The sequence below is a fragment of the Saccopteryx bilineata genome, chromosome 4, assembly GCF_036850765.1.
Source record: "Saccopteryx bilineata isolate mSacBil1 chromosome 4, mSacBil1_pri_phased_curated, whole genome shotgun sequence".
NCBI classification, from domain to species: domain Eukaryota; kingdom Metazoa; phylum Chordata; class Mammalia; order Chiroptera; family Emballonuridae; genus Saccopteryx; species Saccopteryx bilineata.
The window spans coordinates 118,060,854-118,205,032 of NC_089493.1; the positions used below are offsets into that span (position 1 = coordinate 118,060,854).

Genomic DNA, 144,179 nt, shown 5'->3' on the forward strand with positions numbered 1-144,179 from the left:
GAAAAATTATTTTAACTTCAGAAAATCAGTTTTCTTTATCAAATTGTCATTGCTTCAGGTAGCAGAACAATGAACATTTATCATTTATTTTCTGCATTTCTGAACATCTGTCAGGACACTATGTGAAAATATATTAATATTTCTTCTATAGTGCATTTAAGTGGTACATTTCAAGCTACAGTGTGGTTTAACTTTCTACATATAAATATCTCTAGCTTTTAGGGTATAATAAAAAAAGATGATACGTTTTTAAAATCACCTGCTCTGAAAAGTGTGTAAGTACCAACAAAATCATTTACCTTATGATAAATATGAATGTAAAAATAGCTTTTATTTACTGTGTAGTTTATATCTTAAAAAGAAGAATGAGATGTTATGTTAATTGTTTGCTCTTTATTCATTATGATTCCACTGATTTCTATTGGATCATCCAACTGAAGATGTTTACAGATTGCAATTGAAGTATTCTTCCTGAATAGAAATTCATTTCAAGGACCATTGAAAATGAAATTCTACTTCAAATAGTTTTGAGGCATCTATTTCATTTCTTGTAAGGTCTGCTATATATTTCATGTCAAATAATGCAAGATATAGCCTATTAGTTCCTTACTATTTAAGTAAGGTGGTACTCGATTTAAACCTGGTAAACCACATATACTACAGTTTTATTTTGTTTAGCTATGATTTCATACTATGTTAATGTGACATGCTTCTATAATATTTCATATAATTTATTTTATTATTCCAATAACTATGAAAATAAAATCTTTACTTCAGAAAACTCAAAGACAGAGAAAATGTATCTTTCTTTAAAAAATGAAAAGAACACTTAAAATTATCTTTATTTACCAGAAGAACATAATAGAACCAGATTTTTTAAGAAATTAACTTTAAAGGAAAATGTAGGCAGAAAATTTCTTGAAAGAAAATCAGGCTTTATATTTCAGTGATTACCTACATATTGCAAGAAGATCATATTTGGTGAATAAAATATCAAAATAAAAATCTCCTTTAAAACTCAGTAAGTATTCTAAATGTTTTATTCACATGTCATTGAGAATTATAGTAAAACACTGTTTTCATTTTTTTTAGTGCAACAATTTAGCTCAGACTATGCCCCTAAAGCATATGTTTACACCTACCAACAATCACTTATCATGCCTTTTCTGGTAGAAATATAATTTTTACTTCAAAGGAGAAATTGGTAATTCAACCAATTTTATCTGCTTTTAGTAAAAATCACCTGATATTTAATGAAAGTGACACAAAGAAACTGGAGAATCATGGCTATCTTTATTAATTTGATCATACTCATGGTTTCATGGGTATATACGTATGTCAAAAGTTAGCAAAATTTTTACTGTAAATATGTGCAGTTCTTTTATGTCAACTATATTTCAAAAAATGTGTTGAAAATGAAAGTACTAGTATAGCAATATCAAGCTCATGTAGAGATTTAACCTTTTAAAATAATTTCATTAATTGTTTACAAGATTAAGAGACAATTCATGGGTCTTTTGCAATTCTGTATATTTTATGAGCAGAAGCCCAGGCTACCTTTGTCCCAAGCCATTTGTTGATGGTTGTTTTTTTAATTTATTTATTTTATTTTTTATTTTTCTGAATTTGGAAATGGGGAGGCAGTCAGACAGACCCCGCATGCGCCCAACCAGGATCCACCCGACATGCCCACCAGGGGGGCTCTGTTGCAACCAGAGCCATTCTAGCTCCTGAGGCAGAGACTATAGAGCCATCCTCAGTGCCTGGGCCAACTTTGCTCCAATGGAACCCTGGCTGCAGGAGGGGAAGAGGGAGACAGAGAGGAAGGAGAGGGGGAGGGGTGGAGAAGCAGATGGGCGCTTCTCCTGTGTGCCCTGGCCGGGAATTGAACCTGGGACTCCTGCATGTCAGGCCAACACTCTACCACTGAGCCAACCAGCCAGGACCTTGTTGATGGTTTTAATAGTGAACAGCCTTGAGAATATAGATGTATCTCTCTCTGGGCAAGGGCTAGGGCTTGTTACTGTCTGGTATAACAAAGATAATGTATTCCTCTGGGGAAAAGGACAGGCACGCTTACCGCCCATCATAAAATATCTGGGTTCCAAATGCATGGGCTTTCTCTCTGTAAGGCAACCCATGGCATGTACTTTCTTGATATCACCCTTAGAAATCAAGGTGTGGTGATATGATGCAAATGATGATACTTCACTTAAAATATTGTTGTGAGAAATGAACTAACCTTTCTCTTTGACACAGGAATGTCTGTGCCAGTCTTTGTGGAACAATGGCTGCTTAACTTGTTAACTTTCATGTTTAGTTAAATCTCAGATATGTCAGGTTCTTGACAGTTTTGGTTATGAGGATGAAATGCTAAAAGAGACATCACTTCTTGGAAGAAGAAGAAAGAAGATCTCAATGACTGATAAATAGGATCAGGGAGCTCTATGAGAAATTGATAATGGACATGTTGAACAAACTGAATGGTCAATTGGGCAATCAGTGATCTTTCACTTTACTGACAGTTAATAAGGAGGAATTTGGAAAGTTGTAACAGGCTTTGTACTAGGAACTAAATTGAAAGAAACTTTCTGGATGGCTCTTTGGTTGTTTCTAACTTTCCTCTAGATGTGAGGAGTTTCTGTCAATCTGGTGGCCAACCTCAGGTCCAACCCATTGTAATAACTATTATTAAAATTCACTCCTTGTGGGACCAGAAAGTTCTGACCCCTACCTCACAACAGTTATAGAAGAACACTTCCACTGGTTATCAAAAAAGGGAGATTTATAACTCTTATGGGAAGAAATCAGACAAATATCTAGTGCCCCACATCCTCAAATGTCATGTCATTGAACATAATTTTGTTATGATGTTGATGAGATGCCTAGGACATTAAATCTTCTGTATATTAATTAGCCTATGGTAAATTTGAATTTGTTTCACTTAAAGTCACAAAAACTATTGATGACATCAAGCAAGAACTTAGTCTATCTACTTGGTTGGTTAACATAACAAATGAGAGGGCAAGGGATGTAATGCTTGTTAAAGAAGAATGGCAACAGCAGGGCCATCACATATCTAGTCTTAGTGACTCCTGAAGTCTATGTGCCAATCTTAGACTCATTCAGACATGAAAATGAAAATCTTCAGAATTTTTTTTCCCTAGTAGTTTTTGGTTGTTATAAGGGATCCTTAGGCTTTTGAGGAGGAATTTCCCTGAGATAGACAAATTCCTGTGGGAAATCAGACTTGAGGCATTAACAAGTATTTAAGCTTTTATTGGTTTGGTTCAAAATGGATTTAAAATTCTGATGGTGACCCATTGGAGAATGAGAAACTGAACTAAATTCTTAGATAAATCTTTTTTTGTTTGTTTGTTTGCTTTATTTCTGTATTTTTCTGAAGTGAGAAGTGGGGAGGCAGAGAGACAGACTCTCGCATGCACCTGACTGGGATCCACCCGGCATGTCCACCAATGGGCGATACTGTGCCCATCTGGCGCATTGTTCTGTTGCATACGGAGCCATTCTAGCTCCTAAGGCGGAGGTCATGGAGCCATCCTCCACACCTGGGTCAACTTTGCTCCAATGAAGCCTTGGCTGTGGGAGGGGAAGAGAGAGATAGAGAGAAAAGAGAGGGGGAGGGGTGGAGAAGCAGATGAGCACTTCTGTGTGCCCTGTCTGGGAATCAAACTGGGACTTCCAACCTGCTGGGTGGATGCTCTACTGCTGAGCAAACTGGGCAGGGCTTTTAGATAAATCTTTATGGTTCACCATGCAGCCTTAGAAAACTCCTTCATCCCTTATATTGAAAATAAGTTATGAGGTATTACCTTGGTAATGGAGCAGCAGATGCCCCAAGTTAAGGTGAAATTTTAAAAAGTGACTGTTGTGTGTCGGGATGGAGTCAGGCAAGAGGCATAACCCAGTGGCCCCAAGTAGAATGCAATTTTTGTGTGGTTGTTAAGTCAAGGAATCTCTAATACTGAAATAGATGGCATCAGTCATGAGGATCTTGCCACCTGATATAGGGTGATGGAAAGCATTAGAAGTTCTTTGGTTAAGCCATGAGCTATGATACTCAAAATGGAAAATAAATGAGTCTTGCTTACTGGTACAGAATGAATTTTTTCCTTCACACCTCCCCATAAAACTCTTTCCCACTCTTCTGTCTTTTCTACTCTCCATCTCCACATCAGGTCATTCATGAAGAAATATGAATAAGGATGAGGCTGAGAACAGCTAGAATAAGCTACAGATCAAGCTTTCTTTATTCAGATCATCATTGTTTCCTGAATCTATCATTGTCCTAGACATGGCAACATACCTATTAATCATAAGATTTGGGCATAAAATAAATAATTCTATGTTTCTGATGCAGAGGTTACATCTACATAGAACATTTTAACTCTTGCAGAAAGTAAACTCTTCTGTCCCTCAATAAAGGAAGCTGCAGTATATGGGGTTGGGGACCTCAACCATTTCTGGTAGGCTGACTATATCTTATTGTGTCCCCACTGTTGACACTTTACAGGTTATATAATTGCTGTTTCTATCTGATTAGCTGAGTCAAGCCACACCATTGTGGTTCTTGAAAAAAAGTTGGGTTATATACTTGGCTTTCTGGACCATCTGCCACTATGAAAGTGATGTTCATTTTGTCACAAAAGCCACTCAATAGTGATTTGATTGTCTATGTTATGAAGGGCTTTTTCTGCCTCCTGCTATCCACAGAAATTGTTGAATGTTAGAACAGTCTCATCAAAACTTGGCTTAAAAACATTTCAAATTTTACCTTCCTTATCTTCTTATGGCTCATATACCCGAGTAAGGCAGTTTGGTTATTGAATGTAGCTGTCTCCAAAAAGGGATCATCTCATTTCCTTCCTGGGCAATGATCAGGTAGTGAGGGTATTGTATAGATCTATTTTGAAAATTAAGGATTCTTTATGACTATTCCTGTACACCATGCCTTTCAATCCCCAGACAGCAAGCCTAGATCAGCTTTTATTATAATGTGAGAGGCCACTCAGCCCAAAGGAGGTCTAAGGATTCAAGCTAAATTCTTATTCTGCCACTTGGATTTCCTTATTCAATCAGCATGGTCCTAGATTATAAAGATAATGACCACTTTGTTGCATACACTGCTTGCCAAATTTACCTACCTGGATTAATCCCTTGGATCAAATAAAAAGATCAAGCATAAACTTGAGAAAAGCACCTAGAACAAAATGTCTTAGGTCAGTAGTTGCCAAACTTTTTAAATGAAGATCCAAGAGTAAGCATTTTCATCTTTGCAGGCCAAAGCTGAGTTTAGTCACACCATTGTGGTCCTTGAAATTAATTTGTGTCATTTACTTAGCTTTCCAGACCATTTGAAGTCTGACAGTGATTTTTTTTTTCCACAAAAGCTACTTAGCAATGAGCTAAAGGCTAAAGTATTCTGAACTCTGACATTGAGGTAGAAAAATGATAGTACATAATACATAAATGAATGGCCATGGTTGTGTCCCAATATTTTAAAAACTGATGGCATACCAGATTTGGTTTGTAGGCCATGATTTGCTAAACCCTGATATATAGGATTTATTTAGTTGGTATTTCAGGAACACTGGGAGATATGGTGAAGACCAGCAAAGATTGTTTTCATCCTGCTACTTAGCAGGCTTAATTAAATGCTATATGAGATAAGTTGAACATGTTTGAGTCTAGCTTTTGCTGATCAAATTAATCATCATGGCTGATGGACTGTTGTACTTACAGGAACATTTTTCCAAAGCTAAGACAATGTAGAAATGAGAAAAAATTCTGCAAGATAATTCTTCAAGGGTTTCTTATATTTTTGTAAGCAGAGTCACTAGTTTACTTTGTTCTGAAATATTTATTTGAGGAGCTTTGTATAGCTAACAACCTTGGAAAAGAGAGGTAATATCTGCCAATAGAGCAAAGTTTGCTTACTGTTCAGTAAAATAAAAACAAAGTCTTCTTCTTGAGGAAAGAGCAGGTAGGCTTTATAGTTCCTTATAAAATTTTTGGATTCTCTAATTTTAAGGTTCTTTTTCTATAACAACCCACTGTATAAGCATCACTGGTCCTTTTCTCATTGGCCTTGGAAATTAAGGTTTGGGATGGTGGTATAAATACTGATACTCTAGCTATTGCTATTGCTGTGATGAGGAAACTGTTCTTTGTCTCTGAGAAAGAGTTTTCATGTTTTCTGTCAGTATTGGTAAAATTGGTGGGCTAACTTGTTAGCCTGCAACTAGAGTAACATCTCAGACCTAGATTTTGACATTTTCTATAAAAAACTTAAAAAAGACCACATCCAAATCTTATATGAATTTTTACACAATAATTTATCACCTGTTTGATACGTTAAACTTAAAATTTTTTTTTAAAATGTTTATTTTATTGATTTTAGGCAGAGAGAAAGGAGAGAAAGAGAGATAGGAACATCAATCTGTTCCTTTATGTGCCCTGATCTGGGATCAAACTGGCAACCAACTGAACTATCTGGACAGGGTGATATATTAAATGTTATTTTTAAATCAGCTTTTAAAGAAATAAACTTAAATGTGTCTAACCAGAATCAAAGACTTATCAGTTAAACCAGTTGTCTTTTAATGGTAACAAGTGTTTAAAATGGGATATCCAAGATATGACTCTATAAAAAGAACAAGGAAATAGGAGGCAGCTGGCTTGAGGATGAGATGAGGCTTTGTCACAAATTGGTATTTATTATTTGATTGAGGAGTTCAGACCACCTGACGAGGCTTCAGGGACGTCATTTGCAAAGCAAAGGGGTTAAGTGAGATTGTTTTTGTAGCTTTCTAGTGTGAGATTAAATTACTCCCTCTGAGACTGCTTCTTCTCTCTGAGCAGTTTTTCTTATAGTATAGATTTGAGAGGCCAGATTCTTTGCATATCAAAAGAAATTGCTTTTGTCTACATTGCTTTTCAGATCTTTTTTTCTTCTCGAATAAGTGTCAACCTAAAAGTTTTTTTGTCAACCTGCAAAATATGGAAAGTATAAGCTCTTTTCATTCTTTGTATTTTTTTTGTCATAAATTAGGCTTTGTGGAAAGTGCTGTTACCATGGTGATAACCACTAAGTAAATGTAAAGAAAGAGCAGGTAGGCTTTATAGTTCCTTATAAAATTTTTGGATTCTCTAATTTTAAGGTTCTTTTTCTGTAACAACCCACTGTACACGTAAGTATCACTGGTCCTTTCCTCATTGGCCTTGGGAATTAAGGTTTGGAATGATGGTACAAATGCTGATACTCTAGCTACTGCTATTGCTGTGAAGAGGAAACTGTTCTTTGTCTCCGAGAAAGAGTCCTCTATTTAAAATAGAAATTATGCATTCATCACACATCAAATATGCACTAGATTCATTGCCTTTTTTTGCATTAGAAGTACCTGACAATAATGCCAAGTTTATTACAGCTTCTTCTTAAAGGGAGTGATGACTAGTGATAAGAATTTTTTTCCAATATATAATGGAATATGTGAAGATTAAAAACTGAGACGTTTGTGAATTTAAGGAATCTAAACTATATAGTTATGGGAAAGTATATACTATCTGAAATGTGTTAGGTTCTTCCAGGAAGAAGTCATAGAGGATCAAAAAGAATATTTATTTGAGGCACGTCTGACCTCCAGGAGGTCGTGTCTTAAGGACAATCTTCCAGAGCAAAGGTAGGGAGAGTTATACATATAGGGAATGGTTGGTGCTGGCTGCTGGCATCCCATTAGGCTTGTGCATCTGTCTGGCTGGTGTTCCCACAAATGTTCACAAATGTTCTTTTGTGCCCTCAGAGATGGAATGTTCCTTTCAGCCTGAGGTTAGAACTTACAGAAACTATCCTGATTCATTTCTAGTAAGTTATTTTTACAACTTGACTGAAACTGGCTTGAGGCTAGACCATTGTGATTTCCTTGGGGTCAGTTATTTTTGTTGTCTTAACTGAAACTGGCAGCTACTGGGGACAACTTTTAGCTTAGGCCTAACAAGTCCCCCACTGATATCTGTGGAACTAATCTTAGCAATATGGCTGAAGGTCTGTCTTCTGTAACTTCTTCATGCTGAGTTACAGACATAGAGCTGTCCCTGTTTGAGGGGAGTTATTATTGTCTGGCAGGTGCTGGGAAGGGAGATGATGATGCTGGTGAGTGTAGACCCACATTGCTAGGGCTAGGATGGGTTGTTTGTTTGTTAAGGCTTGTCCTAGAACTTGGATGCCACATTGGACAATGGATAAGAGAAAGTAGATAATGCAAGGCCCGAAGAATAGTAGGAGGATTAGAGTAGTGAGAGGTCATAGCAGGGGTAGGAATCAGGTGGCATTAGGGAGCCAAGAGGTGGCTTCTTGGTTTCTTTGGTTACATTTCTGTAACCATTCACCCTGTTCATAGATTTTCATATGTTAGTTTCTACAAGTACTGAGTTGCTCTGTAAGTGCAGCAGGTCTATTTTTTTTTAATTTTTTATTTATTCCCTTTAGAGAGGAGAGAGAAAGGGAGAGAGAGAGACAGAGAGGGAGAGAGAGGAGAGAGAGACAGAGAGAGAAGGTAGGGAGGAGCTGGAAGCATCAACTCCCATATGTGCCTTGACCAGGCAAGCCCAGGGTTTCGAACTGGCGACCTCAGCATTTCTAGGTCGACGCTTTATCCACTGCGCCACCACAGGTCAGGCACTGCAGCAGATCTATTGATGATTGCACATACCCCACCCTGTTCAGCTAGGAGATTGTCAAGAGCCAGTCAATTGTCCATTACTACTTTGGCTAATGTATCTAGTGACCTTGACAGCCATGCTAAGGTATCTACCATATGGCTAGAGATCTTTTCTACTACCTTTGAGAGTTCTGTTAAAGTATGTTCATGATATGTAAATCCATCCCAGGGGGCTATAACTGCTACCATTTCAATTGCCCCTGTGACTGTGGGCCCTAGGATACATTTGTGATGTGTGTGTTTGGTTCAGAATAAGCTCTGATTGTGTCTGTGCCACAGACAGTAATGCCAGTGGGAACAAGGACTCCTCGAGTGCAGTAGTCCCCACTGTGTTGTGAATTGTCAAGACTGGTATAGGCTGTATCCTCCAGTTTTTCTAGGCTGGTAGTGAGAAAGTTGTTTGGGATCCCACATAGCTAGAAGAGGCCCCGAGGTGCTGGTATAATAGTTGTATTGGTGGAGTTATATTTTCTGAATAGGGCATAGTCTGGTGGGGGCTGACCACCAGGGAAGAGGCTGAGCCTGGCTGTATTAGAGGATGTTCCTGTAGGGGGTAACAAGAATTGAGGCAGAGTCTCCTGTAAAGGACTTCCCAGCAGCTGCCCACTGCACTGTGATGGGTTTGTGTGAATGGAATCACAGCAATCAAAACAGCAATGGGTCTTATTTGGAGTAAGGAACTGGCAAGGTTGGGTTGGCAGGCTATATTGGTCCAGTTGATGGGTTGGAATATATCTTCTTCTGTTAGTAAGTGAAAGTGTTCAAAGATAGTGAGGCTTTCTAGGGTAATGAATGGGTCAAAGGCCCCCAATGTGTGAGTATCATTGTAGCATGGGGTGTATCCCTTAGATTTATTACATTTTAAAGAGGTTTTGGAGAAATTAAAGAGCTCAAATGTTAATGTCTGTAAGTGAAAGCATAAAAAGGTCTTTTGCTCCCATCTGATTAAGAAAGAGAGTTGAAGAGATTTTCCTAAGGGAGTTAGAAAACATCCCTTATTTTGACATTCAATTAGGTTGCAACACATCACTCAAAGTCAAATTGTCCTCAGTCACCTTCTATCTGGTTTTCTTTGTGCCCCCCATCCTCAGCCCCCCACAACCAACACACTTTAGTCCATGTCTCTGAGACTCTTTTTTTTCCAGATTTGTAAAATTTTATTAATTTTAACATTACTGTGCCCTTTCTGTTTTATGAACCAATTCAGTGCATCACATTGCATTTAGTTTATATGTATTTTAAAGCTATGATTTAATATTGATATTTCTAATTCCATTCTTTTTTATCTTATTTTTATTAATTTTAATGCAGTGGCATTGATAAATCAGGGTACATATGTTCCGAAAAAACATCTCCAGATTATTTTGACCTTTGATTATGCTGCATACCCCTCACTCAAAGTCAAATTGTCCTCCGTCACCATCTATCTGGTTTTCTTTGTGCCCCTACCCTCCCCCACTCCCTCCCTCTCCTTCCTCGCCCCTTCCCCACCCCTCCACCCCATGCCCTGTTACCATCACATTCTTGTCCATGTCTCTAAGTCTCATTTTTATGTCCCATCTATGCATTGGTTCATATAGTTCTTAGTTTTTTTCTAATTTACTTATTTCACTCTGTATAATGTTATCAAGGTCCATCATGTTATTGTAAATGATCCAATGTCATCATTTCTTATGGCTGAGTAGTATTCCATAGTATATATGTACCAAAGCTTTTTAATCCACTCGTCCTCTGACAGACACTTGGGCTGTTTCCAGATCTTTGCTAGTGTGAACAATGCTGCTATAAACATGGGGGTGCATTTCTCCTTCTGGAACCATTCTATGGTGTCCTTGGGGTATATACCTAAAAGTGGGATGGCTGGGTCAAAAGGCAGTTCGATTTTCAATTTTTTGAGGAATCTCCATACTGTTTTCCACAGAGGCTGCACCAGTCTGCATTCCCACCAGCAATGCAGGAGGGTTCCCTTTTCTCCACATCCTCGCCAGCACTTATTCTGTGTTGTTTTGTTGATGAGCACCATTCTGACTGGTGTGAGATGATATCTCATTGTGGTTTTAATTTGCATTTCTCTAATGATTAATGATGTTGAGCATTTTTTCATATGCCTATTGGCCATCTGTATATCCTCTTTGGAGAAGTGTCTATTCATCTCTTTTGCCCATTTTTGTATTGGATTGTTTGTCTTTCTGGTGTTGAGATTTACAAGTTCTTTATCAATTTTGGTTATTAACCCCTTATCAGACATACTGTCAAATATGTTCTCCCATTGTGTAGTTTGTGTTTTTATTCTGTTCTTATTGTCTTTGGCCATGCAAAAGCTTTTTAATTTGATATAGTCCCATTTGTTTATCCTGTCTTTTATTTCACTTGCCTGTGGAGATAAATCAGCAAATATATCGCTGCGAGAGATGTCAGAGAGTTTACTGCCTATGTTTTCTTCTAAGATGCTTATGGTTTCACACCTTACATTTAAGTCTTTTATCCATTTTGAGTTTATTTTTGTGAATGGTGTAAGTTGGTGGTCTAGTTTCATTTTTTTGTAGGTTGTTGTTCAATTTTCCCAACATCATTTGTTGAAGAGGCTGTCTTTACTCCATTGTATTTCCTTACCTTCTTTGTCAAATATCAGTTGTCCATAGAGCTGTGGGTTTATTTCTGGGTTCTCTGTTCTGTTCCATTGATCTATGTGCCTGTTCTTATGCCAGTACCAGGCTGTTTTCAGTACAATGGCCTTGTAGTATAGCTTGATATCAGGAAGTGTGATACCTCCCCCTTTATTCTTCTTTTTAAAGATTGCTGAGGCTATTCGTGTTCTCTTTTGGTTCCATATAAATTTTTAGAATATGTGATCTATATCTTTAAAGTATGTCACTGGTATTTTAATTGGTATTGCATTGAATTTATAAATTACTTTGGGTAATATAGACATTTTAATGATGTTTATTCTTCCTAACCATGAGCATGGTATATGCTTCCACTTGTTTGTATCTTCCTTGATTTCTTTTATCAATGTTTTATAATTTTCTGAGTACAAGTCTTTAGTCTCCTTGGTTAAATTGTACTCGTAGGTACTTTATGTTTTTGGTTGCAATAGTGAAGGGGATTGTTTCCTTAATTTCTCTTTCTGATTGTTCATTGTTGGTGTATAAAAATGCCTCTGATTTCTGAGTATTAATTTTATATCCTGCCACCTTGCTGAATTCATTTATCAGGTCCAGTAGTTTTTTGACTGAGACTTTAGGATTTTCTATATACAATATCATATCATCTGCAAATAATGATAGCTTTACTTCTTCTTTTCCAACTTGAATGCCTTGTATTTCTTCTTCTTGTCTGATTGCTGTGGCTTAAACTTCCAGGACTATGTTGTATAAGAGGGGTGAAAGGGGGCACCCCTGCCTTGTTCCTGATCTTAAGGGTATTGCTTTTAATTTTTGCCCATTGAGTATGATGTTGGCTGTGGGTTTATCATAGATGGCTTTTATCATGTTGATGTATGTTCCCTGTATTCCCACTTTGCTGAGAGTTTTGATCATGAATGGGTGCTGGATTTTATCAAATGCTTTTTCTGCATCTATTGAAATTATCATGTGGTTTTTCTCCTTCCTTTCATTTATGTGATGAATAACATTGATAGATTTGCGAATATTGTACCAGCCTTGCCTCCTCAGAATAAATCCCACTTGATCATGGTGTATGATATTTTCCATATATTGTTGGATCCGGTTTGCTAATATTTTGTTGAGGATTTTTGCATCTATATTCATCAGGGATATTGGCCTATAATTTTCTTTCTTTGTGTTGTCTTTGCCTGGTTTTGGAATCAGAATTATGCTTGCCTCATAAAAGGAGTTTGGAAATCTTCCTTCCTCTTGAATTTTTTGAAATAGCTTGAGAAGGATAGGAGTTAGTTCTTCTTTGAATTGTTGGTAGAAGTCACTTGTGAAGCCTTCTGGCCCAGGATTTTTCTTTGTATGGAGTTTTTTGATAACTGTTTTGATCTCATTTGGTGTAATCGGTCTGTTTAGGTTTTCTGATTCTTCCAGACTGATTTTTGGAAGATTGTATGTTTCAAGGAATTTGCCCATTTCATCTAGGTTGTCTAGTTTTTTGGCATACAGTTCTTCATAATATTTTCTTACAATCCTTTGTATTTCTGTTGTGTCAGTTGTTATTTCTCCCCTCTCATTTCTAATTTTATTTATTTGAGTCCTCTCTCTCTTTTTCTTGGTGAGTCTAGTTAAAGGTTCATCAATCTTGTTTACCTTTCCAAAAAACCAGCTCCTAGTTTCATTGATCCTCTGTATTGTTTCTTTAGTCTCTATGTCATTTATTTCTGCTCTGATCTTTATTATTTCCTTCCTTCTACTACATTTAGGCTTTACTTGCTGTTCTTTTTCTAGTTCTTTTAGATGCAGGGTTAAGTTGTTTATTTGAGCTTTTCTAGCTTCTTAAAGTGTGCCTGTCGTGCTATGAACTTCCCTCTCAGTACTGTTTTTGCTGTGTCCCATACATTTTGAGTTGTTCTATACTCGTTATCTTTCATTTCTAGGAATTTTTTTATTTCTTCTTTGATCTCATTCTTAATCCATTTGTTATTTAACAACCTGCTATTTAGTTTCCATGTGTTTGAGAATTTTTGAGCTTTTCTGTTGTGGTTGATTACTAGTTTCATGCCATTGTGATCAGAGAAAGTGTTTGATATGATTTCAATCTTCTTAAATTTGTTGAGACCACTTTTGTGCCCTAATATGTGGTCTATCCTAGAGAATGTACCATGAGTACTTGAAAAGAATGTATATTCTGTTGCTTTAGGGTGAAAGGTTCTGTAAATATCTATTAAATCAAGTTGATCTAGTGTGTCCTTTAAGTCTGCTGTTTCTTTGTTAATTTTCTTTCTTGAGGATCTATCTAGTGATGTTAGTGGGGTATTAAAATCCCCTACTATTATAGTGTTGCTGTTGATCTCGCCATTTATATCCCTCAAAGTCTGCTTTATATATTTAGGTGCTCCTATATTAGGTGCGTAGATATTTATAATAGTTACATCTTCCTGTTGGATTGCTCCCTTTATCATTATGTAGTGGCCTTCTTTATCTCTTACTATGTTCTTTGTTTTAAAGTCCATTTTGTCTGATATAAGTATTGCTACCCCAGCTTTTTTTTCATTTCCATTTCTATGAAATGTTTTTTTCCATCCTTTTACCTTCAACCTATGTGCATCTTTTGTTTTAAGGTGTGTCTCTTGTAGACAACATATGTACTGGTCCTGTTTTCTTATCCATGCAGCTACCCTATGTCTTTTGATTGGATAATTTAATCCATTTACATTTAGGGTTATTACTGACATGTAGTTGTTTATTGCCACTTTATTCTTTAAAGCTGTATTTCTCTTCTGCTATATACTTTTCCCACTTTGGTCTGTTTACACCATGCCTCTTAACATTTCCTGCAGCATTGGTTTGGTTGTAATGAATTCCTTGAGTTTTTTTTTGTCTGGGAAACTGTTTATTTCTCCTTCAATTTTAAATGATAGCCTTGCTGGATAAAGTAGTCTTGGTTGTAGGTTCTTGTTCTGCATTACTTTGAATATTTCTTGCCATTCCCTTCTGGCCTCAAGTGTTTCTGTTGAGAAGTCGGATGTCATCCTTATGGGGGCTCCTTTGTAGGTGCTAACTTTCTTTTCTCTTGCAGCTTTTAATATTTTCTCTTTATCGCTTAGCTTTGGCATTTTAATTATGAAGTGTCTTGGTGTGGGTTTCTCTTTAATGGAGTCCTCTGTGCTTCTTGGACTTGTGAGAGTTTCTCTTGCATTAATTTAGGGAAGTTTTCAGCTATGATATGATTGAACAAAGTCTCTATCCCTTGTTCTTTTTCTTCTTCTTCAGGAACCCCTATGATGCGGATGTTATTTCTCTTCATGTTGTCACAGAGCTCTCTAAGAGTTTCCTCTGACTTTTTGAGTCTCTTTTCTCTTTTCTTCTCTGGTTTCATGCCTTCATTCCAGTTGTCCTCCAACTCGCTGATTCGATCCTCAGCTGTATCCATCCTGTTTTTAATTCCTTCCATTGTGGTCTTCATTTATGATATTGTATTTGTCATCTCCGACTGATTCTTTTTTAATATTTCAATATCCTTTTTTTATACTTGCTATTTCTTTATTTAGGTGTTTGTGATGACCATCCATTGTTGTTCTAAGATCCCTAAGTATCCTTACAATCATTATTTTAAACTCCGCATCCGGAAGTTTGATTATTTCCATATCACTCAGTTCATCTCCTGAAGGTCTCTCTTGTGGTTTCATTTGGATTGCACTTCTTTGTCTTCTCATTGTTCCTGGGTATCTGGGTGTTTTCTTTGTAGAGCTGGTTGAGTCTAGGCTTGGTATTGTCTGTCTCTAGTTTTTACTTGTGTTCCTGAGACTCTTTTATGTCCCGCCTATGTAAGGAATCATACAGTTCTTAGTTTTTTCTGATTTACTTATTTCAGTCAGTATAATGTTATCAAGGTCCATCCATGTTGTTTTAAATGATCCGATGTCATCATTTCTTATGGCTGAGTAGTATTCCATAGTATATATGTACCACATATTTTTTATCCAGTCATTTATTGAAGGGTTTTTTGGTTGTTTCCATGTCTTGGCCACTGTGAACAATGCTGCAATGAACATGGAGCTGCATGTGTCTTTATGTACCAATGTTTTTGAGTTTTGGGGATATATACACAGTAGAGAGATTGCTGGGTCATAAGGTAGTTCTATTCTTAATTTTTTGAGGAACCACCATACTTTCTTCCATAGTGGTTGTACTACTTTACATTCCCACCATCAGTGGATGAGGGTTCCCTTTTCTCCACAGCCTCTCCAACACACTGTCTTGTTGATAATAGCTAATCTAATAGGTTTGAGGTGGTATCTCATTGTATGATAGTTTTGATTTGCATTTCTCTAATAGCTAATGAAGATGAGCATCTTTTCTTATATCTGTTGGCCATTTGTTTTTCATCCTGGGAGAAGTGTCTGTTCATATCCTCTTCCTATTTTTTTATTGGATTTTTTGTTTGCTGTTGAGTTTAATGAGTTCTTTGTATATTTTGGATATTAGGTCCTTATCTGAGCTGTTGTTTAAAAATATCATCTCTCATTTAGTTGGCTGTCTATTTGTTGTGTTGTCAGTTTCTCTTGCTGTGCAAAAGCTTCTTAGTCTGATGTGGTCCCATTCATTTATCTTTGCCTTCATTTCCCTTGCCTTTGAAGTCAAATTCATAAAGTGCTCTTATAACCAAAGTCCATGAGTCTAGTACCTATGTTTTCTTCTATGTAATTTATTGTTTCAGTTCTTATATTTAGGTTTGATCCATTTTGAATTAATTTTATTACAGGGAGACAGACTGTATTTGAATTTCATTCTTTTGCATGTGGCTTTCCAGTTTTCCCAGCACTATTTGTTGAACAGGCCTTCTATTCTCCATTGTGTGTTGTTGGCCTCTTTATTGAAAATTATTTGACCATAATATGTGGTTTTATTTCTGTGCTTTCTATTTTGTTCCATTGGTTTGAGTGTCTATTCTTCTGCCAATACCATGCTGTTTTGATTATCATGGCTCTATCATATAATTTAAAGTTAAGTATTGTAATGCCCCCAGCTTTGTTCTTTTTCCTTAGGATTGCTTTCACTATTCAGGGTTTTTTATAGTTCTATATAAACCTGATGATTTTTTGTTCCATTTCTTTAAAAAATGACCTTGGAATTTTGATGGGAATTGCATTTGTACCTTGAGGGGGTCTCAGGGTTAGGATAGCAGATCCAGCACTGACTTAAAATTTCCCCTGTTGCTATAACCCTAAAAACATTTACTAGAAAATTGGAATCCCTTTTCCTGAAGCAAGGTGCAAGGAGAGGGATAGTAAGTGAAAGTATGGGTAGAGGTGTTTTCATTTCTGGTTTTTCTCAGTTTTAAGATATAGACAGAGTGCCTGATAGGTTCAGTTTTAAAAGTCTCCCTGGAGAAACTTGTCCCAGGCTAAAGTTTGAACAACTGAAAGCACCTGGTTTTGGTTACCCCTTTTAAAGAATCTGGGGGGGGGGAGTTTTGGTGATCCTTTAGTCAGGAGTCATAGAGTTTTTCTGCCCTAGATACCATGTGGAATTAGCAGTGAGGTTCTGGGAGATTTTGTCTTGCCAATGGGATTCTTCCTCCACAGTGTCTCCTCTCATGGTTTTGCTGGGCCTCATTTGGTCCAGTTATGTTTTGAAAATCCTGACTCTGGTTTTCCCTGTCCTTATGCAGGTGTATTCTTTGATTGGTCCCTACTCTGGTTCTTGGGGATCTTTTGGGGAATGTTCTTTAGTTTTCTTTAGCCTAGAGAGATGGACTCAGGAGGGGACCCCTAGTAATTTGACAGCTGTGAGGGTGGCAAGGAATACTTAGTATGGGCCCTCCCATTTTGGGTATAGGTGTTGTGCCTGTTCTGGTAAGATCATTAAGAGAACCCAGTCTCCCGGCTCTAGGAGTGTTGGGGGAATATCTTACTGGCTGCTGGGTTGGGTAAGTGGAAGTCAGCATGTTGTCACAGGAGGTGTTGTGTGGGAGATAAAGCTTGAAGATAGAGGGGACTTATCAGTGGAAGGAGGGGGAAGATGGCCAAGTGGAAAGGGGCAACCATACATGAGTTTGAAGGTGCTAAAGAAAGTCGAGGCTCAGAGTGCTGCACAAAGGCGTTTAGGGGAGTGGGAAAAGAGACCCAGTCTTGCTTTAGTTCAGTGGAGAGTTTGGTGAGTTGTATTTCGGGGTGACCTGAACTGTTCAACCTCAGTGGAGGATTGTGGGTGGTAAGGAATGTGTAGATGTCAGATGATGCCGAGGGAGTAGGAGACCTGTTGAGTAATTTGGTAGACAAATGTGGGTGGTTGTTGCTTTGGATAGAAGCTGGGAGGCCAAAGTGGGGAGTTATATGTTGGCTGAAGGCAGAGGTGATCTCAGAAGCCTTTTCAGAGAAGGCAGGAAGGCTTTTAGCCAGCCAGAGAAAGTGGCAAGGAAGGCAAGGAGGTTGGGGTGGGAACAGACGTGGGGCATACGAATGATGTCAATTTGCCAGTCCTGTCTGGGAATACGTCCTTCAGCTTGATGGGAAGGGAAAGAAGGGGATACCCTGATCTTTCCTTAGGGGTTAGAAGTTTTGCAGATCTGGCAAGAGTGAGTAATTTGGGCATGGAGAGATGAGAGATTGGAGTGGGTAATGAGAATTTGGAGGAAGACAAGTAGAGGTTGGTAGTTGATATTAAGGGAGTTATGGAAGGAGGTGAGACTATCAGGGGCCTGATGAGTGGGCAAACTTGTTTGGGAAGTGGTACCCTGTTGTAGAGATTTTTTTGACTCTTTGGGGGATATAAGAAGGTTGAAGGTTCGGAATGGCTAAGAGTTGAATAACTGGCTCCTGAAGAACGGTAGTCCTACGTACCTCTCATTCAGCCTTGTTCTTGCCCAGGGCAGTAAGTCCTGGGCCTCTATGGTGTCTGTGGCAATGGAGGATTGTGACTCTAGTGAGTAATTACAGAGCTTCAATAAGGTGGAAGATAAAGGGGGCATGTGCAGTTAGGGAGCCTTGAGTAGTGAGAAAGCATATTCAGCCCAGATGGTGGCATGGGAACTGGACTATGTGGAAAGCATATTTGGAATATGTCTAGTTGTTGACAGATCCATCTTTAGCTAGAGTCAGGGCATAGGTGAGAGTGTGAGAGCAATGAGTTCAGCCTTTTAGGCAGAGGTGTTAGGAAAATAAGGGGTATGCCTCAGTCAGGTTGTAGGCTGAGGTGACGGCATACCACAGTGGTGTTTGCCATTTCATTTCAAAGGTAACTAGAGCTGTCAACGAACCAGGTGAAGTCAGAATCGGGGAGGGGAAATCAGAGAGATAGGCGCAGTGGGGGGATCTTAAGTGAGTTGTAAAGATGTTGGTGGGAAAGAGGGTGGAGGGATTTAAAGTGGGTGATTGGAGGAAGGAAACATGAAGGTTACATGAGTTGGTATTGAGTGGGACGAGGAAAGCTAAGAAAGGAAGGAGCCTTGTTGTGTAGCAGGCTGAGGACTGTATGAGGGCAGTAGACAGGGATGGGTTGTGAGTAGGTGAGTTTTGAGGCTTCTGTGATTAGTAGGGCAGTAGTTGCAAGAGCACAAAGACAGGGAAGCCAGCCCCCGGCTGTGGGGTCCAGTTGTTTGGAGAGATAAGCAACCGTCTTGAAGTCTGGTCTTGCCTTCTGTCCAAGGAGGCAGAGTGCAAGGCCTTGAGACTCATGAGTACAGAAAATAAAGGGTTTGGTGAGGTCAGGGAGTGTAAGGGCAGGTGCCAAGATGAGGGTGGCTTTGAGTTGAGAAGAAGCATTTCTGGTGAGGAAGGAAGCTAAGATGAGCTCTTGCAAGAGGCCAGATGTGGCCTTGTAAAAAGGGTTTGGCTCTGAGCCCAAAGTTGAGGATCCAAATATGGAAATAACCTTAGAGACCAAGGATAGAGGAGAGGACCTATTTAGTAGTGGGGAAAGTAATAGAGTCTATGAGGTGTTTTTGTTGGGTAGTGATTTCCTGTTTGCTTGGAGATGGAGGAAAGCCAAGATAAGTGACGGTGAGGGAAGGAGAGCTGAGCCTTATTGTGGGAAATCCTGTAACCAAGTGATGCCAGGTGGATGAGAAGGAGGTGCATGTTAGATTGGGAATTATGTGCCATGGGGCTACATAGGAGGAGGTTGTCTATGTATTGGAGGATAGCAGAGCCAGGTGAGGGAGAGGGAAGCTAGGTCTTTGGCAAAGGCCTGGCCATAGAAATGGAGGCTGTCCTGAAGTCTCTGGGAGGAGGACTGTAAAAGTGAGTTGTTGGGAGTGGTTGATGTCAGGGTTCACCCAAGTGAAAATAAAAAATTCTTGTGAGTCAGGGTGTAATGAAATGGTAAAGAAAGCATCTTTTAAATCTAAGACTGCAAAAAATTGTCAGTTGGGGTTACTAAGGAGAGGAGAATGTAAGGGTTAGGGACAATAGGATGGAGAAGAACTACCGCCTCATTTAGGAGACAAAGGTTCTGGAGGAACCTGTAGGAACTATCTGGTTTTTCTGACAGGTAAGATTGAGGTATTGTAAGGGAAGGAGGCTGGGCAGAGAATGACTGCCCGAAGGAATTTGGAGATAAAAAGTTTAAGTCCTATCTGTCCTTGATATCAGATAAGGTATTGTGCTCTGTACTCTGGCTGGGTAGTGGGACAGGTTTCTTAAGTAAATGGAAATAGAGGATGGTGGGTGGGTATAACAGGTTGGGAGGTATCTAAGAATCGGGTATCTATGTTGTCTAGCATTGGATCAGGGATTGAAATGAGGGCATCGGGGTTGGAGGAAGGTGTCAGACAGTCGCCCAATGAAGATGGTATCAGAAAAAGAAGAGGAGAGGAATGGTGTATAGAGGGTAATGATGGTGTGGAATTTGGTGAGGATAACTTGTCCAATGATGGAAGTGGGGCACTGAGGAAGAATAAGGAAGGAGTGGGTAAAGGGGTGACTTCCCTTAGGAGAGAAGGTAATCAGCAGGTTGGAGGGAACACCATTGACCCCAATAATCAAGATGGAATAAGGAGATAGCAGTCCAAAAAATTCAGGGAGTGCCAAATAAGTGCCCTCTGTGTCTAATAGGAAAGAAATAGCCTTACCTGTGACCTGCAAAGTTACCTTAGGCTCCACCATTCAGATGGTGGATATGGAGGCCTGTGGCAAGGCTGAGCACCTTAAGTCATCTTCCCCCAGGAAACAAGAAGTGCTGCTGCATCCAGGCTGGTACTAGGAAGAGGCCAGGGCTGAGAAGGAACAGCCAGCTGCTGCACTTCGAGGGCCTCATGGGCAGTCTGACTTCCAATAGCCACATGAACACAAAGAGGGCAGGGTCTGGTTGGTGGCCTGGGATTGGGGCTGGAGCATCTCCAGTGTCCCTCCTGTCTGCACTTAGAGGAGATCCCTGAGGGAGGACCAGAAAATCCCTGCTGGGATTTCTCAGGGCCTTTGGGGCCTTTGTGTGGCTTTATAGTTTGGAAAACCTCCTCAGCAAATCTTGTAAGGCTCGGTTTAGGGCTGGTCTCTGTTCTTCCTCCTGATTATTGAAGACCAGGATTAGGAGTTCTGTCTGGGGAGTCTGAGGACCTTCCTCCTGATTATTGAAGACCAGGATTAGGAGTTCTGTCTGGGGAGTCTGAGGACCTTTTCCTAGTTTTTGAAGTTTATGTCTTCTGTCAGGGGCAGATTGAGAGATGAAGTGCATAGCCAAAATGGATTTACCCCTGTTGACTCAGGGTTGAGGTTAGTATAATAAGTTCGGAGGGCCCCTGAGAGGCAAGAAAAGAGCAAGGTTTTATCTATTATTTCAATTCTAATTTTCTGTTTCTGGCCCAAAACACATCTAAAAAAAAGATTTCTTTTAGTTTATTCCTTTATATAGCCTACCTGCTCAGACTAGATTCCATTCCTGTTTTGGAAATATAAATGAATAGAAGTCAAGATAATCCAAACAGTGTATATAAATTTAGGTGTTCTTGAACATTTTATATAAAATGCATTTCATCTGATATTTCACAAAATAGCATTAGAAGTAACCAATTACAGACCTGATAATAGTCAAAAATACTTTTTATGGGGATGAATTAATAAGCAGAGGCTTGATAACAGTACCCTGAACTGGTTTTAAATTTTAGTGAAGAGGAGAAAAAAAAAATTAGCTGTAATGCTTATAGAATGCAAAGAATATGACTTAGAAAGAAGTCAAAAGTTTGTTTAAATAAAGTTAGCTGTTTTAAGGGTCATATTTGAAAAGCGGTGTTATAATTTTTTTAAAATTTCTATTAATTTTTAATTTATTGCATTTACATGGATTCAAGTGTCCCATTGAATATAACTCCCTCATCTCCCTCCCCCTGTCTCCTTTTTATATCCCCTTTGTCCCACTATGCCTAACTCTCTACCGCCTACTCTCTAGGATTTGTTATCCTGTTATCTGAATCTCTACGTTATGTATATATAGTTTCACTAATCCCTCTACCTACTCTGATCTTATCCCCTTATCCCTCTTCCCTCTGACAGCTGTCCCTCTGCTCCCTGTGACCCCACCTCTGCCTCTATTCCATTTCTCAGTTCACTAGGTTCATTAGATTCCACATATATGTGAGATCATATGATATTTGTCTTTCTCTGCCTAGCTTATTTCACTTAGCATAATCATCTCCAGGTCTATCCATGTCACAAAAGGTAAGGTTTCCTTCTTTTTCAGAGCTGTGTAGTATTCCATTGCATATATGTACCATTGTTTTTTAATCCACTGGTCCACTGACAGACACTTGGGCTGTTTCCAGATCTTGGCTATTGTAAACATGCTGCAATAAACATAAGAGTGCATATCTTCTTTTGAATCAGTGATATGGTGCTCTTAGGATATATTTCTAGAAGTCACATGGCTAGGTCAAAAGACAGTTCCATTTTTAATTTCTTGAGGAATCCCCATACAGTTCTTCATAGTGGCTGCACCAGTCTATATTCCCATCAGCAGTGCAGTAGGGTTCCCTTTTTGCCACATCCTCACCAGCACTTATTTTTATTTATTTATTTATTTGTTTATTTATTTTTTATTAATTTTACTAGAGTGACATCAATAAATCAGGGTACATATGTTCAAAGAAAACATGTCTAGGTTATCTTGTCAATCAATTATGTTGCATATCCATCACCCAAAGTCAGATTGTCCTTTGTCACCTTCTATCTAGTTTTCATTGTGCCCCTGCCCCTCCCCCTTTTCCTCTACCTTCCCCCGCTCCCCGTAACCACGACACTCTTATCAATGTCTCTTAGTCTCATTTTTATGTCCCACCTACGTATGGAATAATGCAGTTCTTGTTTTTTTCTGATTTATTTATTTCACTTCGTATAATGTTATCAAGATCCCACCATTTTGTTGTAAATGATTCAATGGCATCATTTTTTATGGCTGAGTAGTATTCCATAGTGTATATGTGCCACATATTCTTTATCCAGTCATATATTAACGGGCTTTTTGGTTGTTTCCATGTCTTGTCCACTGTGAACAATGCTGCAATGAACATGGGGCTGCATGTGTCTTTATGTATCAATGTTTCTGAGTTTTTTGGGTATATACCCAGTAGAAGGATTGCTGGGTCATAAGGTAGTTCTATTTTCAGTTTTTTGAGGAACCACCATACTTTCTTTCATAATGGTTGTACTACTTTACATCCCCACCAACAGAGAATGAGGGTTCCTTTTTCTGCATAGCCTCTCCAACATTTGCTATTACCTGTCTTGTTAATAATAGCTAATCTAACAGGTGTGAGGTGGTATCTCATTGCAGTTTTGATTTGCATTTCTCTAATAACTAATGAAGATGAGCATCTTTTCATATATCTGTTGGCTATTTGTATTTCTTCCTGGGAGAAGTGTCTGTTCATGTCCTCTTCCCATTTTTTTATTGGATTGTTTGTTTGTTGTTGAGTTTTATGAGTTCTTTGTAAATTTTGGATATTAGGCCCTTATCTGAGCTGTTGTTTGAAAATATCATTTCCCATTTAGTTGGCTGTCTGTTTATTGTGTTGTCAGTTTCTCTTGCTGAGCAAAAATTTCTTAGTCTGACGTAGTCTCATTCATTTATTTTTGCCTTTACTTCCCTTGCCTTTGGAGTCAAATTCATAAAATGCTCTTTAAAACCAAGGTCCATGAGTTTAGTACACATGTCTTCTTCTATTTACTTTATTGTTTCAGGTCTTATATTTAGGTCTTTGATCCATTTTGAATTAATTTTAGTACAAGGGGAAAAACTGTAGTTGAGTTTCATTCTTTTGCATGTGGCTTTCCAGTTTTCCCAGCACCATTTGTTGAAGAGGCTTTTTCTTCTCCATTGTGTGTTGTTGGCCCCTTTGTCAAAAATTATTTGACCATATATATGTGGTTTTATTTCTGGACTTTCTATTCTGTTCCATTGGTCTGAATGTCTATTTTTCTGCCAATACCATGCTGTTTTAATTGTCGTGGCTCAATAATATTGTTTGAAGTCAGGTATTGTAATGCCTCCAGTTTCATTCTTTTTCTTTAGGATTGCTTTGGCTATTCGGGGTTTTTTATAGTTCCATATAAATCTGATAAATATTTGTTACATTTCTTTAAAAAATATCATTGGAATTTTGATGGGAATTGCATTAAATTTGTATATTGCTTTGGGTAATATGGCCATCTTGATTATATTTAGTCTTCCTATCCAAGAGCAAAGAATATTCTTCCATCTTATTGTATCTTTTTCAATTTCCCTTAACAATTCTTTGTAGTTTCCATTATATAAGTTCTTTACATTCTTTGTTATGTTTGTTCCTAGGTATTTTATTTTATTTTTTTGTTGCAATTGTGAAGGGGATTATTTTTTTGAGTTTGTTCTCAAATGTTTCATTGTTGGTATATAGAAAGGCTATGGACTTTTGTATGTTAATTTTGTATCCTGTGACCTTACTGTATTGGCTTATTGTTTCTAGTAGTCTTTTTGTAGATTCTTTGGGGTTTTTGATGTATAGGGTCATATCATCTGCAAAAAGTGATACCTTTACTACTTTTTTTCTGATATGGATGCCTTTTATTTCTTTGTCTTGTCTGATTGCTCTGGCCAGAACCTCTAGTACCACATTAAATAAAAGTGGAGAGAGTGGCCAACCCTGTCTTGTTCCTGATTTAAGGGGGAAAGCCTTCAGTTTTGTGCCATTTAATATGATGTTAGCTGATGGTTTATCATATATGGCCTTTATCATGTTGAGATATTTTTCTTCTATACCCATTTTGTTGAAAGTCTTAAACATAAAATTGTGTTGTATTTTATCGAATGTCTTTTCTGCATATATTGATAAGATCATGTGGTTTTTTTTCTTTGTTTTGTTGATATGGTGTATTACGTTAACCGTTTTACATATGTTGAACTATCCTTGAGATTCTGGGATGAGTCCTACTTGATCATGATATATTATTTTTTTAATATGTTGTTGTATTTGATTTGCTAGTATTTTGTTTAGTATTTTATCATCTGTATTCATTAGAAATATTGGTCTGTAGTTTTCTTTTTTTGTGCTGTCTTTGCCCGGTTTTGGTATGAGGGTTATGTTGGCCTCATAAAATGTGTTTGGAAGTATTGCTTCTTCTTCAATTTTTTGGGAGACTTTCAGTAGAATAGAAACCTAGTCTTCTTTGACTGTTTGATAGAATTCGCTAGTATAACCGTCTGGGCCTGGACTTTTATTATTGGGGAGGTTTTTAATAGTTTTTTCTATTTCTTTTCTACTAATTGGTCTGTTTAGGCTTTCTGTTTCTTCTTGACTCAGTCTAGGAAGGTTGTATTGTTCTAGGAATTTATCCATTTCTTCTAGATTGTTGAATTTAGTGGCATAAAGTTTTTCATAGTATTCTACAATAATTCTTTGTATATCTATGATGTCATAGTGATTTCTCCTCTTTCATTTTGAATTTTGTTTATATGAGTTCTTTCTCTTTTTTCCTTGGTAAGTCTTGCCCAGGGTTTGTCAATTTTGTTGATCTTTTCAGTGTTTCAGGTTGATGCTTTACCCACTGCACCACCACAGGCCAGTTGTTGATCTTTTCAAAGAACCAGCTCCTTGTTCTATTAATTTTTTCTATAGTTTTTTTGTTCTCTATTTCTTTTATTTCTGCTCTGATTTTTATTATCTCCTTTCTTCAGCTGGTTTTGGGTTGTCTTTGTACTTCTTTTTTCAGTTCCTTAAGGTGTGAAGTTTAGTGGTTCGCTTGGGCTCTCTCTTTTTTGTTCATATAGGCCTGAAGTGATATGAACTTTCCTCTTATCACTGGTTTTGCTGCATCCCATAGATTCTGATATGTCGTATTGTATTTTCATTTGTCTGTATATATCTTTTGATCTCTGTGCTTATTTCTTCTTTGACCCAATAATTTTTTAAAAATATGTTGTTTAGTTTCTACATTTTTGTGGGGTTTTCCCCTTTTTTTTGCAGTTGAATTTTAGTTTCAAGGCTTTATGATCAGAAAATATGCTTGGTACAACTTTGATTTTTCTGAATTTGCTGATATTGTTTTTGTGGCCCAACATATGGTCAATTCTTGAGAATGATCCATGTACACTGGAGAAAAATGTATACTTTGTCACTTTGGGATAAAATGTCCTGTAGATGTCTATCATATCCAGGTGCTCTAGTGTTTTGTTTAAGGCCAATATATCTTTATTGATTCTCTGTTTAGATGACCGATCTAGAGCCGTCAGCAGTGTATTGAGGTCTCCAAGTATGACTGTATTTTTGTCAGTTTTTGTTTTTAGGTCAATAAGTAGCTGTCTTATATATTTTGGTGCTCCTTGGTTTGGTGCATATATATTAAGAATTGTTATGTGCCATCACTTATTTTGTTTTATTTTGTTGATGAGCACCATTCTGACAGGTGTGAAGTGGTATCTCATTGTGGTTTTTATTTGCATTTCTCTGATGATTAGTGAGGTTGAAAATTTTTTCATATGCCTATTGGCCATTTGTATGTCCTCTTTGGAGAAGTTTCTATTCAGTTCTTTTGCCATTTATTTATTTATATTTTTCTGAAGTTGGAAACGAGAAGGCAGTCAGACAGACTCCCTCATGCGCCTGATTGGGATCCACCCAGCATGCCCACCAGGGGACAATACTCTGCCCATGTGGGTCATTGCTCTGTTGCAACCAGAGCCATTCTAGCACCTGAGGCAGAGGCCACAGAGCCATTCTCAGCGCCCAGGTCAACTTTTCTCCAGTGGAGCCTTGGCTGCAGGAGGGGAAGAGAGTGACAGACAAGAAAGAGAGAAGGAGGGGTGGAGAAGCCGATTGGTGCTTCTCCCATGTGCCCTGGCCAGGAATCCAACCCGGGACTCCTGTACACCAGGCCGATGCTCTACCACTGAGCCAACCGGCCAGGGCCTTTGCCCATTTTTTAATTGAATTGTTTACTTTCCTGGTGTTGAGTTTTAGAAGGTCTTTATAAATTTTGGTTATTAACCCCTTATCAGACATATTGGTAAATATGTTCTCCCATTGTGTGGATTGTCTTTTTATTTTGTTCATGGTGTCTTTTGCTGTGCAAAAACTTTTTAGTTTGATATAGTCCTATATGTTCATCCTGTTCTTTATTTCAATTGCTGATGGAGATAAATCAATGAAAACATTGCTATGAGAGATATCGGAGAGTTTACTGTCTATGTTTCCTTTCAAGATGTTAATAGTTTCATGAATTACATTTCTTTTTTTTTTTGACAGAGACAGAGGGAGACTCAGAGAGAGGGATATAGAGGTACAGACAGACAGGAATGGAGAGAGATGAGAGGCATCAATCATCAGTTTTTTGTTGCAACACCTTAACTGTTTATTGATTGATTTTTCATATGTGCCTTGACTGTGGTCCTTCAGCAGACCGAGTAACTCCTAGCTCAAGCCAGCAACTTTTTCCAAGCTGGTGAGCTTTTTGCTCAAACCAGGTGAGCCTGCGCTCAAGCTGGAGACTTCAGGGTCTCGATCTGGGTCCACTGCATCCCAGTTCGACACTCTATCTACTGTGCCACCACCTGGTCAGGCACATTTAATTCTTTTATTCACTTTGAGTTTATTTTTGTGAATAGTGTAAGCTGGTGTTCTAGTTTCATTTTTTTGCATGTAGCTGTCCAATTTTCCCCACACCATTTGTTAAACAGGCTGTATTTACTCAATTATATGTTCTTACCTCCTTTGTCAAATATCAATTGTCCATAAAGGTTTGGGTTTATTTCTGGGTGCTCTGTTCTGTTCCATTGATCTGTATGCCTGTTCTTATGCCAGTACCAAGCTTTTTGAGTACAATGGCCTTGCAGTATAATTAGATATCAGGAAGTGTAATACCTCCTACTTTATTCTTCCTTTTCAAGATTGCTGAGGCTATTTCATGTTCTTTTTTGGTTCATATAAATTTTTGGAATATTTGTCCTATATCTTTGAAGTATGCCATTTGTATTTTAATCAGTATTGCATTGAATTTATAGATTGCTTTGGGTAGTATAGATGTTTTAATGATGTTTATTCTTCCTATACATGAACATGATATATGCTTCCACTTATTTTTATCTTCCTTGATTTCTTTTATCAGTGTTTTATAATTTTCCAAGTACAAGTTCTTTATCTCCTTGGTTGAATTTACTCCTAGGCACATTATTTTTTTGTTGCAGTAGTGAAGGGGATTGTTTCTTTAATTTCTCTTTCAGACAATTTATTGTTGGTGTATAAAAATGCCACTGATTTTTATATATTAATTTGATATCATATTTTATATCCTGCCACCTCACTGAATTCATTTGTCAGGTCTAGTAGTCTTTGACTGAGACTTTAGGGTTTTCTATGTACAGTATCATGGCACCAGCAAATACTGATAGTTTTACTTCTTTTCCAATTTGGATGTCTTTTATTTCTTCTTGTCTGATTGCTGTGCTAGAACGTCCAGAACTATGTTGAATAAGAGTGGTGAAAGGGGGTAACCCTGCCTTGTTCCTGATCTTAAGGGGATTGCTTTTAATTTTTGCCTATTGAGTATGATGTTGTCTGTGTGTCAGTCATAGATGGGCTTTATCATGTTGAGATATGTTCCCCGTATTCCCACTTTTCTGAGAGTTTTGATCATAAATGGGTGCTGGATTTTATCAAATGCTTTTTCTGCCTCTATTGATGTTATCATGTCATTTTTATCCTTTTGTTTATGTGATGAATCACATTGATTGATTTGCAAACATTGTACCGGCCTTGCCTCCTCAGAATAAATCTCACTTGATCATAATGTATGATTTTTCTCAAGTATTGCTGGATCTGGTATGCTAATATTTTGTTGAGAATTTTGGCATTTAAGTTAATGAGGGATATTGGCCTATAGTTTTTTTCTTTGTAGTGTCTTTACCTGGTTTTGGAATGAGAATTATACTTGCCTCATAAAAGGAGCTTGGAAGTCTTCTCTCCTCTTGAATTTTTGAAATAGCTTGAGAAAGATAGGTGTTAGTTTCTCTTTGAATATTTGGTAAAATTTTCCTTTGAAGCCATCCATTCCAGGACTTTTGTTTTCTGGGTTTTTAAAAATAACTGTGTTTATTTCATTTGTTGTAATTGGTCTGTTTAGGTTTTCTGATTCTTCCAGATTGAGTTTTGCAAGATTATATGTTTCTAGGAATTTATCCATTTTGCCTAGTTTGTACAATCTTTTTTTATACAAATGTTCATATTTTCTTACAATCCTTTGTATTTCTGCTGTGTTCATTGTCACTTCTCCACTTTCATTTCTAATTTTATTTATTTCAGTTCTCTTTTTTTCTTGATGAGTCTGGTAAAGGTTCATCAATCTTGTTTACCTGTTCAAAAAACTAGCTCTTTGTTTCATTGATCTTCTGTATTGTTTTTTTTTAGCCTCTATATCATTTATTTCTGCTCTGCTCTTTATTATTTCCTTACTTCTCCTTCCTTTGGGCTTTATTCTTTATTTTTTCAGTCCTTTTAGATGAAGGGTTAAGTTGTTTACTTCAGCTTTTTATAGCTTCTTAAGGTATGCCTGTAATGCTATGAACTTCTCTCTCAGGGCTGCTTTTGCTGTGTCCCATAACTTTTGAGATGTTGTATGTTCATTTTCATTTGTTCCAAAAAATTTTTTTATTTCTTCCTTGATCTCGTTGTTAACCCATTTGTTATTTAATAACATACTATTTAGCCTCCAAGTGTTTGAATGGTTTTTAGTTTTTCTATTGTAGTTGATTCTAGTTTCATGCCATTGTGGTCAGAGAAGATGCTTGATATGATTTCAGTCTTCTTAAATTTATTGAGACTCGTTTTATGTCTTAACATGTGGTCTATCTTAGAGAATGTACTATGAGCACTTGAAAAGAATGTATATTCTTCTGCTTTGAGGTGAAATGTTCTGAAGATATCAATTAAATCCAGTTGATCTAGTGTGTTATTTAAGGCTGCTGTCTCTTTGTTAATTTTCTGTCTGGAGGATGTATCCATTGATGTTACTGGGGCATTAAAATCCCCTACTATTATAGTATTGCTGTTGATCTCACACTTTATGCCCATCAAAATCTGCTTTATATGTTTAGATGCTCCTATATTAGGTGCATAGATACTTACAATGGTTATATCCTCCTGTTGTATTGCTTCCTTTATCATTATGTACTGACCTTCTTTATCCCTTACAATATAAACTTTGTTTTAAAGTCTATTTTTTCAGATATAAGTATTGCTACTCCAGCTTTTTTTAAAATTTTCATTTGTGTGAAATACCTTTTTTCATCCCTTCACTTTTTATCTATGTGTATCTTTTGTTCTGAGGTGGGTCTCTTGTAGACACCATATGTATAAATCTTGTTTTCTTATCCATGCAGCTACCCTATGTCTTTTGATTGGAGCATTTAATCCATTTACATTTAAGGTTATTATTGATATGTAGTTGTTTATTGCTACTTTATTTTTTACATCTACAATCCTCTTTTTATTTATTTTTCCCCCTTTGTTATTTTTACAGCAGCCCCCTTAACATTTCTTGCAGTACTGGTTTGGGTATAATAAATTCCTTGAGTTTTTTTTTTTTTGTCTAAGAAGCTTTTTATTTCTCCTTCAATTTTAAATGATAGCTTTGCTGTATTAGAAGTCTTGGTTGTAGGTTCTTGCTTTGCATCACTTTGAATATTTATTGCCAATCTCTTTTGGCATCAAGTGTTTCTGTTAAGAAGTTAGATGTCATCCTTATGGAGGCTCTTCTGTACGTAATTAACTGCTTTTCTCTTACAGCTTTTAGTATTTTTTCTTTGTCTCTTAACTTTCACACTTTAATTATGATATGTCTTGGTGTAGGCCTCCTTGGGTTCCTCCTTAATGGAACTCTCTGTGCATCTTGAACTTGTGTGGCTTTTTCCCTCATCAATTTAGGAAAATTTTCAGCTATGATTTTTTCAAACAGGTTCTCTATTCCTGGTTAGTTTTCTTCTCCTTCAGGAACCCCTATGATGTGGATGTTGTTTCTCTTCATGTTGTCACAGAACTCTCTTAGAGTTTCCTCAGACTTTTTGAGCCTCTTTCCTTTCTGCTGCTCTGCTTTCATGCTTTCGTTTACCTTGTCCTCTAAATCGCTGATTTGATCCTCTGCTTCATTCAGCCCACTATTAATTTCTTTAGTGCAATCTTCATTTCTGATATTGTATTTGTCTTTTCTGACTGGTTCTTTTTTTATGATTTCAATGGTGTTTTTTTTTTGATGCTTGCTATGTCTTTATTTAAGTGGTCATTACGTCTGTCCATTGTTGCTCTAAGATCCTTGAGCATCCTAAAAATCATTTTTTTTTTAATTTTAGATCTAGTATTTTGGTTATTTTTATGTCATTCAGTTCTTTTTCTGGGGCTTTCTCTTGTTGATTTGTTTGGGTTGCATTTCTCTGCCTGCTTATTTTGTCTTTGTCTCTGCTGTCTGACTTTGAAAATTTTTTTTCTTTGTATTTCTCTGAAGCTGGAAATGGGGAGAGACAGTCAGACAGACTCCTGCATGCGCCCGACCGGGATCCACCCGGCATGCCCACCAGGGGGCGACGCTCTGCCCACCAGGGGGCGATGCTCTGCCCCTCCAGGGCATCGCTCTGTCGTGACCAGAGCCACTCTAGCACCTGAGGCAGAGGCCAAGGAGACATCCCCAGCGCCCGGGCCATCTTTGCTCCAATGGAGCCTCGGCTGCGGGAGGGGAAGAGAGAGACAGAGAGGAAGAAGAGGGGGAGGGGTGGAGAAGCAGATGGGCACTTCTCCTGTGTGCCCTGGCTGGGAATTGAACCCGGGACTTCTGCACGCCAGGCCAACGCTCTACCACTGAGCGAACCGGCCAGGGCCTGACTTTGAAATTTTTGTGTGGTCTTTATAAATAAGATGTCCTCGGTGGTACTGTCTTTTAGGCCATTGTTTTTCTTGTTCTAAGATTGCTTCTTGAGTGTATTATTTTCCCTCTTGTATGTGAGTAGTAGATGTAATTGGTCCTTTTGTGGGTATGATTATTTCTTCAGGCTGGCTGGCTCTAAGGGTAAACCTTGATCATGTGTATTACACACTGTACAATGTCTGTCTTGTTGGGCATTTTAATTCTCCACAATGTCTGGTGCCTGCTAGACTCTACCTTTGGGTGTGCTGCTTGTGTAGGTAGTTGAGTCTAGGGTTGGTGCTCTCTGCTACCCACTACCAGTAGTGTTTGCCCCAGTTCTTTTTGGGTTGGCATCAGCTGTTTGTAACTTGCTGTGGGCTACCAGTTGGCAGCTACTGCACTTTTTGCTGTTTATGTCTGCTTTTTCTGTGTCTGGGTACTATGGGAAGGGCCAACCTTTGTATAAGGATCAGCTTCCTCCTGCTTAGAGATGACAACAGCTCCATAAAAGCCCCAAGCTCTGTCAGATTTTTCTCCACTTTTCAGCTGTTCCTCCTCCTTTTGCAGCTGCCCGGTCTTCCCAGAGTCTTCTGTAGTGAGATGGTAGTGTGGGATCAGACTGGCCTCACTCAACCCACCCTTCTACAGGTTGCATGTTTGTTAGGTTAGGGCTGTTGAGGTTGTGAATACAAAGTTTGTGGGACCCACTACTTCAGGAGTCTCTTGGTCAGGAGGTCAGTACAGGGAATGTGGCCCCTACTTCAGAGCTTGATCCCTCAGCCACTGCTGGATACTCAAATTTTATTTCTCCCCAACAAGGTGAGCAGCAGATTCAGACCATGTGTGGCCGACAGTCCTCTCTGCAGAAGTTCTTTCAGTTGTTGAGACCCTGGGCTCAGGGAGAAAGACTGAGAGAGTCCTCTCCTGGCACTGACTATGCCCCTCCTGAAGATGGCTAGATCCCTCGACTAGATCCAACACTAGGCTCACAAGTACTCACAGTTTAAATGTCCATGTTTCAAGCTTCTTTCACTTCCCCTGTGGAATCTAGCCTAGTAGGACAGAATATCCAGCATCCAGGCCAGCTGACTGTGAAGCTCCACCCTATCCAATGCACATGAACCGCTGTGCCAGTGCTGATTACAGAGATTGGAACTCGCCTCAGTTGGGCCTGGTGCGAGTAGCTTTTCCTTATGATAACACTCTAGCAAGGGTTGTTAGGTCCTGAACCAATGCTTTCCATAGCTGACCACTGGATGTGCCATACCTAGGCCTCCCAAGCAGGAACCCGGTGCAGACAAGTGGGAGACACTTGCTGTGACTGGCCCTCAGCAACTTTCTTGGAGCCACAAGCAATTCAGAGTTTTTGGCTGCCTCTGTTGGACCCAGGTGTACATGGAAATACCAAGCTGCACTGGCTTTTACCCACTCTGTTCCTTGGGGAAAGTTCATTCAAATGGCCAAGTTTCCCTGAGTCTTGCCTCTTGCAGCCTGTCTGCTGGCTGCTTGTTGGACTCAGCTGCTGAAAAAAACCTCTGCTAGAGCCTAGAGTCTGCAGAAATTCAGCCATTAGGAAGGGTGGTGGGTGTGGCTCCTGCCCTTGGCCCCAGGTGTTAGTCTGTCCAGACTTTTTTCACAGACTTCAGTAAGGTGAGGCCCCAGGGTTCTGGTGGGTGTGGCCTCTGAGATGCAGAGATGTGTTCTGCCTGCCCATAGTTTCAACTGAGTCTCCTGTGTGGTAGACTTTGGAGAGTGTGTGGAAGGAGCTCCTGTCTCAACACCAGAAAACTGAGTCAATGTCACGCCCCCTGCTTCCTGGCTTCTCAGAATGACCCATTGCCATGACTGGGGTAGGAGAGACTGCCAAGGGAGGAGCAGCTGCTTTTCCCCAGGCTGATGCCATTCAGAGGGGACTCTCCACCCAAGAAAGATGGCAACTGCAGTACTAGAGAATGATTCAGTACAGGGGTTCTGGTGGCCATCCCCCACAATGTATCTCCCTGGGCCTCCAACTTTACACTCTCCTTCCTCAACTCCAGTCCTCTCAACTCTCCCCTGCCAGAGCCCCAGGTAAGTGGCTTTGAACAAGGTGTTCTGTGCAAGCCCTTTAAAATGGAGTCTTTTTCTGAGAGCTCTGTCTCTTTCTCACGGATAGAAACCCATCTCTTTTCACAGCTAAATGATATCTGGGCGCCTCAGCTAAATGATATCTGGGTGCCTCTTCTAGGCTCTGGGGCTCTAGGCTGGGGCTCCAGGCCTGGGGCTGACCCACACCTCTCAGGGTGAACTTCCCAGCAGTGAGAGTCCCTTTGGATCCTCAGACGCAGCTCCTGGGAGCGGGAAGCCCTTTCAGTGTCTCCATGTTTCCTACCAGTCTTGGTATGGCTTCTTCTATGATCCTTGCTTATAGACTCCTCTTAGTTAAGTCCAAAGTTGGTTTTTCAAGATGATTGTTCTTAAATTAACTTGTAATTCAATTTAGTTCTGGGAGGTGGCAGTTGGAACCTCCACCTACTCTGTCACCATCTTTCTTCTCTATAATTTTTTAAGCTCACAAAAATCATGTGGCAAAAGACTATTAAAAAGCTAATTGGGGGGTATATGGTGAAACTACTCATAATGCTTTCCTCTGGGCTTTCTGCATTCCCTCACTCCTCTTCATAAAGGGAGAGCAATGACTTAATCTGACTGGTGGGTTGAAGGGCCAAACAGAACAAAGATTAAACCTCCTTTTCTCTCTTTTCTCTTTCGGAACTAGCTGCTCACAGAAGATAGGCACACAATCTGGCCTCCTCTCTGTATTGTTTTATAATTGTGACCTTCCATGTCAGAAAGTCTTATGAAAACCAGTGCAATGAGGAACTGGGTAAGTAATTTTGTTGTTTAGTCTTAAGGAGCCCCAAAGCTTCCAGATTCAGGTCAAATTCTATAACATCAGCTCTGTAATAACAATAAAAGTAATATTTCCATCTTGAGGGTTTATTAGTGCAGCTGAGTTTAGCCTAACATAACTAATACATTTGCTTGAATTATCTTCCTGAAATAATGGTAGTTAAACTACCTCTACTTAATAATGTTTAAATTAATTCATCTGTACATTTCCACTATTTTGTTTTATTTTTTCTTTTTATTTCTCAGTCCTGTTTCTAATTCCTTTGTCCCTTTAAGCACTCATTCTAATGTGCTTTTTGTATGATCTTGAATATATATGTAGTCTTAACAAAATATAATTCAATATGTTGTGTATATTTTTAAATGTATATAAATAGCACAGATATGAAGAGATATGTAACTTTTCAATTTTTATATTTTTTCACTCAAAATAATTTAGCTACGTATATAGATCTAGAGATCTGCTTCTCTGAAAAACACTGGAACTTCTGATGGCCTTGCCCCAGTACAGCAGGGACATGCCTGAGAACAGGTGTGTGAGAAAACAGCGGGTGCTGAGCGGTGTGTCCTGTGAGTATGTATCTCCATAACAGGGTTTATGGCTCTGCTAATCGTGTACCCTTCACGTGGTGGGAAGAGAACCACTTGCAGTTCAGTCTAAACTAAATTCTAGGTGCAGGTAGTTTTTCTTTCTTTTTTTATTTTCTAAAGTTTCTTTTTGGCAAAATTGATGGGGAAAAGGAAAGGAAAATAGGCACACTAAAGTGAAAAGCAGGAACTAGATACTGTGGTAAGCTGTTGGGGTATTGGGAAAGATTCAGAAACTAAGGTTGAAAAATAATTTTTTCCCCACTTAAAGCCACTGACTGACACATAAAGGAAACTGCACAGAATATACACAATGTCTGTGGTACCCATGAGACATGAATTTGTACTATGGCTGTTTGACCAGAAGTACAAATAAAATCCTAAGACTTTGAGAGAGGATGTTTGTATTTCAAAATAACTTTTGTTTATTGAATACCTACTAGGTTCTATATATTTCTCATATATGTAATCTTTTTGTAAAGACTCTATGAGAAGGGTATAATTCTCATTCTTATTTTATAGCTGAACGAGTTGAGGATACATAGTGATGAGAGTCAAATCCAGGATTTAAAATCAGTCTGTTAGTATCTAAAATCCATGTTCACTCCAGTATGTGAAAGTACCTCTCTATTTAAAGATGAGAATTTTCAGGGATTTCTCCTTGCAGTGTTTATATTAGAGCACTGCTCGTGTGCACTTCAGTTGTGAACAGAATGGCTTAGAGACAAGAACAGTGAGAAAAGAACAGGTGGGTCAACATCAAGTTGGGGACAATAAACTTTGTACACCTGGCAAAGAATGGGAATTCAATGACTTTGGAGTAAATATTTGTTAAATGAACCACAACCAGTCCATTTATATTTTGGGATGTGTTTATGTAGACTACTTGCTACTTAACCAAAGGCAGTTTTTTCTATTATATACCTTTAGTTTTCCCAAACTAACAATTTTGTAAACCATTGGATGTCCCAAGGTAAACAAAAAAACAAACTATAAGATAAGATAATCTTCTTAGGCATTGTATAGGAGCAACACCCAAACCAGGGGTACCCAGCCAACAATGATAGCCACTGCATTATGGCTGTGGCTGAGTAGTTACCATTTATGATAGCCAAAAAGGCTTCTCCATTCTTGTAGATGACTAGGCTTTCCAGTTTCTATGTGAGTAGATGCTGGAGTGTGTTCAAAATATCTAACAGCCACAATGTTCTTTTCATTTATTATTTTGTCTACTTTTCTTCTCATTATTCTTTCTTAATACTTTGATCTCTGTTCCCCCTTTTAGGATTTCTTTCTTATTATTATTTCAGTACTTAGAAAATTAATGCTAAATTTTACCAAATGCATTACTTAAGGGGGGTTTAAAAGATATTCCAATTCTACAAAGGGAGCATGATCATTATGCGCTGGAACCATTAGGCATGTAAATAGAGTATTTAATCAAATTACATGTTGAATACTAATACAAGCATATGGATATAATATCTGAGAAAGAAAGAAAATTAAAGATAAGATATTCTAGATTGTATCCCTCTGGTGAAAATGTAATGGTTTTTTTCTTTTCTAAACAATTTTCCCCTCAGCAAAGCTTTTTGCAGACCATTTTCTAATACCAGAGGAGGCAAAGAACTGTCTGAAAGTGGGCTGTTTGGTCTGTTCTCTTTAAATGGAACAGGGAACCTACAGAGACTATTTCATTGAAAGTTAAGCTTTATGTGAATTGCAAAAATGTCTCATATTAGCCAGAAAAAAAAGTTGCAGACCTGCGTGCAGCCAATGTTTGTATACTTCAGTGCCAAATATTAGATGCTTAACTTTCTTAACTTTCAATTAAGTATGAAGTACAGGTTAGTTACAAGATACGCAATTAAGATCCCAGATCATTTTAAAAAATACTGTTTTGGGGTCATGTTTTATATCAAAATATAAATATGATATAATTTATTAATTGATAAATTTATCTCTATTCATTTTTTCTACTTGGGAAAAATAGAAAATGATTTGTATATACTTTGTGGGGAAGATGAAAAAGGCAAAAGTTGTAGTAAAGTTTTGCATCAAAAGTAGAAAACAAATATATTGCTTAACCTTCTCTTATCTTTTTTATTCTACTGCTTTTTGATACTTATTTGAACTGAGAGAGGGCATATAGTTAAAAAGTCAGAAAACATATTAAGAACTTTAAAATCAAGTGATGCTATTCAAAATAGCATCCATTTTTTTCTTATAACAAATCCAGAATTACTTACAGAGAAATTTATGATACATCAGCCATGCCAATGTATCAAAAGAATGATGTTTAAAGAAAAAATATCACAAAAATACTCAATAGATATTCAATAAATATTTGTTAACTAAAGAAAAATGAGCAATAGACTGCCTTCATTACATAACTACATAAAAGTTCCAGTTGTTTTAGAAACTACTAATAAAACTTAGGTATCCTCCTGAACAGTTGGTATTATATATGAGTGATACATGATTGTTTGACATTCATGTATCATGGCTTTTTCCTATTTAAACAAATTGCACTCAATTCACAATCCTTTCACAGTGGTTGTGCTGGGAGCAGAGTGCTGGTAAAAATGGTAATCTATGTATATTTTGGATATTAAGTCCTTATCTGAGCTGTTGTTAGAAAATATCATCTCCCAATTAGTTGGCTGTCTGTTTTGTTGTCAGTTTCTCTTGCTGTGCAGAAGCTTCTTAGTCAGATGTGGTCCTATTCAATTATCTTTGCCTTCATTTCCCTTGCCATTGAAGTAAATTCATAAAGTGCTCTTTATGGCCAAGGTCCATGAGTTTAGTACTTATGTTTTCTTCTATATGATTTATTGCTTCAGGTCTTATATTTAGGTCTTTCATCCATTTTGAATTAATTTTATTACAAGGGGACAAACTGTAGTCAAGTTTTATTCTTTTGCATGTGGTTTTTCCAGTTTTTCCAGCACCATTTGTGGAAGAGGTTTTTTCTTCTCCATTGTGTGTTGTTGGCCCCTTTATCAAAAATTGACCATATATGTGTGGTTTTATTCTGGACTTTCTATTCTGTTCCATTGATCTGAGTGTCGATTTTTCTGCTAATACCATGCTGTTTTGATTATTGTGGCTCTATAATATAATTTGAAGTCAGGTATTGTAATGCTCTCAGCTTCGTTCTTTTTCCTTAGGATTGCTTTGGCTATTCAGGTTTTTTTTTTTTTTCAGGAACAGAGAGAGAGTCAGAGAAAGGGATAGACAGGGACAGACAGACAGGAACGGAGAGAGATGAGAAGCATCAATCATCAGTTTTTCCTTGTGAGACCTTAATTGTTCATTGATTGCTTTCTTATTTGTGCCTTGACTGTGAGACTTCAGCAGACCGAGTAACCCCTTGCTCAAGCCAGCAACCTTGGGTCCAAGCTGGTAAGCTTTTGCTCAAACCAGATGAGCCCGCGCTCAAGCTGGTGACCTCGGGGTCTTGAACTTGGTTCCTCTGCATCCCAGTCTGATGCTCTATCTACTGTGCCACTGCCTGGTCAGGCTATTCAGGGATTTTTATAGTTCCATATAAACCTGATAATTTTCTGTTCCATTTCTTTAAAAAATGACATTAGAATTTTGATGGAAATTGCATTAAATTTGTATATCACTTTGGGTAATATAGTCATTTTGACTATATTTATTCTTCCTATCCAAGAACAAGAAATATTTTTCCATTTCATTGTATCTTTTTCTATTTCCCTTAACAAAGCTTTATAATTTTCATTATATAGGTCCTTTACATTCTTTGTTATGTTTATTCCTAGGTATTTTTTTTGTTGCAACCATGAAGGGGATTATTTTTTTGAGTTCATTTTCTGATGTTTCATTGTTGGCATATAGGAAGGCTATGGACTTTTGTATATTAATTTTGTATCCTGCGACCTTACTGTACTGGTTTACTGTTTCTAGTAGTCTTTTTGTGGAGTCTTTGGGGTTTTCAATGTATAGGATCATATCATCTGCAAAAAGTGAAACCTTTACTTCTTCTTTTCCAATATGAATGTTTTTTATTTCTTTCTCTTGTCTGATTGCTCTGGCTAGAACTTTCAGCACTATGCTGAATAAGAGTAGAGAGAGTGGACAACCTGTCTTGTTCCTGATTTTAGGGGAAAAGTCCTCAGTTTTATGCCATTTAATATGATATTAGCTGATGGTTTATCATAAATGGCCTTTATTATGTTGAGATATTTTTCTTCTATACTCATTTTGTTGAGTGTTTTAAACATAAAATGGTACAAAGAATGCATAAAACTCAACAACAAACAAACAATCCAATAAAAAAATGGGAAGATGACATTAACAGACACTTCTCCCAGGACGAAAACAAATGGCCAACAGATATATGAAAAGATGCTCATCTTCATTAGCTATTAGAGAAATGCAAATCAAAACTACAATGAGATACCACCTCACATCTATTAGATTAGCTGTTATCAACAAGACAGGTAATAACAAGTGTTGGAGAGCCTGTGGAGAAAAAGGAAGCCTCATCTACTGTTGGTGGGAATGTAAAGTAGTACAACCATTATGGAAGAAAGTATGGTGGTTCCTCAAAAAATTAAGAATAGAACTACCTTATGACCCAGCAATTCCTCTACTGGGTATATACCCCCAAAACTCAAACACACTGGTACGTAAAGACACATGTAGCCCCATGTTCATTGCAGTATTGTTCACAGTGGCCAAGACAGTCATGGAAACAACCAAAAAGCCCTTTAATAGATGACTGGATAAAGAAGATGTGGCACATATACACTATGGAATACTACTCAGCCATAAGAAATGATGACATCAGATCATTTACAACAAAATGAATGAACCTTGATAACATTATACTGAGTGAAATAAGTAAATCAGAAAAAACTAAGAACTATACGATTCCAAACATAGGTGGGACATAAAAATGAGACTCAGGGACATGGACAAGAATGTGGTGGTTACGGGGGGCTGGGGAGGAAAGGAGGAGAGGGAGGAGGCTGAGGAGATGAGGGGCACAAAGAAAACCAGATAGAAGGTGACGGAAGACAATTTGACTTTGGGTGATGGGCATGTAACATAATCAAATGTCAAAGTAACCTGGAGATGTTTTCTCTGAACATATGTACCCTGATTGATCAATGTAACCCCATTATATTTAATAATAAAGGAAAAAAAAAAGAAAAAAAACCAGAATGGTAATCTAATCATCTGGGAATTAAATCTATGTACCTTATTTAAGATTGTTGCAGTGGGGTTAGAGAGAGAGCTATGGATACAAATGATTTTGGAGCTGGAATGGCTAGATTTTGGTGCATAGGCAAAAGTAGTTGCCTCAGGAAGATTGTTCAGGTTTCTGGTTTATGCAACTGAATGGATAAATTAAAAACAGAATACACAGCAGGGGCAAGGTTTGGCATCAGGGAAGTAGAGTTCTGTTTTAAACAAGATGACCCTGACAAGCAATCATCTATATTTTCTTATTTTTCTTTAAACTTATTTGAGAATTATTCTGGCTGAACTTGAATAATTTGTATTTTTTTTTTTTCTGAAGCTGGAAACAGGGAGGCAGTCAGACTCCTGCATGTGCACGACCAGGATCCACCCAGCACGCCCACCAGGGGGTGATGCTCTGCCCATCCGGGGCATCACTCTGTCGAGACCAGAACCACTCTAGCGCCTGAGGCAGAGGCCAAGGAGCCATCCCCAGTGCCCGGGCAAACTTTGCTCCAGTGGAGCCTCGGCTGCAGGAGGGGAAGAGAGAGACAGAGAGGAAGGAGAGGGGGAGGGGTGGAGAAGCAGATGGGCGCCTCTCCTGTGTGCCCTGGCCGGGAATCGAACCCGGGACTTCCACACACCAGGCCGACGCTCTACCACTGAGCCAACCGGCCAGGGCCTGAACTTGAATAATTTGTAGGTGTTGCTTTGTTGGTTACTCTTAAGAAAGTTCCGTTAATATAATTGTCTTTTCAACTAGATTGTAAACTACTTGAAGATCCAGTGTTGTATTCTTCATAATAAGTACTCTCCTGCAAAATGTTCTTGCTCTATTTGATAACAAAATTTCAGCCCTGGCAAAACTCAACTACCAGTTTCCCCATGCATGCATTGCTTCAACTAAAAACTATTGAAGAAAAACACACATCTTTAAGTCAGCTCTCACTTTATCTGGGCCCTTAAACCTGGCAATTCCATCCTTTTGTGCTCAAAAAAGATTATTTTGTAGCTGCACACCTTCTTCATTCTTCTTAAATCTCCATTCTCTTTGGATTTTAGACGTTGCTGCATATTGTATAGAAACAGTAGAGAAAGTTCATAGTAAAACAATTTTACTATTTATTTATTGCAACCCTCCTTTTTTCTTTCTGAGATAGTATAAGGGATCCCATCCCCTAAGAAAGATGAAATCTTCTGTGTGTGCTCTGAGTCCCATCCTCTCTCATCTTTTCTAAGACCTTTCTCAAGTAGTTACATTTCTCTTTTCTTTAACCTTTGTTATCATTTTTAGCGTTTAAAAATGGTTTTGAGTCTCTCATTCTTTAAAACAAACAAAAAAACCAAATAAGTGATCAATCTAATTTTTTCTTGAACTTATCCCTCTTTCTGTAATATTCTTTATAGTCGAGATTCTCAAAAAAAGCAGTCTACATATGCTGTCTCCAGCACCTCATCCCTTATTCACTCTTTTTTTTTTTTTTTGTATTTTTCTGAAGTTGGAAATGGGGAGGCAGTCAGACAGAGTCCTGCATGTGCCCGACTGGGATCCACCTGGCACACCCACCAGGGAGCGATTCTCTGACCATCTGGGGCATCACTCTGTTGCAACCAGAGCCATTCTAGCGCCTGAGTCAGAGAACACAGAGCCATCCTCAGCGCCCGGGCCAACTTTGCTCCAATGGAGCCTTGGCTGCAGGAGGGGAAGAGAGAGACAGAGGAAGGAGAGGGGGAGGGGTAGAGAAGCAGATGGGCACTTCTCCTGTGTGCCCTGGCCGGGAATCTAACCCGGGTCCCCCGCACGCCAGGCTGATGCTCTACCGCTGAGCCAACTGGCCAGGGCCCAGTGTATCATTTTCAGTCATCGAAATACTTAATCTCTTGTTGACATGTTCTGTAATTTCCTATTTTTGGAATACTCTCTTTTCTTGGTTTCTTTGACACTATGTTATCCTGATTTTGCTTTTACCTTTTTGGTCATTCTTTTAAAAAATATTTTTGCCTACAAATTTGTCTTATTTTGACATCTGAGTTTCTGCTGCACTTTTTGCCAACTCAACATACTCTTCCTAAAAATGCTCACAGATCTGAAGACATTATATAACATCTATTTATTGATGATTTCAAAATATAATCTTCTACCCAGGTCCTTTTCTGAGGGTCCAAATTCTGTGCACATCCAACTGTCAACTTGACTACTCTACTTCCGTGTCTCACAGGTAGTCCAGATTTGTTGTCTGCCCTTCAGCTTTGCTCCTCCATCATTGTCTCCCAATTTAGCAAATGAAGCTTTAATTGCTCATTTACTCATGTTGTGAGTTATCCTACACATCAGCCTATTACTTAACCTCCTACATTGATTGCATCACCCAGTACTGTTGATTTATTTTCAAAATATATTTTTAATATATGTTTTTCTTCCCAATTCTCTGACTTGGTCCTAAGCAATGACTATAATCCGAGTTATTACAATTGCTCTTGTATAGTCAGTCCCTCAGCTTCCATTTTTCTCTCCTATAATTCATTATCTGCCTAGCAACCAAAGAGGCCTTTTAAAATACAAATATGATTATATCACTTCAAATGAACCAAACTCCATTAGATTCTCATTGCATTTAGAATAAAACCCACTATCATTAATATGCCCAAATAGAGCATACGAGCTCCACCTCTCTCTCCCCCATCAGTCTAATCTTCTGCTGAACTCTCAGTCCCTGCCAGCCTCTCACTCACCCATCACTCTGGCCTTTCTGTTCTGCAAACACTCTGGACCTCTTTTTCAGTTCAAAGACTTCACATGTCTTGTTATCTTTGCTTGCTTTCCTCCTTTCTCTTTATCAGGCTAGAACCTACTCATTCCACAAGACGCCTCTTGTGCCTTCTCCAGGAAACTATTCTTGAATTCCCAGATTAGGCAGAACCCCTATGTTATTTACTCCCACAGGACCTTGTGTATCTTAATAAAAATAGCTGTGAAAGTATTCACGTAGGTAATAATGGTTTAGTGTCTTTCTCCACAGAGATCCATTTGGGGCCCAAATGCTAAAGTCTGGAAAAATTTCCCCCAACCCAGACTTTAACATTTTTGGAAACATTCTAAGTTTTTATAATTTTAATATTTTTGGATGTAGGGAATACAGGTGATTTTCAGTCTTTGAGGTTTCTGTGTTTTCTACATTTTCCTTCTGAAACCTCATTACCTTTATCATCAGAAAAAAATTAGTTATTTGTACTGTATTAAAATATATGCTTATATCATATCTTTTATCTTATTGCCTTCAGCTTTCTTAAGCCTTTGAAAAAATCCATTAAAAAATACGATGCAACTTACTCCAGTACAGAACATCTTTGTGTTCAATGATCAGCTGCAAGGAGAGGCTATACCAGCTCAAATATCTATAATTCTATATGATGCTGTGGACCATAGAGTACGGTCTGTGACACTGATCCAACTAACAGGAGAATTAGTCAGGGTCAGTGAGCAAAGACACTTTGCTCAAATATATTCAGTAAACTGCTCACTGGAATATGACAAATATTCCTTATCTTTGGGAAATGTATGACTTATTTATTAATATAAATTCTTTGAGAAAAAGATACAGGTAACAGGCTGTGGAAATCTTCAGCTGTTTCATTCTTTTACAGTACAGTGTTTAAACATTTAAAAAGAAAACCCTAATTTGCAAAAAGTTACATTGACATTGTAATTTTTGCATATTTAATAAACCATAGCTACTTTAATAGAATTTTTCATGAATGCTACCCTTTTTATTCTTGCATACATCTTAGATTTAATTTGGCATGGGATGCATCAACCTTGGCTTTTAGAAACAAGGTTAAAATCTGTAGTGCATGAAAACAAGCTTTTCTAAACACTGTTTTTTCATTTGCTACACATTCTATGCCAGCTTTGAAGAGAACACAAAGAATGAGAATTAACCTTTTTTTTAGCTTGACAAAAAAATTATTAAAGTAGTTGCAAATACATATTTTTTTGAATAGAGAGAATAGCATTCTTAAAGTGCCAACAAGATAGGACTTGTCATTTTGTAAAGCAAAACAGCAATTGTGAAGGTTTTACCTAATTTTTTTTTTTTTTGATGGTGGGCCATTCTGTTTATTGGTGTCTCACCAAGACAGGCAAGCCACAGAGAAGCCAAGGGAAAAGCAGAAAATCAGCTTTTCCCATGAAGGGCAAGGGATCAGGGAGGCCCCTGCAATGGTGATAGCAGAAACCGAAGGTTTTACCTGTTTTGAGTAATGTGTTGTTGTTTAACACATATAGTCTTCTGATTTTTGTTTGGTTTTGCTTTTCAGTAGTGATTCCAGCTGGCCTCATTATTATAATAAAAAATATACTATTTAGATTGATATCCAAAACTTTTAATGCTATTGTGAAAAATTTCAGATGCATATTAAAGCAATCTTTTTGGTTGAATTTAAGATATTAAACAATCTACTGCTCTAAGTGATATTCATATTATGACCACATTTTTTTTCTGTTAGAAAAGAAAGTAAATTGTTTGCACTTATGATGATATATGGTATATACATTATACCCATTTGCAGGAAACTCATTAATAAAATTAGCTTTCTTTGAAATACTTGCATTATGATTCACTTGAAAATTACAACATTGATGAAGCTAGAAAAGTTTAATAAATTTATGTAATGAGGACTTTTTGTTGCATGTAATATAATCAGACTTAAGAGAAAACAAAGTTTATTAACTCATAACTGAAAATTTGAGGCAAAGGTCAGGCTTTATTTGAGAGCTAAAATAAGGTCCTCAAGATCTAGTTATTTATTTGTTTAGCACGTGTGTGTGTGTGTGTGTGTGTGTGTGTGTGTCGTGCGTTTAGGGGAGAGAGAGAGAGGGAGGGAATAAGGAAGGTCAGAGACACAGAAAGGGAAAGAGATGAGAAGCATCAATTCTTTGTTGCAGCACCTTAGTTGTTTATTGAATGCTTTCTTATATGTGCCTTTACTGGGGGCTCCAGCTGAACTAGTGACCTCTTGGTCAAGCCAGTGACCTCTGGGAGCAAGCCAGCGACCATAGGGTCATGTCTATAGTCTCATGCTCAAGCCAGCAACCCTGTGCTCAAGATGGGGAGCCCGTGCTCAAGCCAGATGAGCCCATGCTTAAGCCAGCGACCTTGGGGCTTTGAACCTCCTCAGCATTCCAGGCTGATGACCTATTCACTGTGTCACTGCCTGGTCAGGTAGGTCCTCAAGATTTAATATCTCTTTACATCTCAGCTTTCCTCCTTCCTTCCTTTCCTGAGCATCAGCTTAGTTTCAGGCACCACTGCACCCTCCTTCACTCTCCTTTTTCATGGCAAAAATTTTTATTTCCTAAAATTATAATAAAAGATCCTTGGGATTGAGTTGTTTTTGGCCCTGATAGCTGTAGCTTTGTTCTCTAAATTAAATCCTGTTTAAAAAAAAAAATCATCTATTCATCTGGTATGATGCTTTGATGGGCAGGACCTGAGACACATGCAAGCCCAAGTCAACAGTGAGATCCACTCACCTGCTCTATATGGACTGAGAATAGGGAGAAACAAGAGATCTTGCATAACAATTATTGTTATATGAATACCGGAGATTTGACATGGACAGGGAAGAATGATAGATACCTATGAAAACTTTATAAACTTTTCTGCAAACAGAGGTAATTTTTTTTATCTATCTTCTATCTATTTTTTTTATATAAATTTTTATTAACGTTGATGGGATGACATTAATAATTCAGGGTACATATATTCAAAGAAAACATGTCTAGGTTATCTTGTCATTAAATTATATTGCATACCCCTCACCCAGAGTCAGATTGTCCTCCGTCACCCTCTGTCTAGTTTTCTCTGTGCCCCTCCCCCTCCCCCTAACTCTCTCCCTTCCTCCCTCCTGCGTCCTCCCTCCCCCCACCCCTGGTAACCACCACTCTCTTGTCCATGTCTCTTAGTCTCGTTTTTATGTTCCACCAATGTATGGAATCATGTAGTTCTTGTTTTTTTCTGATTTACTTATTTCACTCCGTATAATGTTATCAAGATCCCACCATTTTGCTGTAAATGATCTGATGTCATCATTTCTTATGGCTGAGTAGTATTCCATAGTGTATATGTGCCACATCTTCTTTATCCAGTCTTCTATTGAAGGGTTTTTTGGTTGTTTCCATGTCTTGGCCACTGTGAACAGTGCTGCAATGAACATGGGGCTACATGTGTCTTTACGTATCAATGTTTCTGAGGTTTTGGGGTATATACCCAGTAGAGGGATTGCTGGGTCATAAGGTAGTTCTATTTGCAGTTTTTTGAGGAACCACCATACTTTCCTCCATAATGGTTGTACTACTTTACATTCCCACCAACAGTGTATGAGGGTTCCTTTTTCTCCACAGCCTCTCCAACATTTGCTATTACCCATCTTGTTGATAATAGCTAATCTAACAGGGGTGAGGTGGTATCTCATTGTAGTTTTGATTTGCATTTCTCTAATAGCTAATGAAGCTGAGCATCTTCTCATATATCTGTTGGCCATTTGTATTTCTTCCTGGGAGAAGTGTCTGTTCATGTCCTCTTCCCATTTTTTTATTGGATTGTTTGTTTGTTTGTTGTTGAGTTTTATGAGTTCTTTGTAAATTTTGGATATTAGGCCCTTATCTGAGCTGTTGTTTGAAAATATCATTTCCCATTTGTTGGCTGTCTGTTTATTTTGATATCAGTTTCTCTTGCTGAGCAAACCCTTTTTATTCTGATGTAGTCCCATTCATTTATCTTTGCCTTCACTTCTCTTGCCATTGGGGTCAAGTTCATAAAATGTTCTTTAAAACCCAGGTCCATGAGTTTAGTGCCTATGTCTCCTTCTATGTACTTTATTGTTTCAGATCTTATATTTAGGTGTTTGATCCATTTTGAATTAATTTTAGTACACAGGGACAGGCTGTAGTCGAGTTTCATTCTTTTGCATGTGGCTTTCCAGTTTTCCCAACACCATTTGTTGAAGAGGCTTTCTTTTCTCCATTTTGTGTTGTTGGCCCCTTTATCAAAGATTATTTGACCATATATATGTGGTTTTATTTCTGGGCTTTCTATTCTGTTCCATTGGTCTGAGTGTCTATTTTTCTGCCAATACCATACAGTTTTGATTATTGTGGCCCTATAATATAGTTTAAAGTCAGGTATTGTAATGCCCCCAGCTTCATTCTTTTTCCTTAGGATTGCTTTGGCTATTCGGGGTTTTTTATAGTTCCATATAAATCTGATGATTTTTTGTTCCATTTCTTTAAAAAATGTCATAGGAATTTTGATGGGAATTGCATTAAATTTATATATTTCTTTGGGTAATATGGCCATTTTAATTATATTTATTCTTCCTATCCAAGAACAAGGAATATTTTTCCATCTCATTGTGTCTTTTTCTATTTCTCTTAGCAATGCCTTGTAGTTTTCGTTATATAGGTCCTTTACATCCTTTGTTATGTTTATTCCTAGGTATTTTATTTTTTTTTTGTTGCAATCGTGAAGGGGATTATTTTTTTGAGTTCGTTTTCTAATATTTCATTGTTGGCATATAGAAAGGCTATGGACTTTTGTATGTTAATTTTGTATCCTGCGACCTTACTATATTGGTTTATTGTTTCTAGTAATCTTTTTGTGGAGTCCTTTGGGTTTTCGATGTATAGGATCATATCATCAGCAAAAAGTGATACCTTTACTTCTTCTTTTCCAATATGGATGCCTTTTATTTCTTTGTCTTGTCTGATTGCTCTGGCCAGAACTTCTAGCACCATGTTAAATAAGAGTGGAGAGAGTGGACAACCCTGTCGTGTTCCTGATTTAAGGTGGAAAGTCCTCAGTTTTACGCCATTTAATATGGTGTTGGCTGATGGTTTATCATATATGGCCTTTATCATGTTGAGATATTTTCCTTCTATACCCATTTTGTTGAGAGTCTTAAACATAAAATTGTGTTGTATTTTATCGAAAGCCTTTTCTGTGTCTATTGATAAGATCATGTGGTTTTTGTTCTTTGTTTTGTTGATATGGTGTATTACGTTAACCGTTTTACGTATGTTGAACCATCCTTGAGATTCTGGGATGAATCCCACTTGATCATGATGTATTATTTTTTTAATATGTTGTTGTATTCGATTTGCCAGTATTTTGTTTAGTATTTTAGCATCTGTATTCATTAGAGATATTGGTCTGTAGTTTTCTTTCTTTGTGCCATCCTTGCCAGGTTTTGGTATGAGGGTTATGTTGGCCTCATAAAATGTGTTTGGAAGTATTGCTTCTTCTTCAATTTTTTTGGAAGACTTTGAGTAGAATAGGAACCAAGTCTTCTTTGAATGTTTGATAGAATTCACTAGTATAACCGTCTGGGCCTGGACTTTTATTTTTGGGGAGGTTTTTACTAGTTTTTTCTATTTCTTCCCTGCTGATTGGTCTGTTTAGTCTTTCTGCTTCTTCATGACTCAGTTTAGGAAGGTTGTATTGTTCTAGGAATTTATCCATTTCTTCTAGATTGTTGTATTTGGTGGCATATAGTTTTTCATAGTATTCTACAATAATTCTTTGTATATCTACGATGTCTGTGGTGATTTCTCCTATTTCATTTTGGATTTTATTTATTTGAGTCCTGTGTCTTTTTTCCTTGGTGAGTCTTGCCAAGGGTTTGTCGATTTTGTTGATCTTTTCAAAGAACCAGCTCCTTGTTTTATTGATTTTTTCTATAGTTTTTCTGTTCTCTATTTTGTTTATTTCTGCTCTGATTTTTATTATCTCCTTTCTTCGGCTGGTTTTGTGTTGTCTTTGTTCTTCTTTTTCTAGTTCCTTAAGGTGTGAAGTTAAGTGGTTTACTTCGGCTTTCTCTTGTTTGTTCATATAGGCCTGAAGTGATATGAACTTTCCTCTTATTACTGCTTTTGCTTCATCCCAGAGATTCTGATATGTCGTATTTTCATTTTCATTTGTCTGTATATATCTTTTGATCTCTGCGCTTATTTCTTCTTTGACCCATTCATTTTTTAGAAGTATGTTGTTTAGTTTCCACAATTTTGTGGGTTTTCTCCCTCTTTTTTACAGTTGAATTGTAGTTTAGAGGCTTTATGATCAGAGAATATACTTGGTACAATTTCAATTTTTCTAAATTTGCTGATATTGTCTTTGTGGCCCAACATATGGTCAATTCTTCAGAATGTTCCATGTACACTAGAGAAAAATGTATACTCTGTCGCTTTGGGATGAAGTGTCCTGTAGATGTTTATCATATCCACGTGTTCCAGTATTTCATTTAAGGCCACTATATCTTTATTGATTCTCTGTTTGGATGACCGATCTAGAGCCGTCAGTGGTGTATTGAGTTCTCCAAGTATGATTATATTTTTGTCGGTTTTTGTTTTAAGGTCAATAAGTAGCTGTCTTATATATTTTGGTGCTCCTTGGTTTGGTGCATATATATTAAGGATTGTTATGTCTTCTTGATTCAGTGTCCCCTTAATCATTATGAAATGACCCTTTTTGTCTCTGAGTACTTTTTCTGTCTTGTAGTCAGCATTATCAGATATGAGTATTGCTACACCTGCTTTTTTTTGGGTGTTGTTTGCTTGGAGTATTGTTTTCCAGCCTTTCACTTTGAATTTGTTTTTATCCTTGATGCTTAGATGAGTTTCTTGTAGGCAGCATACAGTTGGATTTTCTTTTTTAATCCATTCTGCTACTCTGTGTCTTTTTATTGGTAAGTTTAATCCATTTACATTTAGTGTAATTATTGACACTTGTGGGTTCCCTATTGCCATTTTATAAATTGCTTTCTGTTAGTTTTTTATCTTGTTTGATTCTTCTCTTTTGTTTTTCTATTGTTTGTTTTTGTTTGTTTGTATTCCATACTTCTGTCTTCTGTTGCTACCTTTTTTAAGTCAAGTGTTCTTGTGGTGGTTTTTTCAAGGGTGGTTACCATTAAGTAATGAAAAGGGTATCTACCATAGTCATTGTAGTACCCTTTCCTATGAGTATTTCTATGCTTCATCATCCTTTGCTACTGTTAATCTTCATCTTTTCTCCCCCTCTTTTTTTTTCTTTTGTTGTCACAGTTTAAATTTGGTTTTATTGTTTTCTTGGTGGAGCTGTTACTTGTGGTTTTGTTTTCTTTTGTTCTTTGAATCTGGTTGGAAAACACCCTTTAGTATTTCCTGGAGTGGGGGCTTTCTGATGATAAATTATCTCATCTTTTCTGTATTTGTGAATGTTTTTATATCTCCTTCGTACTTGAAGGATAGCTTTGATGCGTATAGTATTCTTGGCTGAAAGTTTCTCTCTTTCAGGGCTTTGAATATTGGGGTCCACTCTCTTCTAGCTTGTAGAGTTTCTGCTGAGAAATCTGATGATAATCTAATAGGTCTTCCTTTATATGTTGTATTCTTCTTTTCCCTGGCTGCCTTGAGAATTTTTTCTTTGTCATTGGTTTGTGTCATCTTCATTATGATGTGCCTTGGAGTGGGTTTGTTGGGGTTAAGAAAACTCGGTGTTCTGTTTGCTTCTTGAATTTGAGGCTTTAGTTCCTTCCACAGGCTTGGGAAGTTCTCATCTATTATTTGTTTGAGTATATTCTCCATTCCATTTTCTTTCTCTTCTCCCTCTGATATACCTATTATTCTTATGTTATTCTTTCTGATGGAGTCAGACAATTCCTGTTGGGCTTTCTCGTTCTTTATTATTTTTATGTCTCTTTCTTCTTCTCTCTGTTGTGCCTCAAGTTGCTTGTCTTCTATTTCACTAATCCTATCTTCTATCTGGGCAGTTCTATTAGCTTGTTATTTCATTTTTCAGTTCGTGAATTGAGTTTTTCATCTCTGTTTGATTTGTTTTTATAGTTTCAATTTCCTTGGTAATGTATTCTTTGTGATCATTGAGTTGTTTTCTGATCTTCCTAAATTGCCTTTCTGTGTTTTCTTGTATATCTCTGAGTATTTTTAAGATTTCTATTTTAAATTCTTTGTCATTTGGCTCCAAGGCTTCCAATATGTTAAATCTTTTCTTCATAGATTTTTCCACATCTATTTGTGTTACCTCTCTATGTTTTGTATCCATAATATTTGATTTCCTTTTTCTTATTGGCATCTGAAGGTGGTCTCGTTGATAGTGTTAATTAGAATTAAAAAATAATTAAAAGGGGGAAAAAAAAGAAAAAAAAAAGGGAAAACACTCCACACACAAAAAAAGTAATGATTTATTATTTTCCCCTTTTTTCTTTCTTCTCCTCCCCTCCTCTCACCTCTTTAGGGAAATATTGTGATGACCTGTGAATTATATTATGCTAAATGGAACAAAAACTGACTATAACAGAGGGCCTGAGTTGGGGTGAAGAGTTCAAGGAACAAAAAAGGGAGTAGGGACCTACTAAATGCAAAAAAAAAAAACAAACAAACCAACAACAACAACAAAAAAAGGGAGAATATCTTAGAGAAGCATAAAATGATTTGCTTGTAAGTGATGGTCGACTAAGAGATATAATGAGAGGGATAAGAGGGAAACAGAAAAAAGGAGGGAAAAATAATAATATTTAAAGAAGAAAAAAAAATAAAAATAATAAGTAAAAATCTGTTGTATTAAGTGGAGTGAAGACTAAATACAATGGAGACTTTGGGTTGGGAGGAATGCTAGTGAGTTAAAAAGCAATGTAAAAAGTACCCAAAATGCCACAAAAACAAATAAATAAAGAAAACTAAGAACAAAAGCAGAAAAGAAAAAAAAAAGAACAAACAACAACAAAAAAACCAACAGAAAAAAACTTGAGTCCCAAATTAAATAATTTGTTTGTGATTGAGGATTAACTGGGAGGAAAAGTAAAAGGAGAAAAGAAGAAACGAATAGAAAGGAAAAAATAAAAAAAGAGAGAAACAAAGGAAGAAAGAAAGGAAAGGGAAAAAAAACAAAAAAAAAACAAAAAGAAAACAAAAGGGGAGAGAGTGAGAATTAAGGGTTTTGGAGTGTAACCCTAAAGGATAGTAAGGATGAAGAAAAGAAATAAAATGTAACACTCATGGGTAGTGTAGTTCAAGAAAAGGGTAGCATAAGATGGGCAGAGAATAAAAGGACTGAGGTGGAGGAAATACAAATAATATTAAAGGCAATAAGTAAGAAGAAAGAAACAACAACAACAAAGAATTAGTGGAACAAGTTATAAAGTCTGTGGATTTTTCCTGATTTTGAGAGGTTAACTTCTTCCTTTTTCTTTTCTCTCCCTCTTCCTGGTCGGTGACTCTGTACCCCAGGTTCTGCCCCTGTGTCACGCTTAGGTAGGGATTTGCAGTAGATGGGATTCTATGGCAATGTCATATAATTGACTTTAGTCTCGCTGGTAGTCAAGGCTTGTTGGCGTTTGCAGAGTCCAACAATGAGAGAGTTTGCTTTCCTGGAGTCTCTCCCCTAGTCTCCCCTTCCTGAATTAGCAGCCTGGTGATCCAGCTATGAGGCTGCCACTGCTTCTGTTTGGGGAGTAAGAGGCTCAAAGAGCTGGGAAATCCCCACTCTATCCTCACTCAGTGCAAGGCTCTGGGTAAGGCTCTGGCAGTCAGAGCCTCCAGCGTAATCAGGTGAGGCCGGGAGTCAATTGTTGTCAAGGTGACTGTTCAGCGCCTTCCATTCAGTTGGACCACTCAACCCAGGCTTTCCACACTTTGTAGCCTGTTTTGGCTGGGAAGAAGATGCACTATTCGCTGCTTGCTGTATAGATCTTAATATCTGCCAAGTCCCTCTTGTTAGGTATATCCGTGAATATGGAGCCTCTGTCAATCAGAAGTTGCCCCCGCCCCTTTAGCGAACGGCACTGAAAAATATTATGCCTCTTGTCTTGGATCGCTGAACTGGGAGAGATCTTATCAATTAGAGCCCCGTGGGTGCGCAGATTTCGTGGGTTAAGCTAATTTCAGTGATTGGATCCGCAGCTGTGCTCCAGAGAGTATTTCAGGCTGCCTGCGCGCCCCTCCCCCAACGCTTGATTGTTAGCTTGAATGGCTGGGTGAGGTGCCCTGCCCACGGAGAGAATCTCCTTACTAGGAAAGACAGGTTTGGCGCCCTTCCCGGACTGCGGCACAGGGGCGCGCGCGGCTTCTCAGCGCACGCCGGTAGCCGGGACTCCCGGAGGGCGGCACGGGGTGCGCGCGCAGCTTCTCAGTGCACGCCAGTAGCCGGGACTCTGGACGCGGCAGGGGTAGCTGCACGTGTGGGTTGACTCACCACAGGCGTATTCCCTCCTCGGAAACAGTCCTTTTCGCTTTCTGTGTGTGTGTGTGGAACTCCGGGATGCTCCGAGGATATATTTTTCTGTTTCTAGTTGATAAATTTGTTGAGATTTTGGGGAGATCTGTCGGACGCGCTGCTCACGGCGCCATTTCCGTGATGTCACTCTATCTATCATCTATCTATCATCTATCTATCTATCTATCATCTATCTATCTATCATCTATCTATATCAGCTATCACTTTATCTATCTAATGTATCATCTCAGATTAAAAAAGATGAAGGTCTTAGAAGACATCAAAATTTTGGCATCACTGAAGGCTAAGAGACTATTTTGTCCTATGCCTTGCAAACCTATTATTATGAAGGATCAAAAGAAGTATGACTCTTAGATGATTGCTACTATCTAGACTATTGAGGAGCCATTGTAAAGGGTATCTTTTGATCAGATGGGGGTTCTGTGGAATTTAAGTTTGCCAATATCTAACTGAACATATTAATTTGATTATCTCTTATGAGCAAAACCATCTTGGGTATTTAAAAAACAGTCAATAGTTATACAGCAGGTCACCTTGGTATCCCAAGGTTATGGGATTTATGTCACTTATTACTAATAAGCAGAAGTTCATAGCTCCTAAAGACAATGTTGTATTGAAAACACATGAGGTTTAGAATATCTTTAGCAGGTTGGCATGTTTTGAAATTGGCCTGTGAAATATAGACAGCCTTTAGACTTTCTATATTAGGACTTTCTTAGGTTATTTATAAATGGAATGAATTTATAATTTTATTTGTATATAGTCCTTACCTTAGGCATTGTATGAGGAAGTGGGGAAAGGATATTTGTGTGATAATTATAGAATAATATGTAAAGTAAGTGATCTCTTCCAAATTTATTCTTATAAGTTACTTATACTGGCATTTATATATTGTTCTGCTTCTTCATTCATATGTCTGTTTGGCTAGGCCTTAATATTTTATATGAGGATGAGGAGGACAATCTCTTGGAGCTTTCATTGAAACCACAATAACTGAGATCTTGCAGAGTCTCCTGGAATCCTATTAAGTGTCCAGAATTAGTCCCAGAAATCTGACTCTGGATTGAGCCTTCTCAAGTGAGTCTCATCAAATATATTTTCCTGAGTCCTCCTTGAGCCAAATCCTTCCCTGATTTAGAGTTCTTTGACTAGTATTTAACTTCACATTTGAGTTAGGATATGAAGGCTATTTGAGGACTCTCTAATATGAACAAAACAGTGCAGTGACACCCATAACTGGTGGTTAGCAGGTACTAAAATGTTAGCATTGTAAATATAGGACTATTTCTGATATTTCAGTTCTCACTTTTGCTCATACAAATTTAACAATAAAATAACACATATGTCTGTTAGAAAAAACAATGCATAATTCTAAACTATATATTTTGACAAAAAATATTGCATTAGAGTTTGGTAGCATGAATAAAATGCAGCTTATATATTAGGCATCTTGGTTATTCTGAAACCCAGTCATAATAAAATCTTTAAGATTGTTTGTTTCAAAAACAAATTTTAGTGAGAAGTATGCCTTAGCAAGGTTTTTAATTTTACCCTAACCATCAAATTAAAATGAGGAAAATCAGTAAGGGCTTAGAATTTGGAAAAAAAATAGTGTCAAATATAGATATAATAGGTCTTCCCTCCATCTGGTGGTAGCATTGGTGTAAATAAGAAATTGTTGAGCTGGATCATTTAATTGAAAAGCAGATGATGCTGTCTTTTCTACTGACTGGGGTCTATTTCATGTTCTCATTACCATAGGCACAAAATGAATTGAAAAAAGTAAATAGGTCAATGAAACTCAAGTGCAATTAAGGTCTCATGTGCAGGGCAATAACTTTAGCCCATGTCTTCTAAACTTTTAAAATTACCCCGGTGAACCAGCAGCAACTTTTAATGAGACAAAAGCAAGGAACACACAGATTCTGTAAGACGGAAAACCAGATAGCTATGGCAAAATTGTTGCTCTGCTACACATAGGTTTGCTCCATTTGCTCTTAATGAAGCATAGCCACTTTCTGTGTTCCTGCATTTAATTCCACTTTCTGTATGTGCTAGTTTTACCTTCCCAGGAATAAAGGGACACATACATTTCAAAGAGATGAATCAATAAAAGAGGAGAAACCTCTTTCTCATACAAGATTAAAAAAGAGACAAGAGAAGAGAAACAAGTAACAGGTATACTTGAAAGATCAGTAAATTAGAAATCAGAACTCTATTAATTTAACTTTAGTTCCATAATTTAGAAGCCATGTGACCTTGGGTAGATTATTCAACCTCTTTTTTTTATTTAAATAAATTTTTATTAATGTTAATGGGGTGACATTAATAAATCAGGGTACATATATTCAAAGAAAACATGTCCAGGTTATCTTGTCATTCAATTATGTTGCATACCCATCGCCCAGAGTCAGATTGTCCTCCGTCACCCTCTATCTAGTTTTCTTTGTGCCCCTCCCCTTCCCCCTAACCCTCTCCCTCCTTCCCTCCCACGTCCTCCCTCCCCTCACCCCTGGTAACCACCACACTCTTGTCCATGTCTCTTAGTCTCGTTTTTATGTTCCACCAGATTATTCAACTTCTTGTTCTCAATTATATTATCAATAAAATTAAAGAAGTATTTTAGTTCATCCGACTTAATTTTACACTATAGTAGCCAAGTGAATTTATTTATTTATTTATTTTCTTTCTTTCTTTTTTTTTTTTTAGACAGAGAGTGAGTCAGAGAGAGGGATAGACAGGGACAGACAGGAACGGAGAGAGATGAGAAGCATCAATCATTAGTTTTTCATTGCGCATTGCAACACCTTAGTTGTTCATTGATTGCTTTCTCACATATGTCTTGACCGCGGGCCTTCAGCAGACCTAGTAACCCCTTGCTGGAGCCAGTGACCTTGGATTCAAGTTGGTGGGCTTTTTTTGCTCAAGCCAGATGAGCCTGCTCTCAAGCTGGCAACCTCGGGGTTTCGATCCTGGGTCCTCTGCATCCCAGTCCGATGCTCTATCCACTGCGCCACCACCTGGTCAGGCAAGTGAATTTATTTTTTAATGACTAAATATGTTTTTTAAAACCCTCATTTAGAAAACTAGGACCCTTTTTATTAGAATTGTCATGCGGAATACACAGTTGCATTTATTTTTGGTGCATAGTGATAAACAGGCAACTTTGAATATTGGAGCATGAGAGTAAAAGTAGAAGAGCCTAAGATTTTGGAAACAATGGCATTATACTTCATTCAATGTTACCTGAACCATTTTCTCTCGTCCTTACTGCCTTTTTTTTTTTTTTTTTGCATTTTTCCGAAGCTGGAAACGGGAGGCAGTCAGACTCCCGCATGTGCCTGACCAGGATCCACCCAGCATGCCCACCAGGGGGTGATGCTCTGCCCCTCTGGGGCATTGCTCTGTTGCATCCAGAGCCATTCTAATGCCTGAGGCAGAGGCTACAGAGTTATCCTCAGCGCCCGGGCCATCTTTGCTCCAATGGAGCCTCGGCTGCGGGAGGGGAAGAGAGAGACAGAGAGGAAGGAGAAGGAGAGGGGTGGAGAAGCAGATGGGCGCTTCTCCTGTGTGCCCTGGCTGGGAATCGAACCCGGGACTCCTGAACGCCAGGCCGACGCTCTACCACTGAGCCAACTGGCCAGGGCCCTTACTGCTTTTTTTTTTTTTTTAATGTTAACTCCCTAATTTAAGCAATTGCAAATGTGAAACTGCATGGGTTTCATCAGTTTTTAATTTTATTTATTTGATTGTTATCTTTTAGCCTTCCTTTTCCTTACACCTTGGGAGAGTTCCTAAGACAAGTAATAGCTAGCAGTATTTGAGGAGTGTACTATAATTTTTTTAAAATTTGACTTTCATAAAAATATTCTGAGGTTGGTGTCATTATTATTATCATTATGTAAATTGTCTTGGATGTCACAGTTAGTGAGAGGCAGTCAGAACTCGGGTCCCGGACTGTCTGTTCACAGGGCTCATCTTCTCTGCCTGAAGAGGCAGGGTATCATAGGCAGGGTATTCAACAACAACAACAACAAAATCACATTTTATAACATGCTCACTGTGTCAGGCATAGTTCTAAGCACTTTAGATACACTAAGACTCACAACTCTTGTAAGAATTCCCTGATACCAGTCCTATCAGTATCTCCATGTGACAGAGGGAGAAACAGCCTTAAGAAAGTCAGATAAGTTTGCCAAGATCACACAGACAGAAAATGCCAGAGCTGGAGCTTGATTTCATGAGTGCAACTCCACAGTCCATGCTCTGTCTGTGACACTACCTCTCTCTCAAGCCACTACTCTTTCTTTTGGAGAACTCTGAAGATAAGTCTTGTTTTTAATTCTAGTTGTGTCCCTGGAACACTTCCTGAATTAGTTATTCATTCTGACTTCCTCAAAAAATAAAGACTGGGTTCTTTAAATACAAAAGAGGAAACAAATAATGGGAATAAAAGGTCTGAGGGTAGTAATATAGATAATAGTTGTATTGTAGCAAGAAGGTTGCAAGTAGGGCCAGCTTATCTGGTATGATGGTGTGACAAGAATAAAGAGAAGCTATCTCTACTTGTCTGCACGAAGCTGAGATGTTTTGACCTGTGTGTGTGTGTGTGTGTGTAAAATAATAGATGGGGAATTAGTAGAATGAATATTGATAAGCAAAAAATCCTGTGTGTGGACCTAGCTAATTTTGGAGACTGAGAGATGCTGTCTAGGGTATGATATCAATGGTGACTGTATGGCCCTTTTGCATGTTTCTTGGTGCAGGTGATTTCTGGTGTGTGGTGGCAGCCTGGGTTTGGGGCAATGCCCTTACTAACTTGAAGGCATGCTTTGAACCCGATTACTTTTGCACTAATGAGGTACTGGGGTCATGTCTAGTGATGCAGGACATGTAGAATAGTATGTTTTTCACACTCTGTGTCATTCAGTTCTCAAGAAGATGGCCCCACTAGAGTGGTGTTGTCAAGTTTGGCAAGTAAAATCAATAAAAGAAAGGGGTATGTGGAAGAGTTTGCATTTTATGTAATATAAAGTTTGCATAAAATGCAAACTCTTCGGTCTCCACGTTTTTGTACTGGGGCCAAGGGGTTGGTTATCCTTTGAGAGGATTGAATGGAATGGAGATACAGTCCTGTGTTGTTTAATGACCGGGATATGTTCTGAGAACTGTGTCATTTGGTGATTCTGTTGTGCTGACATTATAGGGTATACTTACACTAACCTAGATGGTATACTACTACACACCTAGGCTGTATGTGATAGCCTAGTGCTCCTAGGCTACAAACTACCCAGTATCTTACTGTACTGAATACTGTATTTGTTTATCTAAACATATGTAAACATAGGAGAGGTGCAGTAAAAATATGGTATACAAGATAAAAACAGAAGCAAGGTGCACCTGTATGGGGCACTTACCATGAATGGAGCCTGAAGAACTGGAAGCGGCTCTGGGTGAGTCAGTGAGTGAGTGATGAGGCGATGCAGAGGCTGAGTACATGTACACTACTTACTGTAGGCTTTGTAAACACTGTCCCACAGACCTTCTCCTGCTTCCTTCAGATGGGATCAGAAATAGAACACTGAAGCTCTCAATGCTGCTCCATGAACAGGGATGTGGGATTGGAATTATCGAGGAGAAACAAGCTAAGGTGTACTCACCATAGAACTGACTCTCAGGGGGAAATAAAAGGTGGCCTGAGGATCAGTAGGAATAAGAAATCAAGATGAAGAGATAAAGGAACACGGGATTGTTGGGGCAATGTGGTCTTGGTTTTTGCATGTGGGAGCGGCAGTCATTTTAAGGAATACTGTAGTATTTATAAAAATAAAAGGGTGTTTACTATGAAGAGGATGTAAAACTGAAGACTCAATATTTTGACTTCGGAAATTTGTTTTTGGTTCCATTGTTCCTATCTAGTGCAAAGGGCTCTCTTTGGCATTAAAATGATGGGAGAAATAAAACTTACCTATGCTTTGCATCATTACAACCAGAAAATATATCAAAGTGCAGGGACAGGCTGGATTTACATTACCACAGAAAGCTTTTGCTAAAGCAGCAATGACACCTGATGCTTGCTAAGGTAGCTTGTGTAGTGTTTTGGTCTGGAATCTTTGGTCCTCAACAAAGAATTTATAGCAGTGTAATCTGAAAACTATTAAACCAGATCTGGGAGGGCTTTAGCAACTCTGAATATGCAACACTGGTGCGGGGAAAGGATAGACTGATCTGTGCTGAAAGAGGTCATTGCTAACTAATTGGAATATAAGCTCTGTATTTAAAATTGAGGTGCAAGCAGTAAAAGGGACTCTATTGCCAAGCCCCACAGATATTTCTCCTGTCAGAGGAAATTAAAATTCTCTTGAATAACATAGCCTTCCATTTTTTACAAAAAAAAATCCAGTTCTGTTATAATCTCATGGCACCACCGTGATATATGTGCTCCATTGTTGCCCAAAGAGTCATTATGTGGCACATGACTGCATTTGTTTAATAAACATTTTCTTTATATTGAGCATTCTTCAAAGATATTTATTTTTGGATTTACTTTATGGTCCTTTGTCCTACTGAAAAAGTGCTTCTTAAGGTTTCCACAAAGTATTGCTCCCTTCCCAAAGAGAAGTGAGGGAGACAAGAACCTCAAAATACCTTGATTGGCCACTTTAGTTTGGCTGGAAGGGGGTATGTCATTAAATCAAATATAGTAAACTTAGTGGGGGAGAGTTGTGTGTGATATAGCACCAGGAGTAGTGTTTTGTGATGTGATGGGTGTATTTGACATTGGAAAAAAAATGTACTTTTACTGGGAGAAAAGAAAAAGGAAAATCTTTCCACAGTAGAAAACAAAGTAGAGCCCATGCCATGGTCACCTGGGTGTGGGGCTTGTGGACGCTGCAGACTCGGAAGGAACACATGCAGACAGAAACAGTTATCAGAGAAGTCTAAGATGTAACTTGTTAAGAATGTGCTAATGACCATAGGCTTTAGATTGTATCCCTGAATTTCAAAGAACTTCCAGATGGCACTTATTGGGACAGCAGGCAGTAGAGAAGCCCTTCATATTTCCATGTCTGAGTTTTGATTGATTTATTCCTACACTCCACTCATTTCTATGGTGCTTTATGTCCTTCAAGACTTTTAGGTTTTGAGTTAAAGATTTTGAATAGGCCATAAGAGGATGTGGGCTTCCGGCCAGAGTAAAAGTCGTAGGTATAACTGTTCCTGGCTGGAAGATAGAGAATAAGAGCTTCCAAGTGGGTAACATTTTTAGGGGCACTATTTGGCTTAGCAGAAGACTGTGCTCTATGCCTTAGTGTAGCTCAACGATTTTCAACCAGTGCACCACAAGAATTTTTAAAATATGCATTACCTGACTATTTAGTCAAAGGCACTGACCTTTTTTCCTTAGAAAAAAATGATAACAGTCAACACAACAATAGCCACATGGTGAGAATGAATCAAAATGATATTTATTTATTTTTTTGTCAGATTGGCAAAAATATATTTTGTGTGTGCTATGAGATGAAAAAAGTTGAAAATTGCTGGTATGGTTGTCCTGCTTTTCTAGCTATGGCACGCAGACATGGCGGGCCTTCAGGATGGACTCCAGGTGGCAGCGATGCAGCTGCTTTCTAAACAGGCCTTTCCAAGTCTCCAGCTCCTTTTCTAGGTTTCCATAGTAGCACTGACACTGAAGCAGCCCTCACTGCCTACCTGCTAGTGTTACGTTATACAAATATTAACTTAACCAATGAACACGTGAAGCCACTGTACTTTATATCTCCATCTTTAGAAATTAGAAAACTGAGGCACAGAAAAAGCTTAAGAAAATTGCCCAAGTTGAGTGGATTTGAACACAGATTTTCTGGCTCTAGAATTGGTGTCCTTAATTAATATACTTTCCTGCTTCTTGTGGGACAATATTAGGGCTATGGCAAACCCAGAAATACAGTGAAAACCTGACACAAATTTCCTTAATCCATCAAGCTGGGCATTATGCTTGTATTTTATTGGAGCAGGTGATATTTTCATAGCTTTCTGTTCGATGCTTCAGTTACCTGGTAGCTTTCCTTTATGGCTCCTTCAAACTCAAGATGTTTTTCTACTTCCAAGGGGACCTCTGACTGATAGATACCTCCAAGTAGAAAAACAAGATACCTGCTGGACTGTGAACAACATTATAGATAAGGCATTGGTCCAGTATGCCTAACTTTCCATCCAATTTGAGACTTTCTATACATCTCCAAGCAGTGAACATCACCCACAGGTGATTCCTATTGAGGTGTGGCCATGTTTTCAATTCAATTGGCAGTGATATACTTACAACACTTATTGACAGTGGGAAATAGTCTGGTGTGGAGCACTCTACTGGACAGCAAATAGGGGAAAATATCAGGTGGCTGTTTTCTTGTCTCATGTATTGGTCTTCAATCTCAATTACTGTTTTCTTGCTAGAGAGCCTTGGCTTGAAATGTTCCTGTCTCCCTCTGTGACTGTATTCTGTTGTGTGCCTAACCTGTGCAAAACTCCACATTCTACGTTTCAGTCCTCTCTGGATTGGGTGTTTTCACATGGGCTGGTGTTTTCAGATATAGAAGTAGAGTTCCATCATTTTTTTAAAGCAAATAACATGCATGTGCAAGAGAGAGGCAGGAGGGAGAGGGATGAGAAGCATCAACTTGTAGTTGTGGCACTTTAGTTGTTCATTGATTGCTTTTCATATGTGCCTTGACTGCAGAGCTATAGCAGAGCAGAATGACTTCTTGCTTAAGCCAGTGACCTTGGGCTCATGTCAGTGATCTTGGGCTTCAAGTCAGTGACCTTTGGGCTCAATTTGGTGACCTGGGGTTTTGAACCTGGGACCTCAGCATCCTAAGTTGATGCACTATTCACTGGGCCACCATCAGTCAGGCCAGAGTTTCATCTTATGAGAGGGCCTGTACACTTGATCTGATGCCTCTGTTCTTGCCAGTGTTGCATAGCTCTGTGCTTTTTAAGACTGAGGTCCTCTGATGTGTGAAATGGATGCATCGAGTCCTTTTTTTTCTTCATTTTGGGGCTGTAGTTACTCTGCAGAGAAGAAAAAGATCATGATGTTATCCCTTTGCCAGATGCATCAACTAGTAGGGTAACTAACCAAGATTTCTCCTTACTTTCTTAAACCTGGTCTTCTACAGTAGTCTCTATCCCAGTGAATGGTGCCAGCATCCAGTCATCTGGACATCTTGGTTTTCACTTATCTCCAGAACTGTAGAAACTAAGTCTTACAGTGGCTGCCTGTTCATTATCTCCAACCTGACCCCTCTTCTCAATTCTCATTGCCCTGTTTAGTTTGGGTGTGCCTTACTTCTCATCCAAGTTAACACAGTACTAGCTGCTATTCTGAATCCTATTGCTACCATTCTATTTTTATTTTTTATTTCAAACATAATAAGTGATGTCAATATTCTATGTAAAATTCTGAATGTTCACATAATATTGAAGATAAAGTTAAATTATTATGGCATAGTTCACCATAGCCTTTGGCATCTCCCTGCCTGTCCTGTCCTTTTGTGTTCTCATGTCAACAATTTGTCAGCTGTCCCAACACTTGCGGTCTCCAGCACTTGCTCATTTTGCAGTTTTACATGTGCTTCCCTTGTCTCTGGAATAAACTCGGCTGCATTTATTTATTTATTTGTTTGTCTGTTTATTTATTTATTTTTGAGAGAGAGAGACAGGAACATGAAGCTGCTCCTGTATGTGCCCTAACCGGGGAATCGAACTGGCCACCTCTGTGCTCCAGAGCTATCTGGTCAGAGCTTGATTTTTATTGATTTTTAGAGAATCAGAAGGAAGAAAGGGAAGAGAGAAAATAGGGAAAGGAAGCATTTGTTGTTCTACTCAGTCATTCAGTTTTTTGGTTGCTTCCTACCTGTGCCCTGACTGGGGATTGTACTCGCAACCTTATTGTTTCAGGATGACACTCTTATCCGACTGAGCTAACTGGCCAGGGCACACTACCTTCTTTATATGTCTCACTCCTGATCATTTTTGCAGATTCTACCTGGGTGTCATCATTTCTGGGAAACTTGCCTTTATCTTCTGGTCTGATTTTTTCCCTTCGAATGTTTTGTTTACAAAGGGCAATCACAGACCAATATATCAGCCATTATGGCATGATAATATAATTGTGTGTGGTTTTTGTTTTTTACTTTGCTGGTGCTTTACTTGGTGTCTTCTTCACCATACTGTGAGCAATTTGAGGGAAAGATGGTAAATCATCAGTTTTTTAATTTCCAGTGCTCAACAAAGTACCTGCTATATAGCAGATATCTATACATCTCTGTGCAGTGGATAAGTAGAGAACACAGATCTGTGTCCTGTCCACATGGTTCACAGCTGGTACAGAGACTGGTGTTCAGGTTGTGTTCAATTTACCAGAGAGATTTGGAACTAAGCCAATCACTGTTGCATCAAATTAAAACTGATTGAAGGTGTTTGGTCTCAGAAAGATGGGTGATATAGTTTGCCCGAGGTTGCAGCTGTGTTGGTAGAAGTCAAGGATTTTATGTTTAAGCATTACGAGATGAGTCAGAAAACATTTTGACCTTCTTCATCTGAGAAAATTTATCCTGGACATGGGTCTAAGACTCTCCTAGATTTGATTACCAAGGGTACCTTTGTTCCCATCTCACTTATTTTGGGATTGAGAAGCAGTAAATTTGGGGCTGTGATGGAAACAATGTCCAGGATTATTGTTAAGATGAAGATTTTCCCATATCTGTTTGAGGAGGCTGGAGTGATAGTCGGAGTGAAGAGGGAGGCCTATTTTGGACTACATAGAAGCTGAGTTGCCAAAACTCCCAGTCTCTTTTATTTGTCAACTGGGTCCAAAACTTTGATATAGACTTTGTATTAATTAGCATACAGAGTAAGTCGTTAGAAGAAAGAGACTTCAAAATATGGGCTCTCATGTAACAGTTCAGAAACATGTGGCCAATCCTGGGTGGGTATGGTCTCTGCTCCCTGAGGTCATCAATGGGCCTTAGTTCCTTTTGTCTTACTCTCTTTTATTGCTTAGATGAGAAGTTGACACACTCTATTATATTTCAGAATCACCTGGAGGATATGCTGGGCTCTATTGCCAAGTTTCTGATTCAGGTCTGGGTGCATCCTGAGAATTTGCATTTCTAACAATTTTTCAGGAGAGGCTGATGCTGCTGGTCTTGCAACCACACTTTGAGAGCCACTGTCCTAGGCTGTGGGCCTTGTCCACTTGGTCGAAGCTAGCTTGCCTGCTCTGTGCCTGTGTTCCTACCCTGGAGGAAGAGGCAAAGAAAAAGCGTGAGGAGTAGATCACTCCCACCTGTCTGAAGGACAGGTGCCAGATGTTGCTCACATTTAATTGGCAAGATCTTTGTAAAACAATTGCCTGCAAGGGAGGCTGGGTAGGTTCTAGCTGACAGATCATGTTCCCAGACAAAACATGGGCACTCCATTGCCAAAGGGAAGAAGGGGGCTGGTGGTGTTTGCTCAGCCCTCCCCGTATTTGGGCATTCTTACGTCTGCTTCTTCTCTGGGACATGGAAGCAGGATCCTCTCTGCAGGTTCAGAGCAGTTCTCCCAGGACACAAGAAAAGCCCTGAGCTACAGCCAGCTTCCTGGGAGTACTCAGACCCTTGACCTTGACTTGTGTACCACGGAAGTAGTGGTTCAGAACATTGATTTTTTTTCTAACCCCTTCTGCACTCCTCCTTTTTCTTTCGCTGTGTCAGAACTCCACATCAGGAGGCAACTGTGTTCACATCCTGCTAATAGTGGTTGATTACTCGAGTAGAAATGAAATTCTTCCTATCTTTCTTTTGAGTAGATGAACTCTTAAACCTATTTCTCCAACTTGAAGCGTGACCTGCAAAAACAAAACTGTTTTCACCTGCCAGGCTGCCTAGCAAAGAGAGTGAAAGAAGTGCATTGTAACTAATAAAAGGATTTCTGATATGTAGAAACAGTGGTCCCTAATGTGGGTTTTACTGATCTCTGCGTAAAAGCTAATATATTTTTCTTTCATTAAAATTCTCAGCAGGGCCCTGGCCGGTTGGCTCAGCGGTAGAGCGTCGGCCTGGCGTGCGGGGGACCTGGGTTTGATTTCCGGCCAGGGCACATAGGATAAGCACCCATTTGCTTTTCCACCCCACCCCTCCTTCCTCTCTGTCTCTCTCTTCCCCTCCCGCAGCCAAGGCTCCATTGGAGCAAAGATGGCCCAGGCTCTGGGGATGGCTCCTTGGCCTCTGCCCCAGGCGCTAGAGTGGCTCTGGTCATGGCAGAGCTACGCCCCGGAGGGGCAGAGCATTGCCCCCTGGTGGGCAGAGCTTCACCCTTGGTGGGTGTGCCGGGTGGATCCTGGTCGGGTGCATGCGGGAGTCTGTCTGACTGTCTCTCCCCGTTTCCAGCTTCAGAAAAATACAAAAAAAAAAAAAATTCTCAGCAGTAGAATTTACATTTTGTCAACAAAAAGCCAGTGAACTTGAAAGTTTTGCTATCTATTGGTATTATTAAAATACCCCCCACACACACACACACACACTTAGTCTGTTTTTCTACTTCCTGCCTATGTCTTCATAAGCCATAAAAACCTAGTCTAACATCAGCCCGGTTGAACTCTTCCTGTGGCTGAAATATGATTTGAAGTTGAATAGCATTTTCCTATAGAGGACAGAGGCTGAGCTCAGCTTCTGAAGTCCCAGTGCCTGCCTTCAAATTCTGGCACTTACTGTGTGTACTTGAATGTTTTATTTGAATTCTCTCTCAGTTTTTGTAAAATGGGGATACAATTATTCCATACCTCATAGGGTGTTTGTGTTAAAGAAAAATTATTCTGATACTTGTTAAAATGGCAAGAAAGACTTTATTCAAAATGATTGCATTAGGGGTCATGTCTTTCACAATAGGGGAGAGAGATTGGATTTAGGTCTGAACACACAAAGGCAACTGGAGATTTATAGCCAGAGTAGAGGGAGGGGGTTAGTGGATGAAAAACTACTCACAGAAGACATCAAAGGTAGGGGGATTCTTGTAGGATTCCTACTAAAGGCAATCCAAGTACTTAGACATCGATGATGAGGGATGAGGAATTTGATCAAAGGAGGAGGAGCTATCAAAGGAGGGGAATTCTTGCTATACTGATTAGTAGGATTCTTTAAAATAAACAAGGGCCAATGCCAAGGCACAGTCCAGAAGAGGGCTCAGAGGAGCCTGACTAAAATTCACTCAAGGAGAGAGTCTGTCAGTTGTGAGGCTTGAACTAAATAATTCATGTAGCAACATTGGGTCAGTCCCTAGCATGTAGTAAAGGATGATACAGTGTGAGTTAAAATTATTAAAATTAGCAACAATTACTTCTCCCTGTCATTTTATCAGTGCATATATAAATTGGAGAAATTTTTCTATCAAAATCCAGAGTAAATGCCATTCAGGTGTCTTTTTCAATTTACCAGGAAAAATGTTTTCTTTAAGGTTTTTTGTCCATTCTGGCTCCCCTGATAGGATGGTGTAGTGGAAGGTGGGCACAATGACCACTTGGCATTTTAAAGCTCTATCTGAAAAGTGGGGTGTGAACTGGGCTTTCACCTGCTGAGGGAAAATAGCAAAAACCATGTTTGAAAGAGAGTGCTAAAGTCCAGCCAGATACATTGCCAATGCTGTCACAATTGTAGGATGAAACTGAGGTGAAGTAATAGGAATTCATGTATGGAATTGAATTGGGATTTAGAGCACCATCAGACCAGAGAAAGTACAGGGCCAATCTAAACAAATACCTAATTTTCAGAAGCAGCAGAGCCTAGGATATGGTTTTAATGTATTCAGATAGAGCAAATGCATTGTAAACTAGACCTATTGAAACAGCATGTAAAAGGACCTATCAAACAGCATGATAGATACCTATCAATTACCTAGGAGCTGAAATCAAATAAGCTTTGGGTCTGAGATGCTGAGACTCAATGGACATGATGCTGGCCTTGTATAATTAGTTGGGAGTGTTCTTTCTTGTTAACTTTTTTGGGAAGAGTTTGAGAAAGATTAATATTAATTCTTCTTTAAATGTTTGGTAGAATTCACTATTGGAACTGTCTGGCCTCTGGTTTTTCTTTGTGAAGTTTTTACTTTTATTGAACATATTTAGCATATGACATTGTGTAAATTTAAAGTTTGCAGTGTATTATTTAGATACATTTATATGTTGTAATATGATTGCTGTTGTAGTAATATTTTTCAATTTACATAAAAATGCAGAACACCATGAATTTGCATGTCATCTTTGTGCAAGGGACTTGATAATCTTCTCTGTACTGTTACAATTTTAGTATATGTGCTGCCGCAGTGAGCACAGGGAGGTTTTTCATTGCTGATTCAATAGCCTTACATGTTTTTGTCTGTTTAGATTTTCTATTTCTTCATATATCACGCTTGATAGGTTGTTCATTTCTGGGAATTTATCCATTTCCTCTAGATTATCCAATTTGTTGGCCTATAATTTTTCATAGTAATCTCTTATAATTCTTAGTATTTTTGTGTATTGGTTGTAATATCTCGTCTTTGATTTCTGATTTTCTTTGGGTCTTCTGTTTTATTTTTAGTCTAGCTAAAGGTTTGTCAATTTTTTAATCTTTTAAAGAAAGCCACTTTTCAGTTTGTTGATCTTTACTGTTGTTTTTCTCGACTGTTTCCTTTATTTCTGTTCTAATCTTTATTTCCCTCCTTCTGCTAACTTTGGGCTTAGTTTGCTCTTATACTAGTTCCTTAAGGTATCAAGTTAGGTTACTAATTTGAGATCTTTTTTTATTAATATAGGTGTTGATTACTAAAGTTTCCCTCTTAGAAGTGCTTTTTCTGCATCCTATGCTTTGATATGTTGTGTTTCCAATTTTGTTTGTTTCAAGATTTTAAAAAGTTTTATTTGATTTCTTCTTTGATCCATTGGTTGCTTAGGAATATGTTCTTTAAATCTGCATATGCTTAAATCTTCTATGTCTCTTTCTGTTATTGTTTCTAGTTTCATTCTATTATAATCAGAAAAGATAATTGATAAGACTTCAATTTTTTAAATATTTTCTAAAACTTGTTTTGTGACCTATCATCTGATCTATCCTGGAGATGTTCCGTGGGCACCTGAGAAGAATATGTATTCTGTTGCTACTGTTTGGAATGTTCTGTATGTGTCTGTTAGGTAAATCTGGTTTTGAGTGTAGTTCAAGTCCAGTTATTCCTTAGCTGGATAATTTATATGATGTTGAAAGTGAGGTATTGAAGTCACTACTATTATTTTATGTATTGTTATCTATTTCTATCAGATTTGTTAGTATTTGTTTACTATATTTTGATATTCAACTGTCGGGTGCAAATATATTTAGGATTGTTATATCCTCTTGAAGAATTGACTCCTTTATTACTACATAATGACTTTGTCTCTTTATATAGATTTGGACTGAAAGTCTATTTTGTCTGATGTATTATAATAACCCCCACTTTCTTCTGGTTTTTATTGGCATGAGATACCTTTTTCATCCTTCACTTTGAGCTTATGGATGTTTGTCAAGCTGAGTGGGTCACTTTCTAGACAGCATATAGTTTTTTGTTTTAAATCCATTCAATAGGTACTTTGTGCTTTTCAATTTAAGAATTTAATTCAGCCTGACCAGGCGGTTGCACAGTGGATAGAGCGTCAGACTGGGATGTGCAGGACCCAGGTTTGAGACCCCAAGGTTGCCAGCTTGAGCATGGGCTCATCTGGTTTGAGCAAAGCTCACCAGCTTGGACCCAAGGTCACTGGCTTGAGCAAGGGATTACTCGATCTGCTGAAGGCCCACAGTCAAGGCATGTATGAGAAAGCAATCAATGAACAACTAAGATGTTGCAACAAAAAACTAATGATTGATGCTTCTCATCTCTCTCCTTTCCTGTCTCTCCATCTTTCTGACTCTCTCTCTCTGTTAAAAAATAATAATAATAATAATTTATTTATATTAAAGTAATTATTGGTAAGTAAGGAGTTAATAATATCATTTTATTGTTTCTTTACCATCTTGTAGTTTTCTTGTTCCTTTTACCCTCTCTTTCTGTCTTCCTTTGTGAGTTGACAATCTGTAGTAATAAGCTTTGACTTCCTCTCTTTATCTTTGTTTATTGACTATATATTTTTGCTTTGTGGTTACCATGAAGCTTACATAAAACATCATACATGTAACAGTTCATTTTAAGGTGATACCAACTTAAGTTAGAATGTATACAACTCTACCCTTCATCCCCATTTATGTGTTGATTTCACAATTTACATCTTTTTTATATTGTATTTTTAAAAAGTTATTGTAGCTATTGTTATTTAAAAAAATTTGTTATTTAAACTTTATACTAGCAATAAATGATTAACACATCACTATATTACACCATTTGGCCATTCTCAATTCAACTATATACTTACTTTACCACTGTGTTGTACATTTTTATATGTGTTCATGTTACTAATTAGCACCCATTTCAGCTTGAAGAACTTTTTCCAGCATTTTTTATAAGGCAGGTCTAGTGGTAATTAACTCTTTCAGCTTTTGTTTCTCTGGGTAAGTCTTTATCTCTCCTTTATTTCTGAAGGATGGCTTTGTTATGTAAGTTATTAGCTGGCAGGTTTTTATCTTCTTTCAGCACTGTCAATATATCTTCCTGGCCTTCAAGGTGTCTGCTGAGAAATCCACATTGAGCCTTTTTTCCCCTCTTGCTGCTTTAAAAATTTTGTCTTTAATTTTAGAATTTCGTTACAATATGTCTCAGAGAGGCTTTCTTTAAATTGACTTTGGTGATTTATGAACTTTGCAAACTTGGATGTCCAGATATCTCTCCCGATTTCAGAAGTTCTCAGCCATTAATTTTTAAAATAAGTTTCCTGCCCCTTATATTCCTCTCTTCTCCTTCTGGGACTCCAGTAAGTCATGTATTGTTTCTGTTAATGGTATCACATAATTCAGCTGGGTTTTCTTTATTCTTTTTAAAGTCTTTTTGATTTGTTTCTCTTTGTTTAGATAATTTCAAATATCCTTTAATTTACTTCATAGATTCTTTCTTCTGCTTAGATGAAGTCTGACATTGATGCTCTGTACTGTATTTTTATTTCATTTATTATATTCTTCAGTTCTTGTATTTCTGTTTGGTTATTTTTTAAATGATTTTTATTTCTCTGTTAAATTTCTAATTTTGTTGATGTAATATTTTCTGACTTTAGTTGAATTTTTTTTTTTTTTTTAGCTCTCTATTTTGAATTCTTTATCTGACAGTTCAGATCTCCATTTATCTGGGGCTGGTTATTGGAACATTATGATATTCCTTTGGTGGTATCATGTTTCTTTAGTTTTTCATGTTCCTTGAAGGCTTAAATTGCTGTTTTTGCATTTGAAGAAACAGTCACCTTGTCTAGTCTTTACTGACATCTTCAGTGCGTCCAATCTCATATTCTTTTTTTCCCCTCTAGCTTCTTCTCCTGAGTCTTAGACTTCTACAAAGGCACTTTCACCCATGGGTGATTGTAAAAATCAGTATTCTTTATGGGTAAGATGATCAAAAACTCCTATTTTGCCATTTTAATGATGTTTTCTGAGTTACTTTGTTTTGCTTTCCCATTTATTGTGGGTCCAGCTTTTGTTATGAGAAATCTGGGAAATATGCCTTACAGAAATGCCAGTATTTCTTCAATTACAAGCATTTCTTAACTATCAGAGAGTAAATTTTAACAATAAGTATTATCTTATTCCATTAGTAACAACTGCCCATTTTTTAGCTTTTATATCTGTTTTGATATTTCCCTACCTGTATCTCAGCTTTGAGTGCTGCCTTCAGATGACATGGGTCTTTCTATTGCTGCTGCCCTCAGCTTTCTGTACTCACTATTGTCGTCTAAGGGGGGTACCTGTGTCCCTGCCTGTCTTACTTAGATTTTCTGGCTTTTAATAGGAAAGTACTTACAGTTTCCATTCTTCATCCAAGTAGAATTATGTTTATAATTTTTTTGAGGTGTAATATGTAAGCAAACACTGATCTCTGAATTTTCACTAACTTAGTATATCCATTCAGCTGACACTTAGCTCAAGAGATAAACTACAAGCTCCCCTGAAAGCTTTTTTCATATTAGTCACTAATTATCCCAATCACTGTTGCCTATATCAAAGGTAACCACATCTTAACCTCTAACAGCACATTTTAGTTTTGTTGTGTTTTTGTACCTGATATAAATGAAATTATACAGTATACATTATTTTGGCTTGCTTGTTTTATTTATTATGTTTGAATTCATCTACATTATTGAAATGTGACGTGTCCTTTCTCATTGTCCGTGTACTCCTTTGTGTGATATTTTATTCTTTCAAGTGTCATAAGAACATTTGGCATTTTCATATTGCTACTATTTTGAATAATGCTGCTAGTTAAAAAACAGATTTTAAAACTTTTGCTATTAAGATTTGAAATAATATTAGGCCCTGGTCAGTTGGCTCAGTGGTAGAGCGTCGGCCTGGCGTGCAGGAGTCCTGGGTTCGATTTCCGGCCAGGGCACACAGGAGAGGTGCCCATCTGCTTCTCCATCCTCCCTCTCTCCTCCTCTCTGTCTCTCTCTTCCCCTCCCGCAGCCAAGGCTCCATTGGAGCAAAGATGGCCCAGGCACTGGGGATGGCTCCATGGCCTCTGCCTCAGGCGCTAGAATGGCTCTGGTTGCAACAGAGCAATGCCCCAGATGGGCAGAGCAACGCCCCCTGGTGGGCATGCCGGGTGGATCCCGGTTGGGCACATACGGGAGTCTGTCTGACTGCCTCCCCGTTTCCAACTTCAGAAAAATACAAAAAAAAAAAAAAAGATTTGAAATAATATTTGGAAAGTAAGTTACTATTATAGGTTGGTCTGATTGGTAACCTCAAGAAACGAGAAACATTACTCACTGTGTCTACCTGTAACATATAATCATCCTACTGTGAATAATTTAATACTAAGGAAAACAGTGTTTTAAATACATACCCTCTCTACAAGATTTCCTTTTGATTTCTTCCTATTCACTATTACTACAAGTATTTAGAGTGTTTATCAAGAGATGATTCCTGACAGGAAATCAGTAATTTGTTATAAGATTTTATTAAGAACAGGGAGTGCACATTGGTTCCAGAATGAATCAGAGCTTTAACTGGTTACACAAATGTCTTTTGACATATTTCATTTTAGGTAACATAACAGAAAAGGGGGAATAAGGAGGATATTTGAACAGTCAAATCCATTTTCTAAAAACTATAGAAATATGCTATTCAATTAATCTTCATTCCAAACTCTTCCTGTGGGCTGTGCCAAGGGCACTACAATAAATCACATATAAAAGTTGCATACATTCTGCTTTTCATGAAGAGAAGTCTACATTATTTATCTATGTTTACAGTCATGCATGTCTGCACGCAAAAGACTGGTTATCAATGATTAATAGACAACATGCTTGAACAATGCTCTCTTACTTAAGCTAATGAACTAAATAGTTTATTTTATGCTCCATTTCCACAAATAAATGGCTGTAATACATAATGTGATAATTCCAAATATCTTTACATTGTATTTTCTTGCCTATAATGAACCCAATCATTTTGGAAAATCAAACTTAGTCATTGCATTGTGATTCTTTTTGTTTGTTTTTGGATAGATTATGAAATATTGCTTACTTCAAAATGTTTACACTAAAAAGAAAAGAGTTGCTAAAATAAAATAACAACTTAAATGGACACAATGACAAGCTTTAAAAAAACCCATAATAAGCTTTGCTTTTATTTTTATTTCAATTATCTTTTTGTATAAAACCATAGTTATCCTACATGTTTATACAGCTTATAGAAAAAATTATTATTTTCTTACTCATTTTGCTATGTTTCTACATAGCAGAATTAAGATTTAGCCTTATATATATAAAGTTTACATTTTTATTGTGGTGGTTTTTCTCTTTCATAGGTTCGTGTATAATCTTTTTGTTGAACAAGAGTAATCTGTGGGACAGAGTCATCAGACCACCTTTTTTTTGACTCTCTTGTCTTGACCTTCCTTTAAATCTAAAACATGAAGCTGGTTCTTCCCTTGTTCTTGGATGAAAACTGGGACAGACCTTACAACTTATCTGGTATCCCTTAGGTAATATAAAAGTTTAATAGTCACTAAATTTCACAAGTGGTCTCAATTTTGCAATGATTGTTTCCTGTTACCCATAACAATCAAATATTCAAACTTGATTTCAAGTTGATGCTTCTCCTGCTTAGCATTTTTATTCCTCCTTTCTCATTTTATGAATGTTTTAGGTCCTCTAGGGAGGGTGAAAATAGAAGAGTAGCTGGATTCTTTTTTGATTGGCATTTTCATCCTGGTCTCATTCTCTGTTGGGTTCAGCAGATGTTTAAAAGTAAGTTTGTTTTTTTGTAGGAGTGTCCCAGTAGAGCCTGAACTCTACGTTGATCAGGCATCCCCGAATTGACTTCCCGCACAGTGGAACCCTTCTGCTTAACAGCAAGGCTGGCTGCCTCTTCAAGACTATTTTTGAGGCAACCATGAGGATTCTACTTATCAGTGCTGAGACCAACGGCCACCAGAGGAAAGACACGATTGACACACAAGTTAGTTGCAAGAATCACCCAGGCAATTTATGACTCACAAATCCTATGGTATGTGTGGGTACAGCTTAATGGGTCCCCATTAGCATGCCCCTCTTGGCTGTCTTTGGTCAAGGTGGCATGGAGACAGTCCACGTTCAAGGATAGAGTCTGGACGACTGACTGCAGCTGGGACCTCCTTAGGTTAAGAATCCTTTTTGGCATACGCTTTCTAATAGGTTTTAATTTATGGAATTATCACATCAAGCAACTTTTGGGGAGTTCCTTGCAGGGAGCTTCTTTTTATGTTAATTTATATAAAAATTTTTTTATGTTTATCTACAGAATTGTCACATCAAGACAATTCTGAATCTAAGATTTTAGGGAGTTCCTCTCAGGGAGCTCTTTTTGTCTATGTGTAATTTCACACACACACTAACTGGGCCCTGCGTGGAAAGCATGATCTTGACTATCATATCTCTACACATTAGATTAGCTCTCACCCAGAAGGTGTAGCCTTATTCACTTGCCTTAATGGTTTTTAATATTATATACTAATTTATTTCTATATATCTTCTATATTTTTCTATATTTCTATATATTTAATTACTATAACATTATATTACTGTAACAAGTGCTAGGAATATCTCACCTAAGACATATTTCCTTACAGAGGACAATGCAGCTATTTGACACCTGGTTATTCCCTTCTTTCTCAGCCCATGTAATCCAGACATAACTCTAGGTTCTGTTTACTGTGATCTATTTGCCTTCCAGGTGCTTTTTTGAACAGGTCCTAAAATAACCGAAGGCTAGCTGGTTCTTTTCTTTGTTATTGAACAGAAATAGTTATACATTTTCTGGGAGTGCCAGTCATATGCAACTCAGAAGTAAAGTTCCCCCAATGGCAAGAGAACACATGTGAAGTCCTTTGAGTCACCTAGTTGAAATCGCTTTAACTGAGATGAAAGCTCATTTCCTTCCTCCTTGTGGAGAGTGAAATTCACAACGCAGCTTCAGTTCTCTTTAAAGAAGTGCTTTCTTCCTTATATTTCAATTCAAAATCTCTTTATATCCTTAATATGAATGGAATTGAGAGCAGTGAATATTTTTGTAAATCATGCTTATATTTTGTCAATGTAAGGAACATCCAAACTTATAAGGATTTTTTTATGAGTTTATTTGAGCCAAACTGACAATTGCCAAGGGGCAAAATTTCAATGGATTGGGAAAATACTCCAGAAAATGGCATTTTTACCACTTATTTTATACTTCAAAGTCAAAGGGGAAGATGTGAGGGGGTTGCATAAAATCCACTGGTGATAGATTAGAGAGGCAGGAGAAAGCAAAGCAGGGAAATCTTCGGCATTGCATAAACAGTAAAACAGACACATACTTCTTTTACAGAAGCATGTACGGGGTTGTTAACAGTTAATAATGATCATGATATCAATAACAATGAGGGGATTTGAGGGCTCTGCTTTAGTGTGGTGGCTGCTCCTTGAGGAGTCTGGAAAAGATTATTCTCGTAATTCAAAGGATGTTATTCTTACATTTCAAATGTATGTTATCAGGTATGTTATTGTAGATACCAAACATAATGTCTTTCCTAGAGCTAGCTAGGAGACAGTTTGAGTCAATTGGTTTGCCTGGAAGGCAGATTGGAGAGATGGTGTTTAACTGGGAAACTATATGGAGGGAGGACTAAATGCAGGTGGACTTCATAGTTGTTCAGTGTGGATAAGGCTTCTGGTGCCTCCCAGAAACATTTGTACTCTTCCATAATACAACACATTTGGTAATGTTGAAACAGGTAGAATAAAATGTTCCCCAAAATTGCTCCATCGAGTAGATCTCCACAGAGCAAATTACCTCACTGAGGTAAGCCCTGCCAGTACTACGGCAGTTATCAATAGGCAGTTATAAGAGAATGGTCCAGGAACTAACCTGACTTCTCCTAAGTTTCTTTTTTAGATCTAAAGCCAAGCCACAAATCACAGAGACAAACCCAATAAGCATCTTACTGAGTTCCTTCCTGGATCGCTTAATAAGTGCTGCACAATCCCGGAATGCTTTGCTTTGCTGACATACACCTGGACATCAGTGTTCATGTACCCACACATTGTGTTTCAAAACAGAAGAAGCCTGCTAAAATACTGCCAGGTTGGCTAACTCCAGCAACTTCTATGTCCTCAAGCCATAAAAATCCCTGAGCCCCACATCTGGTGCAGACCCTGGGACCTTATCTCAGGGTCTTGACCTCTGCATAGCCTCAATATATCTGTCTTGCTTTTATCAGTGTCCCTAGTCTAAATTCTTTTCTATCAGGAGGCAAGAACCTAAACTTGTTGGTAACATTATTATCTTTGGAACACTAAAATTTTAGATGATCATGTAAGTCAAGAAAATTTCTTTTCCAGTATTATATTTATTGAAGAAAAAATATAAACTTTCTAGATCTGATATACATTAATGATTATTATTGTATTGTATATCCAAATTTTTTAGTTGTATGAAATTTAAACATAACATCTTATATGTTCTTTAAGCACTAGAAAAAGGCTCAGTAATTCAAGAAAATACTTCATGAAAGTCAACTTAACAGTATTGCTTCACATGTGTTTGAAATTGTTCTAAACATGGCATATATTAGACTTTTAGAGCATTGTGGCAATTTCCCACGAATCTTGCTTTTGGAAAATTAGGAATTTCAGATCTAGAAATATTTCAAAACAAAGTAGTGGGCATTAAAAATACATTTTAAAAATTTGTTTGCATTGTAGGTTTTCTCTTGAATTGTTAATGAATTCTTATATAATCACAACATTGATAGTACTATTTGTTTTTTTCTCTCACTAGTATGAAATACAGCCTGGACAACAGGACTTTGTACTCATTCTTGCATTTCTAGCATCTTTATTTGTTTTTGAATAAATAATTTATAAAAGCCTTTTTGCAAGGATGAATTGTTTAGACTTTGATCTTATTGTCTTGTATATAGCCTCTGTCAGTGGCATAATTTGAGAATAAAATAAATGACTGACAATGACATCCTTAGAAACTCTAATGACATAAGTGTTGTGGACAGACTGACATGTACAAAAAGTCTGGTGAATGATGTAGGAGGTGTTTTATAATCTGAGGCTGACAAACAAAGCAGCATCAGTTCATCAAGCTGATGCAATATACAAGTGCTATTTAAATACAACCCCTTCCTTTTATTTATTTATTATTTATTTATTTTTTTACAGAGACAGAGAGAGAGAGTCAGAGGAATAGACAGGGACAGACAGACAGGAATGGAGACAGATGAGAAGCATCAATCATTAGTTTTTCATTGCGCGTTGCGACTTCTTAGTTGTTCATTGATTGCTTTCTCATATGTGCCTTGACCACGGGCCTTCAGCAGACTGAGTAACCCCTTGCTGGAGCCAGCGACCCTGGGTCCAAGCTGGTGAGCTTTTTGCTCAAGCCAGATGAGCCTGCGCTCAAGCTGGCGACCTCCGGGTCTTGAACCTGGGTCCTTCCACATCCCAGTCCAACGCTCTATCCACTGCGCCACTGCCTGGTCAGGCCAACTCCTTCCTTTTAAAGCAGGGGTCGGGAACCTATGGCTCACGAGCCAGATGTGGCTCTTTTGATGGCTGCATCTGGCTCGCAAATCTTTAATAAAAAAATAATAACATTAAAAATATAAAACATTCTCATGTATTACAATCCATTCATTTCCTACCACTCATGTTCATGGTTGCAGGTGGCTGGAGCCAATCACAGCTGTCCTCCAGGACAACACCAAATTTTTATTGGATAATGCGTAACATACACGGGTCGTTGTATGGCTCTCACGGAATTACATTTTAAAATATGTGGCATTCATGGCTCTCTCAGCCAAAACGGTTCCCAACCCCTGTTTTAAAGCATTGAAATATAGACACATGGAGTAAGAGAATTGGTGTGCTGAAATACAAACTGAATATGCTCAGAGGCATGGACTGACTGATCTATAGATATTTCTATGATATTAATGATACAAGTATTAAATGAAAGTATTTCCCAATGCACACTGTGAAATTTTCTCCTGTTTATGACCATTTCTCATGAAATGTTAAAACTGGTCAACTCTTTTCATCACTGTAACTTTTATGTGATTATAAGAAGATTCTTCTTCAGATAAATGTCTTACCTCAGCCATCATTCACTTTGAAAGTAAAATGTTTGTTTAAGTGTTATGAAATATATAATCTCTGACTCTCTTTTATTATACTGAGTTGGCTAAGCATGCACTAGTCAGAAAAGCATCAGGGCATCTGGGCATTGATTTTTGCTTTGCCCCTGAAGATAGCTTCACATAGTCCTCTTGTCTTCATCTAAAAAACTGAAAACATACATTTAGTGTAGTCTTTTTAACAATGCGAATTTATTACCTTTCTGAAAAAAAAACAGAAAATCATATACATTTCACTGTTTTATTCATTTATTATTGATATTTTAATTTTTAATGTCATCATGTTGAGTGTTCTTATCCTTGGAGTCAACTTATCACACCCTGATTAAAAAAAAGGCATTTTTAGAGAATCATGACCTGAATTATATTAACTGATTCAGTGAACAATAAAAATATTTCTAATTGATAAATGTTTGTGTAGTAGACAAGTATCCCGAACAAAACAATGAATTAAGAATAAAATCTTCTGTTAGCCACAGGGATTTTTATTTATTTATCTATTTATTTATTTAATTAATTAATTTTTCTGAAGTGAGAAGTGTGGAGGCAGAGACAGACTTCCTCATGTGCCCTGTGGGGATCCACCTGGCAAGCCCACCAGGGAGCGATGCTCTGCCCATCCGGGGCGTTGCTCCATTGTGGGGAGCCATTCTAGCACCTGAAGCAGAGACCACAGAGCCATCTTCAGCACCCAGGCCAACTCTGCTCCCATGAAGCCTTGCCTGCAGGAGGGGAAGAGAGAGACAGAGAGGAAGGAAAGGGTAAAGGGTGGAGAAGCATATGGACTCTTCTCCTGTGTGCCCTGGCTGGGAATTGAACCCAGGACTTCCACACACTGGGTGAATGCTCTACCACTGAGCCAACTGGCTAGGGCCTATTTTTTTAAATTTACAATTCTTTTCAAGGGAAAAGTTTGCAGTTCTTTACATACCATAAGAATTGGATTGTTTCCTATTTTTTTATTTTTTGAGAGAGAGAGAAAGAAGTGAGAGAGAGAGAGAGAGAGAGAGAGAGAGAGAGAGAGAAAGGAAGGCTGAGAGGTGAGGGAGGATGAGAAGCATCAATTCCTAGTTGCTTTCACTTGAGTTGTGCAATGAGCTTCTTATACATGCCTTGACAGGCCATGCCAGTGTCCCCTTGTTCAAACCAGTGACCTTGGGGCTCAAGTTGGTGATCTTCTGGGACCATGTAGACAATCCCAAGCTCAAACAAGTGACCCTGCACTAATGGCCTGAACTTAGAGCCAGCAACCTCAGGGTTCTGGGTTGATTGATGCTTTATGTACTGTACCACCATTAGTCAGGTTCCTTGTTTTGTTTTTTCTTTTGCTCATAAATTTACATCTCACACACTTTGCTTGTCCATTTTCCAAAAATGTATTCACTTATGTTGGTTACCATAGAAACCAGAAATGTTTCATTTGTATATAATTTGTTACACATATTCTCTCCCCATTCTTGCTTTTTAAAGTCAGTTAAATTGCTTCATGTGGCATTTTATGTAGAATAACCTTTATTTAAGTCTTTCATCAAACAAAGCTTCCTAACTTCAAATGTGTTACTTTATATCAACTAAATCATAATTTTGACTTGTGGATTTTGTCAAAAAATGGCTGACTGAATAAAACAAGCTGTTTTTCTATATAAAAGAGCACATATAATTTACAGTTGAAATTGAGTAAGAAAACCAAGACATCTGTAGAGTACTTTAGAACAGCTCTAAATGTTATTTGCTATACCAAAAAGAAAAGTTTTAAAATAATTTGCACATTCTATGGGTGAGTATTTTAGTAGGCATTATAATCAGCTATAAAGGAAGCAGTTACTGAGTAACTGTTGTGTGTCCAGCCTTGTGCTAGGTCAAGAGAATTTAAAGACTTGGAATACAGAGTTGTTGTCTTTAAGGTGTTTACAGATTAGTTTGAACACAGAGGCTGAAGGTAGAATTATAAGTATGGAAGATAAATTCTTTTAAGCCACGTTATTTGAGAATTGTATAAAATATGTTTTCATCTTATGTGCCATCTATACAACTATTAAACACACTAATGTGCCATCATTGTCCCTTCTATGAGGTTAGTCACACATCTTCTGTCCTCCCCACTATATTTTTATAATATATTTTTTCTGTGTCCATTTTGATTCCAGACTGTTTGCCATTGCTTTATAATTCTCCCAGTAATCCTAAGAGAGGGTAGCATACAGAACTAAAAGAGAATGTTTGGACTTGTCTCCAGGAAACCAGAATTTAGCATCATTTCTGCTACTAAAAGCTGTGATTCTGTGTGCCCTTGAGCAAGTCACTAACTTCACTTTATTTCATTGTTTAAATCAGTAAAGTCAGAGAGCAGAGAAGGATTCTTTAAACATCCTATGTCACTCTAGAAAACAAATTCTGATTCTGTTATCCTAAAAAGTTATTTTTAGGTACTATTGCATTCTACCCAGTCTATATATGAGGAATGTATTGGGATCCTATAAGTCCCTTGAAGTTATGCCAGGAGTGTCACTGGGCAGGAAGGCAGTGGACAGACCTCCTTGGCCTGAGTCACCTTGCCACTTCAGGAAGTTTAGGTGTGCAAAATGCCCATATTTTAGGAGCTGTTTTCCAATACAACAGGACTTCAGAGAAGCAGCCATATTTGGACCATTGGTGATGGTTTGCACTATCTGCCAAGGTAATTTGTGGTTTAATTAGACCAGGGGTCAGGAACCTATGGCTTGCGAGCCAGATGTGGCTCTTTTGATGGCTGCATCTGGCTTGCAGACAGATATTTAATAAAAAAATAATAATGTTAAAAATATAAAACATACTCATGTATTACAATCTATTCATTTCCTACCGCTCATGTTCATGGTTGTGTGTGGCTGGCGTCAATCACAGCTGTCCTCGGGGACAACACCAAATTTTTATTGGATAATGCGTAATGTACATGGGTCATTGTATGCTTTCATGGAATTACATTTTAAAATATGTGGCATTCATGGCTTTCTCAGCCAAAAAGTTTCCCGACCCCTGAATTAGACTATTGCTCCACCAAAGAGCCATTTTTATTTAGATTCATACATCAGCTTAAAGCCCATTTAAAGTTTCACACATATATACCATATATAATGTGAAAACATTCAGGTGTCTATAATATGTTTTCTCCAAAGCCCAGTTTAGCTTTCTGTAGATATATTCATTCTCTTAGCAGTTGTCAAATATTAGGGAGTTATTGGATTTATGGTAGGATTGCCTGTGTTTGTGCTTTCATTGTGAAAGTATGTTGTCTTCCAGTTTCAGTTTTATTATGAGCAACAAATAAAAGCATGGATGTGAATATATTTTGTAAACTGGAAAGTGTTATAGAAATATATAATGCTATTGTTCATGATAAATATTTTGGTGTTCTGCCCACCAGGGAACTATTATCATTATAATCAGGTGTGTTTTTACTTTAGGTAAAAGTGAGGTAGTAAATGATAACTCCTTCTTGCACACCTCTCTAACCGCTTTCACTAAATTGTTTCCATTTTCATCTGTAGCACAGATCCTCAGCCTCTTTTCTGAATGTGGCTACCGTATTTTTCATCTAACTTGGCCTCCTTCCCAGAGGGTTATTTTCTCTTTATGTCCTTCATACTGCTGGCCTGGAGATGAGGCCAGTGTCTTCCTTGTTACTCTTTGTTGCTTCAACAATCTTCATCTCTTCTTTAATCTTAACCACTTCTCCACACCCAAATCTATGTAGCCTTTGCCATTAAATGATACCACTCTTTAACAATAAAACATTATGTTTTTAAGCACTTTAAAATATTCACATATTTAATCATTATGCCATCTCTTAAGGTTGATGCTTTTATTATTGTTATTATCTCTATTTGACAAAGAAATTAACTGAAGTGCAGAGATTTGAAGTACTAGCCTAATATTGTAGAGTTTGTAATAGGCAGATCTAGGATTCACACCCTGGCAGTATGGCTTCCCTCTCCATGTTTTCTCTGTATTGCTTCTATCTATATTACCTTCAGTCCTGTTCCTTTCTATCCCCTACTCTGATTTATTTTCCTTCAAAGCACTTTTTACCACCTGAAATATTAAATATTTATTATCTGTTCACTGTCCGTCTCTTCTTACCAAAATTTCAGCTCCATCAAAGCAAAGACTGTTTTTTGTTCAGTGCTTACAAGTGCCTGGAATATAGTAGGTATTAAAAAAAAATACCTGGCAAATGAATGAATGAATGGATGGATGAACAAATGTTACATCATGTATTGGTCATATATGAACAACCTCTCAAATGGAGCTGGGATGCTGAAAACCAGGTTTGGTTTGGGACACTGGCTGGCTCTTAGAATATAGAAGTAAGGGCAGCAGAGGGAGCCTTCAAGGGTGGAGAGGGAGAGGAGACACACACCACTCTGGCTTTCTCTTCTCTTTTCGTCATCTCTTCAGCAAAACCTCTTCACTTTAGCAGTTCCATCCAATAGCCGCAGTTGATACCAGATTGCAGTTTTTAGAACCTTGGCAGAACCAACTGCATCATGATCACTCAGAGATTCAGTGCCAGTTGGGCAGTGCTACCTCCTCAGCAGTCTGAGGTCCCTCCTCTGAACACCTCAGTTTTAGTCCTCATCATTTCTTCCCTTTGCTCCCCTAGCTGTTGAGGGTAGTAGCTCTTCCTTGTGATAACTATCTCCATGATTTCTAGGCATTCCTTTTTGGCTTTTTAAAATTCTAATAAATGATTAATGTTTTTATTAGATTCTCTCTGTTTCAATAACTGATATAGTTTCTGTCTCCTGACTGTTTCCTGATCTAAAATTGGTATTCTCAGAAAATAGAACCTTGAAGCTGAGATTTGATGATTAGTCTGGTTGTAGTTCAGCTTAAATATAGTGCTGAGGTCTGTGAAAATGTATAATGGAATGTTAGTAATCCATGGTATGCAGTGTTATCAGGATTAATCAAATTTTCATCTGCCATTGCTGATTGTGTTGAAATGCCTAGTAAATAAGTGCATTAGTAGCTGCTGATAATTATGGCAGTAATAATGACTATAAGCATTGTGGTGTAGGGTGACTTCCTTTGAATGCAGGGGAGTACTAACAGAAGAAATTTAAACTCAGACGTTTAAACTCTCAGCCAAAGTCATTTTCGGAGAACCAGAGAGCTTCTTAATAGAATCTATTATTTTTTACAGTTTCATGAAAATCAGGCACAAAATTTAATTGCAGAATTACAAGGTAAATTGTAGTCTTGCCCAGTCTTCTAAGCAAAAAAGAATTCATTGGGAAGGAGTGAAATCTTGAGACTCTAAGTGGGAACATCTGAGTGGATTCATGTCAACGGATATTTCCATGAAAATCAATAACAATCAGGAGGGGAAAAAAATCATACTTTAAATGATTAATTACATAAAATGCAATATACTTTACTGTTCTTTCATAGAGAAATCTCTATAGTTTTGCCCAAATGTCACATTGTATCTGTCTAACAAGTCACTGGAAATGGGACTGTTTGAGTCTGTCACTGAAAAGTGGTGTTAGTGGATTGAATTGGTAGAAACCAATTACTAAAAGCTCTGTTGTCATTCATGGAGTCTGCTTGTCATTGGCAGCTGTCAGAGTCCTCCCTGCTTCATTCCCAACTACATGTTTAAAATTCCTAGTCTTGCTTCTGTTTTTTGTCTCCATCTTGTTTTATACCATCTTCTCATTCACTCTGAGTTGGAAGGGCGACAGTTTGCACCAACTGCTTCATGTGTTGATAAAGATTGAGACCCTAGTGATGAACTCTTCTATTGGAATAAATACATGGTAAGAAGTTGGAATGTTGAATTTATGGTAGTATCAACCCACAAGAGAAAACGTATTGTGTAGTAATTAAGTGAGTAGACTTTGGAATTGGAGTAGTTTTGAATCTTGGTTCAGCTACCTGCTAGCTGAGTAAATTTGGGCAAATTAACTAGACTGTCTGATTTATTCTTTCATCAGTAAAATATCAATAATATAGAAATGTTTACCTGAAACCTAAGCACTCTTATTGATCAATGTCACCCCTTTAAATGTAATTTTAAAAATAAAATTAAAAACATATATCAATAATAATTAATTCATAGAATTTTATGAACATTAAATAAAATAATGGGATAGTCAATGTATTTAGTTTCCTATTGCTTCTGTAACAAATTACCACAAACTTAGTGGCTTAAAACAACATAGATTTATACTCTTATAGTTCCAGATGTGAGAAATCAGAAGTGGGTCTTACTAGGCTGAAATGAAGTTGTCAGCAGGGTTGTGTTTCTTCTGGCAGCTCTAGGAGAGACTCCATTTCCTCACCTTTTCTAGCTTCTAGAGACCTTCCACAATTCCTTGGCTCATAGCTCCTTCCTCTACCTTCAAACTCAGCAGTGTAGCATCTTCATATCAAATCTGTCACTCTTCTGCCTCCATTTTTTCACTCATAAGGACCTTTGTAATTACATTTGAACCACCTGGATAACTCAGGGTCAACTGACAACCTTAATTTTATCTGCAACTTTAATTCCTTTGTTGTGTAAGCTAACATATTCACAGGTTCTGAGTGTTAGTATGTGGATATCTTTGGGAGACCATTATTCTGCATACCATACTCAAAAATTTTTTATTGAGAAAGTAATGCTTATGAATTGCTTAGCACCATACCTGGCACATGGTCAAACATTAATAGATTGTTTTCAGTGCCATCCATAGTTCTTTAAATATTTCTTTATTTGAAGTTAATAAGAATTACTATAATTTTTAGTATTATAAAATTATAATTAAAGATAATTTAAAAAGAAACACAAATGGTCTGCATGGTTTTAAGCAAGTGGTGGTTAGTGTAGGGAAAAAAAGGCATTGATTACCTACTGACTGTCAGTGTCTCCCATCTTGTCCTCTCTCTTTCTCCAAGTTTCATCAGAATTCTCTCTCATGGGAAGTATCCATGTCTTTTGAAATTTCTTCTTGTCAATCACCAAGTATGTAGTCATTCTTTAAAGTTCCATTAAGTGTTACAATATAATTGATATTTACCTGACTGAAAATAGAAGTTAAGTATTTACTTCATGATCATTCATAAAAATTGACAGTGTTGCTAATGCAACTCAATATTATTGAGGCTATGTGCTTACTGGGAAATTTGCTTTCTGACAAGAACATAAATTGGTTTGAAAATTATTTTTCCCCCATATCCTTTTTTGTTGTTGTTGTTGTTATATGTTAGAAACTCACATGCTGGTTTGATATTTTAATAATATGCATAAACACAGATTATTATTATTATTTAGCATGTTAATGTATTTTTAGATACTTTACTATGATAAAATTGAACCTTGACAAAATTGTAAAATAAGCAAAGTTTATTTTCAGCATCTTCCATCTTTTTTACTTGTGTCTCCTATTTCTTCCTTTTTAAAGATATTTAGAACCTACATGTTTTCTTCCTTCTGCCCACTTATCCGGGTTTATTCTGAAACACACACAGATACACACACACATACACAGAGACACACACCAAAATCTCATAAGCTTATTGTACAATTAAATCAATGTTTTTCTTCTCTGATTTGTTCCTGGAGAATATTTCTGAGCATTTTTCTCTTGGCATTTAAAAATTTTGTACATTAGATTGCATATTTGTAGAATAGCTTTACCTCTTTTTTTTTAATTGAGAGAAAGAGAGAGAGAAGGACAGACAGTAGGAAGGCAGAGAGATGAGAAGCATCAATTCTTCATTGCAACATCTTAGTTGTTCATTGATTGCTTTCTCATCTGTGCCTTGACCAGGGACTCCAACAGAGTGAATGACCCCTTGCTCAAGCCAGCAACCTTTGGGCTCAAGCCAGCGCCGGTGACCTCGGAGGTTTCAAACCTGGATTCTCAGCATCTCAGCCTGATGCTCTATCCACTGCACAACCATCTGGTCAGGCTAGCTTTGGCTCTTATTAAAAAAACTTTCAGAGGCAGACTTGGGGGAAGCTCTATATATTTACAATCCATAAATATACACATAGAACTAGCCTCCTCCCTCCCTTCAGGTATGTGTACATTTTCTGATTTAAACAATCTTAGTCAAATCCCCCTTTCAGAAATTTAGAAATTTATTATTTGTAATGTACTTTTTTTTTTCTTTGTATTTTTTTTCTGAAGCTGGAAACGAGGAGAGACAGTCAGACAGACTCCCGCATGCGCCCAACCGGGATCCACCCGGCACGCCCACCAGGGGCGAAGCTCTGCCCACCAGGGGGCGATGCTCTGCCCCTCTGGGGCGTCGCTCTGCCGGGACCAGAGCCACTCTAGCGCCTGGGGCAGAGGCCAAGGAGCCATCCCCAGCGCCCGGGCCATCTTTGCTCCAATGGAGCCTTGGCTGCGAGAGGGGAAGAGAGAGACAGAGAGGAAGGAGGGGGGGTGGAGAAGCAAATGGGTGCTTCTCCTATGTGCCCTGGCCGGGAATCGAACCCGGGTCCCCCCGCACGCCAGGCCGACGCTCTACCCCTGAGCCAACCGGCCAGGGCCAGAAATTTATTATTTGATGCAACATCAGTATTTAGTTTGTATTGATATACTTGATTTCAGTTAATATATCCTTGGAATCTCTGCTATAAGTTGACCTTCTTTTACATTAATCTCTGTTAATCGATTTGGTATTCTATATAAAACTGCCTTTGGAAAGAATTATTTTTGCATAGCTCTTTTAAAACAACAGAATGCAAAACTGAAGTGTAGTTGTAGAGCTATTCGTTTGTATGACTGAAGCAGAAAACTTACATTTAGAGTTGAGGTGAGGATGCTTTCCAGTATTCTCAATGTATCATCAAATTTTCCCTTGAGCCCCTGGGCTTCATGCTTAAAAAGATCTAGCCGTGCACTGAATGCAATATAGCATAACAGCACCTTGAAATTCAGGAGAATAGGGCTCCCATTCCCTCCACCTGCCTTTATTGCTGATGGTGGTTTTTAATGTGACTCCTGGTGCCAAGTAGTTAGGAACAATATTATCGTCAGAGAGCAGTGCTTGGGTTTTAATGCCTTGTAATGCTAGAGCTGACAAGTCATACTTTTAGAATGAATCTCCAGAGTCATGTGCTATGCTCCATTTGAGTGTGCAGTAGCTTCTTTAGTCCACAGAGAGCTTTGACCTCAGCAATAGCTGAACATGTCCAATACAAGGAGTTAATTGTTTAGCTGAGTTAGAACTTTAGTTTCTTATTCATTCAATCCCTTAAAGAAAGATTATTTTAGAAGTCTTCATTTCATAAGGATATATATTTTTATCTCAACTTCTTTAAGCATGCTTTTGTGTGCATATTAGGTCATAAATTTCAGGGATAGCAGATGTGGGGATTTTTTAACCTGCTTGACACCATGGGGCTATTTAAAGCAAGCAAGTTCTGAAGCTCATCACTTGTGAGGTGCTGTTATTGTGGACAAAATAGTCAAGAAACACTTGCATTTTGAGGTCAGATGCAGACCATAGCTATACCATAGATCCCACAGTCTGAGAGCAAAAAATCTGGTTCAAGCCAGGTCTCCTTTCACCTTCTTTTCAAATGCTCACTTTTGTAGGATGGAGAGGCAGGCAGGTGGGTTTATTCTGGAAAGGGTAGCAATATTTCATAAATAGAGCTTAACTCATTCTCTTTTTATAGAAACTTATGGTGGATATATTTATGGAAATGGTCGGCAGTCATCCATGATCTATAGTCAGAGTGGTTAGAAGGGTTACGGATATCTTTTTAAAGTTCTTTCTCAGCAAGTTCATAATTTGTTCCTGGAGAATATTTCTGAGCATTTTTCTCTTGGCATTTAAAAACTTCATTCTTTTTTTAATAAAGAATTTTAATAGACTTTCAAGTTGCTGAATATCCATTTTCAATAGCTTTTCCTGCTTGAGCATTTCTGCCTCTGTATAATTAGAACATTTCAAAGTAGAACTTGTATTTTTTTCATATTTCTGTCAAAATAATAATTTATATAAAGTTAAATAAAAAGTTTTAAAAGTACTGACAGACTAAATAAATTTTTTTAAAGAGTTCATTCAAATTGCTATACATGGAACAATTAATTCTTTAAGCAGATTTATATATCATTTGTCTAAGAAGAAACTGTAGTTAGGAGGGCCCCCTAAAAGTTACTCACACAGGTATGAAAATTCTCATTAAGAAAATTTGACTAACTCTTATGTTCTCTAGAGCTGAAGAGATAATATTTTAGATTTAGAGATGATCTGGAGGAGTAATTTAATATTTTATTATATTTTATTTTGTCTTTTGTTTTTAATGTTTTTAAAAAATATTTTATTTATTTATTTTTTTGTGACAAAGACACAGAGAGAGACAGAGAGGGACAGACAGGGATAGACAGACAGGAAGGGAGAGAAATGAGAAGCATCAATTCTTCGTTGTGGCACCTTAGTTGTTCATTGATTGCTTTCTCATATCTGCCTTGACCTGGGGGCTACAGTAAACTGAGTGACCCCTTGCTCAAGCCAGCAACCTTAGTTTCAAGCTGGTGAGCTGTGCTCGAACCAGATGAGCCTGTGCTCAAGCTGGTGACCTCAGGGTTTCGAACCTGGGTCCTCTGTGTCCCAGTCTGATGCTCTATCCATTGCACCACCTACTGATCAGGCTCATATTTGGTTTTAAATCTACATATAGAATTTTGTTTTGTTCTCTTCACAGTTAATTGCCTCAGGAGAAGAGGAAAGAATACCAAATGTTTAGTCTGTATATGGATTATAAGTCTTTAGATTAAAAAAAAGGAATGTTGGTGATGTCAGAGAAATGGTGCTGTAAGGAGTGATACTGATAAATCTCCCCCAAAATTCAGCAAGATCTTCAACTAGAGACAGAAAAATCTATCTGTGGAGCCTCCAGAATTTCCATACTAAACACGAAGGTATGATCGAGCAAAAAATTGACTAAATATATAATCAACCCTGAAGGAAATAAGGAGGAAAAACATTCCACCTTCCTCACTAACCTAAATAAGGGCTGCTTTCACTGGGAACTGAGAGTATAGGAACTAAGGTGGGCATAGGGTGTGAATAGAACCAGGCTGCAGCACAAACATTCGAACCAGGCTGTGGCACGGACATCCAAGCTGAGGAAAAACTGTGCTTGTGGCAACCCAGTCAACACAAGCTAATGCACCAAATCTAGACAAAGAAAGGCAAGTGAGGCAGCCATCCGCCCCGATCTCCTGGTTGGCGAGCGCAGACAGTGGGCAAGAGATTCCTCCTAGAGCCCCAGGAGTGGGCACATGTGTTACTGGACAGAGGGGCAGAGTCAGAGGCCTTTGTGTGGGCCAAAACAGGAGTCTTGGAGTTGCCCCTGCACCCTGAAAAGCGGCGCATGGGGAGTGAGCAGGAGAGAAATTCCCTATGCTCAAACTTCTCCGTGTGGGCAGGGCACCTCACCCGGAGTGAGAGGGGGCCAGCCTGATATCCTGGTTGGCGAGCATGAATAGTGGGCAAGAGATTACTCCGGGAGCGGATGCCCATGTTCCCGGACAGCACTTATTGACCTTAAAACAAAAACTGACAAAAATACACTCATACTTGGAGACCTCAATACTCTGCTGATGGCTGTAGATCGATCATCCAAACAGAGAATCAATAAAGATATATTGGCCTTAAACAAAACACTAGAGCACCTGGATATGATAGACATCTACAGGATATTTCATCCCAAAGTGACAGAATATACATTTTTCTCCAGTGTATATGGATCATTCTCAAGAATTGACCTTATGTTGGGCCACAAAAATAACATCAGCAAATTCATAAAAATCAAAGTTGTACCAAGCATATTTTTTGATCATAAAGCCTTGAAACTAGAATTCAACTGCAAAAAAGAGGAAAAAACCCCCACAAAAATGGAAACTAAACAACATACTTTAAAAAAATGAATGGGTCAAAGAAGAAATAAGCGCAGAGATCAAAAGATATATACAGACAAATGAAAATGACAATACGACATATCAGAATCTCTGGGATTTAGCAAAAGCAGTGATAAGAGGGAAGTTCATATCACTTCAGGCCTATATGAACAAACAGGAGAGAGCCCAAGTGAACCACTTAACTTCACACCTTAAGGAACTGGAAAAAGAAGAACAAAGACAACCCAAAACCACCTGAAGAAAGGAAATAATAAAAATCAAAGCAGAAATAAATGAAATAGAGAACAGAAAAACTATAGAAAAAATTAATAGAACAAGGAGCTGGTTCTTTGAAAAGATCAACAAATTGACAAACCCTTGGCAAGACTCACCAAGGAAAAAAGAGAAAGGACTCATATAAACAAAATCCAAAATGAAAGAGGAGAAATCACCACAGATACCATAGATATACAAAGAATTATAGTAGAACACTATGAAAAACTTTGGTTTGGAAACAACCAAAAAGCCCTTCAATAGAAGACTGGATAAAGAAGATGTGGCACATATACACTATGGAATATTACTCAGCCATAAGAAAAAAAAAAAAAGAAATGACATCGGATCATTTATAACAAAATGTTGGGATCTTAATAACATTATACGGAGTAAAATAAGTAAATCAGAAAAAAAACAAGTACTGCATTATTCCATACGTAGATGGGACATAAAAACAAGAATAAGAGACATTGACAAGAGTGTGGTGGTTATGGGGGGAGGGAGGGAGAGGAAAAGTGGGAGGGAGAGGGGCACAAAGAAAACTAGATAGAAGGTGACGGAGGACGATCTGATTTTGGGTGATGGGTATGCAACATAATTGATCAACAAGATAATCTGGACATGTTTTCTTTGAACCTAAGTTCCCTGATTTATTGATGTCACCCTAGTAAAATTATTTTTTTTAATTTTTTTTTTAATTTTTCTGAAGCTGGAAATGGGGAGAGACAGCCAGACAGACTCCCGCATGCGCCCGACCGGGATCCACCCGGCACGCCCACCAGGGGCGACACTCTGCCCACCAGGGGGCGATGCTCTGCCCCTCCGGGGCATCGCTCTGTTGTGACCAGAGCCACTCTAGCGCCTGGGGCAGTGGCCAAGGAGCCATCCCCAGCGCCCGGGCCATCTTTGCTCCAATGGAGCCTCGGCTGCGGGAGGGGAAGAGAGAGACAGAGAGGAAGGAGAGGGGGAGGGGTGGAGAAGCAGATGGGCGCTTCTCCTGTGTGCCCTGGCCGGGAATTGAACCCGGGACTTCTGCACGCCAGGCCGACGCTCTACCACTGAGCCAACCGGCCAGGGCCACCCTAGTAAAATTAATTTTAAAAAAAGGATGATTGAGGTTAGAGAAAAAAAAATAAAAGAGGAATGCAAAATTTTATATTGACCAGTAATTGTTTTCTTCAAGAATGTGTAATTCTTTGTGTTAAAGAAAATTTTTTTTACTGAATAGAAAAAGTACATTTAATTTTTAAAATAAAAATTTAATTCTTATTAAATTTAATTCTTATTCTGATTTAGTAACTTTTTGGGTTGGACCAAGGAGCAGAAGCCACTTGTGGTAAAGAAATGACTTCTATAAGAAGTGGTACCTTGGTAACAGGACAGGACTTCTGGTTGTACATCCTTCTTTTTTCACAAAACACATATCTTCCATAAAAGAGACTAATCCAGAACCTAGTAGTAGCTAAGCTGTGACGCCAAATGAATTACTACTCTTTTTCCCATTGCTATATTTTATCCATCTGGAAGGAGAATTCCTGGACCATTATATTAGAACTCGGGATGGGAATATGGAAGACGGTTGTTGTCACTATGACCGTCCCTCTAATTCCTATAATGTAGCCTATTAAGAGCTTGATTGGTCATATAACCAATAAAATATCCAATTTGATTTTTCCCATGTAAGTGAATTAAAAAGAATCAGGATAAGCTGATTTCTCAACTCATATTTCTTTAGCTAAACTTGTGTTTAACCTGAAACAAACTTCCATTTTCTAAATATTTACAGAAAGAAGTGTTTCAGTAACTGTTCTTTCTTTTTAGTGAGAGAGACATTGAGACAGAGACAGAGACAGAGAGAGAGAAAGATGTGAAGCATCAACTCTAAGTTATGTCACTTTAGTTGTTCATTGATTGCTTCTCATATGTGCCTTGATTAGGGGGGAGGTGCTCCAGCCAAGCCAGTGACCCCTTGCTCAAGTCAGTGACATTGGGCTTGAAGCCAGTGACCATGGGATCATGTTGAAAATCCCTATCTCAAGCCAGCGACCCTGCGCTCAAGGTAGTGAGCCTGTGCTCAGGCCGGATGAGCCGTGTTTAAGCCAGCAACCTTGGAGTTTCGAACCCGAGTCCTCAAGATCCTAGGTCAACTATGTATCCACTTTGCCATCACCAGTCAGGTAGTAACTATACATTTTTATTATCAACGATTTATAATTTAAACCACATACTGTATATTGAGGTCAAAGTTTATGATATGATAACATCCTCAAGTCCTTAAATTTATATGTATCAGTCCTCAGAAGGAAGTGCTTAATTTGGGTAATTTAAGGGCAGTTTATTAAGGGGACTATTGATAAAAGCCTGGGCAGAGTGAGTGAGGGGATCATAAAAAATAGTATAATACCTTGCTATCACTAGGCTGAAAGGGGCAGGGAACGTGTCTTAGTGATAAGAGAGAAATGGAGATTACCTGATTGTAACCATTCTTATTTTTCTGATAAAAAATGTAAATATTGTTTATTTCAAAACATTGAGAAATACCATATAGAAAAGAGTAAGTAAACATCTGAAATTACTTCATCTCTCTACTAATATATAGCCAATAAATATACTATTCTAATTTTTCTATAACCATTTTATATATGTAAAGAAATACATAATGTGTAATATATAACATTTATATTGTAAGGCTCATAATTCCCATTTTAATCCTGCTTTTCCTCACACTTAATACTTTGTCATTACATATTTTTTATTAATGTGATTTTTAATAATGAGATTATTTCAAAATAAAGATATATTATTTGTACTTTTCTTGTTATAAGTGATATCTAATTGTTTAGCATGACAATAAACATCCCTTTTCATATCCTTGCTAAAGCTTTTGGAAAGTTGTTTACTTTTAACTATCTGGTTTCTTATTACCTGCTACATGTAACCTCACCCCTCTATTGAAAATGCTTTAGCTAAATTCACCAATGGCATACATTTTGACAAATGCAGTGGAAGAGGTAACTTTAACCCGACTAGATCCATCAGCATCATTTGACACCAGTTACCACACCTTCTTAAAACATTTTCTTCTTGTAGTTTCTATGACAACACGAATTCCTGGTTTTCTGATATTAGCTGTTCATTTTCAGTCATATTTTGTTATCCCCTATCCCTCTATGTGATGTTTAAATGTTTGATAACTGAGTGGGCTCAGTCTTGGCCCTCTTTTCTTATTCCTTTAGACCCTCTTCCTGAGTGATATATCTAACCTCATGGCTTTTAATACCATGTATAGCCAGTGATTCTCAAATTTATATCTCCGCTTATGAGCACTCTTTTGAACTCTGGACCTGATATTCAACTAAACTACTTAACATCTCTTGAAGGTGTATCACAGGCATCTCAAAATTAACAGATCCAAAATTAAACTCTAGATTTTGCCCTCAGCAACTACTCCTAATTTCTTTTTTCTTTTCTCCATCTCAACAAATGCTCCATTCATTTACCCAGTTGCCAAAAAAACAATACTTAAGAGTCATTCTTAGTACATTCTCTCTTTTTCACCTTATACCCAATCTATCACCAGACATACTGATGCCAGCTCCAATAAGCATTTACATTCTTCCCTCTTTTCTCCATCTACACTGCCATGAACCTAATATTCTTTTGCAGTTATTTTATTTCAACTTCTGTTTCTCTACCTGACTTTTAAATGCTTGTTAATTTTGGGCTTTGTCTTGGCATTCTTTTCTTGTCAGTCCTCTAGGTGATTTTTATAATTTCTTTCTTACCTCTCTGGTAAGCAATTCTTTTTTTTTTTTTTTTTTTTTGTATTTTTCTGAAGCTGGAAACGGGGAGGCAGTCAGACAGACTCCCGCATGCGCCCAACTGGGATCCACCCGGCACGCCCACCAGGGGGCGATGCCCTGCCCATCTGGAGCATCGCTCTGTTGCGACCAGAGCCACTCTAGCGCCTGGGGCAGTGGCCAAGGAGCTATCCCCAGTGCCCAGGCCATCTTTGCTCCAACGGAGCCTCGGCTGCGGGAGGGGAAGAGAGAGACAGAGAGGAAGGAGAGGGGGAGGGGTGGAGAAGCCGATGGGTGCGTCTCCTGTGTGCCCTGGCCGGGAATTGAACCCAGGACTTCCACATGCCAGGCCGACACTCTACCACTGAGCCAACTGGCCAGGGCAGGTAAACAATTCTTTAAGATGACCCCAAAGTTACCTGCTCACTGGCCTATACTATATACCAGGTAAAATCTCTTTCCCTTGTGTCTGAGTGAGACCTCTGAATATCATGGGATAGTCTGTAGTGACTATAGGATAGTTGATTAGGTTATGTTATATTGAATATGATAAAAGTGATGTGATCATTAGTAATGTTTGTGGTAATTGTGCATTATATGAGATTCTGTTGTAGCAAATGGAAAAGAGATTATCCTACTGGCTTTGCAAAATTAAATTGCTATGTTGTGAAAAGGCCACATGGCTAGGACTTGAAGGCAGCCCCTAGGAGCTGAGAGCTGACAGGCAGCAAAATTTGACTGACAGGCAGAAAAAAAAATTAGAACTTCAGATTACAACCACAAGGAATTAAATTCTATCAATACTCAGCAAACTTGGCAGAAGATCCTGAGTATCAGATGTGATTTTATTCCAGGCCAGTATTGATTTATGTGGGATCCATCGGTCAGATACAGATCAGAAGATACAGCTAAACTGCATGTTTGACTCCTGACTCACAGAAATTGTAAGAGCAAATTGGTATTGTTTTAAGCTTCTCGATTTATGGTAATTTTTTATATAGCAAAGGGACTAATATACCTCCTCCCCCCCCTTTTTTTTTTTTGTATTTTTCAGAAGCTGGAAACGGGGAGAGACAGTCAGACAGACTCCTGCATGCACCTGACCGGGATCCACCCGGCACGCCCACCGGGGCGAGGCTCTGCCCACCAGGGGGCGATGCTCTGCCCCTCCAGGGCGTCGCTCTGTTGCGACCAGAGCCACTCTAGTGCCTGGGGCAGAGGCCAAGGAGCCATCCCCAGCGCCCGGGCCATCTCTGCTCCAATGGAGCCTCGGCTGCAGGAGGGGAAGAGAGAGACAGAGAAGAAGGAGAGGGGGAGGGATGGAGAAGCCGATGGGTGCCTCTCCTGTGTGCCCTGGCCGTGAATCGAACCCGGGACCCCTGCACGCCAGGCCGACGCTCTACCACTGAGCCAACCGGCCAGGGCCCTCCTCCCTTCTTGTTTCCACAATTATGCTAAACACAGAGAACAGAAAGAACTTAAAGCTTTGCAATACCTTTATATAGCAATTAAAACAAATAACAATTCTTTATTTTCTAGTTTTATTGACATAAAATTGACAATATATAGTGTATAATATATATAAAGTATACAATGATATTATTTGGTATATGTCTACATTGTGAAAGTATTCTCATAATTAAGGTAATTAACATTTCCATCACCACACTTAGTTACTTTTTAAAAATGTTGGTGAGTATCCTTAAAAATCGATTATCATAGCAAATTTTAATTATATAATGTGGTATTATCAGCTATAGCCACTATGTTATACTTTATATTTTTTATTATTAAATTTCTAAAATATATTGATTTTAGGAAGAAGGAAGAGGAAGGATAGAGTGAGAGAAAGAGAGAGAAACATTGATTTGTTGTTCTACTTATTTATGCATTCATCAGTTGATTCTTGCGTGTGCCCTGACTGGGGATTGAACCCACAACGTTGGTGTATCTGGAAGATATTCTAACTCACTGAGATACCCAGCTGGACACCATGCTATATTTTAGATCTTCAGATTTTATTTATCTTTTAACTGAGAGTTTGTACCCTTTTACCAACCACTCCCCATTTACCCCACCCTCCAGCCCTTAGCATGTGAATCTGAATTTGACTTTCTTTTTGGTTCTACATATATGTGATAATAAGCAGTATTTGTTTATTTATCTGACTGGTTTATTTCACTTAGCATTATGCACTCCAGGCTTATTCATGTTGTCAAATGGCAGGATTTTCTTCTTTACAAAGGCTGAAAAATATACATATATAGATAATATAAATATACATATTATACAAATGTACATAATATGTATACACATAAAATCAACCATATATACATAATATATACATATATACATAATATGCATATGTTGATATATATATGTATGTACACATACATACACACCTACATAAAAACAATCATTTTTTTTATCCATTAGCTCATTGAGAAACAGTCTTCATATCCTGGCTATTGTGAATAATGCTGAAATAAACATGAAAATGCTGGAATCTCTTCAAGATAGTGATTTTATCTCCTTTGGATATAGAACCAAAAGTGGAATTTCTGAATCATATGCTAGCTCTATTTTTGATTTCTTGAGGAACCTCAATACTATTTTTATTGTGGTTGTATCAGTTTACATTCCCAACAACAGTGAACAAGAGTTCCCTTTCTCCATGTTCTCAGCAGCATTTGTTATCTCTTATTTTTCTTTTTCTTTTTTTTGATAATTAGAATGCCCTTTTTTTTTCAATTAGGTTATTTGTTTTTCACTACCGAGTTCTATGAGTTATTTATATAATTTGGATTTTAATTCCTTATCTGGTAATTGGTTTGCAAATACTTTCTCCCAACTCACAGGTTGCCTTTTCATTTTGTTGCTAGTTTGGTTTTGCTGTGCAGAAGCTTTTTAATTAGATGTAGTTCCACTTATTTTATTTTATTTTTTTCCTTTACTTTGGTATCAAATCCAAAAAATGATTGCTAAACTAATGTCAAGGACTTCACTCCCCATGTTTTCTTCTAAAAGTTTTATGATTACATGCTTTATATTCACCATTAATTCATTTCAAGTTAATTTTTGTGAGGGCATTTTTATACAGTGGGTGTCCCATTTCATTCATTTGCATGTAAATATTCAGTTTTCTCAACAACATTTATTGAAGATACTATATTTTCCCTATTCTGTATTCTTTGTGCCTTTGTCAAAAATTAATTGATTGTATATGTGTGAACTTATTATGGGCTCTGTCTTCTGTTCCATTGATTTGTGTATCTGTTTTTATGCCCCTATACATTTTGATTGCTATAGCCTTGTAGTATGATTTGAAATCAGAAAGTGTGATGCCTCAATCTTTGTACTTTCTCAAGGTTGCATTTGCTACTCAGAGTTTTTGTGGTTCCATATGAATTTTACAACTGCTTTTTTTCTATTTCTGTGAAAAATACTATTAAAATTTTGAGAGAGATTGTATCAAATATATAGATGGTTTTGAGTACTCTGGGCTCTTTAACAATATTAATTCTTAAAATCTATGAACATGAAATATCATTTCATTTACTGGTGTTTTCTTTGATTTATTTCATCATTGTTGTCTTATAGTTTTCAATATAAAGATCTTTTACCTTTTTTGTTAAAATTATTTCTAAGTATTTTATTATTGTTTTGGTATTTTAAATAGGATTGCCTTCTTAATTTATTTCTCTGTTAGTTAATTGTTAATGTATAAAAATGCAACTAATTTTTGTATGATGATTTTGTATTCTGCAACTTTACTGAATTTATTAGTTCAATAGTTTTTTTGGTATAGGCTTTAGAATTTTCTAAATAAAATATTATGTCACTTGAAAAAAAAAACAGGTTTGTTTCTTCCTATTTGATTTGAATGCCATCTGTTTCTTTTTCTTACCTAATTGTTTTGGCTAGTACCTCTAGTACTATGTTCAAGAGAATTGGTGAGAATGGGTATCCTGGTATTTTCCTGATATTAGAAAACCAGCTTCAGCTTTTCACTATTAGGCATGATTTAACTGTAGGCTTGTCATATATGGCTTTAATAATGTTAAGGTACTTTTCATGTAGACCTAATTATTTGAGTTTTTAATTAAAAGAAATATTTGATTTTGCCAAATTCTTTTCTGCATCTCTTAAGATAATCATATTATTTATCATTTTGTTAATGTAATACAGTGGTTCTCAAACTTTTTGAAGTAGGGGCACATTTAAAATCCTACAAATAATTGTAGGCACACTATATACAAATTTCTGAGAAATATATTATAATTAAGTCAAATATTAAAGAAAAAAATAAAGTCCAAGCATGCTTTTATGGTAATTAAATGAAATAAATACAACAAAATAAAATTTATTCTGACATTAAAAAACATATTTATGTTACGTTTTTGAGTTATATATTTTAGAATTCATAAAGATGGGTTAAAAAATAAAAAATGACAAATAGTTATCTTTTATATATAGAGATACATTCTAAGTAAGATTTAGTAAATTTGGCAGGTCCTGGTGTGAAAAAGTTAAGCTTTTTCATTCTTGTGTTTATGAGAAACATGAGCCTGATTTGCCCTAGTTATTTCTTCAATGTTTGGGCGTATCTTTGAAAGGCAAACTCTCATTTTCTCATCAATACATTGAAGAATTCTTCTCTTTTTACTATTAATTGTGTTGAGGGTAGAAAATCCCAATTCACATAAATAGGATGTTGAAAATTGTAATAAAATGTTCAAAGCTTTTTTAGATATTGCCACATATTCTTCTTTTATAGAAATCCAAAAGGATTCAAGAGACAATTCCTTATGTTTAATCATCAATCCACGATCAGTGGATATAGCTGCCAGTTCTTCTTCTCTTAATGTTAAACCAAAATCACTTAAAGCTTCCATGAATGGGTTTCTAATCCAATCATACTGTTCAACGTTAAGTGATAGAAAATGCTATAAATTAAATTCTGCCCATCAACCTTCAAATACTATTTTATTTACACTTAACTTTTGCTCACTTCCAGAATCAAATTCTTCAATATCACACTTCTTTTTGAGAAATCTATTCATTTTATTTGGGTGTATTTATCTAAAAATAATATAATGATGTGTTAATAATAAATATAATAATGTGTTAACAAAAAAGAGTGGTATTTTAGTAATGAAATGGTATAATAGAGTAATTATATTTATTTTTATATCTGGACACATGCTGCAAACCAGCACAGCTAGTAATTCCAGGTCCTGAGTGGAAATGGTGTGGAATTAAGAAAATATGAGGAATTAATAAAATACAGGGTTGGCAGGGCCCTGTAATTGCTGCTGGCAAGAACACAGTGCACCCCAAAACCACATCTTGCTTTATTTATAGGGCAAAGTGAGGCCATTAACAAATCTTAACTTTACACCAAAAAAAGGATAAAAGAAACTTGCCTCCAGTCTTTCTGGGGAACATGGAGGATAGTGTTAACAATCCAGCACCACAGTTTAACAGTCTTTTGCAACATAATCAGGCAAGTAAGATGGGGGGTTGGGCAGACTATCAATTTACAGCCAATTTCCCACACCTCTGTCCTCCAAATATCTGAACTCCAAAAACTCTGTTGGTTTTTTGGTCCCCAACAGGCACATATTTCTCTGGAATACCATAGAGCACACCTGGAAACCTTCTAGGGCATACCAGTGCACCCTGGTGCTCACTTTGGAAACCACTAATGTAGTGTGTCACATTTATTGATTTTCATATGTTGAATTATTGCATCCAAGAGAAAAATTCCACTTAATCATGACATATACTTCTTTTAATGTGATAATGAATTCAGTTTGCTAATGTTTTGTTAAGAATTTTTGCATATATGTACATCAGGGATATTGGCCTATAATTATCATTTATTAAATTTTTAAAATTAATTTTAGAGAGAAAAGAAAGGAGTGAGTGAGAGAGAGACCGGAACATATATCTGTTCTTGAATGTGCCCTAATCAGAGATCAAACTGGTAACCTCTGCCTTTCAGAATGACATTCTAACCAACCAAGCTATCCCTCTGGTTTTATAATTATAGAAATAAGCCAAATATTATATAAAAATAAATGCCAGACCTAAGTCAGAGATAAGTAAACTAGCCTTAGAGATTGATAAAGAATCAGAAGTACCAGTATGGTAGGTAGGATTCAAGAAACATGAAGGCTCTGAAAAGATGTTGTATTAGTTTCCTAGGGTTTCCATAAGAAAGTACCACAAACTGTGTTAAAACAACAGACATTGCTATCTCACAGCTCTGGAGCCCTAAATTAATTGTGTTGGCAGAACCATACTCCTTCTGAAGTCTCTAGAGGTAGACCCTTCATTGCTTCTTTATCTTTTGGTATTTCTGGTTGTTTTTTGTTTTATGGCAGCATACCTCCAATCTCTGTCTCTATCTTCACATAGGCATCTCCCCCCTGTGCATTTTTCTGTTTAAAATTTTCTCTTCTTAAAATGATGCCATTGTAACCTGATGACATTCATGAAGACTCTATTTCTAAATAAAGTCACATATACGGATACTGGGTATTAGTAGTTTAACATATCTTTTTGGGATACACAATTCATCCATAACAGATGTGAACCAAAGGAAGTAGAGCTGAATTACGTGAGATGGCTGGTACAAAGGGTAAAACATCAAACCCTAAGTTGACAGAATAGATAGGTTGAGTAATGATTTGTTGGTTGGATAGATCATCAGATTAAAAGAAAAATTTGTGGTTGTTAAGGAATATGATGAGAAACTGCTACATGAAATCCTGCATAGTTCTATTCAAAATCTCATGTAAATTTTAATTGATTATTTAGGCATATTGATTTGCTTCTATGAATAAGCTAGTTCAAAAACCAGTTTACTATGATAGTTTTGTGTGTAATTAAGAAAGATCAAGTTTTTCTTTATCTGAAGGAAAATTATATTAAATATAAAAAAATAGAAAATTGCTAATTTAACTGAATTGGAAATTCAGTTTATATGTATGGAAAATTTGGCAGAATTTTTATTTGAGGCATCGAAATTGGTCCAATAAATGTGATTCTATATCAACTCAATTAGTACAATGCTACTTTTGACATTTCTTGTTGTAAATTGACCCAAAATAGACTCTGAAGATCCTACATACAATGTTATAAACTTGATTATGAGATATACATATAATATTTTAAAGATGCAGTTGAGAACACCAGATCACAAAGAATTAATAAACACTCTAGTTTTCAAGCTGTAGCAGATATGATTAAAACCTATGTCAATTCAATTGTAAAATCACTATTGTTTTATTTCACTTTATTAAATCTTAAAAAGATATAACACAGTGGAGTAGAATAAACAAAAATGAGAGCAGAGCAAGTTGAGGTATAGGAAAGGCAGCATGACTTCTAATCATATTCTTCTAATTACACTGAACAAATATTCACTGATCGCTGCCAATAGACTGAGGCTATTTTATAGGTTGGGTCAAAAAGTGTGGTAAGTGCTAATTTATTTGACCTTGCTTACTTAACTACAATTAAAACTAATGCATGTCAAATAAAGGGAATTATTCAATGATAATTTATATTTCCTAGGGTCAGTACAGCATAAAAATTTTAAAAATATTCCTAGGTTAATGAAGTTATATTAATTGTTTAGATATGTTTATTACTTTTTATTTTATGGCTATACTACATTTTTTAAAGTCTATTTTTTCCTCTTTAACATTCTTTAGACTAAAGGCATATGTTTTTGTACATCTTATGACACATCTCCACCTTTCTAGTAAAATTTTTGTCACAAATAAGTTAAAGTTTTATTTTTATTCCATATCATATATAGTGCCATTTATAGTTTGCTAAAAGGTTTCCCATTTTTCAAAGCTTCAATTTTAAGTTTTTATTTGGGGGGGAATTCATTCCTGTGTGATTATTAAGCAATATAGTGATTATATTAGAAATGCATTTTACTTCACTTGATATACCTTTAGACTTAACACTATATATTTGGCAAACTTTTGATAGAACTATTTTCTGAAATAATTGAAAATAAAAATATCAAGTGTGGCATACTATATATATTAATTTCTTGTGGTACTGAGTGCTAAGGATGTAAGAAAGGAGTTTACATGGAATTAGATATCAAAACTCAAAATTTTTAAATAATAACTTTCTTTTAAATCACATAAACATACATTAATGGAACATTATCACACCTATATTAGCAGCTGTTTTTTTAACAATTAAAAATAGGCTGCAGCATACTGAATTCTGCAATATAACTGTCTTTGATGGTAGGATGAAAAGAATAGAATTGAAAGTTCAAAAGCACCAATTTTAGCTATAAGAAAGCAGCATTACTGGAGTTTACTTGATGTTCTTCTCCTAGACAATTTTTTTTTCAACTTGATGTTTAAAACAGATCTCTCACTTGCAGTCATTGTCCATGAGTGTTTGCCAAATTAAAAAGTGCTGGGAATACCACAGATGGAACGTTGTAGCAAGAATTGCCTATGATGTCATAGACCCTTGAGGGAAACTTCTAAAAGTGAGATTTAGTCATACTAGATACTAAACAAGAAAGATGCTTTCTGAATAAGGTAGGGCTCAACAAGAGTGTTATACAGAATGTGGTAACTTATGAATTACTTTCTTTTTTCTGTAAGAGCTCAGCAGAATAGCACTTTATGAAGGAAGATCAAAGCTTAATTATCTGGTACATTGTGATTCTTGATGATTAATAAATTTGAAATTCATCAGTTTTAGATATGAAAGAAAATGATGAACCAGATGAGCCTATCTCAGCAGGGAGGCAAGAAATTAGAAAGAAAAGAAAACCCAGCCAACCAATGTTAGACAAATCCCAACAGACTGAAGTGACAGAGAAAAAAAAGCACTTGCCCACACCACAATTATGTGGTCCCAAAGCTACCCATAATATTAGTAATATTCCTGGTAACAAAGTCAATTATGAGTCTCACAGACTATCTTCTCAGCTTCAGAAAACTTGGACAAAGAGAAAGCATGTGCAAGATATGATTGATAAATCTCTGCAGACAGACACTTCTGTAGAAGAGAAAAAAGAAATCAAGTTAGTTGAAGAAATATCATCTGCTTTTGGAGAAGCAGCTCCTGAATTTCTCCCTGAATTTCTAGACAGTGTTCATGAAGTAGAAATTCCACCAAACAAACAAATGATTCAACACAAAACAGACATATCTGAGCAGAAGAGCTGTACTGGAGACTGGACAATGATGAACATTTCTCAAAGAGAAAAATCAGACAAAGAACAGCAGATCTGCTTTGATGATTCAGAAACAGTGGATATGGGCAGACCAAGTAGTTCTTTTACAAAGTCAAGGGAAGGTGTGCAGAAACGTAAATCCTCAGGGAAAATTTTTATAATTCAACATCTTGAATTTCAACCCACAACTAGTAGCAGTGAAGAAATTAGTCAGAAAAGCATCAACAGATCTTCATTTAGTCAACAAATGAAAAAAGGTAATCTGATACATTATTTATTTATTTATTTATTTATTGGGAGATTTTCTTGTTTTGTGGTATCACAGCTGTTGGCTCATGATGAAATCAATGGGAAAATAGATTTTCAATTTTTGAAACTTATTTTACTGTCAACTTTACTGATATGCCACTTATGCCTTATATGACCATTAATTATAAAATTTTAAAATAAAAAATTTGTAATCCCTTTTGGTGGCTGGTGGGAAGTTAAATAAATGATAACTATGGATTCTTTACATGCTCCTCTCATATCTCATTCTACTCTCATACTCCCTTATCTGTTTTGTTAATGGAAAATGGAAGGTCTGTTGCTCCTTTAAATACATTTTTTATTGCATTCATAGGGGTGACATTGATTAATAAAATTATACAAGTTTCAGGTGTACAATTCTATAACACATTATCTGTATATAGTATTGTGTGTTCAACACCCCAAGTCAAGTCCACTTTTATCATTTACCCCCATTACCTTCTTTTACCTCCCTATACCTCATTTCCCTTTTGTAATCACCGCACTGTTGTCTATGAGTTTTCTTTACTTTGCTAATCCCCTCTTTTTTCTCCCCAGTTCCCCAAACCTCTTCCCCCCTGACAGCTGTCAGTCTGTTCTCTGTATCTGAGTTTGTTTCTATTTTGCTTGTTAGTTTATTTTGTTCACTAGATTGCACATGTAACTGTATTTGTATTTCTCTGACTGAATTATTTCATTTAGCATAATAATCTCTAGGTCCATCTATGTTTTTAGATGAGAATGACTTTCCAGTTGAAGTACAGCCTCCTGGGGTAGAAAAGATCTCTGCCAAAGTGCAATATCTGCCAGCTGAGATTACTTCTAAAGAGGCCCCTGAGAAACTTCAGCCACTATCAGCTGAGGAGGCTCCTGCAGATGAGGCCCCTGATGAAGGTCAACCTCCACCAGCTAATGAGGCTTCTGCAGAAGAAGCCTCCAATAAAGGAGAGCCTACATTTTCTGAAGAACCCCTTTCAGAAGAGCCTCCATCTGCAGTTCAGCCTCCAACAACTGAAGAGGCTCCTGTTGAAATACAGCCTTTCCCGGCTAAAAAGGGTCCTATAGAGAAAACCTATGCTGAGTCTCAGGATTTAGCAGTTGAGGGAGTCTCTGCTGAACTTTGGTCTCCATCAACTCAGAAGACTCCCATGGAAGAGGGCTGTGCTAAAGTGGAACCTACTTCTGCCGAGAAGGCCCTTTCAGAAGAGCCTTCTGCTAATGGTTGGCCTCCATCAATTGAGAAGGCTTTTACACAAGAAGCCATGGAATTTTCATCTCCACCACCAGTGGAGGCCCCTGCACACATTGTTCCAGCTAAATATCAGCTTCCAGAAGCTAAGGAGGCTCCTACCAAGGACACTGTTGTAGGAGAAGCTCCTGCTGAAGTTGAGTCTCTAGCAGCCAAGGAGGCCCCTGTACAACAAGGTCCACATAAAGTTCAGCCTCCACCAGCTGAGGACTTCTCTGCAGAAGAGGTCCCAGCTGAAGTACAGCCTCCACCATCTAAGGAGTTCCCTGCAGAAGATGCCCCAGCTGAAGTTCAGCCTCCACCAGCTGAGGAGTTCCCTGCAGAAGAGGCCCCAGCTGAAGTTCAGCCTCCACCATCTAAGGAGTTCTCTGCAGAGGAAGCCCCAGCTGAAGTTCAGCATCCACCAGCTGAGGAGTTCCCTGCAGAAGAAGCCCCAGCTGAAGTTCAGTATCCACCAGCTGAGGAGTTCCCTGCAGAAGAAGCCCCAGCTGAAGTTCAGCATCCACCAGCTGAGGAGTTCCCTGCAGAAGAAGCCCCAGCTGAAGTTCAGTGTCCACCATCTAAGGAGTTCCCTGCAGAAGAGACCCCAGCTGAAGTTCAGCCTCCACCAGCTGAGGAGTTCCCTGCAGAAGAGGCCCCAGCTGAAATTCAGTCTCCACCATCTAAGGAGTTCCCTGCAGTAGAGGCCCCAGCTGAAGTTCAGCCTCCACCAGCTGAGGAGTTCCCTGCAGAAGAGGCCCCAGCTGAAGTTCAGCCTCCACCAGCTGAGGAATTCCCTGCAGAAGAAGCCCCAGCTGAAGTTCAGTCTCCACCATCTAAGGAGTTCCCTGCAGAAGAGGCCCCAGCTGAAGTTCAGCCTCCACCATCTAAGGAGTTCCCTGCAGAAGAGGCCCCAGCTGAAGTTCAGCCTCCACCAGCTGAAGAGTTCCCTGCAGAAAAGGCCCCAGTTGAAGTTCAGCCTCCACCAGCTGAGGAGGTCCCTGCAGAAGAGGCCCCAGCTGAAGTTCAGCATCCACCAGCTGAGGAGTTTCCTGCAGAAGAGGTCCCAGCTGAAGTTCAGCCTCCACCAGCTGAGGAGTTCCCTGCAGAAGAGGCCCCAGCTGAAGTTCAGCCTCCACCAGCTGAGGAGTTCCCTGCAGAAGAGGCCCCAGCTGAAGTTCAGCCTCCACCAGCTGAGGAGTTCCCTGCAGAAGAGGTCCCAGCTGAAGTTCAGTCTCCACCAGCTGAGGAGTTCCCTGCAGAAGAGGCCCCAGCTGAAGTTCAGCCTCCACCAGCTGAGGAGTTCCCTGCAGAAGAGGCCCCATTTGAAGTTCAGCTTCCACCAGCTGAGGAGTTCTCTGCAGAAGAGGCCCCAGCTGAAGTTCAGTCTCCACCATCTAAGGAGTTCCCTGCAGAAGAGGTCCCAGCTGAAGTTTAGTCCCCACCATCTAAAGAGTTCCCTGCAGAAGAGACCCAGCTGAAGTTCAATCTCCTCCAGCTGAGGAGTTCCCTAAAGAGACTTCTGCTGAACTTCAGCTTTCACGAACTGAAGAAACTATTTATGAATTAGTCCCTGTTGACAAACAGCCTCCATCATCTGACAAGGTCTCTATTACACATATCTCTATAAAAGACTTCCCTGATAAATTTCAATCTCCCCCTTTGAACAAACCCCTGCAGATGAGGCTCTAGTAGAGAATGTGTTTACTGAATATCAATTTTCCAAGACAATAGATGTCCCTGTGATAAAATCTGAATCGGTGACTTTAGAAGATAAAGCAAAATCTGAAGAGCCTTTAGCACTAGATCCTGTTCCTGAAAAGTCTAATATCAAGAAAGAACAGGTTTCTATTATTGAAATAGAAGATGTCTTCCATAAAGAACTAAAATAGATTTTTCTTCTACAACTGTAGTAAGGACTTAACTAAGCTAGCTTTTAGAGGCTAGGGGATTCTGGAAGCAAATACTTTATGAAAGGGTAATCGTTTGGATGTAGCTTTGTGAATAGAGAAATGAAGATCCCAAGATGTGGACTGCAGGTTGGAAAATAACAATAAAAAATGAGTAGTTTAAAATTACTTGTTATTTTCCCTCAATTTAGAGTGTTTAAAATACCTATTTTTGAAATGAAATAAATTTATGGTTGAAATAATTACTTAAAATATCCTTTTACACTACACCCTTTGACAAGGGTAAAGTGTACGGCCATAGTTTCCTTACATGTAGCTTGCAGTAAAACAGTAATTTTCTTTTCTTCAGTTTTCCCATGTACTTTAAATTCTTTGAGTTTGAGTCACAGATCTAAAGTTGTGGTATCATCTTTCTCTTTAGTATAATTCATCATATCTCTTATTCTCTTTCCATTTGATTGCTTCTGAGACAAATATTTCTATCCTGTTTCACCCCATCTTCTTGAATATTTTACATTTCAATGTCTAGATAGGGAAACATTTCCTTTGTAAAAATCTTTATTTCAATAACAACGACCATGGATGAAATATTTAAAAAGGTGTGTAAGCATAATGCAAAATATACTTTGATTGCCTTGAGGGCATATTCCTATTTGGTTTAATTTTATTTCAGGTTACAATGTGATGAATTCTTTCAAAGCATGGCTGACATTTTTTGCACTCTGAACTTGTGACAAAGAGAAATTTAGAATTAAGTTGAATTATTAAAAGAGTAATTATGAATTATTCTATTATTAAAGGGCATCTTGATTTCTATAATTATGAGAATTTTTGGGAAAATATTTTGTCTAGCTACAATGTTCTAATTGCAGTTTTCTGAAATTGTGAGATTATTCTCATAAAAGTTTTAATTTGGTAAGTGTATTTCTTTGTTTAGTGAAAATTCTAGATTGATGATTCCAAACTTTAAGCTTTGATGCCTTATACAAGGGAGCTTCTGGTTATGACAGTTTCAACATATGACATTTCAAGTTTACGACTCTCACTCCCATGAAAACTTTAAAAAATTAGGACATGAGTGTTTCAGCTTATGCTGTTAGTGTTGTACTTAAGGAGTACGTGGGCAAACTAGTTTGGTTGTGCATGGCAGAAGAATATGCAGTATTTTTTTTGTGTGGCTTAGTTGTGTTTTTTATGTTCTAGAGTATAATTTTACAATTGTTAGGATAGGTATGTGACTAAGGCTAGGGTATGTTTCAACTTACACCAAAATTTGGATTGTGTCATAGAAAAGGAACTGTGTAATAACCTGAGAACTCCTTGATATTTTAAAATTTTTCACACTCTTTATTACCTCTAATCAAAAGCATGAGATATTTTAAAGTTTTTAGAATTTTACAAAAAAATTTTTAAGCATATTTGTCCCTTGGTATATACAAGGCATTGGTTCCAGGACCATCTAGATACCAAAATCCAGGAATGCTCATGTCCCTTATGTAAGAGATTTCTTACAAAGTATATAGCAAGCCCTCTATATCTGTGAATTTCCAACTACAGATTGAAAATATTATTTTTGATTGTGATTGGTTAAATTTGTTGTTGAGAAACTCATGAATACAAAGGGTCAATACATGTTGTAATTTTTTTAAATATGTGACTATATTTGAGATGGATAAATATTATTCTAGATTTGAATGAGGACTGCTCTTTGATATTTTCAAATCCTTTTTATTTCTTCTGAAATTCTTAAAACCCAGGTAAACTTATTTTTCTAAATTTGAATTTTTTTTTTTACATTTCAGATATTCTATTGCTTATTTTCTGTCTTTAAAATACTGTTTTGGATTTGCTTTTTTCCTTCCAGCTTTATTGAAATATTGATTTTTAACAATGTGTAAATTTAAGGTGAACAATGTGATGGTTTGATACATGGAATATTGTTAATGATAACCTCAATGAGTTTAATGCATCTGTCACCTCACATAATTACAATTTTGGGGGTGGTGAGATTGTTTAAGATCTATTCTCTTAGAAACTTTCAAGTATGTTACACAGTAAGTAATATATAATATATACTTGTCATTTGGTACATCTGATGCCCAGAACTTATCTTATAATTGGAAGTTATACCCTTTTACCAACATTTCCCTTTTCTTCCACCACCTAAATCCTAGGAACCACCATTCTACTTTTTATTTTTATGAGTTTGTAGATTCCAAATGTAAATATCATACAATATTTGTCTTTTTTAGTCTAACTTATTTTATTCGGCATAGTACTCTGAAAGCCCATCCATGACAGAATTTTCTTCTTCTTCTTCTTTTTTTTTTTTTTTGTATATTTTTTTGAAGTTGGAAATGAGGAGGCAGTCAGACAGACTCCCGCATGTGCCCAAACGGGATTTACCCGGCTGGCCTACCAGGGGGTGATGCTCTGCCCATCTGGGGCGTCGCTCTGTTTCAAGCCAGAGGCATTCTAGCGCCTGAGGCAGAGGCCACAGAGCCATCCTCAGCGCCTGGGCCAATTTTGCTCCAATGGAGCCTAGGCTGCAGGAGAGGAAGAGAGAGACAGAGAGGAAGGAGAGGGGGAAGGGTGGAGAATCAGATAGGCGTTTCTCCTGTGTGCCCTGGCCGGGAATCGAACTCAGGACTCCTGCATGCCAGGCTGACGCTCTACCATTGAGCCAATTGGCCAGGGCCAAAATTTTCTTTTTAAAGAATTATTATTATAGCCACATATTATACCATTATGTGTATATATGCCCCATCTTCTCTATCTGTCCATCCATTGATGAACACGTCAGTTGTTTTCATACCTTAGATATTATAATGCTGCAATGAACAAAAAAATTCAGATATGGGTTTGAGATAATTTCATTTCATTTGGAATGAAGCAAAATTGCTGGACTATATAGCAGCTCCAATTTTAATTTCTTGAGGAACCTTGATACTAATATTTTCATAATGACTCTACCAGTTTACATTCTCACTGGCAAAGTATAAGTGTTCCCAATTCTATACATCCTCTCTAGTCTGCTATTGTTTGTCTTTATGATAATAAACATACTAACATGTGTAAGGTGATATCTCATTTTGGTTTTGATTTGCAGTTCTCTGTTGATTAGTGATGTTGTGTTATATATTTCTTTTCCATAGAGTTGCATGAATTCCTTGAATATTTGGATATATTGAATTTAATATATTGGATAATAGCTCATTATCAAATATGTGCTTTGAAAATATTTTCTGTTATTCCTTACTTTGCCTTTTTATTTTGTTGATGGCTTCTTTAGCTGTGCAGAAGCTTACTTTGATGTAGTTTAACTTGTTTATTTTTGTTGTCTTTGCTTTTGGTTTCAAATCTAAAAAAAATCACTGCAAACCAATTTCAAGAAGCTTACTCCTTATTTTTTATTCTAGGAGTTGTTTCAGGTCTTATGTTCAAGTCTTAATCTATTTTGAGTTGATTTTTGAATATGATAAAGTTCAGTTTCATTCTTTTGCATGTAGTTATCCAATTTTCCCAGCATAATTTAGTGACTAGAATATCACTTCCCACTGTGTAGTTTTGATATGTTTGTTAAAAATTAACCATGTATGCAGAGGTTTATTTCTAGGTTCTATATTCCATTTACCTATATTCATTTTAATGTCAATAACATACTGTTTTCATTATTATAGCTTTATATGTTATAGTATAGTTTGAAATCAGGAAGTGTAAGAACTCTACCTTTGTTCTTTTTTCTCAAAATTGCTTTGGTTATTAGAGGTCTTCTGTGGTTCCATACCAATTTTAGAATTGCTTTTTCTATTTCTATAAAAATGCCATTGGAATTTTAATAGGCATTACATTTAATCTATAGATGGCTTTGGGTGCTATGAACATTTAAAAAATACTAATTTCTACAATTCATGAAAATAAAATATCTTTTCATTTGTGTCATCTTTAATTTTTTTTTCAATGTCTTATAGTGTTCAATGTAGATATCTTTCATCTCCCTGGTTAATTTGTTTCTACATATTTCATTATTTTTGGTGATATTGTAAATGGGACTATTTTCTTAATTTTTCTTTCCAGTAGTTCATTGTTACTGTACAGAAATTCAAGTTTTTTTTGTATGTTCATTTTATATTTTTCCAACTCTACTGTATTTGTTTAAGTGTTTAGTGAAATTTTTAGAATTTTGTATGTAAATTATTATATAATTTGCAAATAAGAGATGATTTTACTTTTATTTCAATTTGGACACATTTTATATTGTTTCCTTGACTAATTGCTCAACTGGGGCTTCAAACGCTATATTGAATAAAAGTGGTGAAAGTAGGAATCTCTGTCTTGCTTATGATCTTAGCATAAAAGTTTCCAGTTTTTCATCTTTAAGTATGATGGTAGTTGTGGGCTTGTCATATATGGCCTTTATGATGAGAAGTGCTCCTTTTATACATAATATGCTGAGAGTTGTTTTTCTATAATAATTGAAGGATGTTGATTTTGACACATGCTTTGTCTGCATCTACTGAGGTGATCATATGATTAACAACTTTCTCCTTTTTTGCTATTGTCCTTTGGGATTGTGCACACAAACCATGTTGGCTTTTAGAACTAGGCAATGTAGAGGCACAACCTTTATGTAGCAACCTTATGAAAGTTGGAGTGTTAGGTATGTGGCTCAAATTCTAACTACTCAGGAAAAAGTTGGAGTTGAAGGTTTCCTTCCTGATTACATGGCTTGTATCTGGGGGTAGAATTTATGGCAAGAGTATATCTCAGACTTGCCTACATGTTTCAAAGTATTTTCTTATTCACGTAGTGGGTAGGAGTCACTTAGCTAGTTTCTGAAATTCTCTCAGAGGAAATTGGTCTTTATGTAGTTATATTCTTAGTGCATCTGTGGGAGGAGGGACAGTCAGGAACTTTCTATATCACCATCTTGGTCTGCACTTCAAATGGGACTTTTACTGAAAAAAGTTCCTGTGGGAAAGTTTTTGACTAAAAATTGTATATTTTTAATATGCATAGATTTATTCACATTATTTGTTATAACATTTCTTCCTATTTTTATGTCCCATAGAATCTGTAATAATATTTTTTTTCTCTAATTATGGTATAATTATTGGTACCTGGAAACTGGTATATTCTTTCTTTGTTTCTCTCTTTTTTCCCCAAATCAGTCTGGCTTGAGGTTTATCAATTTTATTTATCTCAAAGAATCAGCTTTTGGTTTAATTAATTTTTTTAATAATTTTTTTATTTCATTGACATCTGTTCTTTATTATTTCTATTTTTCTGTTTATTTAACTTCCTTATGTACTCTTTCTCTAGTTTTTCTTTTAGATAAAATATAGTGTCATGACTGAGTCTTTATTTTTTTATAATGGTCCTTTAGTGCTGCACATTTCTCTCTGAGAAATATTTTAGTATAATTCATAATTAACAACATTTTGTGCTTTTATTGTAATTTAGTGCAAATATTTTATAATTTTGTTTTTGATTATTTTTTTTTTTTTTCTGGATTGAAACCAAAAATACAAATGTATTTGGCTGCCTGCTGGGACACAAGTCAAAGTCACAAGACACATGCTAATGCAAAAGGAAAGAGATTTATTCAGGTACCATCACCTGGGAGAATGGTTGGACTTCCATTTCAAAGACCATCTGCCCTATCTGCTCAAGTTTGAGGGTGTTACAGAGCTAGAGAGAGTTTTTTCCTATTCCATTATCTTGCTAGCTTTTGACATATTCAGACCCTAAACATTCATCTTTCTAGCTTCTGACATATTGGGGATCCTGTCCATCTTTCTAGCTTTAGATGTACTGGGGACCCGTCTATCTTTTTAGGTTTTGGCATGCTGGGTCCTGTCCATTCATCTTTCTAGCTTTTGGTGCACCCTGCCAATTCATGTTTCTAACTTGTGGAACACTTGATCTCAGAACCTCCCCCTGCAATCATCTTGGTCAATGGGGGAGATTCCCCAGTGCTCCCTGTCAATGATAACAGTATGAGTTACTAAACAGTATGTTATTTGATTTCAAAATATTTGGAAATTTTCTATATATTTTTTTGTTGTTGGTTACTTATGCAATTTTTTTTCTTACAAAATACACTTTGTTTAATTTGAACTTTGCAATTTACTGAGACTTGTTTTTAGTCCAGCATATGACCTATCTTGATAAGCGTTTTGTGTTCTGAAATATTCTATTATTTTTGGTTTCAGAGTTCTATAAATATATGTTTATAATAAACAGTTGAAAATGTTGTTCATTTCTTTTGTTTCATTTCTGATTTTCTATCTACTAATTTCTTTATTTCCCTTTGAAGTTTTATCAGTTTTAGCTTCAAGTATCTTAAAATTTTGCTATGACCTATAAAAATGTTTAGAATTGTTGTCTTATTGATGAAAACCCCTTTTTTATTACTGGTAATAGTTTCTCTTCAATAACATTTCACTTGTCTAGTTTAGGTGCTTAATATCCTTTTCTTTGCTTATGGTGGCCATTATCTGCCTTTTTTATTCTAGATTTTCTTCTAAACAACCTTTTCTAAAATTGCCAGAGTTCTTTTCTTTCTTTCTTTCTTGTATTATTATTACTTTTTATTTTTTTAGTATTAATTTTAATTTATTGTGTTAACATGGATTCAAGTGTCCCACTCTATATATCACCATCACCCCCCAACCACATGCTCCCCATTACACCCAGTTTACCTCCTTTCCCCTAGCTTTCTCCCCCCTTCCCTTTGGGATTTGCTGTCCTGTTATCTGTATCTATGTGTTAGGTACATATAATTTCACTAATCCCTTCACCTTTTCTGATCCTGTCCCCTCATCCCACTTCCCATTGACAGCTGCCCCTCTGCTCCCTGTGATCCAACCTCTGCCTCTATTTTGTTCCTCAGTTCACTATGTTCATTAGATTCCACATATAATTGAGATCGTATGATATTTGTCTGTCTCTGCCTGGCTTATTTCACTTAGCATGATAATCTTCAGGTCTATCCATGCCATTGCAAAAGGTAAGATTTCCTTCTTTTTCAAAGCCACATAGTATTCCATTGTGTATATGTACCACTGCATTTTAATCCACTTGTCCATGGACAAACACTTGGGATGTTTCCAGATCTTAAATATTATAAACAATGTTACAATAAATAGGGGATGCGTTTCTTCTTTTCAAACAGTGCTATGGTGTTCTTGGGGTATATTCCTAAAAGTGGTATAGCTGGGTGAAAAGGCAGTTCAATTTTTAATTTTTTGAGGAATCTCCATACTGTTTTCCACAGTGGCTGCACCAGTCTGCATTCCTATCAGCAGTGCAGGAGGGTTCCTTTTCTCCACATTCTCGCCAGCACTTATAGTGTGTTGATCTATTAATGAGAGCCATTCTGATAGGTATGAGGAGATATCATGATTTTAATTTGCAATTCTCTGATGATTAGTGACGTTGAACATTTTTTCATATACCTATTGGCCATCTGTATGACTTCTTTGGAGAAGTGTCCATTCAGTTCCTTTGTTCATTTTTTAATTGAATTGTTTACTTTCCTGGTGTTGAATTGTTTACTTTCCTGGAATATGTTCTTCCATTGTGAGGGTTGTCTTTTTATTTTTGTTGTGCAAAAGCTTTTTAATTTGATACAGTCCAATTTGTTTATTTTGTCCTTTATTTCATTTCACTTGCCTGTGGAGATATATTGGCCAAAATATTGCTATGAGAGATAGTGGAGAGTTTACTTTCTATGTTTTCTTCCAAGATGTTTATGGTTTTGCAACTTACATTTAAGTCTTTTATCCATTTTGAGTTTATTTTTGTGAATGGTATAAGTTGTTGGTCCAGTTTCATTTTTTTCTCAACATCAATTTTCCCAACATCATTTATTAAAGAGACTGTCTTTACTTTATTGTATGCTCTTACCTCCTTGGTCAAATATCAATTGACTATAAAGTTGTGGGTTTATTTCAGGGTTTTCTGTTGTGTTCAATTAACCTGGATGCCTGTTCTTATGCCAGTACCAAGCTGTTTTGATTACAATGGCCTTGTAGTATAGCTTGATATCAGGAAGTGTGATACCTCCCACTCTATTCATCATTTTCAAGACAGTTGAGACAATAGGTTTTTGGGTTTTTATGGTTCCATATAAATTTTTGGAACATTAGTTCTATAACTTTGAAGTATGCCATTAGTATTTTAATAGGAATTGCATTGAACTTACAGATTGCTTTGGATAGTATAGACATTTTAATGATATTTATTCTTCCTATCCATGAACACAGTATATGCTTCCACTTCTTTGTATCTTCCTTGATTTCTTTTTTCAATGTCTTATAATTTTCTGAGTACAAGTCTTTTACCTCCTTGGTTAAATTTATTCCTAGGTAATTTATTTATTTATTTTTTTGTTGCAATAGTGAAGGGAATTGTTTCTTTAATTTACCTCTATTACAGTTTATTGTGGTACAAAAAAATGCCACTGAATTCTGAATATTAATTTTATACCCTGACACCTTGCTGAATTTATTTATCAGGTCCAATAGTTTCTTTGATTGAGACTTCAGGAATTCTATGAAGAGTATCATGTCATCAGCAAATAACAATAGTTTTACTCCTTCTCTTCCAATTTGGATGCCTTTTATTTCTTCTTGTCTGATTGCTGTAGCTAGGACTTCCAGAACTATGTTGAATAAGAGTGGTGAAACAGGGAACCCCTGCCTTGTTTCTGATATTAAGGGGATTGCTTTTAATTTTTGCCCATTGAGTATGATGTTGGTTGTCCATTTGTCAAAGATGGCCTTTATTATGTTGAAGTATGTTCCTTGTATTTCCACTTTGCTGAGAGTATTGACCATACATCAGTGCTAGATTTTATCAAATGCTTTTCTGCATCAATTGGTACAATCATGTTATTTTTTATCACATTGATTTGTGAATATTGTACCAGCCTTGCCTCCCCAGAATAAATCCCACTTGATCATGTGTATGAATTTTTTGATGTACTGCTGGCTATGGTGTGCTAATAGTTTTTGAAAATTTTAGCATCTATTTCCATCAGAGATATTGGCTTACAGTTTTCTTTCTTTGTGGTGTCTTTACCTGGTTTTGAAATGAAGATAATACTTGCCTCATAAAAGGAGCTTGAAAGTCTTCCTTTCTCTTGAAGTTTTTGAAATAGCTTGAGAAGGATAGGTGTTAGTTCTTTCTTGAATATTTGGGGAAATTCGTCTGTGAAGCTGTCTGATCCAGGACTTTTGTTGGCTGGGAGTTTTTTGATAACTGTTTCAATTTCATTTGTTGTAATTGGTCTGTTTAGGTTTTCTGATTCTTCCAGATTAAATTCTGTAGATCGTATGTTTCTAGGAATTTATCCATTTCACCTAGGTTGTCCAATTTTTTGACATATAATACATTCATAGTATTTTCTTACAATCCTTTGTATTTTTGAGGTGTCAGTTGTTACTTTACTTTCACTTCTGATGTAGTTTATTTGAATCCTCTCTTTTTTTTCTTAATGAGTCTAGTTAAAGGTTTGTCAATCTTGTTTACCTTTTCAAAGAACCAGCTCTTGGTTTCATTGATCCTCTGTATTATTTTTTAGCCTCTATGTCATTTATTTCCACTCTGATGTTTATTATATTTTTCCTTCTACTTTCTCTGGGCTTTATTTGTTGTTCTTTTACTAGTTCTTTTAGGTGCAGGGCTAAGTTGTTAATCTGACCTTTTTCTAGCTTCTTAAAGTATGCCTGTAATGCTATGAATTTCCCTTTCAGTATTGCTTTTGCTGTGTCCCATAGATTTTGGGTTGTTTTATGTTCATTTTCATTTGTTTCAGGGAAATTTTTTATTTCTTTATTGATCTTATTGTTAACCTTTTGTTATTTACCACATGCTATTTAGTCTCCAAGTGTTTGAATGTTTTTCTATTGTAGTTGATTTCTAGTTTCATGTGATTGTGATCAGAGAAGATGCTTAATGTGATTTTGATTTCTGAAATTTATTGAGACTTGTTTTGTGTCCTAATATGTGTTCTATCTTAGAGAATGTACCATGAGCACTTGAAAACAATGTATATTCTGCTGCTTTTGGGTGAAATATTCTGAAGATATCAATTAAATCCAGTTGATTTAGTGTGTCATTTAAGGCTGCTCTTTCTTCTTTCATTTATGTCTGGAGGACCTATCCATTGATGTTAGTGGGGTGTTAAAATCCCTTATTATTATTGTATTGCTGTCAATCTCACCCTTTATATCCATCAAAATTTGCTTTATATATTTAGGTGTTCCTATATTAGGTACCTAAATATTTAAGTGGCTATATCCTCATGTTGGATTGCTCCCTTTATCATTGTGTAGTGACCTTCTTTATCCCTTCTATAGACTATGTTTTGTTTTCTTTTTCCCACAGAGACAGAGAGAGAGTCAGAGAGAGGGACAGACAGGAATGAGGAGAGATGAGAAGCATTAATCATTAGTTTTTTGTTGCAGCACCTTAGTTGCTCATTGACCGCCCCTCATATGTGCCCTGACCGTGGGCCTTCAGCAGACTGAGTAACTCTCTGCTTGAGCCAGCAACCCTGGGTCCAAGCTGGTGAGCTTTGCACAAGCCAGCCCATGCTCAAGCCAGCAACCTCGGAGTCTCAAAACTGGGTCCTCTGCATCCCAGTCTGATGCTCCATCCACTATATCACTGCCCAGTCAGGCTAGACTATGTTTTAAAGTCTATTTTGTCAGATATAAGTATTGTTCCCCAGATTTTTTTTTCATTTGCATTTGCACAAAATACTTTTTTCTATCCCTTCACTTTCAGTCTATTTGTATTTTTTGTTCTGAAGTGAGTCTCTTGTAGATTGCATATATATGGGTCCTGTTTTCTTATCCATGCAGCTACCCTATGTCTTTTGATTAGAGCATTTAATCAATTTTTATTTAAAATTATTGATATGTACTTATATTGCCATTTTATTCTTTACAGTCCTCTTTCTCTCAATTTTTTTTTCTTTGCTCTTTTTTTATAGCAGGCCCCTTAACATTTCTTGCAGTACTGGCTTGGTTGATGAATTTCTTAATTTTTTGTGGTAATCTTTTTATTTCTCCTTAAAATTTAAATGATAGCCATGCTGGATAAAGTAGTCATGGTTGTAGATTCTTGTTTTGCATCACTTTGAATATTTTTTGCTAATCTCTTCTGGCCTCAAGCATTTCTGTTGAGAAGTCAGATGTCATCCTTATGGGGGCTCCTCTGTATGTAATTAACTGTTTTTCTCTTGTAGCTTTTTGTCTCAATTTTCTTTGACTCTTAACTTTGGCACTTTAATTATGATGTGTCTTGGTGCAGGCCTGCTTGGGTTCTTCTTTAATGGGATTGTCTGTGCTTCTTGAACTTGTGTGGCTTTTTTCTTCATCAGTTTAGGGCAATTTTCAGCTATGATTTCTTCAGACAGGTTCTCTATTCCTTGTTTGTTTTATTCTCCTTCAGGAACCCTTATGATGCAGATATTGTTTCTCTTTATGTTGTCACAGAGCTCTCAGAGTTTCCTCAGTTTTTTATTTTTTAGCCTTTTTTTGGTTTTGCTGCTCTGTTTCCATGCTTTCATTTATCTTGCCCTCTCAATCACTGATTCAATCCTCTACCCAGTCTGCTGTTGATTTCTTCTAGTGTAGTCTTCATTTTTGATATTGTAGTTCTCACTTCTGACTGGGTCTTTTTTATGATTTCAATATCCTTTTTGATGCTTTCTATTTCTTTATTTAGGTACTCATTATGATTATTCATTGTTACTCTATGATTCTTGAGCATCTGAAAAATCATTATTTTAAACTCTGCTTCTGGTAGTTTGGTAACTTTCATTTATTTGTTCTTTTTCTGGGGATTTCTCTTACAGAATAATTTGGGTCATATTTTTTTGCCTATTTTATCTGTACATTAGGTAGCACTTTCTGACTTTGAAATTTGTTGTGATGTCTTTATGAGAAAGATGGGTTTGGTGGTACTAATCTCCAGGCCACCTGTTTTCCTTATTCTAGGAATGCTTCTTGAAGGTAGTATTTTCCCTCCTGTTGTATGTGAGTATTGAATGTAGTTAGTCCTGTTATGAGTGTGGTTATCACTTTAGACTGGCTCACTCTATGGGTAAACCTTCATCATGTGTATTAGACACTGTTCGGTGTCTGTCTTGTTGGACATATTTATTTTCCACACTGTCTCGTGCCTGCTGGACTCCTCCTTTGTGCATGCTGCTTGTGTAGTTAGCTGAGTCTAGGGTTGGCACTATCTGCTACTCACTAGTTGTGCTGGTTCTAGATCTTCTTGGTTTTGCACCAGCTGTTGTTTGTAACCTGCTGTGGGCTAACTGTCTGGAGCTACTGCTCTGTTTGTTATTTGTTTTTGCATTTCCTGTGCCTGGGTAAGATAGTGTAGGAGGGGCCTATCTGTGTATAATGATTTGCTTTCTCCTGTTTAGAGATGACAGCAGCTCTGTAAAAGCCCCACGCTCTATAAGGTTTGCTTCTACTTTTCATCTGCTCCACCTCCTCTTGCAGCTGCCTGGTCTTCTCACAGAGTCTTCTGTAGAAAGACTGTAGTGTGGGCTTAGACTGGCCTCACTTATCCAACCCTCTATAGTTTAAAAGTTTGGCGGGTTAGGGCAGCTGAGGTTGGGAATACAATGTTAGTGGGATCCCCTACTTCATGGATCTCTTGGTCAGGAACTCAGTATGGGGAAAGTGGCCCCTACTCTGGAGCTTATTCTTCCAGCTATTGCTGGGTAATCAAATTTTATTTCTGCCCAGCAAGGTGAGCAGCAGCTTCAGACTGAGTGGAGCTGACAGTTCCCTCCACAGAAAGTTCTTACAGTTGGTGTGACCCTGGTCTCAGGGAGGAAGACTGAGAGACTCCTCTCCTGGGGCTGATTTGTCTCCCCCAGAAAGTGGCTAAGCCCCTTGACCAGACTCAACAATAGGCTTTCAAGAGCCCATACTTTAAATGTCCATGCTCCAAGACTCTATCCCTTTCCCCTGGGGAATCTAGCTCTACAGTGTAGGCTATTCAGCACCCAGGCCAGCTGACTATGAAAATTTACCCTGTCTGATGCACATGAGCTGTTATGGCAGTGCTGATCACATAAAGTGAAACTCACCTCAGCTGGACCAGGTTTGAGGAGACCTTCCTCAGTTTACCCCACTATTAAGGGTTGTTTTGTTAGATCCTGAATCGATGCTCTCTGCAGCTTGACACTGGTTTTGCCAGCCTGGGCTTCCCTGGATGGAACCTGGGACAGACCATGGGAGATATTACCCATGACTATCCCTCAGCAATCTTCTGGAAGCTACAAGTAATCCAGAGTTTGTGGCTGCCTGTTTTGGGCCTAAGGGCACATAAAAATATTAAGCCACATATCTAGGCTGGCTTTTACCCACACTTGGCTTGGGAAAATTTCCATAAAATGCCAAGGTTCCCTGAATTCTGCCTCCTGCAGCCTCTGTCTGCTGGCTGTTTGTTGAGCTCAGCTACTGCAAAAAACTTCTGGTAGAGTCTAGAGCCTGCTACAATTTAGAGATTAGAAAGAGTGCTGGGTGTGGCTCTACCTTTTGCCCCAGGTGTCAGTCAGTCTAGATTTTTTTTTTCACAGACTTTTAGTAGGTTGTGGTTCCAGGAGTCTGGTGGGTGTGGCCTGTGAGACCCAGAGGTGTGGTCAGCCTGCAGTCTGGGAGAGTTTCTACTGAGTCTCCAGTGAGGCAGAAGCACAAATCATAGACTCAGGAGTGTGTGAGGGGAAACTCTGGCCTCAACACCAGAAAACTGAGTCACTGAAGGCCCCCCTGCTACCTGGCTTTTCAGAATGACCCAGTCTCCATGGGTGGGGCAGGAGAGACTCCCGAGGGTGGGACAGTTGCATTCCCCAAGGCTGATGCCACTCAGAGGGGCCTGCTCCACCCAAGAAAAATGGTGACTGTGGTACTGGAGAATGACTCAGCACAGGGTTTCTGGTGGTCATCCATCACAGTGTCTCTCCCTGGGCCACCAACTTTACACTCTCCTTATGCAACTCTAGTCTGCTGTGCTCTCCCCTCACCTCAGACCCAAGTAAGTGGCTATGAATGAGATTTTCTGCACTGGCCCTTTAAGGTGGAGCTTGCATCTCTGAGAGCTCCGTCTTTTTCTCCACACAAACCTTGGCCTTTTTCACCTCCAAATGCTGTGTGGGCACCTCTTCTATGCTCTGGGGCTCTAGGCTGGGGCTCCCAGCCTGGGGATGAGCACCCACATCTCTCAGAGCAAACCTTTCCACAGTGAGAGTCTGCAGGACCATCAGCTGCTGCTCACTCCTGGGAGCGGGCAGCCCTTTCTATATCTCTGTCCTTCCTACCAGTCTTGGTGTGGCTTCTTCTGTAGACTCCTCTTTGTTTAGTTCAAAGTTGGTTTTTCAAGATAATTGTTCTTAAATTAAATTGTAATCCAACTTAGTCCTGGTAGATGGCAGTTGGAATGTCTGCCTCCTTTATCGCCATCTTGGAATCCCTAGCTAGCCTGGTAACTTGCTGATGGGAACTACACTAGTGACCTCGGAGGTGGAGGTAGTGTGCTGGTAGGAAGGGGGTGACACTACTGGTTCTCTGTTCACAGCTTTCCCAGACCCAGGTGCTCTTTGGTGTGGCTTCAGCTTTCTCTGGTGCAATGGTGTGTCCACCACCAGTCTCTCTGCATCAGGTGGTCCCAGAGTTATTTACAAAAACACAAATTGCTCATTTGGTCAATTTCTTATGGAGTAAAACCTATATTCCTTAAAATGATAATCATGGTAATTTATTATCTAATGTCATTAGATATAGGGTAGGGGGTATGAAGTGGAGGTTAAGAGCATGACTTCCAGTTTGAAAATCATGACTCCATTATTTATAGCTGTTGGCTAGTTCAGGCTATTTAAATCCCCTGTGCTTCAATTTACTCATCTGAAAATCAGCATAATAAGAACAATAAGTAACCATTAGAATTGTTGTAAGTTACAAAACTTTTAATTGTTGGTAAGCTTTTTCTGACAATACTTAGTATACTGCAAACAAAAAATTCTGGCTTTGGCTCTCATTATTTATTTCTTTTCTGCTCATTCTCTCTTGAACTTGTTTTAGTTAGGCTTTTACTTTCAGTGCTCCACTGAAACTGCTCTTGTAAAGGTCCACTGTGGTCATTGCCTAATCTATTAGGTAACCATTCTCATCTTATTCCGTCCAATAACATAATTTAACAGTGGATTAATACTCTTTTGCTTGATGTTTCTTTCTTTCTTGTTTTTGCTATTCTGTCCTCCTAAGGTATTCTCTATTTTCTGTGCTGACTCCTCCCCATCTCCCAGCCTTGTAATGCTTAGAACCCTAGTTTTCTTTTCCTGTGTATCTTTTTTCTTTTCTTCCCTTTATGCACATTCACTTCCTAGTAAATTTATTGAATCTTATGTCTTTATCATTTGATGGCTCCCCATTTCCCAAGGCAGACTTCTAAAACAGCCTATTCAACACTTTCAGTTATCGATGGATAGACATCTTCCCACTGCAAAGTGCTACAATTTGCAAATAGCCAGATTCTTGTTTTTCATCTTCATTAATATCTTTTTATTTGTACCTGAGACAACAAAACAGATTTTCAGAAAATAACTGGGTAAAAAAAGGGAATATTGATTATGGCACATTGCATCCTGATATTTGCCTCTTTATTTATTTTTTATTTTTATCTTTTTATTTTTTGTATGACAGAGATAGAGAGAGTCAGAGAGGAACATATAGAGACAGACAGACAAGAATGGAGAGAGATGAGAAACATCAGTTCTTTATTGTGGCACCTTAGTTGTTCATTGATTGCTTTCTCATATGTGCCTTGACCAGGGGACTGTAGCAGAGTGAGTGACCCCTTGCTCAAGCCAGTGACCTTGGGCTCAAGCTGGTGGACTTTTCTCAAACCAAATGAGCCTGCGCTCAAGCTGGCAACCTCAGGGTCTTGAATCTGGGTCCTCTGCATCCCAGTCTGATGCTCTATCCACTGCACCACTGCCTGGTCAGGCCTGAGATGTGCCCTTTTGCAAGAAAAGAGAGAAGTGGATGAGAAGAATTGTAAAATAGGGTTTGTTCTGAGCTTATTTCTATAGTATAATATTAAAATGTGCTCTATTATTTTAGAGTGTCATGTAGCTAAGTAGGTTAGATGGTTTCCATTTCCTTTAGTAGAACTCCAAGACCTGTCCTTGAAAAAGAGAACTAGAGGTTGTTCTTTAGATCACAAAAATATTTCTAAGACCAGCAACCAGATATAATTCCCAAACTATCTCAAGATTTCTTTGTGAAGCCAGCTACACAAATTAAACTGGCAAATCTAAACACACCTCTGAGATTGTAAGGGTATTGATGTTTCCCTTCACATTATCATATGAATAAATTTTTAAAAATTTAATAATAAACTCTTGGTTATTGTAATGACCCTTTTAATTTGACAAAAAAATTTTGATATGCTTTCCTTTCTGTTATGTTTTATCATAGGACTCACACATGAAATCCCACTTATGCCTAGAAAAAGACTGAAGGAATTGTTATATGGTCATAATGGCTAAAACAGGGTGGGGCAAAGTAGGTTTCCAGTTGCTCATATGGAAAATAATACAGTCATTAATATATAATAATACAATCATAAACTGTGTCTCATAGTCAACTGTAACCCACTTTTTCTCCACCCTGTATTATTTTTTATTTGGCTAGACTATAGTACCCAATTATTTAATAAAATACTTACCTAAGTGTGGCTATGATAGTATTTTGTAGTTGTGAATAATAGCAAAAACAAGGTGACTTGAAGTAAAGGAAATTATCCTTAATAATGTGTACTGAAGGTTGTAACAGCAAACATAGAAGTTTCCTGGTGAGGAAAGGCTGCCTCAAGACTGACACATCAGTGCCTGCCTCAGTTTCTAACCTGCTAGCCTACCCTATAGATTTCTGACTTGCACCTTCACAATCATGGAAGCCAATTACTTAAAACAAATCTGTTCATATCCATATTATCATTTGACATATATTTATGATAAAAAATATTATCATATCTTTTGGTTCTGTTTCTCAAGAGAACTCTTTCTGATCTAACGGTTATCTTTGAGTTTGGATGTATGGCTGATGTTTTTTATTTTTTTGCTTACTGGGAGATTATCTCTGGTCTCAATCCCTGGATTGAGGATGCACCCCTCTGGGACCCAGATACTTGGGCCCGAACTCTATTGACACGTTTGTTCAGCCGAGGTGCATGGGGGGCAAACCTTCCCTCTCAGTCTCACTCCTGCCTTATTGGCAATACATGCTTGCTTGACCGGTGCTCCTGCTGGAAACCCTCCACTGGTCCCTAAGGTCCTACAGGCTATTCCTCTTTCAGAGGAACCCCTACCTCTGTATTCACCTCCCCCTGTAGAGGAAGAAAAGGGTTGGGCCACCGAGTTTGATGGTCTTGCAGCCAAGTGTGCAGAAACAAAACTAGATATATTAGAATCCGTGCCATCAGCTCCACCACCCGAAGAAGTGGAAGTTGCTACTTCTGCATTCCCTGGGGGGGGGCAGGGGGAGCTCAATGCCCCACCCCAGTCTCTCATATGCCATTTTATACCCCAGCTTTAACTCCAACACGTGTTCCTGCTGCAGACCCATGGGCCAGCCTATACACCCCTATGTGTCTTTTTGCTTTCTGTCTGTCTGTCTTGTCTATTTTTCTGTATCTCTCACTCTTTCTCTCCCCTGCCCCTCTCTCTGAAATGATGCTGGAAGGACCCAGCCATGGCACAGTGGCGGGGATCATACCCTCTTCTAATGCAAGGGAGAGGTTATGCTTGTGTTTTTCAGCCAATTTGGATCCCAGGAACTCCCCAACCTGCTTGACAGGGATTCTTGGGCACCCACTAAGTGGTTCAGTCTTCATCCGTCTAAAGCCACAACCCTGGCCTTCTCCACACTGACTATGCCTGAGGGGAAGAGGTCCTCAGCATCCCAGAAGAAGACCTCCTGGCCTGCGTGCATGCCCCATCACCTGGGAGGATGTGGAGGTTTTGGCAAGGCAGGCCCAGAAAATTGCCTCTGATGGGCCCCCAGGCCCTGGTGCTCTGTTCTTGCTTATGTGTGTATAGTAACAGCTGACTCCTAGATGCAGGCAGCGGCAGCCCGGGGCTCGAGCCCAGCAGTGCAAGCTGGTATTTTCACTTCATCTTTGGAGGATGAGGAGAATTGGGCTGGAGTTGTGATTCACAGACTCCAGAAGGTAAACAGTGGCAGTTGCTGCGGGAAGATGAATAGAAGCCAGGCTTGCATTGCCAAGTAGCCACTGGAATGGCAGGGAGTGCCTGCTAAGCCGCTGGTGGGTTCGCTGACATTTTGGGACATAGGGGTAAATGCCATCATGCTCTCCAGAGCAGAGATGGAAATGTTGACTTGCCACATGCTCCTCTTTGGGACAGTGTAAGACCTGCCAAAATGGAAGGAATGAGGGGGGTGGCTGAGTCCTCATGTTTGTGGACTGATTTCCTGGACTACGACCTGAGTGAGCACTGGCTCCTTTGTTGGATGGACTTAACAGATTTTGGACAATGTGAAATACCCTAATGGGGGTAGGGGATGGCTTTGCTAGAGGCCCTTCCCCTGTCCTGGGAAGCTTTTTCCATGGCTAGAAAAAAGGCCAAGGACATTTTGTGCTTTTGGCAAAGTGCTCAGAGACTGGTGAAATGTATCTTTGTAATTGTTGAAATTGTATGATTTGTCATGTTGTTGTCATTTGTGTAATGTGCCTTGCAACCATATGCAGTATGCAGCCCACGGCAAGCCATCCGTTTCGTGTTTGGATGCTGGGACCTTTGTGGGAAGGGGGCGTGCATGGACCTATGTCCATTTTTTTTACAATCAAAATGGAACTGTGTTTAATGGCACCTAGAAGGTCTCTGTAACAGAATGGGAGGGAAATGACATCCCGACCCCTAGGAAGAATTTTTTGTTTAAGACCCCTGTTTTATTTTCTAACTAGTCAAACATTACAGAAGGTTGCTTCATTGTTTAATTCAACTAATCTATTAGCATATAGTATAATAGGTATTATAGTTGTTTTAGTTCTACTAGGGTTTCATTGCATAATGCATAGCATTCAGAAGCTACAACAACAGCAAGCTGTCGTTCATCAAGTCCAATTGGCCTTAATTAAAAGAGAAGGGGGAGATATGGGTGGAGTGCAGAGCACATTCCTAGCAGCTGTGGCTGATGCAATGCTGTGAGAATACTCCAGCTTCCAGAAGCCTCCTGGGCATACCGAGGAAGGAAGCTTGCCCGCTTTAAGGAAGTGACTTAGCACCAACTATGCAGCTCCCTGATCTTTTCAGCCATTGGCTTTTCTGTAACACCCTATAGGTTGAACCTATCTATATAAGCTAGTTTACTTCCTGAATAAAGTGGATCTACATCACTGAACCTGGTCCCCCGAGTCAGGTCTTTGTGTCTTCATTGTCCTCACACCCGGCAGGACTTGTCCACAGTAACAGAAGATGAACTGGGTTTAATATATCTCCCATCACTTAGGAACTGTTAAAACCTTCTAAAAATTAGACTCCAAAGTTAAAGGGACAGCATGAGAAATTGTAACTTTTGTCTCTGCTAGAGAAATTTTTGAATGCAACTTTGGAACAGCCCAAATTATATATTTAGAGATCCAGACAAATCTTGATTTCTTTCCCCCTAAAGCTTGTTTTAAAATGTCATCATGGGAATTGAGGATCAGAAAGATTCAATGGGTCTTGGCCAGTTGGCTCAGTAGTAGAGCATTGGCCCATCGTGTGTATGTCCTGGATACAATTTCCAGTCAGGGCACACAGGAAAAGCACCCATCTACTTCTCAACCCCTTCCTCTCTTGCCTCTCTCTCTCTCTCTCTCTCTCTCTCTCTCTTTCTCTCTCTCTCTCTCTCTTGCTTCTCCTCCTGTAGCCATGGTTTGGTTGAAGCAAGTTGTTCCCGGGAGCTGAGGATGGCTCCACAGCCTCCTTGGCATTGCCCTCTAATAGGGTTGTGGGGTGGATCCTGATTGGGTGCATGTGGGAGTCTGTTTCTGCTTCTCCTACTCTCACTGAATTAAACAAATAAACAAACAAATAAAAAAGAAGGACTCTATGGCTCTGGAGGAAAATTTGGATAGAAACAAAAAGTAAAAATAAAAACAAAACAGAACTATGACAACAAAACAAATGAAAACAAGTCATGCTGTATCTAAGTAATATCATAGAATAAATCATATTATCATATTACTGACATCTTTTTAACTAATGATGTTTCTAAACTAGTAGATTAAGAAAATATGTTAGGCTAAGTGAATCCTGACTTTGAGATTTTGATGAGATTTGTTTTGATGACTGGAAAATATGGAGAACTGTGGCTGACTATGACTGGGTGTAGGTGTTGAATTATTGAGCCTACCTAATAAAATCTTTAATTAATACACTTATTGAGGGTGAAAGGGAAATAGATTGAGATTTATTATGAAGACACAAATAATGGTACTTATTGACTGAGTGATTGGAAGTCATTCTTGATAGGAAAAGGAACATTTCATGTTATTCTATTTTTTTTAATTTATTCATTTTAGAGAGGAGAGGGAGAGAGAGAGAGAGGAGAGACAGAGAGAGAGAGAGAAGGGGGAGGAGCAGGAAGCATCAACTCCCATATGTGCCTTGACCAGGCAAGCCCAGGGATTCAAACTGGCGACCTCAGCATTTCCAGGTCGATGCTTTATCCACTGTGCCACCACAGGTCAGGCTCATATTATTCTGAATTTGGACATCTAAGTATATGGGTATTCCATTTACTAAAATGGAAAAAATGAACACAGAAACATATTGAAGAAGAGAAATTAGAAACAACAATTTTAGGTTTGGATATTCTGAGTTTTATATACATATAGAACACCCAGAAGAAGATATTCAATAGGCAACAAAAATGTCTTCTATAGCTCAGGGGATACCCTAATTCCTCATGTTATGTAAACAGTCATATTTAGGTCTAAGCAAGCATCATTAATTTTAGATTTAAAACTGGGATCTTGTATATCTCTGGGAATAAATTTTGAGGAATATTTTTTAAGTGTGAGAAAATGAGTATATTATATGGTAAGGACAAGATACTGGTAGGTAGGAATACATTAAAGCTATATTAGTGGGCATAATAAAAAAAAGCTATATATTAGAGTGCATGATGAAAAAGAATAGTGAGAGAATGATATTCAGAGCATCTGATTAATGCAAAGTAGGGCTTCTTCTTCTAAGACAAAAATAAATAAGAACTAAGAAGACATGTTGAGAAAGCAGGTGTTATAGCAGCCGGGTTCTAATTCACTTTTACACTGATAATCAGGGTGAGACTTTGAAGGAAAAAAAAGAAGGCAGATGACTTGGTCTCATCTCTGTAAACATGGTGGCTGTTTTTTTTGGTAAATAGACTAATGATATTTGTGAAGAAAGTCCTTATCAGTGGAATGTTTTATAGCCTGTCCTTGACTTATTAACAAAAATGCATAAAGGATTTATGGATTTATGAAGCACAGCTTATAAAAAAATGTCATATCAGTTATATGATTCTCTGGGGTATACAACAGAGATATTTCATAATTAAAGCTTTTGGATAATATAAAGTAAGCCACAAACTTTACTTAGAGACCTAATCTATTCTTCTGGGTCAGATGGATCCTTGTTCATTGTGGAAAAAAAAAGACCGAAGGTGCCACACAGAATGTTACAGTGTTCTCCCTCTTTGTGCCTCTAGGTTGCTTATGTGCTTAACTTTATTACTAAAAAATTGATACTGGGAAGGTCCTTGATATGTGTAGTTTTAATGTGGTAATTTGATACTATGTTTTGTGTCAGGTGTTAATTTGGTGGGTTGGAGCCACTGTAGGGTTATATTTTCTCCATGGATTAGGAGCATGGTTATCAGCTAAGAGTAATGAGATCAGAGGTGAGATTTAAATAAAATGTTAAAGGAAGGTTTTGACTAGTATGTGTGGGGGAAATGGAAGAGGAACTTGACCAGGAGAATTTAAACTAATTGCAAAGGGGGATTGAGATTTACCTAAGGTAAGGTCAATGTGATGGGTAAATGAGGTAACTGAGACAAGGTATCTAGATTGTAAAGGAGGCCCCTGCCTTGTTCTACTCTGCACCGGAAAGCTGCATTTCTTATGAGTTATGATACTCTAACTAGAAACATTTCTGGAAGGCTGAGCAGTTGTTAGGGACTCAACATTATGTGACACGTTGAACAGTGGGAAGACTGGCGATACAGTGATACTTCACTTCAGTTTTTGTCGATAATCAGTCCGAAATCAATTGGTGAAATCTGAAACCCATGAAAACTGAGGCAATTATTTTCATATGAGTCAATGTAAATCCAATTAATGCATTCTAGACACTCCAAAATACATAACAAAATCATATTACACCAAATACTGTATATGCAGTAATCACTTACATGAAATTGTAGTATTAGCACTTGCAACCAATAAAAAAAAACACAAAAACATTAGAAAGCAATGGAATTGTTTGGCTAGACATGCGGGGTGATGGTCACACAATGAGAAACAATGCTACACTGAGCAGGAGAACGTGTAGGTCGCTCTTTGTCTTTGCAAAATTAGCAGTGAGGTCACGTGGGCATGCCAACAAAACCCAAGGCAACCGACAAAAACCAAGACAAATGTTTGACGGAAAAAACTGACAAAAGTTGAAACTGATGATAACTAAAGTCAACAAAACCAAGGTATTACTGTATTTATCTGAGAAAAAAAGAAGACCTTCAGGATAGACCTCAGGTAACTGAACTAGAAATAATGGGTGGAAATTATAGGGATCTATTTTATGACAATTTAATGAAGCATTTAAAAAAGGTTGCCCAAGAAAAAAAGTACAACTGTCATCTAGAGATTTTACCACCCCTAGAGCTTTTAGTTCAGTGGGGCTGAAGTGAGGCCCAAGTATGTGCATTTAAAAAAAACTGTTGATAATCTGTCGTAGTCAGATTTGGGACCACTGAGCTGGTTAATGTAGCAGGTATTTGCTTCTCGAGTGGTTGAATTAGATAACAGCTAGAGCCTTTCTAATCTGAGATTGTATGAGTCTGAGGTTGACCACATACTAGAGACCAACAGCAATTGTTTTCAGTAAGTACTGTCCCCTTATACTGGCTTCTTAAAAAGCTTTATGGAACAGTTGGCTACTAAATGATTAGTTTATATTCTGCAGCTGTCCAAAACTTAGCCTTCCCATTCTCTGAGAAGTGTGATTCACTCACCTGTGTGATCTTAATCGGATGGTGGGAAGCCTGACACAAGTGAACTGTCTAGGTGCTGAGCAATGTCTACCGTCAGAAATATTAGCCTGAGTGTATTTCAAGGCTGAGTTCTTTATGCTTATGTGTAATGAGTTTGCTTGGGAATTCTAATTTTGGAGTGCTTTAACTCGGGCAGAAGATAGAGCACATGACAGGTCCTGGCCTGCGTTCTTTATTATCTCTCTTGACCATTAGGTTAATGTTCACAAATCTAGATACAGATTCCAAAGCTGTGACTGAGGAAATTCTCTGCAATATTCATGGAAAGGGAAAGCTATAGATGACACTTTTCTCTACACAGTGCATTTTCAGGAGTTCTGGGGACAATACAATACCTTCACAGAGGAGAGGTCAGGTACTTCCTTCCATGGAATCTTATTAGACTTTGACATTTTTTGTAAGTCAATATATATTGGTTCCTCTTCCTCTGGAGTCCTGATGAACTGAATTTAGCTTTTAACACTTCCTACCCACCTTTGGCGATATCAAACTCATGGAAAGATACTCTATGAATCATAATCACAGATTCTAATTTTTTAGATACCTTCTTGGTCAATGTTTCCCAAACAGGCCTGATGATAAGAATTTCCTGGGGATACTTGTTAAAAATGCAACTTCTCTCGTCTGACCAGATGGTGGTGCAGTGGATAGAGCATCAACCTGAGAAACTGAGAACCCAGGTTTGAAACTCTGAGGTCACTGGCTTGAGCCTAAAGGTTGCTGGCTTGAGCAAAGGGTCACTGGCTCAGCTGGAGCTCCCTGATCAAAGCACATATGAGAAAGCAATCAGTGAACAACTAAAAGTGCTGCAGCTACAGGTTAATGATTCTCATCGCTCTTCCTTCCTATCTGTCTGTCTGTATCTCTTTCTATCACTTAAGAAAATAAAAACCTCTCAGGTCTTACCCTTGGAAATTCTGATTCAATAACTCAGGGGTAGGCCTGACAATTTATAATTTTTTTTTTTTACAGGGACTCCAGATGGCTCTCTAGCATAGCAGTTCTAATTAGAATAATCTGGATTATAGTTACACATAGAGATTCTTAGGCTCCAATCCAAATATTGATAAGAATCTCTGAACAGGGAACTTGAGAAATCCATGTCTTAATTTCCTCAAGGGGTACTTATATGTATCCCCTATGGAGCTTGACTACTTTAAGATTTTACTTCAGATAAGGGGGAATATCTGGTCTGGTTCTGCAGGTACAGTGATATCTTAAGAAAGAATCAAGGCCTGACCTGTAGTGGCGCAGTGGATAAAGTGTCAACCTGGAAATGCTGAGGTCGCCGGTTCGAAACCCTGGGCTTGCCTGGTCAATGCACATATGAGAGTTGATGCTTCCAGCTCCTCCCCCCTTCTCTCTCTCTCTCTCTGTCTCTTCTCTTTCTCTCTCTGTCTCTCCCTCTCCTCTCTAAAAAAAAAAAGAATAAATAAAAAAATTAAATTAAAAACAAAAAGAAAGAATCAAGATGAAAATCCTATACTGATCTTAGGGACAAAAAAATAAGGTGAACTGAAACTAGAGTATACCTAGAATAGGATTTCTCAGCCTCAACACTATTGACATTTGAGGCTAAACAATTCTGTGCATTGTAGGATAATCATAATCTCTGGCCTCTACCCACACTAGATGCCAGTAGCACTCCTTCTTCCTAGTTTTTTTACTCAAAAATGTCTCTAGATGTGATGAAATGTCCTTGGGTACAAAATCACACTCAGTTGAATACTGCTGTTCTAGAGAAGGGACAGAGTACTGACTGTAATTTAATCAAACTTTAAAAATCTTTAGACTGTAACTAAAAAGAGCTGCACTAATCACTAAGTCTTTTATCCTGTTGCCTCTCTACATGTTTCAGGATATAATATAGACTCACAACCTTGATCTTGGCAGGATATAAGATATTATTTCGTGAATTTAAAAGTCTTTCAGGTGTTTTAGTACTCTGCCTGGATTTTGCAAGTTAGACCAATTCATTATAATTTTATAGAAAGACAAAAACTCGATGATAATGTGACCCTTTATAATATGCAAAAATTTTGAATTTTGTGTAGATTCTACAAGTATGGCCTTCAGACAAAATTAGAAAACTATATCTATCTGTCTTTAATAAAATAAGCATTAAGTACTTGGAGGGCAATTCTTTAATTAAGAAACTTCTAATTGTAATAAAATGTATGATTGGTAGAACAGCAATATTTAAGAAGGGTTCAGTGATTTATCATTTTTATTTATTTAGTTTTTTAAAGTTTAATCTTTTTATTTTTGTTATTATTATTTTTTTATTTTTGACAGAGACAGAGAGAGACTCAGAGAGAGAGAGAGACAGATAGAGACAGATAGACCAGAAGGGAGAGAGATGAGAAGCATGAGTTCTTCATTGTTGCACCTTAGTTGTTCATTGATTGCTTTCTCATATGTGCCTTGACTGGGGGCTATAGCAGATTGAGTGACCCCTTATCAAGCCAGCAATCTTGGGCTTAAAGCCAGCAACCATGGGGTCATGTCTATGATCCTATGCTCAAGCCAGTTACCCCACACTCAAGTTGGTGAGTCTGCACTCAAGCCAGCAACTTCGGGGTTTCAAACCTGGGTCCTTTGCATCCCAGTCTGATGCTCTATCCACTGCATCACTGCCTGGTCAGGCTGATTTATCATTTTTTAAAAAGACTGTACCATGATGGTAAATTCGGAGTCAAGAATTGTCATTTATGTGAACTTGAATATATGATTTTACTTTTCTCAACAAACTATGAGGTTTGAGGGACAGTCACTAAAACTGCTCTCTTATCTGAGACCAGTTACAAATTTGGAGACTCCCAAAGCCACCCTCAGTTTTGATAATTCACTAAAAGGAGTCACAAAACTCACTGAAAATTGTACACTCACAGTGCTGATAACAGCAAGAAAGAGACCTATAAGAAAGAGTCTGGGTGGGTAACAAACATATGCCCTCAGAATTCCACTCTCCTAGAATTAATGTGTGACAATATGCACAGAGTATTGCCAGCCATGGAAGCTCACTCAAGCCTCAGCGTTCAGAGCTTTTATTGGGAGCTTTATTACATATATATAATTGATTGATTGATTGCCTATGTTTCTGATTTCTGATACTATGCTGTAGATGCCAAATGACCCAACTCTCACATTTTAAAACATGTTTGGTCTTTCTGACATAGCCAATTCTCACCCAAATCTTTTGGGTATGGCCTGCCCAGACTAAGATCTGTAGCAGGATCTTGCTCTAAACAAAGACAGCTCCATGAAGTAAGACATAGATTGCATTCCAAAGTAGAGTGCAGAAGTCAGACTTCTTTGGATAAATCCAATTTCTTTTTACCATACATGTTTAAACAATGAAAGTCTACTTATAGAACCTGAGTTCGAAACATGTGTGTAAATTATTGATAATCTATTATGTGTCAGATGATTTCATATATATATATTTAACCCTCACATCAATTTATAATATAAGCAATACTATGAGAAGACCACAAGATAATGATTTGACCTCATATGTTGTATTATTATTACTATTTTAGTAAAAGGAAAAAGATTTATGTGATCTAAAGAGAAACTAGAGTATTATATTAGTACTATTTTAATTTTAGAAAATTTAAATTTAGAACTAAAGTCCTTCTGTCTAAATAATGGTAGAATTATTATGCACCATATGATTTGTTAGACTAAAGTCTTTTAATTTCTTTAGATAAATGTTTCTTCTTTTCTATTCTTCACTCAAACTAGAAAGTTATTTAAAAATAATTAAAAATTATTTAAATTTAACCTAATAATTTAAATTACCATTAAGTAACCTAACCCAAATGACAAAGTTAATAACTAATAAGTCATAATGTGAACCTTATTCTTTAGGTCTCATTGTTTCTCATTATTCCAAAGTCATATGATGGCATGGAAAACCCTGGGATTGACTTAGAACACTTGAATAGCCTCTGGAAAATATTTCAGATGATCCATGGCACATTCACGGATAATAAGTAGCACTCATAAATTCTTAGAAAGGCTTCTCTGGTAGGCTGCCATGATAAAGAAAATGGAGAAGCATGTTTTTATGCCTAAAATAAAAATGTATTTGGCAAACTGAGCATTTTTTTATTATGTTGCCTAGGCTACATAATTTTGGTTCATGGTTTTCTTGTTCATTAAATAGACTGTTTTAATTCTTCAGAGACTAAATAAAATTTGAAGGTCCACTTTACAAAAGAACATAGTCTTACCGGCTTCGTACCTGCCAGATATATATTTTGTACTTCCACTGACTCTTGGACACAATAACATTAGGAAGATTATCCTAGTTTACATCAATATTATAGAGCATTCTTTCTAAATCTAAAATTTTTAAGTTATATTAAACTCTTTAAAAAAACTGGTCTTACTATTAAAATTATGGCACATTTGCCTACTATTTGTCAAACCAAAATCTAGTTTATTCTTCAAGAACATTGTTTTCCTCTTCTATTCTCCATGTGAACTATAATTTTCTTTGCAGTTTTGTAGTTAAAATTACTAAAATTATTCTGATTTAGTCCTAATAGCTGTTGAGTGACTTGAATAGTATTAAGACATTCACAAAAGTTTGTTAATGGACAGACAACCCTTGTAAATAAAGCTGGAAAAAAACAATGTCACAGAGGTCCACAATATCAAAGAAAATAAACAATACTGTTGAAAACCTTCCTAGTGATATTTGAATTGGGCCTCACTGAAGCATTAATTTTGCAAGCATCATATCTCATATCCTCTTTAAGAACTAGTTTTCTCAGATAAACAAGGCTCATGGACACTGCTACAGGCAAAAGGAGTATATTAGGCATCAAAATATTAAGATTTAAAAAATAATACCTTATGTTACATAATTCTTTGTACATTTCAGAAAGTTTTCAAATATATCTAACCAACAGAAAAGAACAGAGTTGTCACTTTGAATTTTTAGCTGGTTGTCCTTGATCATTGTCCTACAGTTGTTTCTATGTAGGGACATTTCAGAGAAAAATGTATTTGGCTTCATGAGAGATATATATTGTAGTTTCATTACTTGAAGGCCTGTGCTTTGTAATCCAAATCACAGTGTTCCTGTGCTTAATTTTTCTCATCAGTAAGGAAGAAATGCAGAAAGAAAAAAACATGCAGCCAATACTATCAGTAATAAAATGGAGAGGTAAGGTAGAATCCTTCCCTTTGCAGTGGTTTTTAAATTCTGACTCAAGGTTCAGATCCATTTGAATATTGAGCAGTTACTAAAAAATACAGAATCACCAGAAATGGGACTCAGCATATTTTTTAATTAACAAGTAGCACCAGGTGATTCCCATGTCCACACAGGTTTCAGAACCACTATCAGAAACTAAAATAAGGTGAGAATCATTTTTAAGGAGTTAGTGTCCACAAAAAGTGAAGACCTTAAATTAGGAAGTAACCATTATAAGGATAGAAATAATTGATGTTAAGATTAGGAGGTCACCTCCATTGAGATTGAGGGTATACAAAAGAACTATGTTTTTCCTACACAACAGAGAAATTGGCAGAGCCACATAGCCTAGTCAGAAATTCTTCTATTGCTTATCTGGATGTGGAGCATAGGGCTAGACATTTAGTCTTTTAAGGCCCATGATTTACTAGAGATATTGACAAAATTAATCCTGTGAGACACTGAGAAACTATGGAACATCATTTAGTTTCCAGGGATAGTAAAGTGATGTAGAAATTTTGGGTAACATAATATGCCTATTGCAGATTATATGATTTTCTATGCTCCCTTTTATTAATAGTTTAGACTGGCAGCATTAAATAGTGTGTTTAAATGTTACAAATACTAGGCTGTATCCTAAATTTTTTCCTAAGTGTCTGGATGGGGGCTCACCAGAATATATAACAATATCTCTTTGTCATCATTTAAGCAACCCAGCTTAATTGTGCATCTGACTACAGGTTTATATATTATACATTATGTAATTTGATTCTCATAACTCTAAAATTTTACCTTAAGAACCTAGATTTGACTACATAAACTCAGTCCCCTTGGACTGAGGATACAGAGATAAAAGATAAGTTCCTACTTTCAATGAGTTCTTACTGAAGTGGGGAAAATAGAGTATATAAACTATTCCTACACTATTTGATGGAAACTGTGGAAGAGGTCAGGGTATGTCATCTTGAGTTCATAGAGGAAAGGTTATCATGACAATATGAGGAAAGAACAGAGAAGGATTTCATGAAAGTAAGTCTTAGACAAGGGAATTCTCTAAGCAATAATGTGGTGCTGATGGGTGAGTGGCTTTCCAGCCAGAAGAGGCAACACAAAAGGAAAGTTATCAGCCTTTTGGAAAGGAAAGTAGGGGCCTTGTCACATTCTTCAAATAGTTCAGTTTATCCAGGACATAGATTTTGAGGGTAAGAATGGTGAGAGATACTGCTGAGGGAGAAGCAGAAAAAAGATGGTGAAAGACCTAATTTGCCATCATAAGGAAAATGGATTTTATCATTGGATAAAAGGTATTGGATATCTGTTGAAAGAATTAAGGCAGGAAGTTCACAGTGGTTAAATATGCAGCTTAGAAAAAAATTCCCTGAGAGCAGTGTAAAGGATATATTCCAGTCACAGATATGTAGATACTTAGTGGATGGCTACTAAAATAATCCAGATGGAAAATGAGGATAGAAGTATAGCATTGACAACACAAGGATAGAAGGTGTGAAAGACTGACTAGCTATCAAGAAGAGAGAATAGGTAGCACTTGGCCATCATGGATCAGATAAGAGGTGACAGTAGAGAGAGGGGTCTATGAATACTGTGTGAATGCAGGTGTCATTTAATAAAATGGCAAATCTCGGTGCCTTTAGTAGGTTTAGAGTAATATTAGAAATTGAGTTTGAGCCATGTTGAACTTTAAATGTCTATGTGACATTCAAATGGGGATGAGAACTAGAAAAGATCAGTTAAAGAGCCAAGACACAGTGTAACTAAAAGGGTGATGGATGGTGGTTGTGCTAACAGAGAATTAAACTGAGGTTGTAATGGTAGATGTTTTCAAAAGGCAGAGGGTTTTTTTGGTTGGTTTGATTTATTTGCATTTTTTAAATCTTTATGAAGAATTGCAAATTTTACAGTGCCAGTTTTTGCTTCTTCAGAATTTTATAGCTTGTTTAATACTGCTGTATTTTTCCTGTGTTTGGTGAACAGAAAACAAAAATCTTTTCTGAGAATTGGTGTTTTGCCTCGGGATGGTGAAAGAGCACAAGTATAAGTTGACCCTTAATCAACATGAGTTTGAACGGGTCCACTTACATGTGGATTTTTTTTTTAAATCAACAGCAGTTCAGTCAACTGTGCTTCAAATGACCCTGCACAATTCAAACCTATATTGTTTAAGGGTCAACTCTGTGGTTGGGATCCACATAACGTAGGGCTGCCTGTAGTTATTATATGCAGATTTCTGACTGTGCGATAGGTCAAGGCCTTGGAACTCTGCAAGAATCAACTATATACAGTTAAATAAAAGAGATGTGAGAGAAGAAGCCAGAGGAAGAAGTTAAAAAACAGCCTTCCAATAACTCCAAGCAAAATTTAAGAGATAAAAGGAACAGGAAAGCATATTTTAAAGAAATGTAAGAGGAGAAGGGCATATCAAAAAGATGTTAGACAATAGCAAGAGACAAACCAAGAAAAAGAAAAATTAAGTAATATTGACATTAGATTTAACATGTGGAGTGACGTCACGGAAATGGCGCCGTGAGCAGCGCGTCTGACAGATCTCCCCAAAATCTCAACAAATTTATCAACTAGAAACAGAAAAATTTATCCTCGGAGCATCCCGGAGTTCCACACACACACTGAAAGCGAAAGGACTGTTGCCGAGGAGGGAATACGCCTGTGGTGAGTCAACCCACACGTGCAGCTGCCCACGCCGCGATCCGGGGAGTCCCAGCCACCACCGGCGTGCTCTGAGAAGCCGCGCGCGTGCCTCGAGCCGCGTCCCGGGGAGTGCCAGCAACCACCGGCGTGCTCAGAAGCCGCGCGCGCCCCCGAGCCGCGTCCCGGGGAGTCCCGGCCACCACCGGCGTGCTCTGAGAAGCCGCGCCGCGCCCGTGCCGCAGTCTGGGAGGGGTGCCAAACCTGTCTTTCCTAGTCAGGAGATTCTCTCCGAGGACGGGGCACCTCACCCAGCCATTCGAGCTAACAATCAAGCATTGGGGGAGGGGCGCGCAGGCAGCCTGAAATACTCTCTGGAGCACAGCTGCAGATCCAATCACTGAAATTAGCTTAACCCACGAAATCTGCGCACCCACGGGGCTCTAATTGATAAGATCTCTCCCAGTTCAGCGATCCAAGACAAGAGGCATAATATTTTTCAGTGCCGTTCGCTAAAGGGGCGGGGGCAACTTCTGATTGACAGAGGCTCCATATTCACGGATATACCTAACAAGAGGGACTTGGCAGATATTAAGATCTATACAGCAAGCAGCGAATAGTGCATCTTCTTCCCAGCCAAAACAGGCTACAAAGTGTGGAAAGCCTGGGTTGAGTGGTCCAACTGAATGGAAGGCGCTGAACAGTCACCTTGACAACAATTGACTCCCGGCCTCACCTGATTACGCTGGAGGCTCTGACTGCCAGAGCCTTACCCAGAGCCTTGCACTGAGTGAGGATAGAGTGGGGATTTCCCAGCTCTTTGAGCCTCTTACTCCCCAAACAGAAGCAGTGGCAGCCTCATAGCTGGATCACCAGGCTGCTAATTCAGGAAGAAGAGACTAGGGGAGAGACTCCAGGAAAGCAAACTCTCTCATTGTTGGACTCTGCAAACGCCAACAAGCCTTGACTACCAGCGAGACTAAAGCCAATTATATGACATTGCCATAGAATCCCATCAACTGCAAATCCCTACCTAAGAATGACACAGGGGCAGAACCTGGGGTACAGAGTCACCGACCAGGAAGAGGGAGAGAAAAGAAAAAGGAAGTTAACCTCTCAAAATCAAGAAAAATCCACAGACTTTATAACTTGTTCCACTAATTCTTTGTTGTTGTTGTTTCTTTCTTCTTACTTATTGCCTTTAATATTATTTGTATTTCCTCCACCTCGGTCCTTTTATTCTCTGCCCATCTTATGCTACCCTTTTCTTGAACTACACTACCCATGAGTGTTACATTTTATTTCTTTTCTTCATCCTTACTCTCCCTTAGGGTTACACTCCAAAACCCTTAACTCTCACTCTCTCCCCTTTTGTTTTCTTTTTGTTTTTTTTCCCTTTCCTTTTTTTCTTCCTTCGTTTCTCTCTTTTTCTTATTTTTTCCTTTCTATTCGTTCCTTCTTTTCTCCTTTTACTTTTCCTCTCATTTAATCCTCAATCACAAACAAATTATTTAATTTGGGACTCAAGATTTTTGTTTTTGTTGTTGTTTGTTCTTTTTTTTTTCTTTTCTGCATTTGTTCTTGATTTTCCTTTATTTGTTTGTTTTTGTGGCATTTTGGGTACTTTTTACATTGCTTTTTAACTCACTAGCATTCCTCCCAACCCAAAGTCTCCATTGTATTTAGTCTACACTCCACTTAATACAACAGATTTTTTCTTATTATTTTTATTTTTTTCTTCTTTAAATGTTATTTTTTCTCCCCTTTTTTCTGTTTCCCTCTTATCCCTCTCATTATATCTCTTAGTCGACCATCACTTACAAGCAAATCATTTTATGCTTGTCTAAGATATCCTCCCTTTTTTTTTTTTTTTTTTTGAATTTAGTAGGTCCCTACTCCTTTTTTGCTACTTGAACTCTTCACCCCAAATCAGGTCCTCCGTTATAGGCAGTTTTTGTTCCATTTAGCATAATATAATTCACAGGTCATCACGATATTTACCTAAAGAGGTGAGAGGAGGGGAAGAGAAGAAAGAAAAAAGGGGGAAATAATAAATTATTACTTTTTGTGTGTGTGGTGTTTTTCTTTTTTTTCCCCCTTTTTATTCTTTATTAATTCTAATTAACAATATCAACAAGACCACCTTCAGATGCCAATAAGAAAAAGGAAATCTAATATTATGGATACAAAAGATAGAGAGGTAACACAAATAGATGTGGAAAAATCTATGGAGAAAAGATTTAACATACTGGAAGCCTTGGAGCCAAATGACAGAGAATTTAAAATAGAAATCTTAAAAATACTCAGAGATATACAAGAAACAACAGAAAGGCAATTTAGGGAAATCAGAAAACAACTCAACGATCACAAAGAGTATATTACCAAGGAAATTGAAACTATAAAAACAAATCAAACAGAAATGAAAAACTCAATTCATGAACTGAAAAATGAAATAACAAGCTTAGCTAATAGAACAGCCCAGATAGAAGATAGGATTAGTGAAATAGAAGACAAACAACTTGAGGCACAACAGAGAGAAGAAGAAAGAGACTCAAAAATAATAAAAAACGAGAAAGCCCTACACGAATTGTCTGACTCCATCAGAAAGAATAACATAAGAATAATAGGTATATCGGAGGGAGAAGAGAAAGAAAATGGAATGGAGAATATACTCAAACAAATAATAGATGAGAACTTCCCAAGCCTGTGGAAAGAACTAAAGCCTCAAATTCAAGAAGCAAACAGAACACCAAGTTTTCTTAACCCCAACAAACCCACTCCAATGCACATCATAATGAAGATGACACAAACCAATGACAAAGAAAAAATTCTCAAGGCAGCCAGGGAAAAGAAGAATACAACATATAAAGGAAGACCTATTAGATTATCATCAGACTTCTCAGCTGAAACTCTACAAGCTAGAAGAGAGTGGACCCCAATATTCAAAGCCCTGAAAGAGAGAAACTTTCAGCCAAGAATACTATACCCATCAAAGCTATCCTTCAAGTACGAAGGAGATATAAAAATATTCACAAATACAGAAAAGATGAGAGAATTTATCATCAGAAAGCCCCCACTCCAGGAAATACTAAAGGGGGTTTTCCAAACAGATTCAAAGAACAGAAGAAAACAAAACCACAAGTAACAGCTCCACCAAGAACACAATAAAACCATACTTAAACTGTGACAACAAAAGAAAAAAAAAAGGGGGAGAAAGGATGAAGATTAACAGTAGCAAAGGACGATGAAGCGCAGAAATACTCATAAGAAAGGGTACTACAATGAATATGGTAGATACCCTTTTCATTACTTAATGGTAACCACCCTTGAAAAAACCACCACAAAAACACTTGACTTAAAAAAGGTAGCAACAGAAGACAGAAGTATGGAATACAAACAAACAAAAACAAACAATAGAAAAACAAAAGAGAAGAATCAAACAAGATACAAAACTAACAGAAAGCAATTTATAAAATGGCAATAGGGAACCCACAAGTGTCAATAATTACACTAAATGTAAATGGATTAAACTTACCAATAAAAAGACACAGAGTAGCAGAATGGATTAAAAAAGAAAATCCAACTGTATGCTGCCTACAAGAAACTCATCTAAGCAACAAGGATAAAAACAAATTCAAAGTGAAAGGCTGGAAAACAATACTCCAAGCAAACAACACCCCCCAAAAAAGCAGGTGTAGCAATACTCATATCTGATAATGCTGACTACAAGACAGAAAAAGTACTCAGAGACAAAAATGGTCATTTCATAATGATTAAGGGGAAGTTGAATCAAGAAGACATAACAATCCTTAATATATATGCACCAAACCAAGGAGCACCAAAATATATAAGACAGCTACTTATTGACCTTAAAAGAAAAACTGGCAAAAATACAATCATACTTGGAGACCTCAATACACCGCTGACGGCTCTAGATCAGTCATCCAAACAGAGAATCAATAAAGATATAGTGGCCTTAAACGAAATACTAGAACACCTGGATATGATAGACATCTACAGGACACTTCATCCCAAAGCGACAGAGTATACATTTTTCTCTAGTGTACATGGAACATTCTCAAGAATTGACCATATGTTGGGCCACAAAGACAATATCAGCAAATTTAGAAAAATTGAAATTGTACCAAGCATATTCTCTGATCATAAAGCCTTGAAACTAGAATTCAACTGTAAAAAAGAGGGGGAAAACCCCACAAAATTATGGAAACTAAAGAACATACTTCTAAAAAGTGAATGGGTCAAAGAAGAAATAAGCGCAGAGATCAAAAGATATATACAGACAAATGAAAATGACAATACGACATATCAGAATCTCTGGGATGCAGCAAAAGCAGTAATAAGAGGAAAGTTCATATCACTTCAGGCCTATATGAACAAACAAGAGAGAGCCGAAGTAAACCACTTAACTTCACACCTTAAGGAGCTAGAAAAAGAAGAACAAAGACAACCCAAAACCAACTGAAGAAAGGAGATAATAAAAATCAGAGCAGAAATAAACGAAATAGAGAACAGAAAAACTATAGAAAAAATCAATAAAACAAGGAGCTGGTTCTTTGAAAAGATCAACAAAATCGACAAACCCTTGGCAAGACTCACCAAGGAAAAAAGACACAGGACTCAAATAAATAAAATCCAAAATGGAAGAGAAGAAATCACCACAGACATCATAGATATACAAAGAATTATTGTAGAATACTATGAAAAACTATATGCCCCCAAATACAACAATCTAGAAGAAATGGATAAATTCCTAGAACAATACAACCTTCCTAAACTGAGCCATGAAGAAGCAGAAAACCTAAACAGACCAATCAGCAGGGAAGAAATAGAAAAAACTATTAAAAACCTCCCCAAAAATAAAAGTCCAGGCCCAGACGGATATACTAGTGAATTCTATCAAACATTCAAAGAAGACTTGGTTCCTATTCTACTCAAAGTCTTCCAAAAAATTGAAGAAGAAGCAATATTTCCATACACATTTTATGAGGCCAACATAACCCTCATACCAAAAGCAGGCAAGGATGGCACAAAGAAAGAAAACTACAGACCAATATCTCTAATGAATACAGATGCTAAAATACTAAACAAAATACTGGCAAATTGAATACAACAACATATTAAAAAAATAATACATCATGATCAAGTGAGATTCATCCCAGAATCTCAAGGATGGTTCAACATACGTAAAACGGTTAACGTAATGCACCATATCAACAAAACAAAGAACAAAAACCACATGATCTTATCAATAGACACAGAAAAGGCTTTCGATAAAATACAACACAATTTTATGTGTTGTATTTTTAAGAGAGTTGTTTAAGACTCTCAACAAAATGGGTATAGAAGGAAAATATCTCAACATGATAAAGGCCATATATGATAAACCATCAGCCAACATCATATTAAATGGCGTAAAACTGAGGACTTTCCACCTTAAATCAGGAACAAGACAGGGTTGTCCACTCTCTCCACTCTTATTTAACGTGGTGCTAGAAGTTCTGGCCAGAGCAATCAGACAAGACAAAGAAATAAAAGGCATCCATATCGGAAAAGAAGAAGTAAAGGTATCACTTTTTGCTGATGATATGATCCTATACATCAAAAACCCAAAGGACTCCACAAAAAGATTACTAGAAACAATAAACCAATACAGTAAGGTCGCAGTATACAAAATCAACGTACAAAAGTCCATAGCCTTTCTATATGCCAACAATGAAATATTAGAAAACGAACTCAAAAAAATAATCTCCTTCACGATTGCAACAAAAAAAATAAA

General features: G+C 37.6%; 1 protein-coding gene, 1 long non-coding RNA gene and 1 other non-coding gene across 3 annotated transcripts; 2 read left to right on the forward strand and 1 right to left on the reverse strand.

Annotated features, from left to right (window-relative positions):
* The first annotated feature begins 34,458 nt into the window (after nucleotides 1-34,458).
* On the forward strand, nucleotides 34,459-98,174 carry LOC136335106 (uncharacterized). The gene is made up of 3 exons (XR_010731268.1): nucleotides 34,459-34,573; nucleotides 35,039-35,169; nucleotides 95,549-98,174. It is a non-coding gene; the product is annotated as an uncharacterized lncRNA (long non-coding RNA).
* On the reverse strand, nucleotides 67,944-68,050 carry LOC136336986 (U6 spliceosomal RNA). Its single transcript, XR_010731715.1, has one exon. It is a non-coding gene; the product is annotated as a U6 spliceosomal RNA (small nuclear RNA).
* A 5,076-nt stretch (nucleotides 98,175-103,250) lies between the features above and the next one.
* FSCB (fibrous sheath CABYR binding protein) lies at nucleotides 103,251-107,134 on the forward strand. The gene is made up of 5 exons (XM_066276725.1): nucleotides 103,251-103,983; nucleotides 104,732-105,070; nucleotides 105,170-105,235; nucleotides 105,503-106,538; nucleotides 106,906-107,134. Exons 1-5 carry the CDS (start codon nucleotides 103,251-103,253, stop codon nucleotides 107,132-107,134), a joined length of 2,403 nt encoding a protein of 800 aa, XP_066132822.1.
* The last annotated feature ends 37,045 nt before the right edge of the window (nucleotides 107,135-144,179 follow it).

Excerpts from the sequence above, each read along its gene's own strand:
- FSCB (XM_066276725.1), top strand. The coding sequence starts at position 103,251 with ATGAAAGAAAATGATGAACCAGATGAGCCTATCTCAGCAGGGAGGCAA. Across the intron at positions 103,984-104,731 it reads TAGTCAACAAATGAAAAAAG|GTCCATCTATGTTTTTAGAT; the intron begins GTAATCTGATAC and ends AATAATCTCTAG. Across the intron at positions 105,236-105,502 it reads AGAAGAGCCTTCTGCTAATG|TACAGCCTCCACCATCTAAG; the intron begins GTTGGCCTCCAT and ends TCCCAGCTGAAG.